Source organism: Schistocerca americana, chromosome 8 (genome assembly GCF_021461395.2).
Source record: "Schistocerca americana isolate TAMUIC-IGC-003095 chromosome 8, iqSchAmer2.1, whole genome shotgun sequence".
In the NCBI taxonomy this organism is placed as follows: domain Eukaryota; kingdom Metazoa; phylum Arthropoda; class Insecta; order Orthoptera; family Acrididae; genus Schistocerca; species Schistocerca americana.
In genome coordinates this window covers 68673594-68817772 of record NC_060126.1, presented here as the reverse complement: position 1 = coordinate 68817772, position 144179 = coordinate 68673594, and the positions used below count along the sequence as shown (strand labels likewise).

Genomic DNA, 144179 nt, shown 5'->3' with positions numbered 1-144179 from the left:
CTCGAAATTCTCACTTCACCTTTAGGGGTAGGGAATAGAAAGTATTAAAACAAAGAGAAAAATAAAGAGGGGTGATAAACAATGAGTGACTTTGGACCAACTGTGAATTAAAACCCAAATATCAGTTACAATATTGTTCTAATTACGGATGGTGATAGTGGATGCTGATTTACACTGAAGTACGCCGTACTAGAAGAGCATACTGGTTGGATCACCACTTAAAATGGATGAATCATTGACCAGGAATCATCAAATTCATTAGGACGTTTACGAATACCAGTTTCCACTACACAATGTCAACACAACCCTTTGAAAACCAGCAACGAGTTAGAATGCTGCCAAAATCCAGAGCTTTATGTGATGAACTGATAGAGAAAGTAAACTTCCAACCGCACAAAATTCTATTCTCACCATTCTTTTTTGAATTTGAAGAGTAACCTGTGTTGTAATAAATCTAAAACTATTTGTATAGTCATTGGCGTTTCTACTGCTAACAGATCCAATGATTTAGTCAATATTCTTTCTCTAGCAGTCATTTCAGACTTCTTGGTAGCTTTTGTGACCAGCAGCGTATTATTCTAAATGATTTGAAACAATTTTGGAAGTTATTTTTTGTACAATAATTAATTTCAAATCTGAAGTTATGAGTGGGTCGATGCAGTCGATGCAGCCACTACCTGGCATTCGTTCGATTCTCCTGCAATCTCAGCCGTATTTCAGAATGGCGAAGTGTCACTGACAGTGCAGCAAACACACTGGACAGTTAATGAACACTTATGTTATTGTTTATGTTGCTGTGTTACTGAACTGTGCTCACTCCGAACTATGCGTTTCTTTGAACTTGGCTGTCTCTCTGCGTTTGGTTTCCCGCCGTTGTTGCGGTTATGGCATGGTTCTTCTTCCTTCTGCGTGTGGCAGCAGCGATGTATATCGATATTTGCGCCGTGAACATATTTGGTCTTGTGCATATAGTTTCCGGTTAGGGTTGTGCGGGCGTTCGGTCGGTTGGTGCGGACCAGGGAGGATATCTCCCCGCGGCGCAGTTGGCTGGGTGTGCTGGCGGACCCTGCGCAGTGTCGGAGCGTGTGTGGAGCTGTCCATCGCTATGAGCTTCGTGGTTCACCGACCCAAGGACGTCAAAGTTGAGTGGTGTCTTAGGTAACTAAGCCACGTCCGTTCACGTTGTGTCGTTCGTTTAGGTGCTTCGCTGTTGGGAAGCTCTTCCTGTTTCCTTGTAGTGGTGAAATCGAGTCGCCGTGCTGTGGAATTAACTATATTGGTTCACTACAATTGAAGTCCACCAGCGGAATTTTCTGCCTTAAGGCCGTTAGTGTTCTGGTTATCTGACCCGGCCACTGACGTAAGTTCAGGCAGTGTTCTTTTGGGGTGGAGGTAACTGTATTACCTTATTTCAAATTCAAGTGAACCAGCGGAATTTTCTGCCTTGTGACCGTTGCTGTCGAGCACTGTGTGTGGTTTGACAGCTTAATACATATTTCATTGTGGATAATCACGTCCGACACAGTTTGAGTTTTTCTGTACCGATTGGTGGCTAGCACGTCGTTTGGTTGGTCGGTCCGTGACTGTCTCTTGGCTGGGTTACCGACAGATCAAGTATAGTTGGTCCCACCACCTCTCTGGCCTTAAGTGAATGTTAATGTTTCGAGGGAAGGCCGCCCCCCCCCCCCCCACCCCCTGGAGGCGTCTGAGTGCCGTAGTCTCTACTGTCCTTTTCATGGGTGTTTCATGGTCTGTTGGTAATCTATTATAGCCTATGCTTTAAAGGAAAAAAACTTGGTGTTTTATGTAAACCAAGGGCCTTCAGCCCGTATAAGTAAGTTTGAATTCTGGTAAGTGGATATTTTGCCGAAAGTTACTGTTGTTGTGCTATATTTTCATTTAGTGCGCTGTTAGCCACTTGAAAGGTATTTTGAAGTTTTGGAAAAGCAATTGTGGGCCTTCAGCCGTTAAAAACTTTATTCTTAAAGTTAGTTATTGGCGTTGCATTGCCTTTTCATTTAGTGTGCTTTCGGCCACTTAGAACTTAAAGGTTAACAGATTTTTGAATTTTTGGAAAATCAGCTGTGAGCCTTCAGCCGCTTAAAGCCTTATTCTTAAAATTTCCCCTTAAGCGAAAACATTGCGGCCTTCTGCCTTATTGTATTGTGGTAATATATTTTGAAATTTAATTGTGGCCTTCAGCTGTTGGTATTACACCTTGTTTATGTTTGTTCTATACACTTTTATGTTGAGGCTTTCAGCCTAGTTGTGATATATACATACATATTTTAATTATTTTATTTGCAATTTTAACTGCGTGTCTTCGGTTACTTGAAATTTATCTTGTTAATCTTTAACATTTCTCATTTGGAAGCCTTCAGCCGCGAAAGAATTGGATTTTGAAGCTCGTAGTTGTAAAGGTTCGGCTATGTGCCGTTTGGTTTAAACGTGTTATTAAATTACAATTTTGGTATAAAACTGACAGCCACCTTATTTGGCTCTTTTCACAATTCTAATCACATGCTCTGCCCTGCGGGTTTAGCGGGCATATCACTGGTAGCAGAGTATGGTTTCGTTTGTGCTTACCAACATAGTAGCTGTTAGTTCCAATCTTGCTTCAATTGTGTCTGTGGCATCGTATTGTTTGGCTTGTTATTATTTCAGCTGTTAAGATAATGGCAATCAGACGGTGTCCGGGGATTGGACTGCTGAGAACAGGCCATCTCGTTTAAGGGGTTGGCTGTAAGGCGTCAGCCGACGGAGGGCAGTGTTCCAGGATTGGTAGACTGTTTGCGCGCTGCCGTGCTGCAGCCAGTTGACATCACCTCGGCAGTGATCGGTGAGACGGGTGCGGCCATCCGATTTCTTGGTGAGGCCCTTAAGGACCTTGAGAATACTATTGGTCTCCTATAAGGAATACAACCTAGTGACAATCGGTTGGTTCTGGTGTGGGTGCAGTTGGCGCATTTAACTAATCAGGTGGCTGATTTGAATACGTTAGATTTGGGAGAGCATCACAAAAAATCAGCCGCTGGGTTGGGAACTCTGGTGAGCGTGTTGCAGTTTAAGCTTACATGTCTGGAGTTGGATGGGAGGAAGTTCGAAGATAGTGACTTGCGCTATCAGGGGGAACATTGGGGCCAGGCCAGTGATGGCATTGTTGCAGCGGTTGTTAAGTTTGATACCGTGTTTGCTAAGTTGCCTAACCCTCTGGCTTATTTCTTTCAGGGTCTGACCTAATTGATTGTAGAGCGAGTTGATCAAGTAGAAAATCTATTGTGGTTGCTGATTCGTCTCGGACAGCACGCGGCCGTTTTTCGAGTTCCGCACCACGTGATCCTGTGGTTGCTATACCCGCTAGCTAGAGGCGAGCTGCGGAACATCCCCTCACGAGCCGTGCCCGAAGAGTTTACCTTGCAACAATTAACGGGGTTCGTGATTAGTCAAAGACTAACCACGGTGGCTCGGAAACAACTTGAGTGCCGCCACATTTGGGAAGTGCAGCGGGGTGACGAGCAGTTATATCAGTATGTCGATAGAGTCCACACAACCTCCTTGGCCTTGCTTGTAGAATTGTCTGAATGTGAATTAGTTTCTATCATTCTCAAGGGAATGAGTGCGGTGGATATGTCGCATTTTGCTTACCATAAGCAGCTTGAGACGTCGGGAGAACTCCGTGATGTGGTTATAGCAGCATCCGCATTAACCCTTGAGAGCCACGGGCGGCGAGAGGTTGCACGGCGCGACATCGAGACCGATTCCGGATTATCCACATCCGTTGAAGTTAGCAAAAGGGATCCCAGGCGTTGTTTCAGATGCGGCAGTACAGCTGATTTGGTACGCTCTTGTAATCAGCCTCCTGCTCCTAGAGCTAATAGATGACGCTGGGTTGGCACGCGAACCCGGATTCGAACCTTTAGACCTTGGTGTACTCGCGTGGTCACACCCGCATCATCCCCTTAGCCTTATGTTTGTTGTCAGGTAGGTGGCGAGCCCGTTTGCGCTCGCTTGGATTCCGGTAGTTCCTTGTCATTATTGAGTTTTGAGTGGTTTACTGTTCTTGATCTGAATCAGGCCTATTATCAAATTCCCTTGGCTGAAGAATGTAAACATGTCACTGCCTTTTGTACTGATTGGAACTTGTTCGAGTTTAACAGAGTCCCCTTTGGGTTAGCTACCGGAGCGCCGGTGCTTACTCGTTTATTGGATAATATTCTTGGGGACTTAGGCTGTGTCTATAATTATTTGGACGACTTTTCTATAGATGAAGGTTTCTCGGGTCTTCAGCCGGGTGGTAGCGTTGATATATCACGACGTTTCGGGAAGAGTCATACTACCCATCTTCTGGCGAAGTGTCGAGATTCGTGGCTGTGGTGGACCAGCGGAGTGTGCGCGGTGGTGGGGATGGCCGTCGCCCCCGGCGGCCGCGTTCGGTTCTCGGTGTGAGCATTCTGTATGCGTCCGCGGCGGAGGACGTTGACGAGCCCGCTATCGCAGGGTTCCATGCTGCGCTGAGTTGGTATCCCTCCTCTGTGTTGACCAGATTGTCGTGAATCCTTATTCCTATGGATTCTTTGATAACGCTTTCCCAGAAGCTAGATGCTCGGCACAGTACCTTCGTGTTTTCGATGTTGAAGGTGTGTTCTTCATTTACGCTGTGTTCTGCTGTGGCTGATTTTCCTGTGTGACCTAGTCGCACACATCTGATATTTTCTTCGTAGCGTTTAGATATTCTTCTAGTTGAGCCACAAATTTCTCTTCTCCCCAATTCTATTCAATACCTCCTCAGCCGGCCGGTGTGGCCGTGCGGTTCTAGGCGCTTCAGTCTGGAACCGCGTGACCGCTACTTTCGCAGGTTCGAATCCTGCCTCGGGCATGGATGTGTGTGATGTTCTTAGGTTAGTTAGGTTTAAGTAGTTCTAAGTTCTAGGGGACTGATGACCACAGATGTTAAGTCCCATAGTGCTCAGAGCCATTTGAACCAATACCTCCTCATTACTTATGTAATCTACTCACCTAATCTTCAGCACTCTTCTGTAGCACCACATTTCGAAAGCTCCTGTTCTCTTCTTGTCTAAACTATTTATCGTCCACATTTCACTTCCATACATGGCTACACTCCATACAAATACTTTCAGAAACGACTTCCTGGCACTTAAATCTATGCTCGATATTAACAAATTTCTCTTCTTCAGAAACGCTTTCCTTCCCATTGCCAGTCTACATTTTATATCCTCCCTACTTCTACCACCATCAGTTATTTTGCTCCCCAAATTGCAAAACCCATTTACTACTTTAAGTGTCTCATTTCCTAATCTAATTCCCTCAGCATCACCCGACGTAAATCGACTACATTCCATTATCCTCGTTTTGCTTTTGTTGATGTTCATCTTATATCCTCCTTTCCAGACACTGTCCATTCCGTTCCATTGCTCTTCCAGGTCCTTTGCTGTCTCTTACAGAATTACAATGTCATCGGCAAACCTCAAAGTGTTTGTTTCTTCTCCATGGATTTTAATTCCTACTCCAGATTTTCCTTTTGTTTCCTTTACTGCTCGCTGAATATACAGATTGAATAACATCCATCGGGGATAGGCTACAACCCTGTCACACTCCCTTCCCAACCACTGCTTCCCTTTCATTCCCCTCGACTCTTATAACTGCCATCTGGACTCAGTCTACTGACTGGTTTTTGATGCGGCCCGCCACGAATTCCTTTCCTGTGCTAACCTCTTCATCTCAGAGTAGCACTTGCAACCTACGTCCTCAATTATTTGCTTGACGTATTTCAATCTCTGTCTTCCTCTACAGTTTTTGCCCTCTACAGCTCCCTCTAGTACCATGGAAGTCATTCCCTCATGTCTTAGCAAATGTCCTATCATCCTGTCCCTTCTCCTTATCAGTGTTTTCCACATATTCCTTTCCTCTCCGATTCTGCGTAGAACCTCCTCATTCCTTACCTTATCAGTCCGCCTAATTTTCAACATTCGTCTATAGCACCACATCTCAAATGCTTCGATTCTCTTCTGTTCCGGTTTTCCCACAGTCCATGTTTCACTACCATACAATGCTGTACTCCAGACGTACATCCTCAGAAATTTCTTCCTCAAATTAAGGCCAGTATTTGATATTAGTAGACTTCTCTTGGCCAGAAATGCCTTTTTTGCCATAGCGAGTCTGCTTTTGATGTCCTCCTTGCTCCGTCCGTCATTGGTTATTTTACTGCCTAGGTAGCAGAATTCCTTAACTTCATTGACTTCGTGACCATCAATCCTGATGTTAAGTTTCTCACTGTTCTCATTTCTACTACTTCTCATTACCTTCGTCTTTCCCCGAATTACTCTCAAACCATACTGTGTACTCATTAGACTGTTCATTCCGTTCAGCAGATCATTTAATTCTTCTTCACTTTCACTCAGGATAGCAATGTCATCAGCGAATTGTATCATTGATATCCTTTCACCTTGTATTTTAACTCTACTCCTGAACCTTTCTTTTATTTCCATCATTGCTTCCTCGATGTACAGATTGAAGAGTAGGGGCGACAGGCTACAGCCTTGTCTTACACCCTTCTTCATACGAGCACTTCGTTCCTGATCGTCCACTCTTATTATTCCCTACCGAGCGAGGTGGCGCAGTGGTTAGCACACGGGACTCGCATTCGGGAGGACGACGGTTCAATCCCGTCTCCGGCCATCCTGATTTAGGTTTTCCGTAATTTCCCTAAATCGCTTCAGGCAAATGCCGGGATGGTACCTTTGAAAGGGCACGGCCGATTTCCTTCCCCATCCTTCCCTCACCCGAGCTTGCGCTCCGTCTCTAATGACCTCGTTGTCGACGGGACGTTAAACACTAATCTCCTCCTCCTCCTCTTATTATTCCCTCTTGGTTGTTGTATATATTGTATATGACCCATCTCTCCCTATAGCTTACCCCTACTTTTTTCAGAATCTCGAACAGCTTGCACCATTTTATATTGTCGAACGATTTTTCCAGGTCGACAAATCCTATGAAAGTGTCTTGATTTTTCTTTAGCCTTGCCTCTATTATTAGCCGTAACGTCAGAATTGCCTCTCTCGTCCCTTTACTTTTCCGAAAGCCAAACTGGTCGTCACCTAGCGCATTCTCAATTTTCTTTTCCATTCTTCTGTATATTATTCTTGTAAGCAGCTTCGATGCATGAGCTGTTAAGCTGATTGTGCGATAATTTTCGCACTTGTCAGCTCTTGCAGTCTTCGGAATTGTGTGGATGATGCTTTTCCGAAAGTCAGATGGTATGTCGCCAGATTCATATATTCTACACACCAACGTGAATAGTCGTTTTGTTGCCACTTTCTCCAATGATTTTAGTAATTCTGATGGAATGTTATCTATCCCTTCTGCCTTATTTGACCGTAAGTCCTCCAAAGCTCTTTTAAATTCCGATTCTAATACTGGATCCCCTATCTCTTCTAAATCGACTCCTGTTTCTTCTTCTATCACATCAGACAAATCTTCACCCTCATAGAGGCTTCCAATGTATTCTTTCCACCTATCTGCTCTCTCCTCTGCATTTAACAGTGGAATTTCCGTTACACTCTTAATGTTACCACCGTTGCTTTTAATGTCACCAAAGGTTGTTTTGACTTTCCTGTATGCTGAGTCTGTCCTTCCGACAGTCATATCTTTTTCGATGTCTTCACAATTTTCCTGCAGCCATTTCATCTTAGCTTCCCTGCACTTCCTATTTATTTCATTCCTCAGCGACTTGTACTTCTGTATTCCTGATTTTGCGGAAACATGTTTGTACTTCCTCCTTTCATCAATCAACTGAAGTATTTCTTCTGTTACCCATGGTTTCTTCGCAGCTACCTTCTTTGTACCTATGTTTTCCTTCCCAACTTCTGTGATGGCCCTTTTTAGAGATCTCCATTCCTCTTCAACTGTACTGCCTACTGCGCTATTCCTTATTGCTGTATCTATAGCGTTAGAGAACTTCAAACTTATCTCGTCATTCCTTAGTACTTCCGTATCCCACTTCTTTACGTATTGATTCTTCCTAATTAGTGTCTTGAACTTCAGCCTACTCTTCATCACTACTATATTGTGATCTGAGTCTATATCTGCTCCTGGGTACGCCTTACAATCCAGTATCTGATTTCGGAATCTCTGTCTGACCATGATGTAATCTAATTGAAATCTTCCCGTATCTCCCGGCCTTTTCCAAGTATACCTCCTCCTCTTGTGATTCTTGAACAGGGTATTCGCTATTACTAGCTGAAACTTGTTACAGAACTCAATTAGTCTTTCTCCTCTTTCATTCCTTGTCCCAAGCCCATATTCTCCTGTAACCTTTTCTTCTACTCCTTCCCCTACAACTGCATTCCAGTCGCCCATGACTATTAGATTTTCGTCCCCCTTTACATACTGCATTACCCTTTCAATATCCTCATACACTTTCTCTATCTGCTCATTTTCAGCTTGCGACGTCGGCATGTATACCTGAACTATCGTTGTCGGTGTTGGTCTGCTGTCGATTCTGATTAGAACAACCCGGTCACTGAACTGTTCACAGTAACACACCCTCTGCCCTACCTTCCTATTCATAACGAATCCTACACCTGTTATACCATTTTCTGCTGCTGTTGATGTTACCCGATACTCATCTGACCAGAAATCCTTGTCTTCCTTCCACTTCACTTCACTCACTCCTACTATATCTAGATTGAGCCTTTGCATTTCCCTTTTCAGATTTTCTAGTTTCCCTACCACGTTCAAGCTTCTGACATTCCACGCCCCGACTCGTAGAACGTTATCCTTTCGTTGATTATTCAATCTTTTTCTCATGGTAACATCCTCCTTGGCAGTCCTCTCCCGGAGATCCGAATGGGGGACTATTCCGGAATCTTTTGCCAATGGAGAGATCATCATGACTCTTCTTCAATTACAGGCCACATGTCCTGTGGATACACGTTACGTGTCTTTAATGCAGTGGTTTCCATTGCCTTCTGCATCCTCATGTCGTTGATCATTGCTGATTCTTCTGCCTTTAGGGGCAATTTCCCACGCCTAGGACAAGAGAGTGCCCTGAACCTCTATCCGCTCCTCCGCCCTCTTTGACAAGGCCGTTGGTAGAATGAGGCTGACTTCTTATGCCGGAAGTCTTCGGCCACCAGTGCTGATTATTTATCAAAATTTAGGCAGTGGCGGGGATCGAACCCGGGACCAAAGACGTTTTGATTACGAATCAAAGTCGCTACCCCTATACCACGGGTACAAACTGTACAAATTGTAATTAGTTTTCGGTCCCTGTATTTTACCCCTGCCACCTTCAGAATCTGAAAGAGTATGAAGGTCTGCCTTTCCTTCATCTATTTTCTAAGATAAGTCGTAGGGTCAGTATCTCCTCACGTGTTCCAACATTTCTTCGGAATCCAAACTGGTCTTCCTCGAGGTCGGCTTCTGCCAGTTTTTCCATTCGTCTGTAAAGAATTCGTGTTAGTATTTTGGAGCCGTGACTCATTAAACTGATAGTTGGGTAATTTTCACATCTGTCAGTACCTACTTTCTTTGGGATTGGAATTATTGCATTCTTCTTGAAGTCTGAGGGTATTTCCTCTGTATCATACATCCTGCTAACTAGATGGTAGAGTTTTGTCAGGGCTGGCTCTCCCAAGTTATGCGTAGTTCTAATTGAATGTTGTCTACTTCCAGGGCCTTGTTTCGACTTAGGTCTTTCAATGCTCTGTCCTTACGCATTATCATATCTCCCATTTCGTCTTCGTCCTCTTCCATAATATTGCCCTCAAGTACATCGACCTTGTATAGACCCTCTATATACTCTTGCCACCTTTATGCTATCCCTTCTTTGTTGAGAACTGGGTTTCCATCTGAGCTCTTGATATTCAAACAAGTGGTTCTCTTTTCTCCAAAGATCTCTTTAATTTTCCTGTAGGCAGTATCTGTCTTACCCCTAGTGATATATGCCTCTACATCCTTACATTTGTCCTCTAGCCATCCCTACTTAGCCGTTTTGCATTTCCTGTCGATCACATTTTTGAGACTTTTGTTTTCATTTTTGCCTGCTTCATTTACTGCATTTTTATATTTTCTTCTATCATCAATTAAATTCAATATTTCTTCTGTTACCCAAGGATTTTTACTGGCCCTCGTCTTTTTACCTACTTTATCTTCTGCTGCCTTCACTCTTTCATCTCTCAAAGCTACCCATTCTTCTTCTTCTACTATATTTCTTTCCGCATTCTTGTCAGTCGTTCCCTAATGCTCTCCCTGAAACTCTCTACAACCTCTGTTTCTGTCAGTTTATCCAGGTCCCACCTCCTTAAATTCCCACCTTTTTGGAGTTTCTTGAGTTTTAATCTACAGTTTAAAACCAATAGATTGTGGTCAGAGGCCACAACTGTACCTGGAAATGTCTTACAATTTAAAACCTGGTTCCTAAATCTCTGTCTTACCATTGTATCTGAAACTTTGCTGTGTCTCCAGGCCTCTTCCATGTATACAACCTTCTTTCATGATTCTTGAACCAAGTGTTAGCTATGATTAAGTTATGCTCTGTGCAAAATTCCACCAGGCGGGCAGTCATGGACTGTGCGGCTGATCCCGGCGAAGGTTCGAGTCCTCCCTCGGGCATTGGTGTGTGTGTTTGTCCTTAGGATAATTTAGGTTCAGTAGTGTGTAAGCTTAGGGACTGATGACCTTAGCAGTTAAGTCCCAGAAGATTTCACACGCATTTTTTTGTCCACCAGGCGGCTTCCTCTATCATTCCTTACCCCCGTTCCATATTCACCTAGGCGGACACAATACCCTGCGCCTGCGCATAAACAGTGTGATGGGTTCTTGTTGGGACAAGACGCGAACATAACTCGCGACCTTGAATTTACTAGTAAAGTGAAATAAAAGAAAGGTACAGCTGAGGAAAAGGGCGTGTATGTTATCCTGTGCAGAACGTACTTAGATCGACTGTCTAAACATTTATGAAGTATTCGTTGGTGTGATATGAAGATGATATCACGTGCTTACAACGTATTGTACAAATAATTGACCGACACAGGTTAATATGTACTTAAAGAACTAGTCTAAACTATGGGAGGATGACGGGAAAATGGCTAAATTATGATGTGATTTGGCGAACAACGCTCCAAAGGACACCATTAAACATCATTGAGTAAGATCAATTCAAACTGATCCGGCTAGTCTGAACCAAAACTTGGTATCCAGTAGTCTGTAGCAAGGTGACGTTACCCTCCCGTGATACTTATAGAGATATGACTGCCATTAATTATGTTAATAAAGTTGCGTATGACTAGGTGATGGCATCACTGCTATCATATACACATAATATTAACCATAATAGGTCACACTGAAGGATTGTGTGGTAGCACCTGTATTCTATAATGGGCTAGTGATCTGGTGATCGTCATTACGGTTACTGCACGTACATGCTATTGACCGACGAAGTTATTATCCACTATACGCCCTTTTCCTCAGCTGTACCTTCCTGTTATTTCACTTTACTAGATTCGCGTGTTGTCCCAACAAACACCTATCACACAGTTTATGCGCAAGGTATTGTGTCCGCCTAGGTGGACCTCATGACGCTACGGTCAGTTCCAGTACATCACTCGTGGCTGCCGCATCGCGGTCGCGAAGTGGAGCCGAGGCAGTTCCAGATAAGTTTTACAGTCTGACGGTAATTTCTGGATTTGCAGTTTTAGCTTGACGACAGCCACTATGGACAAACGGTAGTTACTGTTATTCTGAAGAAGGTTGGGTGCAACTGAGGCTTTTGGTTATTAAAACTAAAATTAATATTTATACAGTTGCTGACAGGGTCGCGAAATATTGAAGATATTTAAATTCTAAGGATACTCTGTACAGTAATGCCTGTAATATTTTCACAATTTTTGTCACTTTTTTAAAAGTTAGGCGACGTAGCATCCTGGCAGTAAGCCAAAACGTGAGCCGGCCCGGTTGGCCGTGCGGTCTAACGCACTGCTTTCCGGGCGGGAATGAGCGCCGGTCCCCGGCACGAGTCTTCCCGGGCGGATTTGTGTCGAGATCCGGTGGGCCGGCCAGTCTGTGGATGGTTTTTAGGCGGTTTTCCATCTGTCTCGGCGAATGCGGGCTGGTTCCTCTTATTCCGCCTCAGTTACACTATGTCGGCGATTGCTACGCAAACAAGTTCTCCACGTACGCGTACACCACCATTACTCTATCACGTATACATAGGGATTACACTCGTCTGGTGTGAGACGTTCCCTGGGGGGGTCCACCGGGGGCCGAACCGCACAATAACCCTGGGTTCGCTGTGGGGCGGCGGAGGAGTGAAGTGGACTGCGGTAGCCGTCGTAGGGTTGTGGAGCACTGCGGCTGCGGCGGGGACGGAGCCTCTCCGTCGTTTCTAGGTCCCCGGTTAACATAACATAACATAAGCCAAAAAGTGCGTTTGCACGCCATTTGTTGGTATTAATTGCAACTTAGCTGCCCTAAACTGCTTGCAGACGTTTACTCGCCAAATGTTCGTAGCCAGAATAACTATTAATGTTTTCCAACATTTATTTTTATATACTTGCAGGAATTAGAAATAATTATGTTTCTTGAGATTAAAGATGTAAGGATTTTATATTTTAATTTTGTAATTTTTCTATGAGAAATTTCTAATGACATTTATTTTTGCTGTAAATAATATTGCCTACAGGATGCAGAAGAAACAATAACCTGTTTGAAATAGACCGCCATTACTGGATACGGCTTGCCAGAGAGTCGATGTTGGTACCAATGTGTCGTGCAATTCAAAGAACTAAACTATATGAGTCGTTGGTCAAAAGAACGCCGTGGCTTCACAACTGAAACGTTTTTCGACAGTGTCGTGCAGACGCAGCTTTTGTTTTGGCAACGTTTTGACGTTGTATGAATACGTGGTGTCTGTCCTTTGGGACATGTCCGAAAGAACAGACAACATGCATTCATACAACTGATCGCCTCGATGAACAATGAATCCGCAACTTTCAGTGCGGACGCACAGTGTCGGTCGGCCTCCAGAGGGAATCTAAAATTAGCGAGCATGGAGGACATGGAGGTGGACTGCGGACAGGTGGTGTTTGTGGGTCGGCCGAGAGCGCGCCGGGACAGTCAGCGCAGATGCGATAAGCGCTGTGTCCGGGTGGCGCAGTGGTTAACAGGACTGCCTGCTAAACAGAAGGTCCCGGGTTCGAGACGTGGTCTAGCACACGTTTCCACTCGCCTCCTATTCGCGTAAAGTCGCGATGCAGCTGATGTCATTACTCTCTCCCGTTTCCTTTATTTGTCCCCCTCCACTTTCGATTTACATAAGTTTGACGTTGATCGTAATAATCTAATTTCGTCCAAAATTTCTGTTACGAAATGTATTGAACAGTTCAGAGCAACTACAACTGCGTCGAGTGTGCCGCCAACTGGAAGACCACGAACGGTTCGCACCACGGACAACACTGCTACAGTTGACAACAGCTGCTTCTCAACAAAGCAAAGTGCGATCAGTTCTACGGCATTCGCAAATCGTGATCACCTCAGAGAGAAATTTACCATATTTGTATTTTTCCCTTTAGGATTCGTAAGTTTCCTGAACTTCGTCGTATTCTCTTCATAAGTTCCAGAGATTCGACAGGCAGTAGACCGCTCCATTCGCACCATCAACGGAACAGGCTCTGCTAACGGTATACCACGCCTTCGACATCGCTGACAACGGGTACTAGACAACGCTGGTGACTACTTCGAAGGACAGTAACAGGTGCAAACATGTAACGCTTTTTTATCGGTTGTAAATGAATAGTTGCCACTATTTAAGTTCCAACCGTCGTAACTACACATTATTAGTGTCCATTGTCCGAAAGAACACTGCGTGCCATTTCATTAGATATGTCACTTTCCGTGATTTATGTCCTCTAGGTGTCCATCATTGTTGCCCATGCAATATTCGGCACGAACATTCATACTTGCCATAGCCTTCCGAGGAATGTCGCTTGGTGTGACCTCGATTACAGCGTGATTGTTGTTTTTCAAGTCCTCAATATTTATTTGCCTGTTAACATACACTTTGGATTTCAGAACCTGCCACAGAGAAAAAGTCACAAATCGACAAATTGTGGGTGGGGAGTGGCCAGTTTACGTCACCAAAGTTGCAAACAAGACGCTCTGGAAGCATACTGCACAAGACTGTCGAGGACTTTCAGACCGTGTGTCCTGTAACCACTACGACTCCATATAAATATTCTTACTATGTATTTCTGGCACTACAAAGTGTTGTAACGCTACAATATATCGATGTGATGTTGTCGTGGCCGTGTCACGAATAACATATTGCACACACATGATACGCCACACTGCAACTTCTGCCCTACAAACGGCTCTTTCGTGCATTTGATAAGAATAGGTTTGTTTGTAGGGTAGTTTTGTTTATTCACGTGAGCCGATAATTGAAAATGGGCCTCGTGAGACATCATGAAATCGTTGGGAAAATCATATCGGGTGTTGATCATCTCCAGAAGAAATGTACAAAACTTGTCACGTGCTTGCTTATGTATGGGCAATAAATGTTGCAGCACTTGGAGCTTGTAGAGTTGGAAATAAACGTACAGATCCAACATTTATCTTTTTATTTACACGTCACTTTCCGTAGGACCAAATTGAGGAGCAAATCTCCAAGGTCATAGAACGTGTCAAGACATGAAATTACAACATAAAAGTAATAACAGACAAAAATAAATGTTTACGAACCCGAAAAAAGGCAATCCATAAGTTTAAGTAAACGCAGTCAACAATACAATAAAAATCAGCTTACTTTTTCAAGGAACTCCTCAACACAATAGAAGAAGTGACCCATGAGGAAACTCTTCAGTTTAGATTTGAAAGCGCGTGGATTACTGCTAAGATTTTTTAATTTCAGTTGTAGTTTATTGAAAATGGATGCAGCAGTATACTGCACACCATTCTGCACAAGAGTTAAGGAAGTCTGATGCAAATGCAGGTTTGATTTTTGCCGAGTAATAACTGAGTGAAAGCTGCTTCTTCTTAGGAATAAGCTTATTTTGTTAACAAGAAATGACACTAAGGAATATATATATTGAGAGGCCAAAATCAAAATACCCAGACTCGTGAACAGGGGTCGACAAGAAGTTCGTGGACTTATTGCCCGAGACGCTGCTTCTGAGACAAAAATATCCTTTTTGAATGGGAAGAGTTACCCCAGAATATAACATCATAGGATATAAGCGAAAGAAAATAAGAAAAGTAGACTAATTTTCGTGTCAAACGATCACTCACTTCAGGTACCGTTCGAATAGCAAAAATGGCAACATTAAGTCTTTGAACAAGATCCTGAATGTTGGCATTCCATGACAGTTTACTAGCTATCTGAACACCTAGAAATTTGAACTGTTCAGTTTCACTAATCATATACTCATTCTGTGAAATTAAAATGTCAGGTTTTGTTTAATTGTATGCTAGAAACTGTATAAACTGAGTCTTACTGTGATTTAGTATTAGTTTATTTTGTACTTGCTATGAGCTTAGGTCATGAACTGCACTATTTGAAACCGAGCCGATGTTGCATGCAACGTCCTTTACTACCAAGCTAGTGTCATCAGCAAACAGAAATATTTTAGAGCTACCTCTAATACCACAGAGCATATCATTCATATAAATAAGGAACAGTAGTGGCCCCAACACTGATCCCTGGGGCACACACCACTTGAAAGTACCCCACTCAGACCCCATATAACAGCCATTATCAACATTGTGAATAATGACCTTTTGCTGTCTGTTGCTAAAGTAAGAGATGAACCAATTGTGAGTTACTCCCTGTATTCCGTAATAGTCCAACATCTGGGGCAATATATTGTGATCAACACGATCAAATGCCTTAGTTAAATCAAAAAATACCTCAAGCGCTGGAAATTTTTTGTTTAGCCCATCCAGTACCTCACAGAGAAAAGCGAATATAGTATTTCCAGTTGTTGAGTGACTTCTAAATCCGAACTGTACATTTGATAGCAAATCATGCGATGTAAAATGATCAATTATGTACACAGCCTTTTCAATAACTTTAGCAAACACTGATGGCATGGAAATTAATCTAAAGTTATCTACATTATCCCTTTCTCCCTTTTTATAATGTGGCATTACTACTGAGTACTGAAATTGTTCAGGAAACTTTCCATTCCTAGAGGAAAAATTACAAATATTTGTTGAAAACCCTATTGCCTATTATTTGTGCTCTGTATTATATCATACTTATAGGATCACCATGGAGCCCCACCATCAGGAACCAGCCACTACGTCCAGCCAGAAGAGAAATCAAAAGAAAGCTATTAGATTTGAATTTAAGTATTTGTTCATCAGTTACTAATAATCATAACAATAATGCTATTATTTATTGATTAATACATTCATCTGTATTTACATGTTGTTATTTATTTTTTCCCCAGTGGCTCTGTGTGCTCCTGATGTAGTACTAGTAGAAGTACAGTGCCAGGGGACACATGTGTTCGACATATTATTGTCTCATCATCACAGCAACAGTGGTAGTCCACAGGCAGTTTCCCTTATTTATAAGATCTGCTGTTCCACTATACTGTACCACCACAACAGCAGTGGCTACCATTGGAATATCTCAACTCGTTGAGCCTTGGTTAAGTGCCAGCAGAATAGTGCTATTCACCAACATAAATATAATATACTGGAAGTGGGTCCAAATGAGTGAATGTTGGCCTAGCACCCAGCAGTAACTGAAGTAGAAAACATTCAATGCATTGGGATCAGAGTGCAGTATTCACAGTACAATTGAGAATATATACGTGGTATTAAGGAGTACATAGAGTTCTGACGACTGAGTATGAACATCCTACACAATTTTAGAATCCATATATTTGGAAGGATTGTCTCAACAGCTGCTATGTACAGAAATGTTGTCCATCAGTTAACTTCACAGGCCATGCAGCTTTAATAAAACATTCAAGTATTATGAATTTGAGTGATCTGTAGCGTGTGTTTATCACTGCTACAGACAGACTGAGTCATTGGCATCTCTGTACACCAGTGGTGCGTTCTATGATTCTGTGAGTTATTTCCACAACAATAATGTAAATGTGGAGCAATAAGAACAGCGTATATATGCTTGTATTCATCCAGTACCAAGGTGTACAAGTCTAGGTCCTTTAAGTAACGAGCCCTTAGAAGCTAAATTCATGGATGATACATCTATCTATGTTGTTTTGTCTATAGGTTTGAAAGCTATACAGGCTGAATTTATGGCATGTAGAAAGTAGTTGTTCCCTAAATCTTGCAGAACTGAATAACTGTAAACATTCTTAACAATGTATATACGTAAATAAAATAAAATATTTTCTACAAAATTGTTCTCATTTCTCCACCCTATCCCTACCCTCAGTATTCAAAGGTCAATAAATATTGATGAAAAATATGTAGCCATCAAAGCTTAGTGAGTGAGGAGTTTGGCTCTTAAACAGAAGTAGTTTCCCAGCCAACTGAACTTCTACACTACAATTAAACAGAAATAGTTTCCCAACCAAACAACTAACTGATCTGCAATGGTTACGCATATTATTATCATTATTTTTAAGAAAGAAATAAAACATTGTGAAAAATCATTCATTTATTTCTTCTTCCTTTTTACAACCATCATAATTGAGTTTAATAGGAGGAGGACCATAAATCTGGCATGGTGCGTTCTCATCATAATGGTTATAGCAGGGGGTATACTAAAAAGAAGTACATCACCTTTAAACACTTGAGGCATCCAGTTAAATGTGTGTGAAATATCACATAACAAAGCTATAAGCTATGCAGGAAGTCTATCGATTCTTCGAGAAAATGTGGAGTAAACTGCCGAAGGCAGTGTGCAAAGCTCTTCACTCATCAGATGAAACCACTCCTCAACTTTAAAATTCATGTTGTGCATATACCTTGCTATATGTAAGAGTTTGTAAATAAATATACTAAAAAGTAATGTTTTTTTCATTTTTTTTATAGAGTCATCTGTATGATTATGTAAGCATCAACATGACCGAATGGATGAAGCACCCTCATCACATGATCTTTTAATAACCGAAAGGTCCTACAATAATACCAGAAACTCGGGGAAATAGAGGAATATATTGCTATTTCCGATAATATACGTGCTTTGATTGTTGAGCAATCTGGCTGTGAGAAGACTAATCTTGTTCTCTCACTGCCAATACATCTCGAGAGTATGCACTTCGAATATGTGTATATATTTTCAAGAGCACTGTTTTAGCTAAAGTACGAGGCAATTATGGAATATTTTGCATGAGATAGACAGAGTATCCTAACAAACATTCAGTGAAAGCATTGGTATTCCATCATATGAGAAAGTAAAGCCATGTAGTTTATTTATAGCCTATTTGACAATGTTACACTACAAAGTGAGGGTCAACTATGCAAGTACTTTGTTTTGGCCATCATATGAAAGCTGATGTCTTTTATCTGAGCCAGCATGTCATTACTCATTTCGAGTGTGTGAAGCAGGGATCAAACATACATCTAATTGCTGACAAAAAACGAGGCAATCAGCACAAAATCTACGGAACTGGATACTCTTATCAGGGCAGTAGACAGAAAAAGCCAGATGTTGGAGCAGTTGAATGGCAGAATATAGCAACTACATGTTGCTGGGAAAACTGAAGCAATCACTGCAACGCTAATGGATGTGCTCAGGTTTATCAAGGTCATAGATACGCAGTTTGTGTCTATCACCACCAGTAGTCTAAAATAGCGTTGCCACATATCAGTTTTGGGCGAGATTCTTTCAGAATTTAAAGTACTGTCGAGAGTCCCTGGTAAAGGGACTTGGGACATATTTTTATACCCTCTTATGCTGAATTGCGAATGATGTTAGTGAAGAGATGGAAACATGTGCAAATTTTTTCCTCCCACTCACTGTCCAGGAATCAAAATTCACAGATGCCTGTTAAATTAGGAATTATTGGGTAGTTAAATTGCCAGAGCATTTCAAGTTCAGTTTAAGCAATTTAGAATTAAAAAGGTTTGGTAGTCAGAAAAGATCTTTTGTCTTTCCTATAACGATGTAGACCGTTGGTGAAATTCGTCTGTTCCGACGAAGGAAGTTAAAAGATATACGAGTTTCAGCAAAGACTGGTTAGAAAACAAAGGTTTTTTCACATACTTCATGAAAGAAAATGACTTCACAACAGAGTGTGTGATTTGCCCCGCCACGTTTTCGATCAAATTTAACAGAAGGAAAGCTGTAGAGGATTATCAGGAGACAAAAAACATATTGTAACACAACAGCAATCTAGTAAAAACTGAATAGCTACAACTTTCTTTGTAAAGAAGCATATGTCTGACATAGATTCTGTAATGCATGCCGAAATTACATATTTTTATCACAGTGTAAAACACGGCCTTAGCTATAACTGATTGGATTGCGAAATTAAATTGCATTATTTCTTGTTTCCAGAAGACAGTTATATTCTATTTAAAATTTCGTGCAGAAAAATTAAGGTAACGGCTATTTCGGAAAATGTTCTTGGCCTGTAGAGTCAAAATCTAGTCATAGGTGATCTTCGTAACCCTTTCCTTTTTCTGAGTCCTCAGATATTTAAAACCGAAAAAATACAAAAATCTTTTCTTTTTACAGTTCATTATTTTGATGTTAACAATGGGATGTGTTAAAGAAGGCTAGATTTTTTTATGAAGACTCCAAAGAAATTCACAAAGATATTTTTCATGCTATACAAAACAACAAAAAATCTAATGACTTTCATCCAAATCAAGAAAGTGGGCATTTGTTCTCATAATCTACAGTGAATTTGGTTCCTGCAACACATGTTCAGTCACAGTGCCAATTTTCACAGTTTGGGGAGACAGAGTTTAAGGAAATATTACAATTCCACGCAAGATGACTCTTGCTTCTTCCTGTAACTGAGGGCATTGTATACTGCTGGCCTGCCCATCACGTATTATTTTATTTCAAAGGGCATGGAAGATTGTTCGAGACTGACTTTATAGTTTGTGATATCAAACAGGGAGAATGATGCTGAATAAACTGAACTTTCACGTCTTGAATGATATCTACGTTTTCTCCACGATATCTTGTCCCTGTTTCAAACTGCTGTTAGAAAATAGGAAAACCCTTCAGGGCCTTCTGTTGAGTTGGACAGGATAATAAAGGATGTTAAGAGCAAGCCAGAAAGTAGTTAAGATGATAAATTCTTAGGAAAGGTAGTTCATGAATCCTGCAAAAATACCGGTCACAGAGGTTGATTTTGAAAACGATGCCCAGTCTTTCTTGTCACTTTGCGTTGATTATTTGTCCAAAAACTACGAATGCCCTGGAAAAAATGTGTTCAATCCGCTTACCAGTTTTAAAATTAAACAACAAGAGTTTCGTCAGCAATGGTAGTATGTTTTAAAGGTTACCAATTAACTGAGTCTTGCTCAAATTGTCCAGAATGTTCTTCAAACCAGCCGTAAACAAATGCGGTCTGGTGACATGGCGCTCCACGTAATCACAGCCCACACCGTTACGGAGTCACCACTAACTGGCACAGTGCATTGTTGAAGACTTGGGTCAATGACTTGGTGGGATCTGCACCACTCGAACCGTACTATCAGGTCTTACCAACTGAAATCATGACCAGGTCATAGTTTTCCGGTCGTCTAGGGCTCAACCTATATGGTCACGAGCACAGGAGAGGCGCTGCAGGCGATGTCGTTCTGTTAGCAAAGGCACTCCCGTCGTTCGTCTGCTGTCATAGGCCATTAACACCAGATTTCGCCGTCCTTTACAAACAGATATGCTCTTCGTACGTCCCACATTGATTTCTGTTGCTATTTGATGCAATGACAACTTTACACAAACGCCAATGCTCTCGCTCGTTTAGTGAAGGCTCTCGGCCAATGTGTCGTCCGAGGTGAGAGGTAATGCCTGAAATTTGGTGCTCTCAGCACACTCTTGACGCTGTGGATCTCAGAACATTGAATTCCCTAACGATTTCCGAAATGGAAGGTCCCATGCGTCTAGCTCCTATTACCACTCCGTGTTCAAGGTCTGTTAGTTCCCGGCGTGTGGCCATAATCACGTCGGACTTTTTCACATGAATCATCTGAATACAAATGGAAGCTTCGCCAATGTGCTGCCCTTTCATACCTTGTGTACGCGGTACTATACCGCCATCTGTATATGTGCATATCACTATCCCACGAAATACGTCACCTCAGTGTAGGTCATTTTCTTGAGACCTGTAGGATGACGTTATTTGTTGAAACTAGTTCTAATTCGGTAATATCTACAGTGGATAATATTGTAGAGAAGAATGTTCTGGATTGTGAAAAATATGTTTCTCCTGTTTTAATATAACACTACTCTGGTATACTATAGTCGTCTTTGTTGGATCTGAATTGAGGATCTCCACTTAGTTTATAGGTAAATAAAACTTTAGACTGACGCAGTACAGAATCATTTCTTGATCTTGATTGTCTGGAGGGTGTACTTGTACAACAGTCAATTCTCGAGTATTCTCATTGCCCCAGAAGACAGACTGCAGAACGCTGTTAAATATCACACAACGACTGTTCTTAAATTATTCATAAGTTGACACCAAATAGATCTTATTGGCACGGAGTACAGTGGAGCACATTGTAAATACTGTTTGTTGAGGTTTAATACCCTGATACGGTCTTGCACAGGGTAGAACACACAGTCCATTCGGCATTTCTGTATTGCAACCTTCAGTCTGTCAATGACACATTCTGTAGCTAACAAAGACGCGAAAGTTTCTCATAAACTTGTATCTGGACACTTTATGTAATCAATAAGATGGTTATTTTAACAGAATCTTTCGTCGGTTCTTGGTAGAGTAACATTATAATAAATGAAAATCATCAATTTGCTTTTGTTCTGCAGTATTAATTTGTATTGTGTTAACTGGTTTTCAGCTTGCAAGGCCATCATCAGACATTTACTGAGTGTTGTCACCAAAGAAGTTACATTGTTTGCAAACAACACTGGAAGAGAATTAACACATCTAGACTGAAGCAGAAACACACAGTGTGGTGGTAACGCAACGAAAAAGCAAAAACTTGAACTTTAAATAAAGAAAGTAGAGTAAGCAGGGAAACTTTAACACAGATAGAAAGGAAAGCTTTAACACAAAAGAGGAACAACATGCCTACGTAACAGTTTCTATTGATAAACGAAACTAATAAAATAAAATAAAATTGGTACTTGACAAGGCTACATCAGGAGTTATAAAACATGGAGAGTGATACACAAACCAATTAAAAGAAGAAACAATTATCATTGTAACTACAGAATACATAAGGAACTTAAGCAATGTCTCTTCCAATTTTGTCTGCAAATATTGTAACGTCTTTGGTGACAATACTCAGTAAATGTCTGATGACGGCATTGTAAGCCGAAAACCGTCTAACACAATAAAAATTAATGCTGTAGAACAAAAGTGAATTGGTGCTTTTCATTTATTTAGAAGGTTATTGATATCCTTATTCAATCCTGAGCTTGTGATTTGGCATATAAATTGTTATGCATCTTTATTGTGAAACTGGAGCATAACCACATTAAAAATCTGATGCAAGTGTCTTATTGTTATCCACAATCACACTTCTATTTCTTGGTAGTGTCTTTGCACAAAGAAATTGTGATTTGATATTGGGTAGCCACACATCGCCATTTTGTTAAAAATCTCAACGAAATCTTGCGTTACATCCATATCCATAAGACAGTAGTGATCTAAACGTAGCTGCTTCGGTATTCCAGGCAACATTGATATAGCCGTTTTAGCATCGTTCCACTTTATATGGTATAAACGTCAGATTTTTATATTTCCTCAAAATGGTATCCAGTGTTGCCTAGACAATTTTCTCAAATATTCCTCTTGATCTAACACTGTCCTTCGCATGAAGAAGAAACAGTAGCTTTGCTTGATGCCATGACTACCACAGATGATCTCTGAGAATTTACCACATAGATAATAGCTGGACGACCCATACATCTCTTTCTTTACCATCATTGACTTAACCTGACAGACTTTCGCCATCATAATATTGCCGTAAAACGGCTCTGTAATGGGTGTACTTAGGATACTTACTTAGGATAGTGGCCTTTGCAGTGAATTTTATGTTACCCATATCAGTAACAAGACTATCCAGGCTCTCCAATAATAATCACAAACCATTCATTGGTTGCCTCCTCCTCATCTAAATTATGTGGGAGATGTTTCGCATTCTGAAAGAATCTGTGTTGACATTTTTGCTACCGCAGAAAACCAGTTGCGTCCATCAAGCCTCCTTTTCTACTCTGAAGTTCTGATAGTGGTACTTCTGCTCGTGTGTCCACCCATTTGTTACATCAGAAGGCCTTACAGAAAGTTCAAGTGTCCGGAAGTGCCACCATCTTGGAGCTTCTGCGTATAAAAGTTGATAGCTGCAACTGAAGAATCTTCTGTGCAAGTGGAAAATGTCAACGTGAATTCTTCCAAATTGCGGAACATTCCCTACCTACTGGGGAAGATGAGACCAACCGATGAATGCCTTGGTTTGCGATCATTGTTGGAGAACCAGTAACTGATATTGGTAACATAAATTACACTGAAAATGATGCTTTCCTTACCAAGAAGCAATTGAATGTGCTCACACCCAATACAGAACCGTTTTATGACAATATTATGGTGGCTAAAATGTGTGACCAAGTGGACTGTTGGGAGCTATTAAGGAGGCCATGTCTGTTATGTTAAAAAAGGAGATGTGTGTGTGTCATCTCTGTGACACATGGCATCAAGAAAAGCACTCTCTTCTCTGAGACGAGAATGACTGTGTTACACATTAAGAGGAGTATTGGAGAAATCCAGCTAGGAAGTATTGGAAAGTACTTTGAGGAAATATAAAAACCCTGAGGTTATACCAAATAAAGTGACATTGGTTGACGCAAGACTGATGACCATAGATGTTAAGTCCCATAGTGCTCAGAGCCATTTTGGTTGACGCAAGAATGGGTGTACTAATGACTGCCTGGAATATTGTAACAACTTCATGTAGATGACTATTATTTATGTGCCTTGATATAATGTAAGATTTTCATAAGATTTTTAACAAAATGGAGATGTGCGACTACCTAAGAACAAACCATGACCACTGTGTGCAAGGAGACTACCAAGCAAACAGCAAACAGATTTTGGAAAATGATAAGGCAACTGAAAGAGACTATTTGCTGTGGATGATTTCCCGTTGCAGAATAAAGATATATAACAATCAAATAACAAGCCCAGGAATGAATTCAAACATCGGTAACCAAGTTACTGATTTTGTAAAGCGACTAGACACACATCTATGAGAAACATTTCCATCTTTGTTGACTAATGAAAATGACGTTTGTGGTGTCATTCACAGAATGGTGTCTCATCCAGCAGTTGGCACCTCACAACGTCGGGACAGGTAACGACATAATGAGCAACACGTTTTATAAAAGAAATTTAATTTCTTTACCAGTTTCTTCAAAAGTTTATACCTATCGCATTATTTGCGAGGTTCAACGATAAGATGCATACAACAAAATGCTATGGTGCTAAAAACATACAGGAGCAATAAGTAATACAGCACTAAATCCATTAATACAATACGAGCTCTTAGACGGTTCTAAGAGCGTCTAAGAGCTCCTATTGTAAGTTGTCTGATAGACCTATTGATTTCATGTTGAAAACTCTCAATAAAATGTAATGCAATTACAGACGGCTTGGAAAAGAGGATCTCGCCAGTATCTATGGTGTTACCAAGTTCCATCAATATTTGCATGGTCAGAAGTTCTGTTGGATTCCAGATAATAGTACTTTACAATGACATCGAGTGAGTTACTTTATGAGAACTATGCCCCAATGACCATGGCGCAATAAAGACAGAAATTTCTGCTGGATGGACTGAGGAATCGCAGCCCAGGCATCGTCATTCTCTGTATGTAACAGAAGAGCACAGGACCGCACGGATATCAGGTGACGATTGGAAAATTATCAATGCACCAATGGATGGGGAGATTTTTCAAACTACATTGCACGCATGGTGGAGATATAGGAAATCGACCCAAAATCTGTGTCAGAAACGGTTGCTCTAGCAGTACGCCGAAAATCGAAAGCACAATCTTGAAGAATTTCAAAATTATGAGTACCGATTAGATAACGTGATTCCTCATATCAACCGTACACTGTGCTGGTAGTGACTGGTAACCAAGACAAGTCTGCATTTGAATGCTGTTCAGTGTGCCTGTACAACAACAACACATGTGGGTAAGTACACAACAACAGAGCATACATTGCAATTATTGCGCTGTCCGATGTGGGGTAGTCTCGCACGCCAAAACTGAGTACATGACCTCCTGTAGCAATGTGTGTGCAGCGCATCAATCCGCGCCGCTGGAATGCTTTTTCCAGTGGCCATGTCATCCAGACTGTGGCAACGCAAGCATACTGATTTTGCAGGCCCGTTCTGGACCATTTGGGTTGTCGGTTGCGGGTTTAAATACAGAAAAATTTTATTTTGTAGTCGACATGATATTCACCACTACTGTCAGTGTGGTATTGGATTTGTCTTTTATCTTTTGTTTTGAAGGCCTTCCTGAGGTCCTCGTCTCAGAGAATGGACCACAAGTCAGCCGATTTTGGGCGGTTTTCTGTTAACAGCACCATACTCCATACAACTACTGTGTCGTTTCACCCTCAGTCTAATGGTAAAGCAGAAGTGTTCGTTCGAACGTTCCTAAGGCACATGTAGAAACTCTGTTCCTTTCACATATGGGAGAAGTCCTTAAAGAGTCTTCTTTTCTCCTACTGCTACTTGCCATGTGACAGGAAGTCCCACCGGAATTGATTACACAGTTATCGACACTGTACCTTGCTGCATCTTCTCTAGCCACCAGGGAAACAATTTATTCTGACAATATTTCAGCCACAGGATGAAGTCTTCTTTAAAGTTTTTGGCAACAAACAGCATTAGGAGTACAGTGCCATTGCGTGTGTCCCTGGTGATTTATTTTACATCGTTAAACGATCTTCTGGGCTGCATCATTGCAGCCAGAACCAGCTGTGGCACTTTTATGTCAATGATTCTGCCATAGAATGCTCGCACACGGATCCAGCATGCAACAGCAGTCATCTCCACTTCTCCGTCCATTGCAGCCGGCGCCATCCAGACAGGTGCTGACATCGCGCGGCCGCTGCTGCCTCAGCCGCTGGAGCCGCCGCCATCACCACCAGCCCAGTACCAGAGCCGGTATTCACGGATGCACCGCCGTCGGATAACCAGCCCAAGTCTTAGAGTCCCACTTGTGATCAGTACAACCGGTGTGTCCTGTCACTAGCAAGGTGGACATCGGGTTGTGGATGGGGAGCTGCTATCAGCGATAATCACCCTTCCTGTCTCCTCAACCATATCCACATTCAGGTGTCCCCCCCCCCCCCCCCTGTACCACAGGTAAAGATAGTCGCTACCACTTGCATCGACAAATTGAAAACATCGGTATAGACAAGCTCCCATGTGTTTCCTTACGCCACAGCAGCCGGAGTATTATTTATGTGCGAGCTACGTGCCACTCAGCCACTCTATACAGTCTGCAACCACTTGTCCTCATCGCTAATGATGCCAGTGTGATCTTATCACAGACCCAGCTGTGTGCTAATAGAACAGCCCCAACTTATATCCAATACAAGACAAGTGTAGTCTGATGTGACACTGTCATTCAGCAAACTACTGCACTTTATAGGTGCCATCGACAATATCAAATACATGTCATCTGTGTGGACCCTATTAATTTCCACATTCTGTATACAACTATTTGTTAAGTATTTGCCATGTCCAAGTCGTAATAATTTATGTCTGTGTTGAAGTAACTGCTGGACCTCCTCCTGAAGTAATCTAGTCAATACACCACAATATGTACATAACAGTTATACCAGGCTGCAATCTAGAATATACAACTACAGAAGAGATTGTGTGTTTGATCCTCTGCAAGACAGTATATGGTATTATACACCAACAAATAGTATTTGCAATGTGCTCCAGTGGACTATGTGCCAATCGGTTCTATATGGCATCAACTGATGAAAAACTTACAGATTAGTTATTGTGTGGTGTGTGACAATATTCTGCAGTTTGTCTGTGGGGGCAGTGAGAATACTTGAAAATTGACTGTCTGCAAGTAAAACTTCCTGATAATCAATATCAAGAAAAGTTTATAAACTGTGTTCCGTCTGCCAATAGTTTTAATTATTTACCTGTAAATTACATACAAATTTTTATCACAGTCTCCAATACAGACAACATAAGTTTACACAGAAGTGCTATATTAAAGCAAGAGAAACAAATTTTTCACAGTTCAGGACATTGTCCTCCACAGTACCATCTAATATAGGTATTACCGAACCAGCACTAGTTCGAAGAAGTAACGTTTCTCCACAGTCCTTAAGAAATGAGTAATGTTACACAGATTTAAACCATTCTCTATTAAAGAAATTATACCTTTTATGTAGTCGCTGTGTTACGTGTAAGCAAAAGAAAACTAGAAAGGGAGGACACACACGAAAACTGGAATATATGGCGAATAAACCTGCCATAACGAACGAATATAAGCAGCAATGAGAAAAATGAGAAGGCATTGAAGATTTGCAAGTGGGACACATATATTAGATTAAGTGCATTGTGTGGTGAACCCTGACTGCAGCTGGAGAGTATAAAGTATCAGCATTTATAACAATGGAAATTAATCACATCTGGAGTAAATGGAATAAATGGATCCATAATTGTCTACTATGTTAAGGGAAACATAAAAATATTTTGTTACCGTACATTACCATTTGGATCGCCTTATAAAGGATGAGTACATTGTATTTCAATGCAGTGAGCTGTAGGTTATGCACCCAGCAACAGAATAACAATTTGCAGAGTTTAAAACTGACAGATAGCCACATTTAATGGGCACTTGTTTACAAAAGTGGTGAACTTTAAGTGCAATATGAAAATTCCACAAGGATGCGGATCAAAAAATCTGACAAATTACACCTAGGAAGATTTGGATTGCTTTAGCATGGTGCTAAGCAGGAAATAAGAGGCAAAAGTAAAATCACCAAGTGCTCTGAGCTAGAAGAATTGCAGGAAGGAACAGACCTAATTTTTAAAGCTATAAAAGACGTAGCTCTCAAGAAAAGAATTAGACACATGTTAGAATTCGAGAGCTTATATTTTTTATCACATTACTGTATGGAGAAAGAAAGAAATGATCCAGATGTAGATTTAAATTATAAATTTAAAATTAAGCTAGCTGTTATTAAAAATAGACCAAACAAACTCAAAGAAAGAGTTGTTCTCTTTGTGTAAATTTGTATGCATAAACTAATAAAAGTTTTTTTCCTGGGAATGTTTATTCCTTCATTCGCTTCCCTGCCAAAAAAGTCTAAGGGGCCTCCCTTCACGATGACCTACATGTATGTGTTTGGATGGGGAAATGGATAGTTTTATGACCTTGAAAAGTAGCTGAAAATAAGTAGATGATGTCGTAGCGAATCCTGTTCCATATCTATATGAATGTAAGATGATTCTTTTTTAACGTTCGTTGTATATTGGCTGCCTGTATATAGACTCTAAAATTCCATTGTCAACAGAAGTGATGAAAATCGAAATACATCAAAGTTAATTACATGCACAAGTAATATGAAGATCAATATGGATCAACACCAAACACCACATGTTGCCTCATGAAACTACATTATAACTCTACATTAATGGATTTGTAGACACACTGAGAAAACTCTCTACCAGTATCAAGCAACTGGATCGAGAAATGTGTTACAAATAAGTAGACGCTTGGAATAAGTTTCATTGTGACATACACTACATTCGATAATCTAGTACATTTTGTTCATGCTAGCAAGCTGTATGTGAAGGATAATCTACATCTGCTCTACCAATTCGAATCTAAACTCGCTTGCATGTTGATGACATCTACTGCTTTCCATCATCAACAAGCGTTTTAATATATACATAAATATTTTAAAAATATGATGGAGTGCTAGTTGCTCACTGATATTTATCTTCATACACTAGAAACAATACTACATGTGGTTAATAACTGCTCACATGTAATCATCTTACTGATACCGTTAATAGCCCATGGCCTGATGTATTGAAATGTTCAGTCTTTAGAGTTCATATGAAGGGCTTATTTCAATAGTGGTACAAGTCCATTACCTCCACTTGTCTGATTATAGTGCTTCTAACATTAATGATCCAAACGAACAGTAAGAAAGGTTCATCTCTAGCAAGAAGCCATATGCTTGAATATTTCTGATATCTCAACTGCAGATTTTTCAGCGCTCATGTAACTTTAGGACTCTGTATCTTAAAATCAACAAAAATAGACTTGTACCACTATTGAAATAAGCCCTTCATATATTCATATAAGGATATTTGATAGTAACACTGTCCCTAACATAAAGGACAGCAGTTGCACATCTGTGTTAACACAAATATTATGCATTACTTAAAGTCTGTACAGAACCAAAACACACCTGCATTCATATCTTGAATCACCATTCTCCCACAATTCATTGTCATTGCAAGTTTTCCATACGCCTATTGCTGATACAATATGATTCATGCGTAGGGGAAAATGGCAGTTTCTTCTCTCTAGAAGGGCATCACTCATTCCTATATTTGAGGGCAACTGTTGCTGAATCTCATATTAATATCCATTCACAATTTTATATCGAGTACTAGCAAGATGGAGCTTGCTATAGCACTTAGTCAGTGAGTCCATATTTAAGTAGTCAATTACTTGCTAGAAATTCAGGCATGCTTGTCTCAGGAGACTCTGAGGCTCCCAAAAAAAGGGAGTTTAAGCTTTCTGTAACAAATAGACTCAGTACATACCTATGACTAGATATCAGCTGATTTGTCCTGTGTCTCCTGTGACACAGTCATAGAAGGGACATTATCGGAGCTCTTACTGCTCTGCTCTAATGACACATGAAATATAGGACTGGACAACTTTGCTGTAAGTGGAATGTAAATAACATTTTATTTCTGAATATATATACCTAGTATTGACAGAGGGGGTACACACACACATTATATATATATATATATATGTATAGTAATGAATGGCAGCTCTCTCTAAATGGGGATGAATGTAAGATAATGCCTCCCAATGTCTAATTACAAGATTGGTGGTGAACATTTTGTGCATGAAATGTCATATGAGTAACTGCACTGCAGAATTTGAGAACAAGATAGATAAAAATAACATTATATATTATCAACTCAGCGAAAATTAACAAAAGTGTGGGAGCATGTTGCCAGAGATCTCCCAGTCATGCACAAAAAGCTGGAAGTCACATGGTGTGAGGTCAGTGTGACTATAGCATGAAATGGGGCTCACCCTGCAATACAAGGCATTTGAAAGAAAAGGAAAAGGCATCGTATGTCGGCCACAGACAAGCCACTGTGGTGGTGTTCTTTGTAACAACATGGACAATAAATGTGTGGTATGACTATCATTGTTGATATAGAAGACTACAGAAGTACAAGACAAGTACAAGTGCAAGTACAAGACAATACTGTCTAACAGATGGTCATATCCAGGAGATTTGCAAGAGTAATAAATGAGGCACTAGCTGGCAGGTGCTAGACATTTGACTGAAGCAGTACAATATGGTAACACATATAGTACTCACAGCATCATGTTTGCAAAACAGGAGATGCTGTGTTGTCATACATACTTTCCTTATCTGTCATCAATGTGCAAATATGAAGTGTCAGTGAAGCGATTAATAAAGACAGTGGAACAAAACAATGTGGACACACTTGAAATTGATGTAATGTGGATATATAAACGTAATTTTCAGCGTGGCTGTGCTGCAGTAGTGCAATATTAAAAAAAAAAAAATTATCCATTTAATGTTCTCCTCGTATGTGTAGGAGAAACACTATTGCTACAAATTGGAGTTAAAACACACACACACACACACACACACACACACACACACACACACACACACAGAGAGAGAGAGAGAGAGAGAGAGAGAGAGAGAGAGAGAGAAAATGGTGTAATAAGACCAGCCATACGCTGCAAGATGTGATACCACATCTTATACAACAGTGTCTCGATATCACTGTTAAATAATTAATACTACAGAGAGCCAGATAATAGTATGCATTAGTTACTTACCTATCAGATGGGCTGGTCTAAGTCTGTGCTACACACTTGTTCTTTTGCCTAAGACTTATCATTGCTTATAGGAATTAATCATAATTCGGTAATATCTTTATTTGACGATATTATGTTGAAAAATATGTCTCTACTGCTGATTTAATATGACACATGCACAACGACATTAGCCTACTAGTCATTGACTGGTTTATGTACTGCATCCGATTCGACCAGTAGGCCGAAGGCCTATATACTATTTCATACTGGAGTGTCCTGACAACATGCAGACTTGTAAAAAGTATTAATCAGCAAGTCAACACTTAAGCAATCAGTGACTTGATAGAAATGTATGTGAGCATTTCCCAGGACAGGCTGAGGCTGGCAAAAAGGCAATTACAGGGTTTCTGCTCCCTAGTCAGTGTGTGTATGTCATATTATCCCAAACAAATACTCTACAATATCATATTCTAACATACAGGTGCCAACAGCTCAGTCTTTCTGCAGTGTGCTCAGCTTTCGAATATCTAATCTAAATGTGCATGGAAGGGTGATGTTTCCTTGTAAGAATGCTTGCAGTCTCGTACTTAGAATGGGTATTTGTGTAAAATCAGCCTCAGTTATAGCAAATTACCAATTGTGTGATAAGAAACTTGTAGGCTCCCATTAATTGGATACTTAACTGTAGAAATGAAAAATGTGATAAATGGTTTGAAAGATGCAGGATGCCGAGGAGGATTACATATGAAACGTGCTACGTCCACTGAGAATTCCAAGTGGTTACATTTGCCACCAATAGATGGCAATGGTGCTATGTTGCCTGCTGAATGGTGCAATATGCCATTCAATTGTATTTATTTCACTTTGCTGCATATCGATTGATATGCAGCAGGTTATGTTTGCGCCCTCACTAATGCTCTCCGAGATGTTTTATCGCCGCCAGTTATCTTGTTACAGCATGGCAGTATCTGTAGGTGGCTCCCTTCAGTCTTATATGTGCATGTGGGATGAGAGTATCGCTGGTAAAATGGAATCGCATCATGCATTCTGAAAATGTTAAACACCTGGATAACAACGAAGAAAAACCTTATTGTTTGAAGTGAAAAACGTGCTGCACAAAAGAAGAGTTGAATGATGGTATTTCATTTTCTTTTTCTGGTGGCAAATGGGTTGTTCACACGAACAGAAGAACAGTTTTTTGTAAGTGGGCACCCTGTGACTCTGAGATTGCCTTGATAGAGAGAAGAAAGTCGGTGATGAAGGTGTTTGTGTCCAGTGACCTATGCAAAATGGTCTAGGAAACAAAGGTTGTTAGATGACATACTCTCTACAAAAAAGCTGAACATTTCAAAAGTTGTCAGTATCACATATGATTCAAAAGATGTAACACATGTAGCAATAAGATAATGTTACACCAAATTGGAAAGGATCTGTAAGGTGCAAATGCTCAAAAAAGTGAAACATGCAAGAAACATTCAATCTGCTACCTTTGAATCTATTTCCTCAACCCAATCAATTACACATGAAAAGAAGAAAGCTTTAAAGGCTATGATACCTTACCTGGAAAAGAATGAGCACAAAGTATATTACATGCGGATCTGTGATAAAAGTGACTAAGAACAGCCAGCCAGTGTGGCCAAGCGGTTCTAGGCGCTTCAGACTGTAAACGCGCGACCGCTATGGTCGCAGGTTCGAATCCTGCCTCGGGCATGGGTGTGTGTGATGTCCTTACGTTAGTTAGGTTTAAGTTGTTCTAAGTTCTAGGGGACTGATGACCTCAGATGTTAAGTCCCATAGTGCTCTGTGCCATTTGAACTATTTGACTAAGAAGGTAGCACCTACAGTAATTTGTTTGTGTTTTTCACCTTTCATAAATGTTTCTATTTTAATTGCCTTCAGCATAAAACAATGCCAACTGTGTCATGAAACCACCATTAATATATGATAATACACTCCCATTTGTAACATGGAAGAGTTTGAGGAGTAAATATAATAAGACACTCCCATATGTAACGTGGAAAAGTTTGAGGAGTAAATAATTAAAACACTGCTCTACAGACAGTTTGTTTGTAATAACTTCAGTTCATGAATTTGGCACTTTGGAGCTTTCTACAATGGAGTATCCAATTATGGCAATACTGATTACCATTTTTAAGTGGGATAGCACCATATCACACACAATTAGCGTAGGGGGCTAATATTTTTACAGAACTTACTCTGAGGTCGTTAAATTATAATGTTAAAGTATCTTGCATTAATATGTACTACCATGTTACAGAATGTGATATAACGTCACTAATTTGTACTGTCACAGAGCATTACAAGCTGTAATCCCCTTATTACTCACAGAAGGAACAACACCGACTGAAATTTTTCTGCGAATCAAAACGGCTTACAACGAAAGTGTTATGAACAGAACGAGTATGTTTAAGTGGTATAGTCCACAATTATCCAGAAATCTCTTATACGAGACGCTCGCAGAAAAGCTGGGGCACCACAAGCTGTGTGTAAGATGGGACCCAAAGCAGCTGACAGAGCAGCATAAGAAAAATCGAGTCAGTATCACCTGTGTGTTTCTTGAGCAACTTGAACTGGAATATCAGGGTTTTCTCACCACTATTATGACTGGAAATGAAACATGGGTGGCTCTCTACATGCCTGAGACAACAAGACAGGCATGAGAATGGTGTCACACCTATTCCCCATCTACAAAGAAATTCAGAACTTTGCTTTCTAGCAAAAAAGGATCATATTATCAGTGCTTTGGAATCGAAAAGGCATAATTTTGTTCGAATTTCTACCTCATGGAGAGAATATCAATGCACAGCGGTATGGTAATGTCCTAAAAAACTGAAAAGGAGCATGTGAAGTAAAAGGAGTGGAATACTGACAAGAGGTGTGTGGCTGTTGGATGACAGTGCCTGTCATCACATAGCCTTAAGTCACCAGGGTGGTTTGGATTCTTTTGGTTATAATATGTTATGAACCACCCCAAGTCTACTGACTTTGGCCTTCAGCTTGTCATTTTTTCATCTCCCTGAAAGTATACATGAGTGAAATTAAGTTTTCAACTGACAACCACGTGCAGTAAGGGTTATGAAGTGGGAGAAGGTGCTGGCAGGTGAGTTCTTCGAGGAGGGCATAAAGAAGCCTATGCCACGCCTCACCACTTACACTGAATGACACTGCAGTTATGTGAAAAAATAGTCAACAAGTGTATCAACAACATCCTGTATTTTTTTGTGACACCTATTACAGATCACAAATGATGAATCTCCCATATCTGGAATAATGCTAAAATTAATTTATTTTTACAGATACCCACTCTCTGATCCTTTCGCTACAGAGGTAAATTGCCCAAGAATACTGAAGACCACTGGTGATTCGCTGAAAGTATCATGAAGTCAATGTTTCATGATTGGCCGAACACAGAACAGAAGAAGGGAGGGAGTGGAGGTCTGTGACCTTGAATATAACAAGTACAATTGCCTGAGCAGTGCAAGTGCAGTTCCTGTACTGCTGGCATCAGAATGTGCTGATATCATTGGTTCCTGGAATGCTGACACCAAAAGTGCTGAGTGTGGTGTCACTGCCAGACACCACACTTGCTAGGTGGTAGTTTTAAATCGGCCGCGGTCCATTAGTACATGTCGGACCCGCGTGTCGCCACTGTGTGATCGCAGACCGAGCGCCACCACAAGGCAGGTCTCGAGATACGGGAGAGCACTCGCCCCAGTTGTACGGACGACGTAGCTAGCGACTATACTGACGAAGCCTCGCTCCTTTGCCGAGCCGATAGTTAGAATAGTCTTCAGCTAAGTCAATGGCTACGACCTAGCAAGGCGCCATTAGTAACATTGCATGTATCTAAAGAGTCTCACCTGTATCGCCACAATCTCCGGATGTACCAAAAGGATGGATTAAAGTTAAGTATTCCAGAAGCTATGTACTTTTCTTTATAGCATTCATTACGTATCCTGTTTCAGACCTCACGCCATCCTGCTTTAGCTTAGCGCGTGCCTTTCGGCTTCCTCTCATTGTGTCTAGGCTGTCTTGTCTAGACACAACATTTTTGGCGACGAGTCAATGGAAAGGGTCTTGTTCTTTCTAATTGCTTACATTTACTTGTGTCATGGATTCGCCAGATGTACTGTCCGAATTTTATCTCTTGCAGAATCAGCAGATGCAGGCGTTATTGGATGCCCTTGGACAGCTCGTCCAGGGTCAACGTGCACTGCAAAACGATGCGGCAGCCGCCGCTTCACCGCTACCGCAGCCACAACATGCAGTTGCACCCCCATTCTGTAATTTTCACGCAGACGTGGAAACATGGACGGAGTGGTCACGCCAGTTTGGATTTCATCTCGCTGCCTACAGAATTCAAGGTAACGAGCGGCAGCCTTATTTATTGGCGTGTGTAGGGGTGCAAACGTACCGTGTGATAGTGAAATTATTTCCCCGACGCGACGTAGCAACTCTGTCCTACGAAGAAATTTTGTCTGCTTTAGACACCTATTTCAAAGAAATAGTCAATGTCGTTGCAAAAAGGTATACGTTCTTTCGTACAAAACGTACGGCCGGTCAGACTAATAGGGAGTGGGTTGCAACATTGCAAGGCCTTACTCGGGATTGTGCTTTTGAGTGTGAATGTGGACTCCCTTATTCAGATACTATGGTACGTGATGCAATAGCACAGAACGTTTCTGATGTTCGCATATGGGAACAGATTTTGAAACTCGTCAATCCCTCCCTTCACCAAGTGATAGACATATTGGATAGACAAGACACGCTTGACTTTGCTCAGGAATCATTTGCAACTTCGCCAGCCGTGTGTCACATTAACCGGCCCGCCGGGCGCGCTGTACGGACCGATAAACTGCCCTCGCGCACGTCCACGCAGCTGCCGCCACGCTCTAAACCAGGTGTGCCGCGCCAGTATACTAATGCAGTGAAATCATGCCCGTGGTGTGCTACTAGACATTCGCGTGAAAATTGCCCGTCACGCCAAGCTATTTGCTTTTTCTGTAATAAGACAGGACATATTCAAAGTATTTGCCAGAAAATGCTCAGATCAGACACTCTTAATCATTCCAGGCCCTTTGCTTCGCGCCGGAATCGAACCCAGGACACTCAGGCTCGTGGACCTTCGCCCATGGACATTCATGTAGTTAATTCCACCCCGCCCAGTGCCCCTTTCTCTGACACTGACTGTGTTCGTCCCACAAAAAGTGTGCGTCGACGTCGCCGGAAATCACGTCAATTAGCAAGTGATGCTATTCCTGTATCAGTTCAAATTGCACGAGACAGTCGCTCTTGTCGTCAGCAGGACAATAAACTTTTTGTGGATTTGGACTTTAATGGCAAGGTCATACCATTCCAGCTCGATACCGGAGCTGCTGTTTCATTGATCAATCACGACACGTACAAACAACTGGGCAAACCTCCGTTGCATGCCACACATGTTAAGTTACATAGTTATTCAGGTCAGAATATCCCTGTGTTAGGACAGTGCACTCTTCTTGCAACATACAAGGGACATACAAAACTTGTGTCATTTTACGTTCTTCGTTCTTCTACTGCAGTGAACTTGTTTGGTTTAGATTTATTTCAGTTGTTTAACATGTCTATAGTAAATCAGGTCCTATCAGTGAATCAGACTGTGCCTTCAGACAGTGTTTCTCGTCTGTGTGAAGAATTTGCAGACATTTTTGCACCGGGCTTAGGTTGCGCTCAGAACTATGAAGCACATTTGGAACTGAAAGTCAATGCGCAACCAAAATTTTTCAGAGCGCGCAATGTTCCCCACGCATTGCGTGATGAGGTCACAAGAACATTAAACGATTTAGAATCACAAGGAGTAATTGAACGTGTGCAGGCTTCTCTCTGGGCCTCACCCTTAGTAATTTTGCCAAAACCTTCCGGAAAACTGAGACTTTGTGTGGACTTCAAGGCAACAGTGAATCCACAACTAGTGATTGCAACTTATCCTTTACCCAACCCGGAAGATCTTTTTGATAAACTGTGCCCGGGTCAATATTTTTCAAAGTTGGACCTAGCAGATGCGTACTTGCAAATACCAGTGGACGAGGATTCCCAGCGCGTGTTGGTGGTTAACATGCATCTTGGTTTGTACCGATTCAAAAGACTGCCATTCGGGTGTGCATCCGCCCCTGCATTGTTTCAGCAATATTTACAAACTGTTTGTGAGTCGGTCCCTACTGCTGCGAACTATCTGGACGATATTGTGATGTCCGGAAAGACAGCAGACGAACATTTAGAACATCTCCGAACATTATTTCAAGTATTGCGACAAAATGGTCTTCGCTTGCGGAAGGACAAATGTGTGTTTTTTGCTCGTGACTTACCATATCTGGGACATGTCATAAATGCACAAGGCATACATCCCAGTCCAGAGCACCTCCGTGCCATACAAGACTTGCCTTCGCCGCAGAATTTGAAGCAGCTACAGAGTGTGTTGGGAAAAATTAACTACTATGCCAACTTTATCCCGCATGCCTCTTCCATTTCAGCTCCGCTTCATCGCTTACGCCGTAAAGGTGCTCCGTTCGTCTGGACGACGGAATGCGAAGGCGCCTTTCGCCAGTTGAAATCGGCGTTGCTTTCAAATACTTGCCTTACGTCATTCGATCCCCAGAAACCCCCTTTTCTTGATGGTAGATGCATCGGATTTCGGGATCGGTGCTATGCTTGCGCACAGAGATGGATCGCATGATCGCCCTATTGCCTTTGCGTCCAAATTGCTCTCGTCTGCGCAAAGAAATTATTCACAGATAGAGAACGAAGCTTTGGCTCTCGTGTTTGGTGTTACTAAGTTCCATGATTTCTTGTATGGTCGTCACTTTACCATCATCACAGACCACAAACCTTTGACGTCGCTTTTTCATCCGAACAAGCCTGTACCTCCGCGTACAGCGCAGAAATTCATTCGCTGGTCTATTTTCCTCTCGCAGTACCGCTACGATATCTTGTATCGGTCCACTGCTAAGCACGGAAACGCCGATGCGTTGTCCCATTTGCCTGTTGCTGAGGATAGAGCATTCGATTCTTCCGAACTTGCTTGCATGTTCATTGATTCGGAAACCGATGAAGTGGTCGCATCGTTTCCGATTGATTTTCGTCGTGTAGCTACAGCCACAGCTGCTGAGCCGGTCCTTGCTACCGTTTTGCGTTTTGTTGCTACGCAATGGCCTTTGTCAAAGTCTCGGATCGAGGATCCGTTGGTTCGCCGATTTTTTGCTCACAAGGAGAGACTTTTTGTTCGACGTGGTGTTTTGTTGTTGCGTTCTGATAATGATCAGTCCAGAGTCGTGGTCCCACGTTCGTTACAGTCCTCTGTCTTACGGCTTCTTCACCAAGGACATTGGGGTATAGTGCGAACGAAACAACTTGCTCGTCAGCACTATACTTGGTTCGGAATCGATGCTGCGATTACGAATATGTGCTCCTCTTGCATGGCGTGTGCCGAACAACAATCCGCAGCGCCGCGGAAAGTCTTTGCATGGCCACAAGCCACTTCCCCTTGGCAACGCTTGCACATTGATTTTGCTGGTCCATTCTGGAATGCTCGATGGTTGGTTCTGGTAGATGCCTTCAGTAATTTTCCTTTTGTTGTCCGGATGTCTTCCACGACGTCACCTGCCACCATCCAAGCGTTGTCTGCTATCTTTTGCATTGAAGGTCTTCCGCAGACTATTGTTTCCGACAATGGCCCACAATTCATGTCCGCAAAATTTCAGTCATTCTGCCAGGCCAATGGTATTCAACATCTGACATCCGCGCCGTTTTCGCCTCAGTCAAACGGTGCCGCTGAACGATTGGTCCGGACTTTCAAGTCACAGATGTTGAAGTTGAAAGAGTTGCATTCTCAGGAGGACGCGTTGTTGCTCTTTTTGTCATCGTATCGCTCTCAGCCCCGAGATGGTCGCTCGCCGGCTGAGTTGCTCCACGGTCGTCCTCATCGAACCCTGATGTCTTTGCTGCACCCGCCGCATCAGGTTCCTGTGCAACGGCAGACTTCTGCTTTTGCTCCAGGCGACGTTGTATTCTACCGCAACTATCGAGGTTCACGGCGTTGGCTCGCAGGGCGCATTCTTCGCTGCCTCGGCCGCGCGATGCATTTGGTTTTGGGGGCCTCTGCTGAGGTGCGTCGGCATCTCAATCAGCTGCGCCTCTGTCGTCGCACGGGTTCTGCCGCTCCCTGTCTGCTTTCAGCGACGGTGCCGTCCGGTCAGCGCCCTGGGGACCCATCTACTGGCTCGCCTCATCCCCAGGTGTTACCGACGATGCCTTCCATTTTGCCCCATGGCGACGCGCAGCCGCCGCCTCCGCCACCGCCGCCTGTCCTCCAGCCGGCGCCGCCCGCAGTGGACGCTTCGCTGCAGCCGCCAAGCGCCTCCCTGGGACACGCGCCGTCGATCGCTTCCCGTGACCAGCTGTCCTCCGCCATGGAACTCTTGCCCGCTCCAGACCACATGACGTCAACGCGCGTCGGATACCCCGACGCAATGGAGGTCGACCCTTCGGCCCCTCCTGTCTCTTTACGGGCGCATACGCCGCATGTTGACGTGCACCATGGACTAGGTTTTCAGGCGTTTCCTAGCTCCCCTCGGACCGAATGGCCGGGTGCGGGTGGCATAGCCTCGCCTGTTGCTATGCTCCCCACCTCATCGCATACGTCAACATGTCCTCCCCACGGCGGGCGGAAGCCTTATAACACGACCGTTCGCCGATTTGCGGGGGAGGAATGTGGTGTCACCGCCAGACACCACACTTGCTAGGTTGTAGTTTTAAATCGGCCGCGGTCCATTAGTACATGTCGGACCCGCATGTCGCCACTGTGTGATCGCAGACCGAGCGCCACCACAACGCAGGTCTCGAGATACGGGAGAGCACTCGCCCCAGTTGTACGGACGACGTAGCTAGCAACTATACTGACGAAGCCTCGCTCCGTTGCCGAGCCGATAGTTAGAATAGCCTTCAGCTAAGTCAATGGCTACGACCTAGCAAGGCGCCATTAGTAACATTGCATGTATCTAAAGAGTCTCACTTGTATCGCCACAATCTCCAGATGTACCAAAAGGATGGATTAAAGTTAAGTATTCCAGAAGCTACGTACTTTTCTTTATAGAATTCATTACGTATCCTGTTTCAGACCTCACGCCATCCTGCTTTAGCTTAGCGCGCGCCTTTCGGATTCCTCTCATTGTGTCTAGGCTGTCTTGTCTAGACACAACACTGAGATCAGCTATTTTTGGACCAGAGCCCACATCGCTGCACTACTAAGAGCTTGCACCATTTTCCATTATCGAATGCTTTTCCTAGGTGAATAAATCTCATGAAACTCGTAGAGCTGATATATTGTGCTACCTAGCCAAGGGGAAGTGGAGACGAAGTAGTAACCAGTCCTACCCTCTGACAAAGGGAGAGTGGCTCAACAAAATTTAATCAACATTTTTGATAACAATTACAGCTTTGTCTTTAGATTACAAGTCGACTGATACAAGTCACGGGCTTATTGGTACAGTAGTTACCAAATTGCGTTTCTTAATTGTCGTTTAAATCATATCAAGTGAATTTTCCCTGGCTATTAGGAACCTCCATAGGATTGCCTAAAAGCATGACTGCTGGCTGAGGAAGAGGTTATAGGTTTCTATGATGTCCTTTAACTATTATTGAATTGGTACAATATGGCGTACTACTAGAAGGCTAAAGTAACCGTTAGTTCGAATTTCAGTTCTTCTTTGCCAGCAGTGGAGGGACACACAATCCGATTGCCGTTTTTGCGTAAGACCCGCTATTTCAGTTGTCCCACCTGCGGGGGTGCCGACACTGCCTTCATGGGCCGGAACATATGCGCAGGAGGCGCACCTTATGGGTTGGACACGGTGCTCCTCTTGCTGTTGGAGCTAGACAGTGTCGATGGGTGTTGCGACACAAAAGTGATGGGAGACGCTCTCAACAGCCCGTTCAAAGCCAGTTTCTAGCAGGTGCAAGTTCATGACAATCGTCGATGAGTGAGCCGCCGCCATCACGCTCAAATGTGCAGGCTGGTTACACTGGTGGCTGACACTGATCGCACAACACAATACGGCATGGACAGCAATCAATTTACTTTTGCTAATTGGTAATAATTCTGACCCGATGCCATAACTTGTACACCAAATGGTTGGTGTAGCAATCGTGTCATGTTCCTGTAAAATCAATCTCAGCCACCCCTGCCTGTCCCGTCAATTCTGATGACTGTTACAATTGCAAGAAATGAGCCCTCGGTCACTATTTTTAGGCTTAATTAACCTGGTTTCGACACTATTAGAAGTAGTGGCAACATGACTGTTACTGTTTCGGCTATCTCTCGGCACACACTCTCTTAAATCAGATTTTGGACAATTCATCATTTTGTCCATAATTTTTAATATTTTATTATTATTGTGTCTTAACCTGTAGTAACGAGTGGCACAGCAGGCAGATTGATGAACAGGGCGAGACATTAGAAGACTCAGAACCGAAATTAGATCTCATTGTCTTAAATCTAGGTCATCTGAGTACATTCGATGAATGGGCAGGTGTAGCCACTACCGCACAATGAAGAGCCAAAGAAATCGACACACCTGCCTAATATTGTGTAGGGCCCCTGCAAGCACGCTTAAGTGCTGCAACATGACATGGCGTGGACTCAACTAATGGCTGTCCATAGCTCTGTAAGAGTAGGAGAGGGTGGAGATATCTTTTGAACAGGACGTTTCAAGACATCCCAGATATGCTCAATAACGTTCATGTGTGGAGAGTTTGGTGGCCAGCGGAAGCGTTAAAACTCAGAAGAGACTTCCTGAAGCCACTCTGTGATAATTATGGATGTGTGGGGTGTCGCATTGTCCTGCTGGAATTGTCCAAGTCTGTCGGAATGCACAATGGACAGGAATGGATGCAGGTGATCAGACAGGATGCTTACGTATGTATCACCTGTAGGAGTAGACGTATCAGGGGTTCTATGTCACTCCAACTGCACACGCCTCACACCATTACAGTGCCACCACCAGCTTGAACAGTCCCCTGCTGACATGCAGGGTCCATGGATTCATGAGGTTATCTCCATACCTGTACACGTCCATCTGCTCGACACAATTTGAAACGAGACACGTCTGACCAGGCAACATGTTTCCAGTCGACATCAGTGTTGACAGGCCCAGGCAAGGCATAAAGCTTTGTGTCGTGCAGTCAGCAAGGGTACACGAGTGGGCCATCGGCTCAGAAAGCCATATCAATGATGTTTCATTGAATGGTTCGCATGTTGACACTTGTTGATGGCCCAGCATTGACATGTACAGCAATTTGCGGAGGGATTGCACTTCTCTCACTTTGAACGATTCTTTTCAGTCGTCGTCGGTCCCTTTCTTGCAGGATCCTTTTCCGGCCGCAGCAATGTCGGAGATTTCATGTTTTATCGGATTCCTGATATTCATGGCACACTCATGAAATGGTCATACGGCAAAATCCCCACTTCATCACTACCTCGGAGGTGCTGTGTCGCATCGCTCGTGCGCTGTCTATAACACCACGTTCTAAATCACTTGAATCTTGATAACCTGCCATTGTAGCAGTAGTAACCAATCTCACAACTGCGCCAGACACTTGTTGTCTTATATAGGCGTTTCCGACACGATATCCTGCTTGTGTACGTATCTCCTAATTTGAATATGTTTGCCTATACCAGTTCCTTTGGCACTTCAGTGCAGATGTCAGTTTAGCATACCACATGGCAGCAGCTAAGCTTAATAGTTGGCAAGTGATCCAGTACCTAAGGCTATTGTCGTCGAACGGGGAAATAACACATGGAGACAGGCAGAGGAAGGCAGGATTGGGTTAGACATCAGGAAAGCGGATTGGGATGGCTTTGTTACCTACATTGCAGCATTTTCAATGGAATCGCTTCGGTAAATGTAGACTTGGGTGTGCAGCTACTAACTGAACTCTTGGAAAGGTCATAGGACATTTATATTCCTCAGGATATATTTCCGAGCCTTCTAATGTCTCGCCCTGTTCGCCACTCTGCCTGCTGTGCCACTCATCTTACTACAGGTTAAGACACAATAATAATCAAATACTAAAAATTATGGACAAAATGATGAATTGTGCAAAATGTGATTTAAGAGAGTGTGTGCCGAGAGGTAGCCGAAATAGTAACAGTCATGTTGCCACTACGAGTCAGGCTACAGTCCCTTGGAGTCCAGAACTTTCTGCACTGAGGTGAATGGTAAGGTCGAGAAGTAGAGCTTATCAATGTGCCCTAGGGCAATCAGAGCGCACTGCTAGGCTCCATGAATATGGGGTAGTTGAGATGTACTACAAAACATTGCTTCAGGGAACTAAAAGAATACAATGGGAGAAATTTCTGAAAAGGCAAGTGAAACTTGACATATGGGTAAGACTGTATAAATTACTGACTGAAAAGGTTAAGAGATCTATTACCATTTCCACAATTAGTAAGGAAGATGGCTCAATGACGATTAGTTAGAAGGAGTCAGCAGAATATCTGTTAACTGCCCTACTTCCTGATGACAACAAAAATGTTTTAAATTGCTCTAAGCACTATGGGACTTAACATCTGAGGTCATCAGTCCCCTAGAGTAAGAACTACTTAAAGCTAACTAACCTAAAGACATCACACACCTCCATGCCCGAGGCGGGATTCGAGCCTGTGACAGTAGCAGCAGCATGATTCCGTACTGAAGCGCCTAACCGCTCGGCCACAGCGGCCGGCTGCTGATGATAAGACAGACACAGGTATTGAAATACATGCAAAACTGAGAAGTGAACTACATAACAAATACAACAGTCAGACATTGGTAATACCTTTCACTCAAGAAGAACTTGCTGTCGCAATTTCCAGTCGGAATACTGGAAAGGCACCTGGTCCTGATGGTCTCAATCCAGAGGTTGTGGAGATGGTAGGTGGAGTAATAGTCCATATTGGACAGCATTACCAAACTAGGCATTGCATGTGATGACGTAAGCTGCTGCCAGCACACCGATTGGCAAAGATGAAGCGGCTGTCTCGAGAGAGGCCAGGGACACACTGACAAGCAACACGCCACCAATGGCATCTTGGCAGCATGTGTTTAGGCCTCAGCCACTGACCGGAGGGCCTCACTCATTCACTCACTGACCCACTCATCCAGTTTGGCGTCTGCCAGCATACTCGCAGAGTGGGATTAGGCTGACAAAGGCTATGACAGTACATAGTGACCTGATTAGTGATTGTAGCGTGATTAGCAGTGAGACTAAATTTTTTAACAGCAAGATAACTAACTGTTGTTTATATCAGTCTGCAAGAGGACTATTACTAATAAGCTTGTACCACAGCTTCCTGGTCATGTAAATAAAGAACCGTATTAATCCACGTGTGCATTTGTATTGTAGAAAGAGGATACTGCCCACCCATAATAACATCCTCTGCCTTGCTTCCTTACGGTACAAGACTCTCCCGGCGATTTGGAAAGCAGCTAGAGCGGAAATGATTAAAAAGGGAAAGGATAAAGATCCAGCACCATCGAAAAGCTATAGAACTATTGGTCAAAGTTCAGAAACGTCTGCCCTGCGATTTATTGCACGCGCACAGGGAGCTGTTGCGTCTAAGCCAGAGTCAATGTGGATTCAGAAAAGTGATGTCTATAAACGTTGCGGTTAATAGAGGTCTTCAGATTATAGAAAATTCGACATCGAAGTATTCACTCGCGCTTATGATTGACATCGCAGGCGCATTCGACAATCTTTGGTGGTCTGAGATGTTCGCACGCTTTCGAGGTCACATGGTCCCCAAATGCCTGTATAAGATCTATGTAGATTACTGCAGTGGACATAGCGTCCAGTGGCTTGTGGGGCAGAGCAAGGTAAAATGTGTTATTCAGAAAGCGGCTTCAAAGCTCCATAAGTGGTCCACTGTACTGGGATATTTGTATCGAACCCCTGTTACATCTGTTGAAGGGGTTAGATGCTATTGAAGGTATTATCACATACGCAAATGGCATCCTAGTAGTTGTGTCTGCAGACTCCAGGGCGAGAACTGAGAAAAAGGCGAATGATGTGCTTGCTGAGATGCAGCACCGGTGCAAGAGCAACAAACTGTCTATAGCTGCTCATCAATCCACATACATACCTCTCAATTGAAGACTTTCTCTCGCCATCAATCCTTCCTTGACACTTGACGGAATGTCCGTGAAACACAGCACTGTTTGTAGATATTTAGGCGTTCTATTGATTGGCGACTCCATAGGGTGCTGTGTGCACAACGACCATATACGTAAAATTAGAAGGAAGGTCAGCGTTGGCCGTAATATTGATGGTTTATTGACAGCAAAATTGATTTTCAATCGCCTAGTGATCATCTTCAGTGCTATGGTGTACAAATTAAACTCATAGGCACTGGTGTCAAGTTGTGATCGTGTCATAGCTTTCGTTACTGATAATAAATTGACACCAGTGCCTATGCGTTTAATTTGTACACCAAAGCACTGAAGATGATCACTATGTGATTTAAAATCGATTTTGCTGTCAATAAACCATCAATATTACGGCCAACGCTGACCTTCCTTCTAATTTACGCGTTATTTTAGGCGAGAAAAGACACTTTTTGAAACAGGTAAAATGTGTTATTCAGAAAGCGGCTAAATTTAAGACAGCCCATGCTAGCACTGCTCACTATAAATTATCATTGCATGTGCTGCGACCATACCACGAAGCTATCTTCAACGCCATTGCGGGCTTCGCTGCTAGCATCTGTGCGCATTGCCTTGGACTGGGCAGCTACAAAACAGCACTGCGACAAAGTCAGCGGAGCGCACTGCTGAGACTCACTCAGCAGTGCCTGTCGCACTACACCTGTAGAGACGGTTTACTGGTAGTCCCTCGGAATATGTCCGAAGGATGTCGTTGTACTTTACAGGACAACCCTCTATAGGTTGGGGCGTGAGCAATATGATCGTGTGTATGAGGTCTCAGGAAGGTATATTACTGATAGAAGACGTTAACGAGTCTTTAGTTAGACGAATGGTTGTAGAACTGGGACACTAGTAGCACTACGAGGTGGGTATACAGCATATTCACAAGCATCAGGAAGAGGCCCAGACTGAGCGACGTTGCCCCTACTCGAGGTGTGATGCATTTACAAACAAATCTAGGCCCATATCGCAAACATTTGAATCGAGTGGGACGTAGTAATACACCAGTCTGTGAATGTGGAGAGGATGGTTCCACTGATCGTGTCATTCCCAGATGCTCTCTTTTGCAGGTAGAGAGAGACTGTTGATAATTAGACTGCGATCTGCAAACAATTGTAAGTGACCAAAACTTGTGGACTATGTTTGGAGATCGAATATCTAAAAGGCAACTGCTTAACGTTCACTCTGTACGATAAAGTGGACGCTCTGAATAGCAAAATAATGTCAACAGGTCACAAGAACCGTTCCTCAATTATAGAAGATGATAGCCACATATAAATTTAATAAGAGAAACTTTAAATACAAAAATTGGAACAAAATAGAAATAAAAAGAAAAGAAAGAATCCTATTGCCACCCTCACAGGTATGCATTGACGAGGCACACACATACCAGTGCGGGTGTTGTAGAATATCGTTGCAACAATAGGTTTAGAAGTGGGTATAGTTGTAGTTACTCGGCAAACCTCGAGTTATTCCGAGACTGCCAGTAACATATCTAGTAGTATAAGATGGAAGTTCTTCGGTTGGAATTAGAGTTAGTTTCCTTTTTTACGTTATGTTTTTATTCATTCCTGTTTTCAACTGTTCTGTTTTATTTCTACATTAACATCACTAATAGTTGCTGTGAACATGATTTACTACTACATACTTGATACAAAACATTGTATGTCACCACAATCATTGAATATGTACGACCTATTTAGAATTTCCGGATAATTCGTAGCCACGATCTGAATTAAGGTGAACTGAAGTGAGACGAGTTCTCGACAGTTTCTTAACTTTGTTGGTGAGTACTGACTGTCATATACCTGTAACAGGGTACTTGTTGCTTTGAGACGATATACGGGGTGATCGGAACTTCTATGACTTGCAGAGGGGAGTGAGTACATTTGAAGTAGGAACCCATGTCCGGAAACGTAGTGTTTCTATTCTACGAGAGTTTCAGTTCAGATGTTTAACTCACCCACTTCTGCTTGAGAAACTGCTTTACGAGTGACACAGTACTGTTACTGGATAGCAATTCGAAAGGAAACATAACGAAACATCCATTCATCACTTAAGTACATTTGTTTATATTAACGCTTAAACATCACGTGTTTACATTATTCAAAAATAAAAAAGAACCCTGCATACTGTACTACAGAACAGTACAGATGCACTACAATGGCTCGGTGTGGGGGCACCAATGTTGTTAGCAGACAGTATACGTATGAAGCATATTCTAGTACACACTCTGCATCGGACATGGATTCTCTTCAGTTTCTAGTGCAGCGGCCAGAACTCGTGCCAGCAGATCTTCCTCCGGCACTTCTGGAGTCTCGTAAATTAAACTTTGCATACGAGTATACAAGAAGTAGTCCACAGGAATTACATCCTGCGGTCGCGGCGATCACTGGTTGACCACTCCAGCTTATTCATCTTTAGCCATATCGTCGGTAGAGATGTCTCCGAACCACACGTGAGAACTGAGATCGTGCACCATGACGCTGAAACCACATTTTCTCACAGAGACTCAGTGGAACATCAAGTTGTCAAGCTGAGTGCATACCAGGACAAACAACTCTGAGGCTTTTCTCTTTCCCTCAGCAGATGTGGACATGTTAACGTCTGAACTGAAATCGTCGTAGAACGGAGACGGTCTGTTTCCGGACTTGGGTTCGTCCTCAGAATATTATGTAGTGACTCCTCACTACAGATGCTAGAAGTTTGTAAAAGGAATTATCGAACACCGTATGGGCAACATCGTACTGGATCTGTCCGTCTGTTTTTTTGGTCTGTGGTGTCCCCTGTTGTGTTTTTCCGTATCATTTAATTACAGAAACAACCGCTAGACATGATTTTTAGCGGATTCCTTTTACTAGTCATATGGATGACTTCACACTTTTCACGATTTAGTCAATACCACGTATTGGACCATACAGGTATCTTGTCGCAATTTGTTCTGATCATCTGATAGCTTTACAAGACAGTAAATGACAGGATCACCTGCAAACAGTCTAAGAGGGTTGCTCAGATCGTCTCCTCAATCGTTTATGTAGATCAGGAACACCGTGAGGCATACAACATTTCATCGGGGAAAGTTACAGAGTGCGTATTGCAACTAGGACGCTTAATCTTTCTGAAAATATTGGGAGGCCGAATTATCGATATTTAGGAATATCGTTATAGCAACCGGATTTATCGATAAAAGATATCGATAAATCGGGTTATCGGCGAAAAAGTATTGCCCTAACGCTCTTTAAAAATGTCGGCTGCACGTTCTAAATATACTGCTAGTTTTACAGCCGTGTATTTGAGAAGTTATTTATTACTAGATATTCTGTACATCAATAAGCTAGCATCATTCTTATGTGCCATATCGCTAGAATCGAAAGGAAAACGATGCACGTTCACGCTTACCGACAACTACTTTTCAAAAAATGCCAACTGCATGTAAGTGGCACAATAAAAGTGTACGACGGATCCGTCGTTCGGCTTCGTCACATTACCCGGGAAACTCCATGTCGGCTCGCCCGTTTTTTGTTTTTTTTTCATTTCTGCAAACGCCAGCGAGCTAGCAGTTTTAGTGTCAAAATTGCGTGATGAAGCTAAGCGTTGCAGTTTCTGTTGGTAGTGCCGAGCACCGATCACGTCAGCATTTCCCCTCACACGTCTCTGCCCACTGCAAAGAGCAATGTTGTCACTCACATTTATGTTCATCATTTTGAGCGACTGTTTTTGAAGAATGTCGATGTGAAGAAACAGTACACTAGTTGCGATAAAAATTGTTTTTAACGGAACTGGTATGCTACTTCTTCACACCGAAAATACTGTTATTCCATTCACACTGCAACTCCCTCCGGAGCAAATCGTACTTCCTGTTTGTGCCACCTACGCTTGCTTCACATAGTCAAAGGGAAAGACTGCACGTGAGACTCCTTGACACACTGAAAGTAAAATTATGTTCTGCAACATTTTTAAAAGAACAATTTCAAATATTTACTGACAATGACGAAAGAAACTTTAATTTAAAGTGAAAATGGCAGGTGATATCGATATATCGGGGAAGACATATCGATGTATTTAGTGAGGAAGACGAGTACTTGGTGTGTACTCACGGTCGGAGCCCGAGTTGGAGGAGGCGCGGCGCTGCTGCCAGGCGAGCGAGCGCACGTGGCCCCTGGCGCCGGTGTGCACGGCGTCGACGCTGAGCGAGCGCGCCATCGCGCGGCGCCAGTGGTCGGCGGCGCGCGACGCCCGCAGCGCGCCCTGGCGGGCCTCCGCCTCGGCGGCGCTCGCCGCGTTCAGCTGCTCGTTCAGCGCGTACAGCTTCTGCGTGATGTCCTTGCCTGCGCACACGCGCCGCCCGTCACCCCACGCGCTCTCTCTCTCTCTCTCACCCCGTTCTAAGTTGCTTACGAGGGAACCTCCCCATCGCACCCCCCTCAGATTTAGTTATAAGTTGGCACAGTGGATAGGCCTCGAAAAACTGAACACAGATCAATCGAGAAAACGGGAAGAAGTTGTGTGGAACTATGAAAAAATAAGTAAAATATACAAACTGAGCAGTCCATACGCAAGATAAGCAACATCGAGGGCTTATGTGAGCTCCGGAGTGCCGTGGTCCCGTGGTTAGCGTGAGCAGCTGTTCAAGACTTCCCTCGAGTGAAAATTTTATTTTCGCAAAGTTACGATCTATCCGTTCGTTCACTGACGTCTCTGTTCACTGTAATAAGTTTAGTGTCTGTGTTTTGCGACCGCACCGCAAAACCGTACGATTAGAAGACGAAAGGACGTGCCTCTCCAATGGGAACAGAAAACATTTGATCGCAAGGTCATAGGTCAACCGATTCCTCCACAGGAAAACACATCTGATATATTCTATACGACACTAGTGACGGCATGTGCGTCACGTGACAGGAATATGTTGTCGACCCACCTAACTTGTACACTTGGCAAACGGGTAAAAAGATTGTTCTACGTTGCCTCATTTAGGTTTTCTTTGTGGATGTGATAATCACTCCCAAAAAAGTGACGGAAACATAAGTGTTTGTCACATAAACTGCAACATATGATTCAACAGTTTCATAGTCGCACAGTTTTCCCTGTGCTCTGTCATAACATATGTTTTTAACGTTTTCAAATTTTTCCTTGTGTAGACCGTCAAATCCTGCATATGTCCGAGCAAATCTGAACATGTCCTGGAATTTTGGAGAGCGAAGTTGATTATGTGTGAGTGCCTGAACTTTGATAATTGTCTGAAAATAAAAAATTAAAATTTTCACTCGAGAGAAGAATTGAACATAAGACCTCTCGTTCCGCAGCTGCTTCATCCAACCACAGGACCACGGGGCTCCTGAGCTCACATTCTCCTTGATTTTGGCTATGTTGCGCATGGACTACTCAGTTTTTATATTTTGCTTATTTTTTCGTAGTTGCACACAACTTCTTCCTGTTTTCGCGATTGATCTGTGTTCGGTTTTTCAAGGCCTATCCACTGTGCCAACTTATAACTAAATCTGAGGGGGTGCGATGGGCAGGTTCCCATGTTAGACCACAGATCACATATAAACCGTGCGTCACTTCCACAGACCACAGCCACACCATTACTAGACTGGCAACCGTGCAGGTAAAAATAAGAGGAGTTGCCGTGACGTCACAAACTTGAAGCCGACCCAAGTGAAGATCCACCATGTTAACTGCCCCAAAACATTCGCTTCTGGTGGTTTGATTCCGTGTAGTCGTGAGGTGTCTTAATAAAAAATGCTGGCTTGCGTCGCTTACGGGTGAACTAATCGTTCTGATTGTAGTCTAAAGTTTAAGCAAATTACATTTCACACACAACGAAAGAAAATATGTTATGTGGACATGTGTCCGGAAACGCTTACTTTCCATGTTAGAGCTCATTTTATTACTTCTCTTCAAATCACATTAATCATGGAATGGAAACACACAGCAACAGAACTTACCAGCGTGACTTCAAACACTTTGTTACAAGAAATGTTTAAAATGTCCTCTGTTAGCGAGGATACATGCATCCACCCTCCGTCGCACGAAATCCCTGATGCGCTGATCCAGCCTTGGAGGATGGCGCATTGTATCACAGCCGTCCACAATACGAGCACGAAGAGTCTCTACATTTGGTACCGGGGTTGCGTAGACAAGAGCTTTCAAATGCCCCCATAAATGAAAGTCAAGAGGGTCGAGGTCAGGAGAGCGTGGAGGCCATGAAATTGGTCCGCCTCTACCAATCCGTCGGTCACCGAATCTGTTGTTGAGAAGCGTACGAACACTTCGACTGAAATGTGCAGGAGGTCCATCGTGCATGAACCACATGTTGTGTCGTACTTGTAAAGGCACACGTTCTAGCAGCACAGGTAGAGTACGCCGTATGAAATCATAATAACGTGCTCCATTGAGCGTAGGTGGAAGAACGTGGGGCCCAATCAAGACATCACCAACAATGCCTGCCCAAACGTTCACAGAAAATCTGTGTTGATGACGTGATTGCACAATTGCGTGCGGATTCTCGTCAGCCCACACATGTTGATTGTGAAAATTTACAATTTGATCACATTGGAATGAAGCCTCATCCGCAAAGAGAACATTTGCACTGAAATGAGGATTGACACATTGTTGGATGAACCATTCGCAGAAGTGTACCTGTGGAGGCCAATCAGCTGCTGATAGTGCCAGCACACGCTGTACATGGTAGGGAAACAACTGGTTCTCCCGTAGCGCTCTCCATACAGTGACGTGGTCAACGTTACCTTCTCTTACGCTGACATTAGGGTTATCGTCAACTGCACGAAGAATTGCCTCGTCCATTGCAGGTGTCCTCGTCGTTCTAGGTCTTCCCCAGTCGCGAGTCATAGGCTGGAATGTTCCGTGCTCCCTAAGACGCCGATCAATTGCTTCGAACGTCTTCCTGTCGGGACACCTTCGTTCTGGAAATCTGTCTCGATACAAACGTACCGCGCCACGGGTATTGCCCCGTGCTAATCCATACATGAAATGGGCATTTGCCAACTCCGCATTTGTAAACATTGCACTGACTGCAAAACCACGTTCGTGATGAACACTAACCTGTTGATGCTACGTACTGATGTGCTTGATGCTAATACTGTAGAGCAATGAGTCGCATGTCAACACAAGCACCTTCGTTCAGTTGGGCCAACTGGCGGTGAATCGAGGAAGTACAGTACATACTGACGAAACTAAAATGAGCTCTAACATGGAAATTAAGAGTTTCCGGACACCTGTCCACATAACATCTTTTCTTTATTTGTGTGTGAGGAATGTTTCCTGAAAGTTTGGCCGTACCTTTTTGTAACACCCTGTATAAACTTGAAATTTTGATGCACTGTAAAGTTTTACAGTATGGTTTTATTTCTGTGATTTGACTTTACATTTCCTATCAATCCAATGCGAAGAGCTTTCTGGACGTGAGCAATACTCTTGGTTTTCATTGTTTGTTTATTCTCGAGCAACTGAAAAGTCCTGGCAAGAAGTTTCCCGGAAATGGGGACTAATGTTTTAAAATGGAATAATTTAGTATAAAAGTAATGTAACTACATGTAGTTAATTAAATCTTCATTAAAATGTGTGGGACACCTGTTACAGTGGTTAAATTGCAAATACTTAAAGGGTTACATATTTGTTAAAGCAAAGTTCCCTATCTAAGTCCAGGCTTAGAGCATTACATTACTCACTGTGCTGTCATATTACCCTGTAAACTGCTGTTATTCGCCACAGTGAATGTCACTTGGTAGGTGCAATTTAAAAACAGAGCAGATGTGTAAACTACAATGGGCCTGACAATCTTAAATTCACTTCTCTTCCTTCGTAATTTAACGAATCTTTCACTTTGTTGACATGACAGCAGGCTTGTTTATATCATCCCTGCATACATGTATGAGGCACCAAAGGAAATAAGGTAAGTTTCTTGCAAGCTTGAGCATTTAAAATTTGCATTTGATTTGAAAATGCAACGAACACAAATCGGTGCCTCTAAGCTATCAATCATTGGTTATGGAGTTCTGGCTTTATCAGTTATCGAAACGAACTCAATGAAAGTGAATAGAAATGGATTACGAAAGCACGCTTTCCATAGCACATACTTCTTTTCTCGGTTATTCGAAGTGTATAAACAAAACGGAACTACAGTACTGAGGCCAGAAGCGTCATGTTTTCGTGTCGTATTACTATATCGAATACGCATTTAAGACCAGAAAAACGTTTGAAGATGCGTTCCTTATGTTGTGTTGTTCACTAAAACAGTGTAACCTTTACTATATAAAACAAATATCGGGTGCACACGACAGAAATAACGAACAAGAAGCAATTTAAACAATCGTCTGCTAATGTTCTGGGGGATCCAAGATAGCGGCAGCCCCCGCCCAATGGCTTCAAAACAACGTACAGCGTACGCCTGTAGCGCCACCTCCCCTTAGTCTACCTCCGTGCTGGCAACTGTGTGTACAGTATCAGTGGTGTCGCTGAGGCCGGCATTTTAAAATAGGATTATGGCGGCGAGTGCAAAGTACGTGTAAACAACAGTTTATGTATTGACAAAACAATCCCAAGGAACGGGAATAAACTGATAAGACAACGTTACATTTAGAGTATTGACATAATGGTCAATACACGTGAACTGTTTGGCTGTAATTTTTCGTACAGCAGAAGGAAGTTGCAAGGGAAGAAATACGTCTCAATGCGAGCATAAGTAGAAACATCTTACGTATTTTTGCTTTTGTACTGTATGTAAGCATAAATAATTACATTACAGTTTGTCTTGTCCGGAATACCGACAGTGTTTAAATAGTTTATTTATATTTTAAGGGGTTTAATAATCTAGTATTAATATACATAGCATAAGGATATGCTTTTAACCTGATTTTCTCAGAATAGTATACTCATTATGAAAGTGCTCCTATCAGTACAACGTGCTATTTTTCGTTGATAACATGTGTCTTTGTTCATCTCAGTGTTCTTACGAAAACTGCAGTCTGTTCTAAACGTCTACACAGGGTGGTTCATGGATCGTGACCGGGCCAAATATCTCACGAAATAAGCATCAAACGAAAAAACTACAAAGAACGACACTCGTCTAGCTTGAAAAGGGAAACCAGATGGTGCTCTGAAAGCGAGGATGTGTGCTGATTCTCAGATCTAAAACTCGATGACTGACAAGATTTCGCAACATTAGAATGTTAATATCTAATTCACTAGAAAAGTTTTCTTTTTAACCAACGTCTTATGAGGTTGGTTCGCTATGCTCGTGAAAAAGCAGGAGACAGTATTTATTTCAAAAACAACTCACTGTACGTCCCAGCATGATCTCCTTTGTGGGACACACCCGTGGTCCAGCGAGCCTACAGATGTTGCATCTCATCCGACAAGTAAATTCGGTCAAACTCGGCAATATACTCTTTGACTGCGACTATCACTTCCACATCTAATGAAAATTTCTTCCCTACAAGCCGAAGTTTCGGGTTAGGAAACAGGAAGAAGTCATTTCGGGCTAAATCTGGTGAATGGCGTGGGTGAGAAACCAATTTAAAACCCAGTTCATGCACATTCGCCATTGTTATGGCTGATTTGTGGTAAGGTGCATTATCCTCGGGAAAAAGCACTTTCTTGTGTGCCAACCTTGGTCTTTTTTCACCGAATGCAAGTAACTAACGATCAAAAATTTAAACAGACTAAGGTCCAGTTGTAGTTCTGCTTTTTTCCACGTAATCTGTTTGGATTATTCTTGGGAATCGCAAAAGCTGTGGCCATCTCCTCACCAGGCGACAAAATGGTCTTTTTTGGTGCACTTTCAGCAGCTTTGTCCATTGTTTTGCCTGCCTTTTTGATACTAGTGTGCAATGATGGATCCAAGTTTCATCAACAGTCACAAATATGTGCAAAAATTCTTGTGAATTACGATAAAACATCGCCAGACATTGCGTTGAAATGTTGTGCCGGATGCGCTTTTGTTCGACTGTAAGCAATCACTTCGCAAGCAGCCTCTTCATAGCCAATTCTCCGTGCAGGATATTATGGACTCCATCAGCTGAGATGCCTGCAGTCTCAGAAACCTCACTATATTTTATTCTGCATTCTTGCATTACCGTATCAGGGATTATGTCAATGGTTTCCATTGTAGAGACCTCAAGTGGACGGACAGAGCGCGCTTCGTCTTCCGTGCTTGTCCGACCACATTTATATTCGTTAATCCGAAAGTAAATGGTCTTCAATGGTGGAGCAGAATCTGCGTGAACTTCATTTAGTTCTGTTTTGATTTGTGGGGCAGTCCAATTCTTCGCAAGAAAATGTTTAATAATAGCACGTAATTCGGATTTTTTTGCATTTTCAGCCGCAATCGACACGCCGAGCAACTCGGACGGCTGTCAGCAATGAAAAGTACGCTGTACATTGTTGAAATTTTTTACACGATCCTTGGATGTTACCTACCTTGAAGGCGCTAGAAAAATGTTCAATTCTTTCATGGAAATTTACCAGACATTCCAACCACCCTTATTTTCCGCTTTTCGTCAGCACCTCGTGGTCCTGTGTCTCGCGTTGCTGACTCTCGATCATGAGGACCCCTGTTTGGATTCCTGACTGGGTCAGGAATTTTCTCCAGTCTGGACTTACGTGTGTGTGTTGTCCTTATGATCAGTTCATCATCACTGACGCGCAAGTCGCCTAAGGGACGTCAAATAAAAAGGCTTCTACCAGGTGGCTGAATTCCCTAGAAATCGACTCCCGACGAAATATTCCAGATGCACGTCCATTCTCTTCTCTTGATATTGCTTCGGTATCTGTAAGCAAAAGTCCTGAAACTTTTTGGTGTAAAAATAGTACAGTACGGATAGAAACGGATGTCGTTTCTTATAAAACGTAGTATAACTTGTCACATATGTTGCTGAACAATCGTAAGAAAACAAAGTGGTATACTGATATTTCCGATTCTGTTGAAGCGCTGAACAAAATGACTCACAGGGCAGTAAAAACAGCAATAAGTGATGAACTGCAATTTAATCGTTTGTAAAAAGAAAGAGCTGCGAATACAGCGTTTCAAACTGTCTGGTACCGTTTCATGTTGTCAAATACAATAGCGGTGACCATAGAATTAATAATGGGAATTACGTCAACTGTACGACTACACGCGCAATACTAACACAACAACTCGTTCAGTTCTTAAAATAATTCCCTTTTTTTTAGGTATAAATGAGAAAAATTATAAGTGACGACTCGACGAAGCGCTGTGTGTAACGACAGAAATTCGGCGTTTTGGTCTCTGATACGTGACGGCGTGTTCGGTCTATATGTATCTATGGTCTAAACTAAATTCATATCGAGTAAATTTTTTTTCTTATACATAAGACATTTATCATAACACTACAACAATGCATAATAAAGAATAGAAACCCTTGTGTCAGCCAAAGAAGAAATGTGAACTAGTGCTCACAGAAAGGCAGGGTAATAAGGCCCAAAAAGGCAAGGTTTATCATTAATATAATCATAAACTTGGTTTTACCATCACAGCATTCCAAAAATCTACTTGTGAGCTGACAAGAACAGGGCTCTGCAACAGACAAACAACAGAAGATTCTTCGAAGAGTCAATTAATTAAAACTTCTTGTGTTCTTTAAATGTAAAAATAAGGTTTCGACATAATTACAGGATGGTGTTCTTCTGCAATGTTATCATTAAAAAAATACTTGCAAAGTTTGAGATTTTTTTCATTGGCATTTATCTTATTTAACGTGATCACGTTATACATTTTTCCGTGTTAAATAATACTCTTCATTATTAAGAGGAAGGAGATTAAAAAATACAACAGTAATAAGAATACACCCTACATAAAAAGTAAAAAAAAAATGTTCAGCTCTTTTTATCAAAAGATTGTTGATGAAACAAGTAGAACAATATCTGGGTTTCATGTAGTCCATTTTGTCTTCAGATTTTAAGAAGACATACAATTACATTCACTGGAAGATCGTGATTAATTGCCTAACCGTGTTTGAACTATTTAAGAATCTCGTTGGCGTAATTAGATTTTGTCTCACGGAGAGCTTCAATGTAATCACAGGACTGGGACAAGGAGGTGGTGTGGCATCGTATTGTTCAACTTGGCCTTCGGAAACGTATTGAGTGAAGCTTCCCATAGGAATGTCGAAGGGACCGAGGTCGTAGTTGAGGAGATCACTCGCCTCGCCTTTACGGACGACGTGGCCATGTTGTCCGGATATAAGGAAGGGCTGATGCGGCTGAGCGACAGCGTAGCGTTGCCAGCGGGCGACAGCGCCATAGTCCGCCACGGGAACTGCGCACTGAGGGCGACGGGCTGCCAAGCTAAGGGGCTCGGGGGTCGATTCCTGGGCGGGTCGGAGATTTTGTTCGCTCGGGGACTGGCTGTTGCGTTGTTCTCACGTTCGTATCGCCATAACTGACATTCCACAACTGAAATAGCTGAATGGGCGCGTCACGAAAAAAAAAAGTTCTTCTGGTGAAAGGATCAGAGACCCAGTATCTGGGGTAATGTTCGGAACTGAAGATCCACTCCAGCCACTGCAAATCGAAGCCGATCCTGCCAAAGAATTCGTGAGGTTAAATGTGTGAGCGTGATATTTACAGAGAATGAATCGTGTCGGGTAGAGAGCAAAGGGAGGGTCCAAGCAGCAAACATATCTTACTTCAGTCTCAGACTTTTGGATCTCGCAGAATTTCAAACTATATCTGCCCAAAATCCTGTTCCAATACGTAGAACTCGATACCTGAGAACTTGGAGTGTTCAGATAAAAAGATTAAAATGATATCCTCGTTTTCGAGGGGGATGTATTAAGGAAGAACAATCATCTGATACGAGATGTGATTACTGGAAAGTGGGAGATATGACATAATTGTGAGCTGGATGAGATATAGAACAACCCAAATGCTATAGAGCTGATAATCAAACGGTGAGATCACTCGTTTGGACAAACGTCGATGGCCATTGACATCTAATGCGAGTTTCCTTCCCAGAGAAAAAGAACAAAGCAACGGTGGAAAGACGAGGAATTGCTGCAGATCGACCTAGAGGGTGACTGACGGCAGAAAGTAGGAAACAGTGGCAGGGGAATCTCGTAGCTTCCTGTGGCTCTCTTGGCGAATCCTGTAAAGCAAGGTAAGGATAAGGCACAAGGAAGTGGACATTGGTTTTTTTTAGACGAAACTTGCATCCATACATATTTTTCTGCGAATAAATGCTATCAAAGTGATAGTGTAAGAGGAAGATTGTCATACAAAACTGTCGCTCAGTGTTTAGTTGTTGTGTTGTGCAGGGCACTGACCTGCTACCCAACCACGATATCACTAGACTTGGCCTCCCGCGGCCGTTATCGGAAAGATGCGGGCCGCCACAGTAAACAAGCACAGTGCTGACGAAGGAAAACTCATCCCACCGTCAATGCTTTCAGGTCAGTTGTCCTGCTGAAATATCGTTTGTAGGGCTGTGCGTTGTTATCATGAATACTCCCGAGAGTGAAAAACAAAGTAAGACATCGCGAAAGTAGACACACTCTAGTGAGAAACGGCTTATATCCAAATCTGTACAATTTTGTCAAGAAGAAGAAAAGGGGAATCAGTTATTGATAACTGTAGAGCAGCTAGTCTTGCGGGCAGCAAAAGTGGTAGGGAAGTCAGGAAGAATAGTAACACGTATTTTCAAAAAAATTGAGAAATCGGAAGAAACTGGCGAAAAAACAGAACTCCTAGAAAACAAAGGCGTTGTAGAAAATATGTTTCTGTAGACGACTTTGATAAAAGATTTCAATAAACAACATTGAGAAAGCTCTTACATTTTCGGGGAGAAGGGAAACATTACAGAAAATTTTGAAAGAGATAGGAATTCGATTTAAAATATGTAAAAATATAAGAATCATCCTAACTCAACGTTCCAACATCGTTGCAAAACGTATGGGATATTTGAGAGCAATCAGAAACACTGAAAAGAGAGGAAGCAATAGAGAATATAATAATGTTGGCCTGGAGAGTGAAGATGAATTTGCAGCACATGACGACGATGAAAGCTGACATGGCGAACGAAATTGCAACGGACTTCTGTGAAACAAGTATAGCAGATGAAGAACGTGCCGTTTTCGAGATGGATCATTCACTTCGTAAGTCTAATCAGCAAAGTTAGTGCAATTTCCGTTGCATAACTAATCGTACCGTCTTTCCAGCCCTCCGCAAGGGAGCCCTAGAATGATTAGCATCGCTGCCCGTAGACTGCGGGACCCTGTATTCGTTTCCCGACCGGGCCGGAGACGTTTCCTTGGAAACGGGTGTTAGAGTTATCCTAACCGTGTCATCTCATCTTCATGAGGCGTGCAAGTCGCGGAAGTGGCGTCAAATAGGAAGACTTGCTCCAGGCGCCCAAGCAGTCCCCGGCCGGGTCTCCCGGCGGATGACGCCGTACCATCGTTTGATTTCACCTCCCCTCCCCGTTTCTCCCGCGTAAACGCGGCTGTGCGACGACGTGCCTCGATCATCAGCTTTCACGTCAGTTTGTAGGGTAACACCTTTCTTAAAAAGATTGGCAACAAGTATTTGGCGGGTGTGGCTCACCTATGATGCAGTCGAGCACGGTCTTGAGCAGCGGCCGGTGCCTGAGCACCCTCTCCAGACTGAGCCGGTTCCAGCACAGGTAGACGCACTCCTGCTCCGCCGTGATGGTCACCTGTGGACAGAGGCAGCACCACTGAGCAGCTTATTTCGGCCTGCAGCCTCTTAGGTCTGGTTGACAGCGGAGTGGACACGAGCGAACGAGAATGCTCTCTTGTATAAAGGGCAGGCACTCGGTCGTGTTCACTTCCCATTCGCTGGTGTTCGTATTCCGCCGTTTGTCTGTCCTCTAGCGAACCATCAAAAGAAGTCCGCGTCCTGTCCACTATGCCTCTAGCAATACAGAAAAAAATCGTTAGTGAAGTTGCTTACTTCATAGTTGACACGAATTGCGAGAGCGAAGGACAGGTCGGAAGAGAATGGACGACGGGTGCCCGGCAAGTAACACAAGACCTTTTTTTTCCGGCCAATTCCGGTTGAAAAAATGCAGAATTTGTCGTGAGACATCGTGGAATATTCCCGCTTCAGCCCCTGCAGTTTAATGAAGTTCTGATAAATGGCCGCGCTATACGCAGCCTTCAAAATCCCGTCTGCAACAGAAGAGTGTTCCAAGCCGAAAGCTGTCGTTACGTTTCTTTTGGCGGAATGCTTGATAGGAGCTTGCAGAATCTACGGAGTCCTGGCGGTGAACATAAGCAAAGCGAGTCCTGGGCGAGGCGCCTGTCATCACTGCAACAAGTTCGTGCAAAACTGCCCAATCTCCCACGTGTCGGACTGCCGCTCACAGCTGCTACTCTTGCAATGTTGGGACGTGCGGACACTCTCATTCGAGGTGATCGACGGATTACAATCAGACATGTCGCTGCTCAACTGAACGTCTTGTTAGCAGCGCTGACACACTCATCCATCGGTTGCAGCACTCAAACGCGTGTGTCCGCCGGGCTCCTCGCCGCCTAACAGAAGACCATAAAGAGCAATGAAGGGCCAGCTGTGAGGAATTGTTTGCGCGCTACGAAGCTGATCGTGACAATTTCTCGTCGAACATCGTCACAGGCGGTGAAACATGGGTCCATCACTTCCAATCGGAAACAAAACGGCAATCAGTAAAGTGGCATCACACCAACTCTCCTCCTCCGCATCCGCAGTCGGTAAAGTCATGGCGATGATCATTTGGGACTTGCTTGACGATGTCTCTCATGATGCAACGATCAACACTGACATGTGTCGTATTACCCTTAGACAATTGGAGAAACGACTTCAGCTTGTTCGTCGCCACAAAAATGCGAACGTGCTTCTCCTCCATAACAATGCAAGGCCTCGCACAAGTCTGCACACCCTAGAGGGGCTCACAAAATTTCACTGGATTGTTCTTCTTCAGCCAGGCTTCAGCCCGATATCTCGCACTTTCCGACTTGCATCTGTCTGATGAAGGATGCACTCCGTTGGACACAGCACGTGGATGGTGGTAGAGGGGTTATTGACGCACCAAGGTGTTGGTTCCCAGCTCGAACCGATAGAGCGACACCATGCAGGCATAAACGCCCTTCCAGTAACATGGCGTTGATCGGAGATTATATTGAAAAATACGGTTCTGTAGAAAGTAGAGTAGGGAATAAATTGGCGCATTGGAATTCTGACTAAGACCAACATGTTCATGAAAAAAAAATGCATTGCATTGAGTACTGAACGCTCCTCCTAATGTCGCTGAAATAAGGATATACATACCATAGATGCTTCCATTCGCCCCCCCCCCCCCCCCCAATCAACCATGGACCATGTCGTTCTGGGAGAGGCTTGCGTGTCTCAGTGGTACAGATGGCCATACCGTAGGTGCAACCACAACGGAGGGGTATCTATTGAGAGGCCAGAAAAACGTGTGGTTCCTGAAGAGGGGCAGTAGCCTTTTCAATAGTTGCAGGGACAACAGTCTGGATGATTGACTGATCTGGCCTTGTAACATTAACAAAAACGGCTTTGCTGTGCTGGTACTGCGAACGGCTGAAAGTAATTTTCCCAATGAAACTTTACTGTATGGTTAAGTGATGATCTCTTGCGCAAAATATGCCGGAGGTAAAACAATCCCCCATTCGCCATTCGGATCTAGGGGGGGGGGGGAGGCTACTGAGGAGTGAATCGTTATCAGGAGAAACAAAACTGGCGTTCTACGGATCCGAGCGTGGAATGTCAAATCTCTTAATCGGGCAGATAGGTTAGAAAATTTAAAAAGGGAAATGGGTAGGATAAAGTTAGATATAGTGCTAATTAGTGAAGTTTGGTGGCAGGGGGAACAAGACTTCTGGTCAGGTGAATACAAGGTTATGAATACAAAACCAAGTAGGGGTAATACAGGAGTACGTTTAATGATGAATAAAAAAGTAGGAGCGTGGGTCAGCTACTACAAACACCATAGTGAACCCATTGTCGTAGCCAAGATAAACAGAAAGCCCACGCCTACATCAGTGGTACGAGTTTATATGCCAACTAGCTCCGCAGATGACGAACAGATTGAAGAACTCTGATGAGATAAAAGAAATTATTCAATAAGTTAAGGGAGACGAAAATGTAATGGTCATGGAGGACTGGAATTCGCTAGTAGGAAAAGGAAGGTAAGGAAAAGAGCATAACTAAATCATACCTAACACTTGGTTTAAGAATCATGAAAGAAGGTTGTATACGTGGAAGAGGCCTGGAGACACTGGAAAGTTTCAGATAGATTATATAATGCTAAGGCAGAGATTTAAGTCCAAATGGCTCTGAGCACTATGGGACTTAACTTCTAAGGTCATCAGTCCCCTAGAACTTATAACTACTTAAACCTAACTAACCTAAGGACACCACACACTTCCATGCCCGAAAACTGCAAAAAGGTGGGAATTTAATAAACTTAAAGAACCAGAGATTGTAGTTATTAGGAACTATTGACAGGCGCAGAGGAAAGATATACATTAGGAGAAGAATGAGTAGCTTTGAGAGATGAGATAGTGAAGGCAGCAGAGGATCAAGTAGCTAAAAAGACGAGGGCTAGTAGAAATCCTTGGGTAACAGAAGAAATATTGAATTTAATTGATGAAAGGAGAAAATACAAAAATGCAGTAAACGAAGCAGGCAAAAACGAATACAAACGTTTCAAAAATGAGATCACAGAAATGCAAAATGGCTAAGCAGGGATGGTTAGAGGACAAATATAAGGATGTGGAGGCATATATCACTAGGGGTAAGATAGATGCTGCCTACAAGAAAATTAAAGAGACCTTGGAGAAAAGGGAACCACTTGTATGAATATCACGAGCTCAGATGGAAAACCAGTCCTAAGGAAAGAATATCCAGTTCTAAGCAAAAAAGAGAAAGCAATAAGATGGAAGGAATGTATAGAGGGTTTATGCAAGGGTGATGTACTTGAGAACAATATTATGGAAATGAAAGAGGACATAAGTGAAGATGAAATGGGAGATATGATACTGCATGAAGAATCTGACAGAGCACTGAAAGACCTAGGTCGAAACAAAGCCCCAGGAGTAGACGACATTTCATTAGAGCTACTGATAGCATTGGGAGAACCATGAGACAGGCGAAATACCCTCAGACTTCAAGAAGAATATAATAATTCCAATCCCAAAGAAAGCAAATGTTGACAGGTGTGAAAATTACCGAACTACCAGCTTAATAAGCCACAGCTGCAAAATACTGACACGATTTCTTTACAGACGAATGGAAAAACGTAGAAGCCGACCTTGGGGAAGATCAGTTCGGATTCCGTAGAGATGTTGGAACTCGTGAGGCAATACTGACTCAACGACTTATCTTAGGTTATGGAAAGGCAAACCTACGTTTCTAGCATTTCTAGACTTGAAGAAAGCCTTTGACAATGTTGACTGGAATACCCTCTTTCAGATTCTGAAGATGGCAGGGATCAAATACAGGGAGCGAAAGGCTATTTAAAATTTTTACAGAAACCAGATGACAGTTGTAAGAGACAAGGGGCATGAAAGGGAAGCAATGGTTGGGAAGGGAGTGAGACTGGGTTGTAGCCTAGCCCCGATGTTATTCAATCTGTATATTGAGGAAGCAGTGAAAGAATCAAAAGAAAAATTTGGAGTAGGAAGTAAAATCCATGGAAAAGAAATAAAAGCTTTGAGGTTTGCCGATGACACTGTAATTCTGTCAGAGACAGCAAAGGATCTGGAAGAGCAGTTGAACGGAAAGTCTTGAATGAAAAACTGGTAGAACATCAACAAAAGCAAAACGAGGATAATGGAATGTAGTTTAATTAAATCGGGTGATGCTGAGGGAAAATGGATTCGGAAATGAGACACTAAAATTAAAAATTGAGTTTTGGTATTTGGTGAGCAAAATAACTGCTGATGGTCGAAGTAGAGAGGATATAAAATGTAGACTGGCAGTGGCAAGAAAAGCGTTTCTGAAGAAGAGCTATTTGTTAACATCGAGTATAGATTTAAGTGTCGGTATGTCTTTTTAAAAGTTTTTGTATAGATGTAAAACATGGACGATGAATAGTTTAGGCATGAAGGGAAAGAAGCTTTCGAAATGTGGTGCTACAGAAGAATGCCGAAGATTAGATAGGTAGATTAGATAACTAATGAGGAGGTACTGAACAGAATTGGGGAGAAGAGGAATCTGTGGCACAACTTGACGTGAAGAAGGGATCGGTTGGTAGGACGTGTTCTGAGGCATCAAGGGATCACCAATTCAGTACTGGAGGGCAGCGTGGAGGTTCAAATCGTAGAGAGAGGCCAAGACATGAATACACTAAGCATATTCAGAAGGATGTAGGGTGCAGTAGTTACTTGGAGATGAAGAAGCTTGCACCGGATAGAGTAGCAAGGTGAGCTGCATCAAACCAGTCTCTGGACTGAAGACCGCAACAACAATAGATGCTTCTCGGACCGAAGAGATGCACATCGCAAATGTCGTAGGAAAAGAGGTAACATTGATATAACATTGCCTAAGCACTCAGAAGTCCAACTGAAGACGTCAGAAAGACAATAAAAGCATTAGATTTTTGCAAAAGGTGCAACTCGGTGAGTAACCAGAAGCTTTGTAACTCTTTTTACTAAAAAACACAATACATTTCTTTCAAATAAATAAGTATGAACACTTGCGTATTACGGTAATGAAAATTAAAAATATACGTTCATACTACTGTGTAGACAGTTATCCTGACCTCAGTGATAGGGATTCGCGATTATCGGGACTATCAAAGGCAACCAAATAGCTTTGTAGTCTGGTCCGCGCGGTCTCTGCCTTACGCGTTTCAGCATTGTTTCAGTTCGCGCGCGTTTCATTATTATTTGACTGGACACTGCTGCCAATGACTGCGCTGCATCGCGTCTGGTGCCCAAACAACGTTAAAGGGGAAAAGAGTCGTGTTATCCTTAAAAGATAAAAGTTTTTGATTCATTAAAAACAGGAGAACCTAATCGTAAGTTAGACGATATGTATGGTGTAGGAACTTCTACGATAATTGACATTAAGAAGAAAACCAATTTTGAAGTACCTGCAAACCTGATAGTGAAGACGGGAGTGAGCATCGAAATATGATGAAAAAAGCGGAAAATGAATTTTTGGAACAACTTTTATGTAGTTGGTTTTTACAAATACGATCATCTGGGCAACCGACACCTGGTTCTTCGCTCTGTGATAAGGCATTACAGTTAAATAAAAAAAGGAATTGTTGATGAGTTGTTTGCATCAAGTAACGCATTGTTGTAGAGATTTAAATCTCGTAACGAAATTCGAAAATTGCAAGTAGAAGGTGAAAAAATGTCAGCTGAGGTAGGTGCCACAAATTCTTTTAAAGATAGTTTTAAAAAATAATTTGTTACCCGTTTGTCCTTGATGCATATGTAACTTTCTAAAAAAATAAAAATGTTCTTTACAATTTATAAGAATCGATAGTAAATTTTATGGCTTATTTGTGGATGTTAATAGCTTTGAACAAAGCTGCTTTAAAACACATTTTTGTCGGAATCGTAATAAGATGAATACGTAAAAGATTTTTGTGTAATATTTTTTGAAAAGAATTTGTTTCTGAATGAGATAAATGTGTTACAATAATATTATCAACTTCGAAACTGGTTCGTGCTGATGGCATTACATTTGTATCGGTGAAATGTAAAATGTAGTTCCATGTAGTTCCTATCTCAGACAGAGTGGAACGGTGGGAAGTCAAAAGGTAGAATGATATGGCTCGCTGCAACTGAACAGAACAGAGAAGACTGAAGTTAGTATTTGGGCTGCAGTGACAGAGGCAACTTCTTAGGGTTAGCGTAAGAGGGGCTTAAGCATCAATCATTGCCTATATAGATTCGGATCGAAACTGTTGTTTCCTAGCAGCACGGCACTTACAATTATGCTACTTACGCAAAGAAGAATTTATTAAGCCCAAAATTTCAAGAGCCGTGGCTGCTAATGCGTGATTGAGTAGCAGACACAATGAAAGGTCACACCCGTTGCATAAAGCAAATGTTAAGAAAATTATTTAGGAATGTAATAACAGCTTGAACCAGTAAACTTTTTTGTGTCTACGTTTAGAGATAATAATATACTAGTTCAAAGAACTTGATTTTCCTAAGATATATATATCTACACAGGATCGTATCCTAGTGAAAATGATTTTGAGTATTCTAAAATTATAAAGAACTATAATTTTGCAAAGTCAATCTAGTAAAATATTTTCAAAGAATTTCTTTTTTATGTAGTCAGTAAATGTTATTTGTCGAGCTTTAAATGGAAAGTTTTCTGAAAATTATAGTTTTGCTGAACTCCGCGTGTTAGTTATGAAATGAAAGGAAAGCTCTACTTAATGAAAACATAAACAGAAAAGGAAATTATCTATCGAAAAACAAAAGATCTTGCTATTTTCATAACTAACTTTGAGTGTAGCGTATTCTGTTCATATAAAGTAAAGTAGTATACTGAAAGAGGTTACAATAAATGATATTATACTGTTATATAAGAGATTAAACTGCTTAAGTCCAGTGCTATTATCGAAATAGAACTTAATCAATAGATTAATCTTATTTTTCGAACGCTGTTTAGAGAGGACTTCAAAAGAGTCGGAAGTCTTTACCATTCTCAAACAAAGCACAAATTAAGGTCCAATGTTTGGTTTATTGCTTGGATGGCCCGTAAATGAAAGAATAATAATTTTAAAGTGTGTGTTAATATTGTGTTAGTAGCATAACTTTGCTTAGCTAACTTAGAGTAGTGACTGGTACTTTAAATCTCACATATGGAGATCGCACATGCCCGATTTCTCTGTGTCTTCAGTTGAATAATAATATCTCCACACAGAATACAGATAGTGTTGATGTGTTTGGACCCTGTAGTATAAATTCTGTGGAGTTGACAAAGTAAGATGAAAGATAGCTGTTGTGGCCGGCGATCGTTCGTAAATAGTCGTGACCACATAAAAGACCTGGAACGAGAAGGTTACTGGTTCGATCCGTGATTACCTGTAATATTGCTCCGTACTGGAATCTCATCAGGATACGAAATAATAGCCTGATTCTTGTATGCATTAGACACACATTACGTGGCCAAAAAACTTGAAATTCCTGTAAAAGGGGTAACATTAACCTGGGGAATGTGAGATTTAGAATCTACGTTACGAGTAATTTTTGTAGGAATTCTCAGAAAAGGTATTGATTCTAACATTCCTACAGGAGGCCACATTTAGAAATCAAGGGTACACATGAGGAATGTTATACTTATTGGATTGTAGAAAAATATCCGCTACCAATCACAATAAAAGGTTGTTTATTCATCATACGACCGATTTCGGGTTTGCGCCCATCTTCAGGTGTTTATACATTCATTTACATGTTTGTACTGTTGTAGATCAAAAAAGATGAAGCACCATTATTACAGTTATGCTGTGGTGATAGTTTTGCAACTTAGTTACACACTTATGGTCAATTTCACGTCCATATATCAGGTATAGCTCCATATTACACTATTATGATGTGCACTCGTGAAATACACTATGTTTACATACAAACATGTTCGACAGCATCCACTATGGATAAAATTCAGTTATACTTATTTCTGCGTGACAGGATGTTATAATGTTAATCGTATTTTTTTTCCTATGAGTGTACTAATAATACTGTAAAAGAGTTAAATTTTATAAACTGGACGAAAATGATATGACCTGGGCTTTAGACAGCTGATGAAATAATTATCGTCGAAATGTTTAGCTTCTTGGCGAGAGAGGACAGCACAAAGATATAAAATTAATAAAGAGCGAGTAACAATATTAGTTTGCTTTTACTCTTCAATGGAAAACCCAAAAACTCCACATTCTTCAAAAATACCAGGGTTCGCTTCAATTATAACAACAAAAAAGTGAATGTATGAACACCGAAATATTCATGATATGACAGTAGTGTTATCCCTGAAGTAAAAAAGCTCCAACACGAAGTTAGTAAACAAGGAAAAGTCCCAAATTTACTGGATAAAGCGCCAGCTCGTCTTCGACTGAACTGTCTGAGAGAGTAAATGAGTTGTTTTACTGCACAACTTTTGGAGGGTATAAATGAGCTAATATCAGACATTATACGACAGAGTGGGTCACTTGTGACAGTAATGATCGAGGTCTTCAGATTATGTCGGAAAACGAAACTGTTAAAAACATGTTGCAGGCAAAAGAACAGCAGGAAATGCAAGAAGATGAAACAGAAGAAAATATAGATGCAGAAATGGTGCAGTACCATCTCTCACGAAAGCAATTCAAGCCACGGAAGCAGCTTTCAGTTCTTTCTGAAAAGAACAGAGTGTGATATCGTGAGTGTACTAGAGTTAAGGGAATTCGTTATGTAACAGAAATGAAGAGCGAAATTGTTTACATCAAATCACAAGTATCAAATATTTTAAACAAAATGAAACTACATTGACGGCCCTATGCGACTTTTCTTAGGCAATTCATGGTTAAGGCTGCGGTATTTTAATGTTTGTAAGACAAGGTACGTACGTGTTTGTTGTTTTGAAGAAACACCTAACATTACCTATGTACTAACACTAGGAAGATGAGCATACGACAACGTACCTAAAAGGTAACCGAACACGGGTGACGTATGTTGCCTTTCTACAGTTAAAAATACAAAAATCGCCTTTATTCATACATTCAGTTATCCAAATTTTCGATTATCCGAATGACTTACGACAATGATTAGTCCGGTTAATCGAGTCTCCATTGTAGCTGTAATTACACGGCTGATGAAGCTCTCTGGAGCTCACGCCTAGAGAAATCATTACAAGCACTATTTAGAGCCGCATATTGCCGCCTCTGGACTTGATAACCGCCTGGATTCAGCTAGGAAGAGAGTCCACAGGGCTGTGCCCGTACGTCGCATCCAGGTTAAGCCACTCGCTGAAGATTTGATAGCGCAGTTCCACCAAATTGCGGCTATGCTGATGCTTGCGAGGTGACCCACTCCCGATGTTCGTTTGATGCTGTAAACGTTGCAACGTTCTCTAGCTAAAAGCTGGAAACGTACCTTTTATTCACTGCCTGCAGAAATTCCTTTTGGGTTCGTAAGCGATTTTGATTCGCCAGTCGTGAAACACATCTCAGATTCCTTACGTTTTCCCATCTTTACGTACGATGTCCGCTTGAAATATAAACGCCTCACTGACCGCTACTTGCTTTATGTTCACGTAGAGACAGAGCACGTGCTTCAGTGCGTGACTCGGTGGCTGCGCCATCTGTAGAGGCCTGACGATCCATCTGTGCACACTGTGCTCACTGGGGTGATTAATTATCTCTGCGGTGAGAGTATCAAAATGGCTCTGAGCACTATGGGACTCAACTGCTGTGGTCATCAGTCCCCTAGAACTTAGAACTACTTAAACCTAACTAACCTAAGGACATCACACACATCCATGCCCGAGGCAGGATTCGAACCTGCGACCGTAGCAGCAGCGCGGCTCCGGACTGTAGCGCCTAGAACCGCACGGCCACCGCGGCCGGCTGGTGAGAGTATCACCATTGGGTTGGCGATTTCTGTTGCTAAATAAAAATTGTTTACCTGCCATCACTCTACAGCCTTTCTTCAGGTCATCTTGGTCATCTGTAATAATTGGTGTTCTACTTTTAAATTTCGCCCTCACTTGTAATAAGAAGCCAGCAAAAACCATTCAAAGTTTTGGAGTAATACTAAGGAACGATTGAGGTGCAATTGACTGTTAAGGGTATTTCAAGGTTTTCTACAAATTCAGACATCTAAATTCTTCCTTTGCTAGGCTGCTGTGGTTACTCCGACAAAAATATTCTGTTCGCTAAGCAAAACAGTCGCTTTCGAATACCAGATTTTTACACTGTGGCACTAACTAAAAGGGGTGTCTAGGGAAAAATAGTGAATATTGAAGGATATAACAGGAACGAACACTCGATGCAGAAAAATCGAGTAAACATGGGCTCTAAAATACTTTAACAGCTATGACCACTTATTCAGTAGAAGAGGCGTGTTTCTCAGTGGGGAGATGAACTAGCGTTCACAGCATAAGTACGCATTTTAGAGCCCATGTTTAGTGGACATTTATTCGTTGTTTTTATTTCTACAACCGCCTCTTAAAATATGGAGAACAAAGAGTTCGCAAGAGAAGAGATGTGTTTCACAGTATCGAAGCTGAAGAAGTACTTATAGCTCTTCACGTATGCGTTTTAGAGCCCATGTTCACTAGACTTGTTTGCTTCAAATGGACTGTTCCCTCTATATCCCTCAACATCGACCATTCCTCCTGGGATACCGTCTATAGTGTTGAGTCCTGTGCGCCAGAAAACAGTAACGCAGCGTTCACAGGCTTTGTTCGTTATGTCGTGCTCTCCTCCATTCCCTTTAGTGTAAACGCCCGTTGACAGTTAGAAGCGAATGATAGCGAACATTGGCGAACTGTCTGCGAATGCACGTTCGTTTGTGCTCGCTTCTAATCACTCTGGTCTTGTGACTAGGGCCTCCCGTCGGGTAGACCGTTCGCAGGGTGCAAGTCTTTCGATTTGACGCCACTTCGGCGACTTGCGCGTCGAATCGCTCTGGTATGAAACAGGCTTTGGACCATCATCAGAATAAAACAAATTTATCAAGAATTATTGGTGTTTATGAACTCGCTTGCACTCGCTGTAATAAAGTGTGTATTGGGCACACAGGTAGGGCTACAACAGCTAGACTGACTGAGCATGAACACAGCTGAACATTACACAAGCCAGACTCCACTTCCGCTGGAGTTCGTGGGTACGAAGTCATCATACAAGTGCTAGAGAGAGCCAAAAAGCAGAGAAAAGTGTCTAGCAGAACTACTTGAGATTGACAAATATTTAGCACAAAACACATGCCATCCAGAGATGAGCGCATTCTCGCTGTGAAGCTTCACACGACCCTGTCACTTCCTGATCTCAGTCCCTACGATCACCATTATCTGCATAGACTTACACCACAATACACCCAGGGATTTCAAAAAAATAAATTTTACATTATGCTGCAGACCAAGGAACTTTTGTTTCATGCTGCACTACACTTCAGAGTGGCACGAAACTTCATGACACTCTTTGTAAACACGAAACCTCTGTAAACAGCGGTCGGAACGTCTTACTGACAGGAGACCTGTTAAATTTATTGGAAACTTGTTCGGAGAAACTTTCACTACTTATCGCTACGTTTTGGGACCCCTCAGAAATTGTGACCAGGCTTTTGTAACTAATGTATCCTATTCCATAGTATTCAATCCTTAGAGGTGCGTTCACGCAGCATCCTCTCTTCAGGTGTGACATTAAATTCGTAAACTATCACAAGTTCAACTATGGTCCTCGACATGCATTAATTGAAAAGTTATTGCCGGCCACTGTAGCCGAGCGGTTCTAGGCGCTTCAGTCCCGAACTGCGTTGCTGCTACGGTCGCAGGTTCGAATCTTGCCTCGGACATGGATGTGCGTGATGTCCTTACGTTAGTTAGGTTTAAGTAGTTCTATAGGGGAATGATGAACTCAGATATTAAGTCCCATAATGCTCAGAGCCATTTGAACCATTTTGAGAAGTTATTTTTCTGTCAACAACTTTGTTTTTTGGTTTCGTGTTACCTGTCGCTTAACGGATAAACGTTGTTATTTCTCAGCCTGAGACGTGAATGTTCCTCGAACCACACTGTATTTGCCTTAACCGTGCCAGAGTCACTGTCAGTGGTGTGCAATGGCGGGGTACTCGTCCGTTAACTCAAACTCCAGCTCGTGTCAAATAAACACTGCGGGAAAACGGGAATGCAACTGAATTATTGATATTGACGAGTTATCGTTTTTAAAATCATCCAAAATTGATTGTATATCTGTTTTATCTAACTACTAACATTTTATTATTGGCATTCCAATTTAAGATTCTCAGCCTTGGTATCACTCGACGAGAGGCACCCGTGTTCATATATGATTCACTGTGATATCGCTCTACCTGAAGCGCCCGCGATCCGTCAGAGACCTGAACCTAACTTTATTTTATTCATTTACTGGTACTAACACCAACTATGGTTTGATCTCTCTCTCCCTCTCTTTTAAACTGAAGTCAACGTGCACGTGGGATACGGTATGACTGTGCCCTCGCAGCCTAAGAGTTTAACTACTTTAACAACCCCGCAAGCTGAAACATTTAAACTAGGGTACCACTCACACACATTTCTGGACAGTAAGACTATGTTCATGCAATTGGAAAATGGCTGGTTCAAATGGCTCTAAGCACTATGGGACTTAACATCTGATGCCAGCAGTTGACTTAGAACTACGTAAACCTAACAAACCTAAGGACATTACACATATCCATGCCCGAGGCAGGATTTGAACCTGCGACCATAGCAGCCGCGTGGTTCCGGACTGAAGCGCCTAGAACCGCTCGGCCACTGACTTGATTAGTTCTGCTCCTCCCATTATGAAACATATGCAAGAACACAACTACAAATTAGCAATTAGAAACACTTGAAAACGATCACCCTTGCAAGCTAAAACAGAAGAGAAGCAAGCAAAGTCTTTGGCCACTGAATCATCCTCGTCACCACTGACTATGGAATGACGTCCTCTGGGCACTTGGGAGGAGACAACGACAAAACTACGTTAAACAGTTCTCTTACTTAAGAAAAAAAGAATCAGCACACGCCACTTCCTAGCACTTAAATTAAGTTCTTGGCATCGGTATAGCACATCGCCCAACGGATCATGAGGCCTTCATCAGACCATATATGCTGGCGTGAGCTGTTGCCAGTGCACCAGTCGGCAAAGATGCAGCGCAAAGATCGATAGCAGGCGCCTATTATGAGAGAAGGCAGAGACACACCGACAAGCAAACCACCGCCAACACCCTCTCGACAGCGTGTATTTAGATTGCCGCCACTGACCGGAGGGACTCGCTAACTCACTGTCACTGACTCACTAACTCACACTCCAGTTTGGCGTCTGTCAGTCCACTCGCAGAGCGGGTCACTGGCTGTGATGTTCATAGCGACCAAAATTATGAGTATAGCCAGATTACCGATATTGTCTGTAAGAGGAGTGTCACTGAGGAACTTGTACCACAACTCATGGACTCTGTTCCAGGTAAGTAGAGAGCCGTGTTAATCCACGTGTGCATTTGTGTTGTAGGATGAGGATACCGGCCACCCATAACAACATCCTCTCCCTTGCTTTCTTGGAACAAGACGCTACAGTGGCGGCGAGGATGATTCAGTGGCCGAAGACTTTGCCTGCTTCTCTTGTGTTCTAGCTTGCAAGGATGAATGTTTTCAAGCGTTTCTAATTGCTAATTTGTCGTTGTCTTCTTGCATGTGTTCCATGAGGGGAGGCGCAGAAGTAATCAAATTTCTCTTGAAGCTGTGCTTGCTTTTTTGATATAACGTATTTATGCAGACCACGAATTTCCCGCCCCCTAAACCTCCTGCCGCCGCACCTCAGTATCAGACGGCCAATGTGATAGATCCAACACAATGTTTTCAGTTTCAGAAGCAACAAATTGCTACCTTACTGCCGACGGTACAACAACCACTGGCTACACAAGTTTCGTCGGCCGTACAACAACAACCGACCAACCAACCAGTCCAGCAAGTGTCGCCGACTAGCATACCAAAGTTCCGGCAATTGAAGCACGCAGAAGAGGAATGGACTGAATACCTAGTACAGTTCCAAGCACATTGTCAAGTTCTTCGTGTTCAAGGTACTGTAAACTTACAATACTTCCTTTCGATTGCGGGTTCCCAGTGTTCAGGTTAATTCAAAAACTCTTCCCAACCGAGTCTCCTGACGAACGTGCCTATGACCAAGTAATCGCTGCATTGACTCAGTATTATGTCCAGCAAGTCCAAGTAGCTGCAGCTAGAAATCAGTTCTTTCCTATACAGAAAAATCCGGAACAGGCGTACCGCCAGTGGTACACAGAATTGATGGGCATGACTAGGAAGTGTAAATTTAAGTATAATTGTGGGAACTCTTACAGTCATTTAATGATCCGGGATGCCATAACATTCAAAGCCCCAGATAGTAAAGTAGGGGAAGAGATTTTAAAACCTCCCATCCATCACTTCCCCAAGTATTGGAAATCTTAGAGCAATATGAATCGCGTGCCATAGCGGCCGATAAGTTTGAGCAGACACCGATTTGTCGGGTCCAGTCGCTCCTTATTCGCGACAGCCCCAAGCAGAAACAACGAGACAGTATGCAGCAGCGCTGGCAGCAACGTAAACAGATAAACAGGCCTGTGAACTTAGTGAAGTCTTGCCCTAGGTGTTTTGCCCACCATAAAATGGTTCAAATGGCTCTGAGCACTATGGGACTTCACTTCTGAGATCATCAGTCCCCTAGAACTTAGAACTACTTAAACCTAACTAACCTAAGGACATCACTCACATCCATGCCCGAGGAAGGATTCGAACCTGTGACCGTAGTGGTCGCACGGTTCCAGACTGTAGCACCTAGAACCGCTCGGCCACTCCGGCCGGCTGCTCACCATAAAAGACAGGTTAGCCCATCACGTAACGCAGCGTGTTACACGTGTGGAAAAAAGGCCATGTCTAAGCAGTTTGTTTGCAACGGCACGAAACGCCAATTTTACCCGCTCTCAGGAAAAACTGACCCGTGCTCATGCAGTGAACGTTGTGTTTTCTAAACCTACAACAAGTTTTGATAAAAGTAAGATTAAGGCTGTGCCTCCATTTCACCCTAGTGCTGCGCAACGACGTCCTAACAAACTATTTATCTCATTACGAATTGCTGGCCGTCGTGTGAACTTTCAGTTAGATGCAGGTGCCTCGGTAACTTTGCTTAATCGGGCCACGTACTAGCAGTTAGGCTCACCATGCCTTTCTAAATCTAGCAAGCACCACACTGCTTACAACGGACAGGAAATTCCGTGCTTGGACAGTATACTTTGCGTGCCACTTACAAATCTACAAAAAATGGTTCAAATGGCTCTGAGCACTATTGGACTTAACATCTGAAGTCATCAGTCCCCTAGACTTAGAACTACTTAAACCTAACTAACCTAAGGACATAAAAACACATTCATGCCCGAGGCAGGATTCGAACCTACAAATCTACACTAGGACAGTGAAATTTACTGTGTTGAAATGAAGAGACAGTGAGAACATTTTAGGTTTAGATGCCTTTAATTTGTCTGGACTTTGCATCCACGAGAACGGACTTTCCATATCTACATTTGCACCAAAAGACAGTGTCGGTAGTTTGCTTAAAGAATTTCCTGAACCATTTTCAGAGGGAATGGGAAAAGATAATAATTTTGTAGCTCATATTACATCGAAAGACAGCCTACGCTTTACGGGCCCGCCCCATTCCAATTGTTTTCAGTGACAAAGTAGCCAGTATATTGAACGAATTGCAAGACAATGGTGTACTTGCTCCCACTCAAGTTAGTCATTGGGCATCTCTCGTTTTGTTGCCTAACCCTTCTGGTCGCATTCGAATGCGTGTTGACTTGAAGTCTTCAGTCATCACACAGTCAGTAGTTGACACTTATCAGTTACCTCGCCCTGAGGAACTCATGGTCAATCTTGGTGCAGGACCTTACTTTTGTAAGGTAGATTTGAGTGACGCCTACATGCAAATTCCATTGGACGAAGAATCATATAATGTGTTTGTTGTAAATACACACTTAGGACTGTTCAAGTATTTGTGTTTGCCCTCCGGCAGTGCTTCCGCACTCGCATTTCTCAAATTTACTTGGAACAGCTGACTGCAAAACTGCCATTTTGTTGAAACTACCTTGACGATATTGTCGTGTCAGGTAGTACACCAGAGGAACACATTGCCAACTTCTGTATTCTTTTTCGAGTGTTGTCAGAAGCAGAACTCAAGTGTCGCCTCGTAAAGTGTGACTTTTTCGAAATGAATTACAGTACATAGGTCACGTGATAAACAGTCAGGGTGTGTAACCCCTCCAATCTCATTTGTTTGCAATCCCTGACCTGCCTGTTCCTCTCAATGTGTCTAAACTACAGTCAATACTAGGCAAGATGACGTACTATATTCGGTTCATACCGAATGCCGCTCAGATCGCGGTCCCACTGCATCGCTTGCGTCGGAAAAATGTACCTTTCGTGTGGACCAACGTGTCAAGACGCATTTCAGGAACTCAATAATGCTTTGCTTGGTGACAGATGTTTAGTGCATTTTCACTCTGCCAAGTCAGTAATTTTGCAAGTCGACGCTTCTTCCTACGGAATTGGCGCTATGATTTTTCACAGAATTGGCGCACAAGACAGACCTATTGTTTTGCCTCAAAGTTGTTAACTAAATTCAGTGCAGTTATTCACAAATTGAAAAAGTAGTCCTCGCTACTGTCTATGGTGTAACCGAATTCCATCACTGGTAGCAAGTTCTATTTAGTGACAGATAACAAGCCTTTGCAGTCCCTGTTTCATCCGCCAAAGCCCGTTCCTACACGCACTGCTCAAAATTTGCAAAGTTGGGTTTTGCTGATTTCGCAGAATCAGAACAGACCTACGGGGAAGCTAGGCAATGCAGACGCCCTATCACGCCTTGCGACTGGCCCAGACTCTGATTGTGATGTATCTCCCGCATCTTATTGCCAGATCGATGATGGAATATTTTCCCTTCCACTACAGAAAAATTTCACAGACCACTTAAACAGATCCAGATCTCAAGGTTTTGTTGCATTATATTCGCACGTCTTGGCCTCGTTCATTGTTCATCATAATTCAGAATGACAGTGGGCAATCTCGTGTGCTTATTCCCGGTGTTGTAGCCGCGCCAGGAACGTTCGCGGGGTTGCCGAGAACGAAGCGCGACGGGACCAAACGGGGGCGGCCCGCGAACAAACAAACGAACGGGAAAGGACGGACACGAACAACGACGGACGACCGAGCAAGAACTTACGACGACAACATGCAAGAAGCAACGGGGTCACAAGCGCCAACCTAACGAATCCACAACGTCCACTAGTAAAAGAAAACAAAGTACAGTAAACACGCTGTCTGTAGCCAAGAAGTCGATAAACTCACGCGAATGTCAGACTGCTTAGCTGAGCTATTTCTTTTTTCCTTTATCGTTATTTCATGCCTGAGCTGAGGTGGGCCGGCAGCGGCCTACATACTCCTCTCTTCGGCCAAGAGACACAACATACAGACACGGAAGACAATGGTTCAAATGGCTCTGAGCACTACGGGACTCAACTGCTGAGGTCATTAGTCCCCTAGAACTTAGAACTAGTTAAACCTAACTAACCTAAGGACATCACACACATCCATGCCCGAGGCAGGATTCGAACCTGCGACCGTAGCGGTCTCGCGGTTCCAGACTGCAGCGCCAGAACCGCGCGGCCACTTCGGCCGGCACACGGAAGACAGAGCAAACATTAAAAAGCATGGTAAATACATGATGAACATTGCACAATATATTTGAAGTTCAACGGAAGGCACTGTACATGAAGGGCGTCACCAATTGAACAGACTAAGACATCCAGGTGGAGATGCGACCGTAGTATAACATTGATGAAAACACTGTACACAACAGAGAAACACTGACGCACGGAAAACACTGGTGACGATTATCGGCGAAGCACTCACACTGATGAAGAGGGGGCGGCCTGCATCCAGGTGGAAGGGAGAGGTAGGATGGCGGGAAGGAGGGGGTGGAGCCAGTGGGAGAGAGAAGGGAAGGGACGGGTTGGAAGCCCGGGGAGGAGGGTGGAAGCAGGAGACATGGGAGAGAGGGAGGGGGAAAAGGAAGGTGAGGAGGGAGACCTTGGGGGAAAAGAGGGGGAATGGGAGGGGAGAGTCAGAGCTGGTAGGAGGGGTAGATGGACGGGACAAGGACATTATCAGGGAGAGGGAGATGGCGGAAGCCACCTTGGTATGGGGGGTGTGAAGATGGAGAGCTGGTGGGATACAAGAATACAGGGGCAGCAGCAAGCTGGGATGGGCGAGGATGGGAGAGACAAGCAGGTGTGGGGGATCGATTTTGCGGGAGGTGTAAGTGATCCATATCCATTCGAGGAAAAGGAGAAGGTGTGGGAAGGGAATAAAGTCGTACAGGATCCACGTGGTGGATGGGAGGCAGATGTGATAGGGGAGGTGGAGTGTGTGGCATTCAAGGATTTGGAGGGACTTACAGTAGATGGGAGGGGTGGAAATCCAGGCTGGATGGGCATAACAGAGGATGGGGCAGATGAGGGATTTATATGTGTGAAGGATGATGGAGGGGTCCAGACTCCATGTGTGTCCAGAAAGGAACTTGAGGGGGCAGAGTCAGGAGTGTGCGTTGGCTTGGATCGTCCTGAGATGAGGGGCCCAGGAGAGGCGACGGTCAAGGGTGGCGCCAAGGTACTTGAGAATGGGGGTGAGTTTGATAGGACAGCCATAGATGGTGACATAAAAAGCAAGGAGGCGGAAGGAAGGGGTGGTTTTTCCTCCAATGATCGCCTGGGTCTTGGAAGGATTGATCTTGAACAGCCACTGCTTACTCCAAGTGGTGAACTGGTCAAGATGGGATTGGAGAAGGTGCTGGGAGCGTTGCTGGGTGGGAGTGAGGGCAATGAAGGCCATGTCATTGATGTACTGGAGAAGGTGTAAGGAGGATGAAGGCGGCAGCATGTCCACCATGTAAAAAAAAAAAGAGAAGAGGGGAGAGGACGGAACCTTGGTGAACACCGGCAGAGGGGTAGAAGGAGTAGGAATCTGTGTTATGGATGATGACATAGGAAGGACGGTGGGAAAGAAAGGAGGCGATCAGACGGACGTAGTTGATAGGAAGGGCGAAAGTTTGGAGCTTGAAGAGGAAACCGGAATGCCATACATTGTCATGAGCACATTTAAGGTCGAGGGAGAGAAGATGGCGGAGCAACGGCAGTTGAGTTGTTCTTAGCTGAGCGATAGTTAGGCGCTTATATACAGGATATGGTATGTCGCTATTGGCTGCTGGGACCACGTGCTCCACCGTGGCGCCCTCACGTTATATGCAGGCCAGGAATGCGCGCCACAGCTTACGGCTGTAGAGTGGTAATCGAGAGTGGCTGTAGAGTGGTAATCGAGGTCCATGACATCTGGCACAGATTCGAAACCCACAGCACACGGTATCAGACCCAGTGTGTTGTAAAAGGATGTGTTGTGATTTCTCCACTAAGGACATTGGGGATTTGTTGGTACTAAACAGTTAGTGTGAAAGCACTGTACTTGGCAAGACTTGGACACCCACATTGAACAGATGACGTCACCATATCGTGCATGTGTGGAAAACCAATTCGCTCCTCCACAGACATTCCTAGCTTGGCCTAAGACGCAATCGCCATGTAAGCAAGTGCACATTGACTTTGCGGGATGATTTTGGAACACCCGTTGGCTCATAGTGGTAGACTCTTTTAGGAAGTTCCCATTTGTGGTGTCCATGGCTTCTACATCACGTAGCACCGTTCGGGCGTTATCATCCATATTTTGCATAGGTTTGCGCCATGCGATCTTGTTCTGTTCAGGGTTTATGGCCACTGTAGGCGTTAGGAAACAGGCATGATCCAGGGATGCATTGGCTCATGACTGCAGGTCCTGACGGTTGCAGTGCCGCCACCAGAACCAAATTAATGCATGACATTTGTCCCATGATCCTGATGATTTTCTTACCCAGGTTCATGGCCTCACGGGCAAGAGCAGTCTTCGCAGCTGCCCAATGGTGCCACCAGGGCATTCCAGGAGGAGTGGATGGACGATGCACCCTCCTCGCCACCGCCGTCCCCACACGCCGACCTGATGGACGTGGACCAGTCTTCTCTTCGCCGACGCCGTTGTCGTCGCCATCATCGTCCCAGGACACACTCTCAGGCCTGGACGTGTGCCCTGGCAGCAGTTTCCTGGAGGATGTTCCTGTTGCCTCGCAAGCCAGATGGCGGGGTACGGTCGGGAGTACGTCGTCCACCACAGTCACAGATCCCGGCTCATCCTGTCTCCCTCCCCGTTGTCGTTCGCATCTTCCCTACATGGCAACGGTGCAGCATTTTGGGAGAGGGGTGGGGGTGTGGGGAGGAATATGCTGACATAAGCTGTTACCAACACACCATTCGGCAAAGATTCAGCGCGAAGGTCCATAGTAGGCGGTGGATCAAATGCACCTATCATGAGAGAGGCCAGAGCCACACCGACATGCAACATGCCGCCAACGCCCTCTTGACAGCACGTATTTAGATCGCCGCTACTGACTGGAGGGAATCACTAGCTCACTAACCCACACTCCAGTTTGGAGTCTGTCAGTCCACTCACAGAGTGGGTCACCAGCTATGACAGTACATGTCGACCAAAATTATGACTATAGCAAGATTGCCAACGTTGTAAGAGAACCCTTACTGAAGATCTTGTACCACAACTAATTGACTCTATTCAAGTTAAGTAGCAGCTATTTGCTCATGTAAATAATGAACAGTGTTAATCCACGTGTGCATTTGTGTTGTAGAAAGAGGAAAGCGGCCACCCGTAACAGCATCCATTCCTTACTTCCTTGGAACAAGACACTACAGTATATGTATTCAGTGTGGACATTCCTCAAGCACATATTCAAATCTGCACACGCGCATTGTGTCTGTTGACTAATTCTATCACTTGCCATTAACTACAATGTACACCATCACGTTTCATGGTTACCGTCGTGCAATACCAGCCGAGAAAAGCAGTCAGGCGATTACCGGATGTGTTCTCATCATGTACTGATTCCAACTTAAGTTCTACACTTCAATGCAATGCCAGAAAATCGCGTGTGCAGGTTTGAATATGTGCTTGAGGAATGTCCAAACTGAATACATATACTGTAGTGTCTTGTTCCAAGGAACTTAAGTTCTCATCTTTATGATGTGGCTCAAGCACGTTACATTTTCCTGGCTGCCATGTTAGTGCAAATGCGATACATTCCCTGTGGAGGCATAGGTGCTAATGTTACTCACCAGAACAAGTGCTTGGCATTGAACAGACCATCAGACGCAAAATGAAAGCATTCTTGGATTAAAGTATTGAATCTATACCAACTTAAAGTTGTGACACAGGCTCAAATACACTCCTGGAAATGGAAAAAAGAACACATTGACACCGGTGTGTCAGACCCACCATACTTGCTCCGGACACTGCGAGAGGGCTGTACAAGCAATGATCACACGCACGGCACAGCGGACACACCAGGAACCGCGGTGATGGCCGTCGAATGGCGCTAGCTGCGCAGCATTTGTGCACCGCCGCCGTCAGTGTCAGCCAGTTTGCCGTGGCATACGGAGCTCCATCGCAGTCTTTAACACTGGTAGCATGCCGCGACAGCGTGGACGTGAACCGTATGTGCAGTTGACGGACTTTGAGCGAGGGCGTATAGTGGGCATGCGGGAGGCCGGGTGGACGTACCGCCGAATTGCTCAACACGTGGGGCGTGAGGTCTCCACAGTACATCGATGTTGTCGCCAGTGGTCGGCGGAAGGTGCACGTGCCCGTCGACCTGGGACCGGACCGCAGCGACGCACGGATGCACGCCAAGACCGTAGGATCCTATGCAGTGCCGTAGGGGACCGCACCGCCACTTCCCAGCAAATTAGGGACACTGTTGCTCCTGGGGTATCGGCGAGGACCATTCGCAACCGTCTCCATCCAGCTGGGCTACGGTCCCGCACACCGTTAGGCCGTCTTCCGCTCACGCCCCAACATCGTGCAGCCCGCCTCCAGTGGTGTCGCGACAGGCGTGAATGGAGGGACGAATGGAGACGTGTCGTCTTCAGCGATGAGAGTCGCTTCTGCCTTGGTGCCACTGATGGTCGTATGCGTGTTTGGCGCCGTGCAGGTGAGCGCCACAATCAGGACTGCATACGACCGAGGCACACAGGGCCAACACCCGGCATCATGGTGTGGGGAGCGATCTCCTACACTGGCCGTACACCACTGGTGATCGTCGAGGGGACACTGAATAGTGCACGGTACATCCAAACCGTCATCGAACCCATCGTTCTACCATTCCTAGACTGGCAAGGGAACTTGCTGTTCCAACAGGACAACGCACATCCGCATGTATCCCGTGCCACCCAACGTGCTCTAGAAGGTGTAAGTCAACTACCCTGGCCAGCAAGATCTCCGGATCTGTCCCCCATTGAGCATGTTTGGGACTGGATGAAGCGTCGTCTCACGCGGTCTGCACGTCCAGCACGAACGCTGGTCCAACTGAGGCGCCAGGTGGAAATGGCATGGCAAGCCGTTCCACAGGACTACATCCAGCATCTCTACGATCGTCTCCATGGGAGAATAGCAGCCTGCATTGCTGCGAAAGGTGGATATACACTGTACTAGTGACGACATTGTGCATGCTCTGTTGCCTGTGTCTATGTGCCTGTGGTTCTGTCAGTGTGATCATGTGATGTATTTGACCCCAGGAATGTGTCAATAAAGTTTCCCCTTCCTGGGACAATGAATTCACGGTGTTCTTATTTCAATTTCCAGGAGTGTATTTCAATTGTCTCTAACACACGCTGCCCTGAAACTAATTCCTGAAACCTGAAGAAAGAAGTGGATCATGACCTGAACAGAGCAACTAATACCGTCCAGCTCTAACTATTAACACAGAATATTTTCTGCAAAAAGAAACCTTTTGATTAGTATTCCAACTTAAATATTTCACAGTGATGGAGATGGCTTCTCATTTCATAGGACTAAAGGGAAGCCAGAGTAACCTTTCAATACCAATCTTAAATTCATCGATGATAGAAATGCGTTCCTCGGCCATGGAGTCATTCTGTAACGTTCTCATCGTTGGAAAATCTTTCCCATAGGTATTCTTTCAGCTTACAGAAATCTGACGGTGCAATACCTCCCAACGAAAACATCGAAGGAAAGCTTGTGTTGTGGGCGCCTTATGGGGTACTGTGTTATCGTTCAGGAAACCAATGACTTTCATTAATTTCCACGTTTCCTGTTGTTTTGTTGTTTATGGCGTTGCACAACGACGTCAGTATTGCACATCACGACTCAGCGATAATGGCTGTGGGCTTTGCTATGAACTGTATACACAATTCGTTCGTTGACGGAGAAAGCAGTGGCCACGAGATTCCCTGCTGATGGTGCAACTTCGCATTAGTTCCGCGGAGGCGAGGAAGTGCAGACTGTGACGAAAGTCGTGGGATAGCGATATGCACATGTAAAGATGACAGGAATATCACGTACACACGGTATATAAGGGCAGTGCATTGTCGGAGCTGTTATTCCTACTCAGGTGACTAATGGGAAGAGGTTTCCGACGTCATTAGCGCCGCGCGACGGGAGTTAACAGATTTTGAACGCGGTAAGGGAGCTGGGTGCACGGGACATTCCATGTCGAAAGTCGTTAGGGAAGTCAATATTCTGAGATCCACCGCGTCAAGAGCGTGCCGAGAATAACAAATTTCAGTCGTTATCTCTTACCACGGATAACGGAATGTCCGACGTCTTTCACTTAACGACCGAATCTAGCGGCGTTTGCGTACAATTTTCAGCGACAACAGACAAGCAATACTGCGTGAAATAGCCGCAGAAATCAATCAGTGAGGACAGGTGGTGAAATTTGGCGTTAATGCGCTACGGCAGCAAACGACCGATGCGAGTGCCTTTTCTATCAGCACGACATCGCCTGCGGCGCCTCTCCTGGGCCCGCGACTGTCTCGGTTCGACGCCAGACGACTGGTAAACCTCGGCGTGATCATATGGGTACCGCGATTCTGATTGGTTAAGAGCTGATGGTAGTGTTCGAGTGTGGCACGGACCCCGTGAAACCATAGACCTAAGTTATCAATAAGGCACTGTGAAAGATGGTGATGGCTGCTTAATGGTGTGGGCTGTATTTACATGGAACGGACTGTGTACCCTTTGACCAGAAATGATTCTGGGCTTCACGTTCCCAAACAACGATGGAATTTTTATGGGTGACCCTGTACCATGTCAGTGGGCGACAACTGTTTGCAATTGGTTTGAAGAACAACCTGGACAATTTGCCCTACTTTAATCCCATCCAACATTTATGCGACATAATCGAATGATCAATTCGACCACAAAATTTCTACCGGCAAAACTTTCGCAATTATGGACGGCTATGGAGGCAACATGACGCAATATTTCTGCAGGAGACTTCCAACGGCTTGTTGAGTCCACGTCACGTCGAGTTGCTGCACTACAAAAGGAGGCCGGATACGATGTTATTGGGCATCCCATGACTTTTGTCGGCTCAGTGTATATTCACTCCAAATCATTCCAAATATGCTCTCTTTATTGCAGGTGTGAAATGATGGACCTCTGCCTTATCGGCCGCCATTATTTGGCTTGAGAAGTCGTTGGGTTCTACGGAGTAACGCTCAAGGAAGTCCAGATTCGCCATAAGCTTCTGTGTGCAGGCGCCAGTGGTGGCGGCACACAGCCTGAGCACCCTTTCCGGTACTGCAGACGATATCGGACGACGAAATGAGCACTGCCCATTGAGATGCACATCTACTGAGCAACATCCACGGGTCGTTACTCTGTGATTACTGCGAATCAGTTCGTTGACTGCCTGGACACCGTCGTTTGTGGCTAATGTTGACTACCTTCCCGACAAACATCGTTCAAGCCTGCCTCCTTGGTCAAACTGTTCGCACCATCTCACTACACTGGAAGCGACATTGAATCTGGTTTATATTCTTCCAGAACTGACAGCGAGTCGGTGTAAATTGCACGTTGTGCCAACAACAATCGCCCTGTCTCACGTACTTCAACTTCGGAATACACTTTCAGTTCTCGCGCCATTGCATTCACACACTGTGGTGCACCTGTTATGTATATCGGACCAGAACTGTTTCCGCAGGAAACCCAGAACATGTGCGCTCCAGCGACAATGCGCCGCATTTAGTGCTCAATGGGACAGTATGTGTAACTTACTTAACTAAAGCAGTCACAATGTGTAATACTGAATGATATACAATTTTCAGGGGACTGGCTCCCTTTAGTGACGAACGTATCCAGATGTTCCACGACTCCTCTTTCCGCACTCGGAGAAAGGTCAAAGAGGTGTCGTCTGTTGTGTACCGGGGCACTGGGAAATCAGGCTAGTGAAGCAGCAGATGAAGCAGCTAAGTACACCAGTACGGAAAATAAGATTTCCCAGTGCGTTACTCCTGTTCATGCAGTTATCTCTCTGTTAAGACTGAGGAGCACAAGTGTTTGGCGGAGGCACGGTTAGGGTTGGGGAACAACAAGATGCGATAAATGAAGCAAACGCCGGCCGCAGTGGCCGTGCGGTTCTGGGCGCTACAGTCTGGAACCGAGCGACCGCTACGGTCGCAGGTTCGAATCCTGCCTCGGGCATGGATGTGTGTGATGTCCTTCGGTTAGTTAGGTTTAATTAGTTCTAAGTTCTAGGCGACTGATGACCTCAGAAGTTAAGTCGCATAGTGCTCAGAGCCATTTGAACCATTTGAAGCAAACGACCCACCGGGGGTGTCCCTCCTTGCGATCGCTGAGATCGGAGGAAGTACAGATCTCTGTACAGGAGTCTGGCACAGAGTATCAGATCAATATTTCGTATTTAACTTTTTGAACCGTAATTTTAAATATTTTAGCCAGTTTCGTCTGAAATTCGTTTAATAAGGGCACTGATGCCCTATCTGCTGAGTCCCGCCCCCCGCCCCCCCCCCCCCCCCCACCTGTACATTCACTGAACCAATGATGCAACATTGTGTTTATGAGGCACAGTACCACTATGACTGCTACGTCAACACTTGAAAATTTTTGAATTTGGAAGGAGGAGATCTGAATACAAACATGAGGGGCGCTCGTTGCGCGACATCGTGGAATATCCCCGTTTTAGCCCCTGCATTTTCATGAGGTTTCGATGTGTGGTGCGTGGTGGCGCTTGCACATAGCCTTCGAAACGGCGTCTGGAAGAAAGCTGTCATTTAGTTTAGAGCATCGAAATACTCGTACGTGCTTGCAGAATGTCTTAGGGGACCTGGCAGTGGATAAAAGCACGGTAAATCGCTGGGCGAGGCGTCTGTCATCATCGCGAAAAGGTCGCGCGAACCTGTAGTCGGATGCACACACCTGTGACTTCTGCAATGTTGGAAAGATTTAGTGTTCGTCGCGACAAAGATGCAAAAGAACTTCTAGTTGTCCATGACAACGTAAGACCTCAGACAAGTCTGCACATCCGAGAGGAGCTCACAAAACTTCACTGGACTGTCCTTCCTCACCGAACCTACAGCCAGGATCTCGCGCCTTCCGACTTCTATCTCTTCAGCCCAATGGAGGATACAGTCAGCGGGAAGCAGCACGTCACTGATGGGGGAGACAGCGAGGCGTTGGCTCCGGCGTCGACTAGGAGGGTGGCTCCATGCGGGGACACGGGCCCTCCCGGAAAGGTGGCGTGAGGCCGCCACGTCGTAGGAGATTATGTTGCAAATTAGGGGTTTGTAGCCAATGGAGTGGGCAACAATATGGCATATTGGAATGCTGAATAAAATCAGTCTGCTTTCAGAAAAAAAAAATGTGTTGCATTACCTACTGAACCGCCCTTTGTACGTCACAAACATCACAATTCACTGGGAGATACGAGCCAACAGGAGGAAAATGTTTTAAACATGACAGACCCACGGCTGTCATTTCAGTAACTGCATTACTAGTTCTCCGACCTGTTCTACCGAACTATTCGGCTTGACGATTTGGAGAGGTTAATCTGACCTCAGCGCTCATCGATCTGGGCATCTGGGTGCAGTAGGGCTACCTGAAATGTAAAGTCCTTCTTTTCAAACGTCGTAGGAGAGAAAAGCATGGAGTTGCAATCCGTAGGGGAATCAAAGGCGAGATGAGGTGTCAAACAAATGCACAACATATCATAACAACAGGTACAGGTGATTATAAAACAAGATCATCTTTACGACATAATCTCACTGAAACTGGACCTGAAACGCTGATACTGAATCTTGATAAATGTTTGTTAATGAGAAAGTTTGTAAAAATTCCAAAACAAATACTCTTGTTGGTCTATTCTGTATACAGTTCAACATCTCACGGACTGGCAAGACTTAAAATATTAACTGCGCGAATCTTAGCAAATGCAGTAAATGAACGTTTGGCAGGATTACACGCTGCGGCAGTTAGCGGCTTCGGCGCTCACCTGGAAGAGGTCGTCGCTGCTGCTGTGGTTGGCCTCCCACTCTGGAGAGTCGATGAACTGGTGAGGCGTGATGTAGTGCAGGTGGGCGTCGTCGCAGCTCACCCGCATCCTGCCGGCAAGAGGTAAGCCGCCGTCACAACACAGCACGCACACGTCCGCACCTACTGCTGGTGCCACGACAGTTTTGTTTCTGAACACGACCATACTGTTGATGATGACGGTGTGTTGTTAGGGCGCATGACAGCAAGACCTGTAGCGCTTGTTCTAAGGTTGTATTAGACAAGCTTTTGCAAAAGTTGTAGAATGATACAGCATCAGTTACGTGTAAAATATAAAAGCACCTTAAAATACAACACATGCACTCACGTACACACATGTGCACACAACACAAACACAAACACACACATACACACACACACACACACACACACACACACACACACACACATAACACACTCACTCACAAATCCACACACACAAACACACGATACATACAGAAATATAAAAAGCACATATTTTGTCAGTTCTAAAAGTTGTAATACAAAAGCAAAAGGTAGTGAAAATAGTCGATAGATTTGCCCTGGCTGGACAGTTCTTTATCTGGTCTGCAGTGACCAGCCTGATGTGTGACAACTGGAGAGCTTCACTCTTGACCTGAAATGGCTGCACAGACCTGCTGTTGCTCGAGATTTCACTATGGGCTTATACACTCATGCCCATAAATTAAGGATAATTGCAGAATGTGGTGGCACACAACGTGGCACTACACAAAACTGTCACTAATACCACACACATGACACAGATCTGTAAGTCCACGGTATTGGAGATAGGTTGAGAAAACCGTCCTAAAACACATGTGCTACAAAATGCCACTGTTTCCTGCGCATGTACCCCGACATCAATATGGGATATTATCACCATGCACATGTACACAGGCCATACAACAGGTTGGCATTCTCTGGATCAGGTGGTCGAGCAGCTGCTGGGGTATACCTTCCCATTCTTGCACCTGTGCCTGTCGGAGCTCCTGAAGCATCATAAGGGTTTGAAGACGTGCAGCATACGTCTGGAGAGCAGGCAGGTAACTCCATTTGCCTGATATCTTCTGATTCGAGATACTCCTCCACGATGGCAGCTCGGTGGGGCCGTGTGTTACCTTCCACAGGAGGAAGGCGGGACCCACTGCACCCCTGAAAAGTCGGACATACTGGTGCAAAATGGTGTCCCGATACACCTGACCTGTTACAGTTCCTCTGTCAAAGACATACAGGGGTCTACGTGCTCCAATCATAATCCCACCCCACACTATCAAACCACAATCTCCATACAGGTCCGTTTCAAGGACATTAAGGGGTTCATATCTGGTTCCTAGTTCATGCCAGATGAAAACCCAGTGAGAATCACTGTTCAGATTATACCTGGACTCGTCCATGAACATAACCTGAGATCACTGTTCCAATGACCATGTACTGTGTCCTTGACTCCAGGCATTATGGGCTCTCCTGCGACCAGGGTTCAGTGGAATGCACCTTGCAGGTCTCCGGGCGAATAAACCATGTCTGTTAAGTCGTCTGGAGACAACTGTTCCAGATGCTGCAGTAATGTCCCTAGCAAGGCTGCCTGCAGTACTCTGTGGCCGTCTGCGGGCACTGATGATGAGATATCGGTATTCTAGTGGTGTTGTAGACTGTGGACTTCCCATACTGTAGCACCTGGACACGTTTCCTGTCTTTTGGAATCATTGCCATAATCCTGAGATCACCCTTTATGGCACACTTAGGGCCCGTGCTACGACCTGCTGTGTTTGACCAGCCTCCAGTCGCCCTAGTATTCTACCCCTCATAACGTCATCAATATGTGTTCTTTGGGCCATTTTCAACACACAGTCACCATTAGCACGTCTGAAAACGTCTGCACACTTACTCGCTGCACTGTGCTCTGACATGCACCATCACACCTCTGCATATGTGGACTGCTGCCAGCGCCACCGTGCGACGACCGCAGGATAAATGCACCGCATGGTCATACCCTCAGGTGATTTAAACCCGCAAACCACCCAACAGAGCGTTTTTTCACCATGTATCAGCATTATCCTTAATTTATAAGCGTGAGTATAGTTAATAGATTGACCAGTTTAGTTGGAGGTTTTATCGCCTGAACTGCAGCGACTGGACTGTCATTTCTAAGCTATTTGAGAGACCTTCCTTCGCTGGAGAGCATCCTGCATGATCTCGCTGTTACTGGACTCACTTGTCCAGGCTAGTTTTAGTGATTCCATAACAGCTTTACAAATTTACAACAGCTGGGAGATATGCATTTGGAAAACAGTGGTTCAAATGGCTCTGAGAACTATGGGGCTTAACATCTGAGGTCATCAGTCCCCTAGAACTTAGAACTACTTAAACCTAACTAACCTAAGGACATCACACACATCCATGCCCGAGGCAGGATTCGAACCTGCAACCGTAGCGGTGGCGTGGCTCCAGACTGAAGCGCCTAGAACCGCTCGGCCACACCGGCCGGCCGGAAAACAGTGGCAGAGCCAACCTGACCAAGCTGGCGACCTTCAAAACTAACTAATAGCAAATGGACTGACCTGCCTCAATGGACTGACTGATGGTGACTGGACTGGCCTGCCATGGCTGGAAATATTCGTATCTTACAAAGCAACTGAACTGATTTTCTCTCACTTGACTGTTCTGCACCATGAACATAGCAACAGGAGTAACCTGCCCAGGCTGGAGCAATTTGCGCTTCTTCAACAGCGACATGTCTGATCTCCGTAGGCTGCAGAACTTCATGCCAGATCCTCAGTGACTGGACTGTCCTATTGCAAGAGGAGAGTTTCGTGTCTTACCTGCAACAACTGGGATGAGTTTCTCTGGCTGGAAAGCTTTTCCCCAGGCCCATAGCATCTAGACTGAAGTAGACTGACTAGCTCCAAGTGGAGAGTTTTGCATCGAACCCACATTGGCTCAACTGACCCTTTCCAGGTAGGACAGATATAAGTTCTCAAGGAGTGACTGGCCCGATCTGTGGTGCCTGGAGAGCTCTGCATACATAATGCAGCAACTGGAATAGCGTGTCTTTACTGATGAAATAGTCGCTAGGCGAACAGTGACTGGGAGGAAGTGCTCAGAACTGGAGACCTTTCACACATAGCACAGGGGGAGACTGGAAAGTTATATGGCTGGTCTTTATATACTGCACTCACCTGTCGTGGCTAGGGAGCTTCGAAAACATCACAAAACTGTGTATACAGAGACTGAAGTGACAAATGAAATTTGTAACAGGTCGGCTTCAAACTAAGGTCATGTGCTCAGTAGACAGACATGCTAACCACTGTAGCAACTAGCCCAAAATTGCCTCTGCACAACTGCACGGGCTATCCTAGCACTCCCCCCCCCCCCCCCCCCCACAATCCAAATTCCCATTCACCCATCAGCCCACTTGGGATTCCCCCGAATTCAAACAGGATTGCAGAGGCTCTCCAGCTGTATTCGAATAGGATTTTGCCAGATACATAGGCATAGGTGCTTTAATCGAGTGAAACTATATGGTTCTAGAGACCTTTTCAAGTCTCAAACGTCTACAATGTACAGGGTGATTATAATTAAACTTCAAAACCGCTGTAGAAATAACACCATTGGTCAGAAGGAAGTCAAATTGCAACGAAATATCATCGCAGAAGAGGAAAAACGTATGGCAGAAGAAAAGTAAATAGTTACATAGCAATAGATGGCACGGTAAGCATCAAAATTTAATAGTGGTCCACTACAAATGACAAATGAATCATACAACAATGCCTAAGGTGTATGTTTGACATTAAACAAACTGTACTACACAGAGTGCATGGGTGTACAAATGTGATACTGTTAGTTACGTAAGCCCATCCACCACGGCAACGCCGTATCACATCGGGTGGCAAAAATCGGTTTTTAATTGTCCTCAGGCCAAAAACCGCTAAAAAAGTATCAATAAAAATCAAATCAGATTATTAATTTCTGTGTGACTGGCGCAAAACATGTTCAATATGCTGTTCACCGTTTTCTGCAACAAGTTCAAATCGAGAAGCAGCATATTCCTCAACCGATCGAAGTGTTTCCGGGATCACGTTCAGAATGTGTTGCACAATGGGCGCCTTCAATGCAGCTAAGTTTGCTATCGGAACACTGGAGATAGCCCCAGAGCCAGAAATCACACGGATTAAGATCAGATGACCGGGACGGCCAGGCTGTAGGGAAATGGCGGCTGATAATTCTAGTATTTCCGAAATGGCGCTTCAGCAGGTGCTTAACTGGATTTGCAGTGTGCGGAGGTGCGCCATCTTGCATAAAAATTATCCCATCCGCGCTGTTGGAGAGCTAGAATGACGTCGTTAGGCAAAAAGAAAACTCGTAGCGCTTACCAGTGACGGTATAGGTGACACGACAGGAAGCACCCCTGTTTCTCCGAAAAAATATGGCCCTATGGTAAATGATGCCGTAAAGCCGCACCTTTTCACGATGAAGTGGTACTGGTTGATTTGCGTGTGGATTTTCCGTTGCCCGTATTCGACAATTCTGTGTACTGACATATCCTGTTAGATGGAAGTGGACATCTGTCCACAAAGTCCAGGGGCAATCATCGTCCACTTCCATGCGAGCAAGAAATTCTAAAGCAAAGGTCTCTCTTGCTGGCAGGTCAACATGAAGCAACTGGTGCACATGGGTAATTTTGAATGGATATCAAAGAAGGATGTTTGGTAGGATTTTAATAACCGTGCTCACGGGTATGTTCAATGTTCGGGCGACTTTCCGTGCACTACACGTTTGCACACCACCACTCGTCTCCTCCTGCATTGCTGTGGCCACTGCTTCCACTGACATCGAATCAATTCGTTTCCTCCCTCTACCAGGTTGCACGCCAAAAGAACCAGTCTTTTCGAATTTCCGAATCATTTTCTCCAGACCGACAGCGGTCATCGGACGCACGCCTTTCTTCAAACCCTTCAGTGTCGAGGAACATCTGCAGAGCGACAGGTGTTTTCATTTACGTATTCTGGCACCTACAGTATATGCAAACAGAAGCGACGAATAAAAATTAGTACTAAGGCCAGCATTCGAACCTGTGTCTTGCGTTCACTAGGCAGATGTACCAACCACTACATCCAAAGATTACACTAGGGTACTAATAGGTCAGTCCGTGCAGTTGTACAAAGCCACTGTGCGAGGGGGCGCTACGGGTTTGAGCCGTGTATCGACTCGTGCTACACCTTGTGTTTAGATTGCATTGGTTTTCCTTTTCTTCCCCTGACATGTTTGTTTGATATGTTGTCTGTCATTAAGTGGCTGCCTTTTCCCTCTGCTACCGATATCTGCATTTTTACTTCTGGGAAACTGCTATGGAGGAAGTGAGATCTTTGACCGGTTGTAACCTCGTGTGGTGGCGCGGAAGTAGGGACGCTGCGCGCAGAGTGAGTGTGGTGGATACGGGAGGGCAGTGCGGCTCTCGAGCGCGAAGCAGGCGTGGTCGGTTGTACCGAGTCGCCACGTGATGTATGTCGGTTGTGTGTAACGAGCGGGTCGAGTTGACGGAAGAGCTTCCCGCGGGTTGGTTGTATACAGAATCGCCCCACGAGTAGTTGCTGTTCATTTCACCTTGGTGGGACGTTAACAAGCTTATTTAAATCCTCCGTTTCAACACTGGAGTTTAAAAAAGGAGACACCTAACATGAAGGAGCGGTCACTACCCGTCAACGTTGCAGAGAAGGCGTGAACTCAGGTGACAGAGCGTGTTGTCGCGTGACCATGGCGTGTTGGGTACGCTGGCGACGCGTGCGCGGTCGGATGTGTGGATCCTTCTCGTCGGAGGTCGTGTACTGCCTGTTCGAGCATAATTGTGAGTTAAGTTCTTGGAAGGTTTAATCATTAAGTAATAAGTTTGTGTAACCAGCGTCTCATCTGCCTTGTGGCCTCCGGCGACTGGGTTTCCTGTCCCTGGACTTGGTGTAATTGAAGACAGTGATCTTTCCTCCTCCTCTCGTTACTGTCCGATGGGAGGTGTAGTTTTAGCAGTTTAATTGTTTCGCTATTCTGTCGTGGGTTATGAGTAAATTCATGCTTCTTGTTGGTTGATCATGTGGTCGCTCATTCAGGACTGTGTGGTGTAATGTTTCCTTGCACGAGGTTAGCTCTAATTCTGTCAGCAAGTTAAGCCATCTTATAACAAGTTTTCGCTGGCTAAAAGTCGGTACAGTGACCAACCTGAGAGTGACAGTTGTGTTTACGGGCCTATTTAAATTGGTCAGTATTCTGTCTAGCCTGAGCATCCCTGAGTGGGTGATTTGTGGCCGCCTTACACGGGTCCGTCGTATCTGTTATGTTCTAATGATATTCCGGGACACTTTTGTTTAAATTTTTTTTAAAAATTCCTCCACGTTTGTAAATTCCTTTTATTGCCATTAATCGTGTATTTGCTGAGACCTGTTTAATTATTTTTAATGGCGGTGTTGGTAGCTTCAGTACCTCATCGTACTATATTAACAAAGTTCTGTATTTACTTCAGTAGCCTGTTTACTAATGTCCTTTAAATTTTTTAAAATTCTTGTATTGCTATAAATTACTTTGATTTGCGTTAGCGGCGTGTTTTAAAAGGTAGTTTATTCCCGTACTGCTAGCTTCTGTATTTAAAAAAAAATTTAAACTGTTGTATTGCTATAAATTACTTGATTGCCGTTAGAGGCGTGTTTTAAAAGGTTGTTTATTGCCGTACTGCTGGCTTCAGTGTTTTTTTAAATTTTTTTTTAAAAATTGTTGTATTGCTATAAATTAAAGAGACCTTTGGAGATACGAGAACCACTTGTATGAACATCAAGAGCTCAGATGGAAACCCAGTTCTAAGCAAAGAAGGGAAAGCAGAAAGGTGGAAGGAGTATACAGAGGGTCTATACAAGGGCGATGTACTTGAGGACAATATTATGGAAATGGAAGAGGATGTAGACAAAGATGAAATGGGAGATACGATACTGCGTGAAGAGTTTGACAGAGCACTGAAAGACCTCTGTCGAAACAAGGCCCCGGGAGTAGACAACATTCCATTGGAACTACTGACGGCCTTGGGAGAGCCAGTCCTGACAAAACTCTACCATCTGGTGAGCAAGATGTATGAGACAGGCGAAATACCCTCAGACTTCAAGAAGAATATAATAATTCCAATCCCAAAGAAAGCAGGTGTTGACAGATGTGAAAATTACCGAACAATCAGTTTAACAAGCCACAGCTGCAAAATACTAACGCGAATTCTTTACAGACGAATGGAAAAACTGGTAGAAGCGGACCTCGGCGAAGATCAGTTTGGATTCCGCAGAAATGTTGGAACACGTGAGGCAATACTGACCCTACGACTTATCTTAGAAAGTAGATTAAGGAAAGGCAAACCTACATTTCTAGCATTTGTAGACTTAGAGAAAGCTTTTGACAATGTTGACTGGAATACTCTCTTTCAAATTCTAAAGGTGGCAGGGGTAAAATACAGGGAGCGAAAGGCTATTTACAATTTGTACAGAATCCAGATGGCAGTTATAAGAGTCGAGGGGCACGAAAGGGAAGCAGCGGTTGGGAAGGGAGTGAGACAGGGTTGTAGCCTGTCTTCGATGTTATTTAATCTGTATATTGAGCAAACAGTAAAGGAAACAAAAGAAAAATCTGGAGTAGGTATTAAAGTCCATGGAGAAGAAATAAAAACTTTGAGGTTCGCCGATGAAATTGTAATTCTGTCAGAGACAGCAAAGGACTTGGAAGAGCAGTTGTCCGGAATGGACAGTGTCTTGAAAGGAGGATATAAGATGAACATCAACAAAAGCAAAACAAGGACATGGAATGTAGTCGAATTAAGTCGGGTGATGCTGAGGGAATTAGATTAGGAAATGAGACACTTAAAGTAGTAAAGGAGTTTTGCTATTTGAGGAGCAAAATAACTGATGATGGTCGAAATAGAGAGGATATAAAATGTAGGCTGGCAATCGCAAGAAAAGCGTTTCTGAAGAAGAGGAATTTGTTAACATCGAGTATAGATTTAAGTGTCAGGTAGTCGTTTCTGAAAGTATTTGTATGGAGTGTAGCCATGTTTGGAAGTGAAGCATGGAGAATAAATAGATTGGACAAGAAGAGAATAGAAGCTTTCGAAATGTGGTGCTACAGAAGAATGTTGAAGATTAGGTGGGTAGATCACGTAAGTAATGAGGTGGTATTGAATAGGATTGGGGAGATGAGAAGTTTGTGGCACAACTTGACTAGAACAAGGGATCGGTTGGTAGGACATGTCCTGAGGCATCAAGGGATCACAAATTTAGCATTGGAGGGCAGCGTGGAGGGTAAAAGTCGTAGAGGGAGACCAAGAAATGAATACACTAAGCAGATTCAGAAGGATGTAGGTTGCAGTAGGTACTGGGAGATGAAGCTTGCAGAGGATAGAGTAGCATGGAGAGCTGCATCAAACCAGTCTCAGGACTGAAGACAACAACAACAACAACAATAATTGCTATAAATTACTTGATTACCGTTAGCGGCGTGTTTAAAAGGCTGTTTATTGCCGTACTGCTAGTTTCTGTAGGATACGAATAAGACATTTGTGAAAATCGCAACTCGACAGTAAACTACTAGAAATTTGGCCCCGTTTCCCAACGTGTGGTGTGGCCTGTAGTAACCGTAACCACTGTGTGTGTCAGGGTTAGTGCGCAGGAGACCCAAATTCAGGTCCTAGCCTCGGTACTAATTTTCGAGACTTGAAAAGGCCTCTGGGAGCATGTAGTTTCATTTAATCGGAAAACTGAATTACGCTGGGTGGAGGGTACTCCAGTTGCAGTGACCTACCCTGGCTGGAGAGGTTCACAAATGGCGCTTAGGAACCAGATGTGGCTGTCACAACTGGAGAGTTTCACAGCCGTACGGACCTGAACTGGCTGGAGAGCTTCACACACGTCGTGCAACTTTAGTGGGTCTTGCGCATGACAGGCGTTTTCATTTATGTATTTTGACACCTACAGTATATGCAGACTGAAGCGACGAATAAAACTTTGTACTAAGGCCACCAATAGAAACTGTGTCTTGTGTTCACTAGGCAGATATGCCAACCACTACATCCAAAGATTACACTAGGGTGCAGTTGTGCAAAGCCACTGTGCGAGGGGGCGTTACGGGGTTAGTGCATCTGCTGAATGAATGTAGACCACAATGACGCATCATAGGCTAGACAGTGTGTTGCATTTTTGATGGCGGGGAGGGAGGCGGACAGTGTTAGCAACCCTATGAACCCTACAACTCACGTTTGTCGTGCCGGTGCACTGCTACTGCCAGCTGAATTCAGTTTGCCAGATAGAGATAGGTTCGCCATTGTTGTTGTTGTTGTGGTCTTCAGTCCTAAGACTGGTTTGATGTAGCTCTCCATGCTACTCTATCCTGTGCAAGCTTCTTAATCTCCCAGTACCTACTGCAACCTACATCCTTCTGAATCTGCTTAGTGTATTCATCTCTTGGCCTCCCTCTACAATTTTTACCCTCCACGCTGCCCTCCAGTACCAAATTGGTGATCCCTTGATGCCTCAGAACATGTCCTACCAACCGGTCCCTTCTTCTAGTTAAGTTGTGCCACAAACTCCTCTTCTTCCCAATTCTATTCAAACCTCCTCATTAGTTATGTGATCTACCCATCTAATCTTCAGCATTCTAATATGCATCTAATCTTCAACTTGTGGGGTGACATACCCTGGTCGGACACTTCTTCAGCTGTCCCACAACTACAGAAGTGACGTACCTGGACAGAGAGCTCAGCAGCTAGACTAGCCAGCCACGGCTGGAGAGGTCCCTGCGACTGGCTCGCAACTACTCTACTGAGGTACCCGTGCGGAGAGGCTGGCAAGCGTCGGCCAGTTTCTGGAGTGGACTGACCTGCCCTTGAGCAGCACGGAGAGGCGCTCGTCGGCGGGCGTGGCGCCCTCGGCGGCGTACGTGTCTCCGGCGGCGCAGCGCAGCAGGCGGGCGCAGCGCGCCAGCTCCTTGAAGTGCTTCCGCGAGACGCGCAGCGGCCGGAACAGCCGCGTGTACACGTCGGCCAGCTCGGGCGACAGCGGCGGCGGCAGGAAGCGCGCGCCCAGCAGCGCAGAGTGCGCCGCGTTCAGCAGCACCAGGCCGGCGTTCCACGCGAACACGTCCGGCGAGCACACGTGGATGCCCGCCCACAGCGCCGACAGCAGGAAGCCCACGCACAGCAGGCCCCTGCGCACGACGGCGACTCGAGTTGGGTATCGGTCTCTTCGTTTGTCACCGCGAAGTGGTATCAGCAAGCTCATTCAGTTCTTTTCCCACGGAGACTTCAGTTAAATAATTATACAGCGTGGTCCATTCATAGTGACTGGACCAAATAGTCACGAAATAAGCATCAAACGAAAAAACTACAAAGAACGAAACTCGTCTAGCTTGAAGGGGAAAACCATTAAAACAAAACGCAGTTGATATCCCTTTGACCTATGGCAGCGCCATCTAGCGGGCCAACCATAGTGCCATCTGGTTTCCCCCTTCAAGCTAGACAAGTTTCGTTCTTTGTAGTTTTTTCGTTTGACGCTTATTTCGTGAGATATTTGGCCCGGTCACGATCAATGGACCACCTTGTATATGCTCAATAAAACGTGGGTACGTGACCGCATTGTCAATGAGTGAAATTCTCCGACGCTTCGGCCACTGTCGCAAACGGCCTTCCTCAGGGTCTTTGGCTAAATGCTCAATGAGGAAAGCTGTGGTCCACATACACTGCCAGAAGACAGTGTTATCGAGCTTCGACAGCGTATTGAGGATGAGACGGAACGGTGTTGGACATTCTTTATTGGTGTTTGCATTACTGCTTATCATTGGTGGAAATGGAGTTATCGACTGGTGTTTGCTTATTTGGTTGCCACTAGCGGAAACAGGCGAATGGACAACGGGTGGCAGTTGTAACGTAGCGCTGTTTACTAGTTGCTGGCTAGTGCCGGGCGAGGCGTGACAGTACTCTATGGGTCTGCGGCCGCTGTTGTCTCCCGCGCGCCACTGTGTGCGTCTGTGTGTGTGTGTGTGTGTGTGTGTGTGTGGTGTGTTGCGCGTTGCTTCTCATGAACTGCCGTTCCGTAGAGCCGTTACCGATGGCAGCCAAGACGCCACGTTTCTGTACCGCCCTTTACGTTCTCGTTAGCGGGTCGCTTGGCTGTTTCCACAACCTTTCTGATCTTACTACTGAAGGTAAGAGGCTGTTTCGTCAACATTCGAACTTCTCGAAATCCTGTCTGTCGCACTCATCCTGGTGTTCTGCCAGCGCTGAAATGGTGTGTTGCCTTACTCAGATATATCTTTCATGGCCAGGTACGGATGTGCTGGTCGGTCGCGCTACATTAAATACCGGTTTAGTAAGCTGCTGCGGCAGGTAGTTCGTCAGCTGCTTCTTTCGTTGACCAAAAGAACGCCTTTCATTTTCCTGCTGCCGCTGCTGCTTGATATCTATTCGGTGGAGAATTTTGACTCTCAGTCATATGGTAGCAGGACGATGTTTTGTGCTTCATTTTGCACTTCCCCATTTCCTACATCCTTTGCTGCCATAGTTTTATCCAATAATCATTAGCTCCAAGAACGGACCTGAGGTTTTGTAGTTCACCCTTCATATGTTCTTCGTCGCGCATCCTATGGGCCCTGTCGGTTAAAGTGTGAAGAGCGGATTTCTTCTGCGTAGGACGATGGTGGGAGGAAGCATGCAGTTACCTGTCCGTGCTGGCGCGCGTTATATACACCTCGTCGCCAAGTTTACCATCACGCTTTTTGGTAAACTTCCACGTCGAGAAAAGTCAGCGCGCTATTCTTTCCCATGTCCGTAGTGAATTGAAGTTTGCTGTGCTGCTGATTGGGGTGTTGGTGGAAGTTCTGTACCTGTTCTTCTCCATGTGCTCATGTACAGGTGGCATCAAGATATCGGAGCCAGCATTCTGGGCGTAGGAGTGCTGATTGGAATGCTGTTTCTTCAAATGCTTCCAGGAAGATGTCTGCTGCAACAGGCAACAGGCGGAGCGCATACCTACAGCGTCCGTCTGTTCATAGAATTCCCCTTTCCACCTGAAATAGGTGGTCGTTAAACCGTGGCAGACTAATTCGCAGACATCGGATGCCTTGCGTTAGGGAAACATCCGTGAACAGACAGACATTGTAGCTATGGGTTCCTCTCTCTCGCCTGTTACGGCAGACGTCTTCATGGAAGCATTTTGAATAAACGGCAGTCCAATCCGCACCATTATAACCAGAATGCTGAGTTCGAAATGTTGATGACACCTTCGTTATCTGGCCACAAAGACATCTAATACCTCCCTCCTCGTCATCGCCAGTACCCTACCAGAGGCACATTTAACATTTCTCATTCAGCAGTTAGTAAAAACACAATTTTCAACAGTGGCAGAAACTGCGGAGAATTTTACTCATTGAAATGCGGTCACATACCCAGAAGAATTTTATAGACTATCAAGATGACCGCAAGAGCCTGTGCTTACAGTTATATAGGATGGGTAATTAGGAGACCATGAAACAAACAAATAATCCTAGTAAAAAATGGTTCAAATGGCTCTGAGCACTATGGGACTTAACTTCTAAGGTCATCAGTCCCTTAGAACTTACAACTACTTAAACGTAAATAACCTAAGGACATCACACACATCCATGGCCGACGCAGGATTCGAACCTCCGACCGTAGCGGTCGCGCCGTTCCAGACTGTAGCGCCTAGAGCTGCTCGGCCACCCCGGCCGGCAATCCTAGTAAACATAAGCCCAGAAACCTACGATTTCACAATAGAGTTCACGAACACCTTATTAAAGAACGCCCCAAAATAAAGAGTGCAGAAATAGACTTCATCTATATCTACGTGGTTATTCTGTTATTCTCAACAGAGTGGATGGAAGAGGGTTCAATGAACCACCTTCAAGCTGTCTCTCTACCGTTCCACTCTCGAACGGCGCGCGAGAAAAACAAGCACTTAAATTTTTCTGTGCGAGCCACGATTTCTGTTATTCTGTCGTGATGATCATTTCTCTCTATGTAGGTAGATGCCAACAGAATGTTTTCGTAATCGGAGGAGAAAACTGGTGATTGAAATTTCATGAGAAGATGCCGTCGCAACGAAAAACGCGTTTGTTTTTACGATTGCCATTCCAAGTCACGTATCGTGTCTGTGGCACTATCTCCCACCATTTCGCGATAATACAAAACGATCTGCCCTTCTTTGTACGTTTTCGATGTCATCGGCCAGTCCCACCTGATAGGGATCCCACACCGCACATCAATACTCCAGGACAGGGCGGACAAGCATAGTCTTTAGTAGACCTGTTGCACCTTCTGAATGTTCTGCCAATGAATTGCAGTCTTTGCTTTGCTCTAGCTACAACATCATCTATGCTGTCGTTTCAATTTAGGTTATTTGTAATTATAATCCCGAAGTATTTAGTTGAATTTACAGCCTTAAGATTTGTGTGACTTATCACGTAATCAAAATTTAGCGGATTTCTTTTAGTACTTGTGATGTGCGTACTGTCTTATCGTGGCGTGTTTATCTTCTGCCGTTAGGTCAGACGATAGAACTGCCACTTGCACGCTTAGAGTAGCAGATTGACGGTGACCAACTTTAAACAGAACTTGATTAATTTTCACACAAATTTATTAAAATAGTAACAAGCATAAACATTACGTAACTTGATTCTGGATGCTATTTACAATTGACAATCTGAAGTTCCTTTGGTGTTGGTACGTTAATCTTATTCTCACATATCTCTGATACTTGACAAAGTGTCTATACATTTCTCTTGATGGCTATGTATAGGAATATGATAATCTTATTAGGTGCAGACTGAAACTTGACTATAGACTGGTACAGACAAATGCAGACTGGTACAGACTAATGCAGACAAATGCAGACTGACTAATCGGAGTTCTGTACACTTGTTATAATACCTCGCGCATTCAGGTATCACTGCGCGAGTGTGATCCGCGAGGAGAAAAGGTTCTACGTTAGCAGCAATCTCATTGGCTGCGTTACATATTAATACGCGGATCGGCGGAAGCAGAATTTGGTCCGTTTCTAAGACAGCGCCATCTCGTAGTGCGGAGACGGACGAGCGCTGCGCCTGCGCTGTTGTGCTTAGCGGGGCTCGCTCTAGTGGGAAAGTTGTGTACGCGCTGACTACGCGGAACTATGTACACAACAGCACTCATGTGAATAACTTCACACTTTTCTTTATTCAGGTTCAGTTGCCACTTTTCGCACCATAGATTTATCCTATGTAAATCATTTTGCAATTCGTTTTGGTCATCTTATGACTTTACAAGACAGTAAATGAGGGCGTCATCTGCAAACAATCGAAGAGGGCTACTCGAATTGTCTCCTATGTCGTTAATATAGATTAGGAACAATAGAGGGCCTATAACACTTCCTTGGGGAACGCCGGATATTACTTCTGTTTTACTCGATGACTTTCCGTCTGTTACTACGAACTGTGACCTTTCTGGCAGGAAATCATGTATCCAGTCGCACAACTGAGGCGATACTCCGTAGGCACGCAGTTTTGTTAGAAGACGATTGTTAGGAACGGTGTCGAAAGCCTCCTGGAAATCTAAAAATAAGGAATCAATTTGACATCCCCTGTCAACAGCACTCATTACTTCATAATTAAAAAGAGGTGGTTGTGTTTCACAAGAACGATATTTCCAGAATGAGATTTTCACTCTGCAGCGGAGTGTGCGCTGATTTATCCTGGCAGATTAAAACTGTGTGCCGGACCGAGAATCGAACTCGGGACCTTTGCCTTTCGCGGGTAAGTGCTCTACCAACTTTTTTTTTTAATTTTTTTAATCTCATTTTGTTCGATATTGTTCGTTGCATCTGCTCGGGGCGGACGTCGTAAGACATCCGTTTGAGTTCGTTGTTGATCGATTAACTCAGTTTTTTTATTACAGAGGGAGCTAACCCTCTGACTGAACACGCTGAGCTACCGTGCCGGCATCAACTGAGCTACCCAAGCACGACTCACGCCCCGCCCTCACAGCTTTACTTCCGCCAGTACCTCGTCTCCTACCTTCCAAACTTTACAGAAGCTCTCCTGCGAACCTTGCAGAACTAGCACTCCCGAAAGAGTTCTGCAAGGCTCGCAGGAGAGCTTCTGTAAAGTTTGGAAAGTAGGAGACGAGGTACTGGCGGAAGTAAAGCTGTGAGGGCGGGGCGTGAGTCGTGCTTGGGTAGCTCAGTTGGTAGGCCACTTGCCCGCGAAAGGCAAATGTCCCGAGTTCGAGTCTCGGTCCGGCACACAGTTTTAATCTGCCAGGAAGTTTCAAGAACGATATTGTCTGAATCCGTGCTGGCTATGTGTCAATAAATCGTTTTCTTCGAGATAATTCATAATGTTCGAACACAGTATATGTTCCAAAATCCTACTTGACGATATACACAATATAGCTCCGCCACTGACTACCTCTCGTGTGAAGGCAGTCTTGAGAACGTCTCCGCATCGGTGCTGCACACGTTAGAAAAGTCCCATGGGTTTGCCAAATGGTTTCACAACCATTCACAATGCGTTTCCAGAGTTCATCAACACTATGGACCGGCCGGAATACATAAATGCTTTTAACCGATTCCCCCCCCCCCCACAAAAAAACAAAACAAAAATCAAACGTACTCAAGTCGGCGAACCTATTAAGCGATGGTACTGGCAAGCCACGAGATACACTTGTCACAGATTCATGTTATGTATTCCCAACTAGCCACATGAAAGTGGGACAGGGGTAACAAGGAGAGATAAGGTGAGGAACAAAAGGATAAGGGAAAAAGTGAAAGAGGAACGCTTGCAGAGCAGGAGAGAAATATGAAGACTAAGATAGTATGCGCACTTAAAAAGAATGGACAACAATAGGATTTCCAAGAAGATACATGAAATGGAAATGCAAAGAAACGGCCGAAAGGGAGACCAAGGGTCAGACGGCTGAAAGGTGCAGAGGAGTGTCTCGAGAAAAGAGACGAGGGCTGTACCAGACTGAACCAGAAAGATGGTGGGAAAACGGGACTAGATGATGAGGCTTGTGTTCCAAACATACCTAGCCTGGGGCTGCAAACTGTTAATGATGGCGATGATGATGATGATGATGATGATGATGAGTATGTTACATTACACATAAATAACTTCAGAAAAGGCAGTATTGCATTTAAATTTATATTCGGTGTTGATAAATGTATCTTTTTTAGAAACGCTTTTCTTGCTAATGCGTCTGAATTTCGTGTTCTAATTCCCTCAATATCGGATTATTTAATTCAACCACATTTCATTAGTCTTGTATTGCTATTATTGAAGTCCATCTTACAAACCCTTTTCGAGGTACTGTTATCTAGTTGCTGAATGTAGATAAAGCAAATCAGTATCTTCTAAGACACTCCGTATGATTGCACTTTCTTTCAGAATCGACGATCTGATGCAGTGTCGTGCGTATTTCTAGAACGCAGGATCATTGAATCCATCTGTTCACGCGTATATTGTGTATGAATGAAGCAAACTGTGTTTCACAGAAGTGTATTATTTTAATTTTTGTATTTTATTAAACCGTATCTTGAGAGGCGCTTTCTTTTCGGCAGGAGCATGATAGAATTTGAGCGTAAGATCCCAGGACAGGCGGGTATCAGACGTGTGATTATGTGTCAATTATGGCTTAGTGATCAAAACAGAGGAATGAAACGGTAGTCGTCGACCTCCAAGTCTCTACAGAAGAAATAAAATTAGGGGAACACACGCGCCCCTGTCGCCTGTCGGGCGGAGGCTGGATACAGAAAAGCTTATGTCAACGAATCAGCACGGCTTTAGAAAGCATTGCTCGTGTGAAACTCAGACAGCCCTTTACTCACTCGATATCCTGTTCACTATGGATGAAGGGCAGCAGGCAGAGTCCATATTTCCCTATTTCCGGAAACCATTTGACAGGGCGCTTCACTGCAGACTGTTAACGAAGATACGAGCACGTGGAAAAGGTTCGCAGACATGTGAGTCGCTCGAAGACTTCTTAGCAACAGAACCCAGCTTATTTTCCTTGACGACAAGTGTTCATTAGAGACAAAGATACCGCGAGAAGAGCTCCAGGAAAATGTGATACTGTCGCTGTTATTTTCCTTTTACATAAATGAAGTGGCAGATAGGGTGGGCAGCAATCTGAGGGCGTTTGCTGATGACGCTGTGGTGTACGGGGAGATGTCTTCGCTGAGTGACGGCAGGAGGATACAAGCTGAAGTCATGAAGGGCAGCTAGCTCCAAAAATACGAAAGTTGACACGGGTGATTAGGAAAAACAAGCCCGTACACCAACAGTGATGTCCTTATTGAAACAGTCAAGTCGTGTAGCGTGGGAAAGTGGTATGGAATGGAAAGAGCATGTGAAGATTGTGGTGGGGAAGGCGAATGGTCGACTTCGGTTTATTGCGAGAATTTTGGGAAATTGTGGTTCATCTGCAAAGGAGGCCGCATATAGGACGCTGGTGAGAGAATTCTCGAGTTTTTGGGATCCGTACCAGATCGTATTAAAGGAAGACATCGAAGGAATTGAGAGCTGGACTGCTAGCTTTGCTACCAGCACCTTCGAACAACACGTAAGTGTTACGGAGGTGCTTCGGGAACGCAAATGTGAATCCCTGGCGCGGAAGCGACACTCTTTTCGAGGAACACTGTTGATAAAATTTAGGCAACCGGAATTTGAAGCTGAGTGCAGAACGATTCTACTGGAGCCAACATAAGAACCACGATGATGAAACACTAGAGATTAGGGCTATACGGAGAGATATAGACTGTAGTTTTCCTATCGCTCTACTTGGGGGGTGGGGGGGATAGCAAAGGAAATGAGAAGTAATGGTGCAGGATACCCTCCGCCACGCTCCGTACGTATGCAGATGTAGATATTGACTTAGTGGGCAGGGCACGAGCGTCTCTTCGACCACGCTGGGGAGCAGAGGACCCACCTGAGGACGAGCAGGCTCTGCTTGAAGGAGCGCGGCACGAGGAAGGCGGCGGCGAAGAAGAGGTTGGCCGTCTGGAAGAGGTTGTGCTGCGCCGCCTCCCACTCGAGGCAGAAGGTGCCGGCGGCCGCGTCGCCCACGCCGCCCACGCCGACGCCGCCCGCCACCGACGCCGTCTCGTTGTCCAGGAAGGCGCTCAGCGTCGCGTTGGGGGCGTCGCCGGCCACGGCCGTCGTCACGGCCGGGTACTGCGGGCAAGCCGGTCACTCTTAGCGCTGTCCGGGAGTCTGCTGGAGGACACGTCTCGACACTCAGGCGGTCCTCCTACCAGCCAAACTCAGGAGACACGCTGCTGCTGAAAATTAATACTGAGGCTGGAAACCGTTGTCCTATACAGGGTGCACCAAACCTTTTGGGTCAAATCGGAACAGCTGGTAATGGGTCCACAACAGATTATATAGAGATACGGAACCAACTGCCAGACAGGCATATTTATTGTGTTATGTACCGGGTGATCAGAAAGTCAGTATAAATTTGAAAACTTAATAAAGCACAGAATAATGTAGATAGAGAGGTAAAAATTGACACACATGCTTGGAATGACATGGGGTTTTATTAGAACCGAAAAGAAACAAAGTTCACAAAATGCCCGACAGATGGCGCTGGACAGCAAAACGTCAGTGACTGCGCATTACAATCGTGTATAAAAGGAGCTGTAATGAGAGAGAGAATCAGATGCGCCAGCAGTCGCAGCATGTTGACGTTACCTGAAAAGGCGCTTTTAGTGAAGCTGTATTATCAGAATGGGTAATGTGCTAGTTCAGCGTTACGATCCTATCGCCACAGGAAGGGGATTCGAACGGGTAAAGGTCCGTTGACAAATGCAGCTGTGGCGAGAATGATTTCGAAGTTCGAAGCCACGGGTTGTTTAGACGATAGACCCCGTAGTAGCCGACCGAGCACAAGGCGTAATGCTGCTGAGACAGTTCAGGAAGAAATGGAGACTGTAGCGGGTTCGTCTATGCACGGGGAAGTCAGCGCTCGTGCAGTCGCACGTCGCACCGGCGTTCCATACACTACTGTTTGGTTGGCACTTAGGCTTACCCTCCGATGCCATCTGTACAAAATCCATCGGCATCATGGTTCGCTGGCGATTTGTGAAGCTGAGGGCATTTGCGGCATAGGCGTTTCAAAAAAATGGCGGAGGATGACGATTGGTTGAATAACGTCTTGTGGACCTACGAAGCTCATTTCACGCTCCTAGAGACTGTCAACGCCCACAACTGCAGAATTTGGGCTACCGAAAATTCTAGAACTGTCGTGGAAACTCCATTGTACGACGAGAAAGTCACGGTATGGGTTGGATTTACCACATCTACCGTTATCGAGCCTTTTTTCTTCTAGAAAATGCGTGATTCTGGTTTTCTAACTGTTACCGTGACGGGTGAGAGGTACGCCCATATGTTACAGAATCGCATCACCCCAGCCTGGCTGATAAATACCTGCTGGAACGTACGATGTTTATGCAGGATGGCGCTCCACCCCATATTGCTAGACGCGTGAAAGATCTCTTGCGCGCGTCGTTTGGTGATGATCGTGTGCTCAGCCGCCACTTTCATCATGCTTGGCCTCCCAGGTCCCCAGACCTCAGTCCGTGCGATTATTGGCTTTGGGGTTACCTGAACTCGCAAGTGTATCGTGATCGACCGACATCTCTAGGGATGCTGAAAGACAACATCCGACGCCAATGCCTCACCATAACTCCGGACATGCTTTACAGTGCTGTTCACAACATTATTCCTCGACTACAGCTATTGTTGAGGAATGATGGTGGATATACTGAGCATTTCCTGTAAAGAACATCATCTTTGCTTTGTCTTACATTGTTATGCTAATTATTGCTATTCTGATCAGATGAAGCGCCATCTGTCGGACGTTTTTTGAACTTTTGTATTTTCTTGGTTCTAATAAAACCCCATGTCATTCCAAGCATGTGTGTCAATTTGTACCTCTTTATCTACATTATTCCGTGATTTATTCAGTTTTCAAATTTATAGCGACTTTTTGATCACCCGGTACATACACAGCATATCCTGCATAACAACAATGCAGCTCACAGTAATTGTTCGAAGCGATGACTGCCAGTCTCAACGCGTGTATTGCAACAGAGCATGCAATTCGGCTGCACTCTCGCAAAGATCGCGGGCGTCTGTTGTACGTTGGAACATGCAGCAGGTGATAAACAGCGTACACCCCTGATCACTAAACAGACCTACTGTACACAACTTAGCTTGTAGCATGTGTGTCATGTGACATAGCACCTGTGTCATACGATGATCGTATACATCGCACCGGCACATTAACCAGTGCCCCCCCCCCCCCCCCACCACACACACACACCACACACACACTCACACAAACACACACACACCACTATCCTTCGTACCAGTTATCCACTGCATCGGACGTCTTGTGATGTGTCCACAGTCATGTAGTCATGTGTGTTACTATGCACAGTGCATGATATGTAATCATAGATGGAACGTTAGAGTCGGCTGACATGCATTTAACGTACGATGCGACAGGATGCAGTGTGTATAAAGCAGCACGAAGGTACAGAGAATGCTTCATCGACAGGCGTCGTATTAACTGTAAGGAGTTTCTCCCCATAGATGGAGTCTTTCGCGGCACACAAAAGCCGGGTGAGGATCCCACTGATGTCTGAACATCAGACTTCCAGCAGATTCTGTCAGATTGTGTGGCAAACCACCTCGAAATAAGCAAGTATCAACTTGCCCGTGAAATGCACACGTCGAAGGATGTAATGTGGAGAATACTGGTGGAACAGGTATTACATTCTTACCGTAAAGAATGCACGCAAGCACTGGGACCAACAGGTTTCAGCTCCACGCTCACTTCTGTCAGTGGACTTTCCATTGCAGTGGTGAACTTCGTACAGTTTTTATTGTTCACAGATGAGATCTCATCCACTCATGATGGCGTTTTCAACATCCACACGAGCCAAGCCACCCGCATTGGTGGTCACCAAGACGATTCTCTGTCAACGTGTGGGTGAACACTGTCCAGTATCACCTAACAGGACATTATTTGCTGTCTCATTTGATGAGTCCACATTACCTGGTGTTCCTGCAAAATATGCTGTAACGGTTCTTCGAGACTTAACGCTTCTAGTCGACAAAAGGACCTGGTTTCAACACTACAGTGCACCAGCCCTCTTCAGTGTCAATGTTCATGAGCACCTGAACAATACGTACCCTCACCGTCGGATTTAAGGGGTCGTATCCCATCGTAGCGCAATCTCCCACTTATGAACTTTTCTCCTGGGGTTACAGGAAGACGCTGATGTATGAAACCCCCATAGAAACGGATAAAGAGCTGCTTGCTAAGGCCCAAGCTGGCTGTTTGTTGCTGTAAAAAACACTAGGGTTCTTTGACATAGTGTAGCAGAACTTCTTGCACCATTACCAAGAATGCACTGAGACTGGTAGTCGTCACATTGAACAGCTACTATGAATTATGCTGTTGTTGTATGATGTACACTGTGTATTTCCATAATAAAAGTGCATTACCCTATATGAAATAATCGGTTTTTGACCCACTACCAACTGTTTCAATTTGACCCAAAAAGTTTGAGACACCCTGTATAGGTCTCCATGTCGCACATGGTGCATGCACTGCCCAACACCGAGCTTGTTGCACTGTCCTTAGTAGAACACCGGCGGCAACGAAGCATCGCGCCCAAAGACTATTTTAAAACACTCGAGTCATGCGCTCCAAATAAAATAGTCTTTTGATGCCAAATAGTACAGGATCTCATGACCTTCTAAGAGAAAAACCCCTGCTCCTGTTTATCAGTTAGTCTACCGACTTAACTTCCGTTTCCTCCATATAAACACTGCCCCAAAAACTGGACGTTTTGGCAACCGACACATACCGTCCGATATACCCACGTAAAAATTTGCCACCCACCGTATTCTTAGGACTCGGGTACCCATGTCATATGCTATTTTCGGGGAGGATGCCTAACTGAGGAATTTGCTCACTTGGCATCTGTGCTTAAACCTTTATGGTCTAATGGGACTTCTGATTACCCCTTAAAAAAAGGATATAATATTCCCTTTCTTTAGGATCCTGTCAGGGCTGTTGCGCTCCGTTTACTCCCAGTTTCATGCACTGTCAACATACCGTAGAAGTTTTATGGACCTTTCTCCCTAGAGCAGTTTGAATTTCAGGACTTCCAGTGTAAACACTATTCGGTTGGGCATAGTTGGATGCGGGTCACACTGTGAAATAATCAAGTTTAGAAGCATAAAATACTGGCAATTTGTAGAAAAGATGCGTACACTTGTAAGTCCCGTCAGGTCTATTGAGTCATGTTTTTGCATGACAGGTCATTATAATTGGAAGAAAGGATAAAATTGAGTTACTCTAGAACTTTTCTACATTTGATACTGATACATCAATTTACGAAAGTACTGATTCCGAAACAAACACGTTCTTGTATGATTCTAACTCATCAATTTACAGGTCAAACAAACAAAAAATGGCACCACGCTACATGTCATCATCAACAGAATATTTCCTCTTATTCTCGAGAAGCTGAAGATGGCAGTGATGACGAAAAACATCTCTGAATTATTTACATAACTAAAGAAGAAAGAAGAGCTGTTCACTAATACAATTCCAACCCTAAATGGTAGAAGTCATAGGCAGATTTTGTTGTTAATGTTGGAAAATTTGAAAATTATAGTATTCACAATATAGAACTAAGAAGTCTTTCAAAGTGTTCCCTATGCAAGGTGTTTCCGTGGTAGGTCAGAGAGAGAGAGCTGTTTTTCACAAAACCAGTTCTCATGAAGCGATATTTGTCGATGACTAGATCATCATGACCTGACGGGAATCTGAAGTCCCTGTTTGAAAAAGAAAAAAAAAAAAGATCAAAAAGGTACGGCCAAACTTTCAGGAAACATTCCTCACACACAAAGAAAGAAAATATGTTATGTGGACATGTGTCCGGAAACGCTTACTTTCCATGTCAGAGCGCATTTTATTGCTTCTCTTCAAATCACATTCATCATGGAATGGAAACACACAGCAACAGAAAGTACCAGCGTGACTTCAAACACTTTGTTACAGGAAATGTTCAAAATGTCCTCCGTTAGCGAGGATACATGCATCCACCCTCCATCGCATGGAATCCCTGATGCGCTGATGCAGTCCTGGAGAATGGCGTATTGTATCACAGCCGTCCACAATACGAGTACGAAGACTCTCTACATTTGGTACCGGGGTTGCGTAGACAAGAACTTTCAAATGGCCCCACAAATGAAAGTCAAGAGGGTTGAGGTCAGGAGAGCGTGGAGGCCATGGAATTGGTCCGCCTCTACCAATCCATCGGTGACTGAATCTGTTGTTGAGAATTGTACGAACACTTCGACTGAAGTGTGCAGGAGCTCCATCGTGCATGAACCACATGTTGTGCCGTACTTGTGAAGGCACATGCTCTAGCAGCACAGGTAGAGTATCCCGTATGAAATCATGATAACGTGCTCCATTGAGCATAGGTGGAAGAACAAACAAAAATGAGCTCTAACATGGAAATTAAGCGTTTCCGGACACATGACCACATAACATCTTTTCTTTATTTGTGTGTGAGGAATGTTTCCTGAAAGTTTGGCCGTACCGTTCTGTAACACCCTGTGTATATATCTTTAATTTTTTTCTTCTAAAGCAGTTTACAACCTGCCACAATGACATGAGGAAATTGAGAATTGTCAGTGCCAAAGAGGAATGACTCTGGCCATAGCGAGAGAGAGCAGACAGACTGAGAAAGGGATTCGTCGAGTTGTGGAACATGGACCATTCTTGAAGGTGAGTGAAGTTGAGCATAGACCTGGGGCGTTTATTCCTTATACTGCGAGCAGATCCTTTAAGACAGAAAATTTGTAAGGACAACGAACATAAAGAGCGTGTCCCTCCACCTTCCGAGATAACGGCATTAATCGGCTGTGACAAGGATGTTTTGGGACTTACGTAGCCTGGTATTTACACAATTCCGTGCCAATGAGAGGAGGATCACGTCGGCTAGTCGATTTCCACTGTCCACGGCCGCTGAGTGGAACATTATGAAGCGATAGAGCTGCCGATTTCTATTTAACCAATTACAAAAATGTAAACAGTTGGCACAATCATGTGGTGAACTTTCTGCACATGAAAAGGAAACAGTCCATTCTCATGAAGAATCCTGCATACCTTAGATTGTGAAACGTTCAATCGAGTAGCTAGGCGCATTGTACTTGAACGAGGACTGCGCTCTGCTGAATTAAGAATGTTTTCCTCTGAAATTTCCTGGGAGATTAAAACTGTGTGCCGGGCCGAGACTCGAACTCGGGACCTTTGCCTTTTGTGGGCAAGTGCTCTACCAACTGAGCTTCTGTAAAGTTTGGAAGGTAGGAGACGAGATACTGGCACAAGTAAAGGTGTGAGGACGGGGTGTGAGTCGTGCTTGGGTAGCTCAGTTGGTAGAGCATTTGCCTGCGAAAGGCAAAGATCCCGAGTTCGAGTCTCGGCCCGGCACACAGTTTTAATCTCCCAGGAAGTTTCATATCAGCGCACACTCCGCTGCGGAGCGAAAATCTCATTATGTTTTCCTCTTCTTGAACGCCACGAGGTTTTTCGGAGTGAATACGAATAGTGGGAAGAGTACTAGCTTCTAGCAATGTTCCAATAGATGTTTTGGCACTTGGAATTCTACGATTATGATAGCGACGGTGATATTCAGCAACAGCATCTTTCGCATTACCATCACAGAAGCCCAAAATGTACACCATCTCTCCATACTCCTGCGATGAAAACTTATATGCCATCACAAAGTGTACTGTACACAGGACACAATAACAGTAAACAGTGACTGCAGTATCAACAACGTGGTTATTATGCAAACGTACCACTCGCTGCATTTGTCTACCTAAGACTGATCGTGTGTCCAGTGAACACAAGTGTAGCGCCCCATACACCGTGGCATGATCCGGAACTCTGTTGTAGCTTCTTAATTATGAATCTGATCACATTACTGTTTTTACATTTTTTGTTCCAAGTAACCTCACGAATAACCTCCAGCAAACAGGGGAAAACCTCGTGACTCAGCCAGTACGGAGCGGCGGATTCCAGCTTTGGCGTCAGTTTTCAGAAGGAATTAGGAGCAGCACAGTCTCTCCTGAAGATAGCGGACAGGCGGATCGACTAAAAACTGAGTCCTGTTGACTTCAGATCCTGTAGCAAAGACTACCAAGGCTTAGGTATGTTTCTTATTTAAAAGTTATTTCACGCTGAAGACAGTGATGGACCGTGAGTACACACTGAATTTATTTTGCAAATAGCCCGCTTGTTAACACATTTTTATTACGACGTTTTAGTATCTATTATCCTATACTGTCACTCACGTCACTTTGCACCATTAATTACAATATGCCTTCTATTGGAGTGGGGATGATATCCTGGAGAGAGAATATGGAAAGGAATAGCGAGAAGGAAAAGATGGACAGAGAGATGTGAGAGAAGGAGAGAGAGAAGGAGTAGCTGGACAGAGAGAATAGGAGAAGGAAGTGGACAGGGGGAGGGGAGGAAGAAGTGGACAGAGAGGGAGGGGAAGGAGGATACCCACAGAGAGTGTGGGTGTAAAAAGTGGGCAGAGAGGGGGAAGGAGGAGATAGAAGTCTGCAATAAATACATATTTTATAAACAACTGTCTAGCTGAAGGTAGCCGGCAGACACTCACGGAGACGGCGGTAGCGGTGGAAGACCAGACTGCGGCGGCCGCGCCCGCCCCCGCGCTCGCGCCCGCCCCCGGGCCGGGGGCGGCAGGGGCGGCCACCCCCGGCGCCGCCACGGTGTCCCTGGGGCCGGCACTGGCACTGCCTCCGCCCCCGCCGCCGCCGGCCGCTGCGGCTCTGGCTGCCACCACGTCTGCCGCTGCCGCTGCCGCTGCCGCTGCACCGTTGCTCGCGGCAGAACCACCCATCACCGCCCAGCCGCCACCTGCAACAGGTAATGTATAGCCTGGTCGGGATCACTCGAGGATGGGCAGCGAGGTCGAAAGTGACGGGGCCGGGGCAAGAAGCTCACGCGGGAGGTCCGCGCCACAGCAAACCCTGAAGCTGACAAACATTCACACTTCCTGCCTGTTGTGCAAACTGGAGGTGGAGGAGAAAGAAAGGAGAAGGAACTAACGCTATCAGATACGTCGGAACTCTATATGGAATCAGCGGTGACGAGTGAAAATGTGTGCCGGATCAGGACTCGAACCCGGGATCTCCTGCTTAAGAGGCAGTTAGATTAAATCACTGCACCATCTGGACACGATGTCTATACCACTTCGTCACGCTCCATGGCCAACTCACATTCCCTCCTGGTGCCACCCATCTGCAGTCCCTGTCCGTGTCCTTCACGATCGCTAATTCAGATTCCCACTGGAGGTAAATGTGCGACCGCAATGAAGATTGTGGATTTATTGCTCATCAAGGCGAATCAGTTATATGAATAGTGATGTCTCTTCATTCAGACATGTCCAAAAGAAAAGACACCACGCGAAATCCGCAACTGTGATACGTATTACGTAAACTGAAGGTGAAGTGGGAGAAACGAAAGCAAATCGAAGGAGCTAACGATTTCAGCTGCATCTTTCACAGATACCTGAAACAACCCACACCACTCATTCGTACGACTGATTCGCCTGCATAGCAATGAATCTACAATGTTTAGTGCAGATGCACATTTACGTTCGCCCTCCAGCGGGAATCTAAAATTAGCGAGCGTGAACATAGACAAGGACTGCTGATAGCTGGCGTTAACGTCGGAATGTGAATCGGCCAGGGAACGTGCCGAAATATTCCGCGCATTTGCGATATACACTGTGTCAGGGTGGTGCAGCGGTTAGTGCAGGTGCCTGGGAAGCAGTAGAGCCACAGTTCTGGTCGTGGTCCAGCACACATTTTCACTCGTAGCTGCCGATCCCGCCTAAAGTCCCGAGCACGATAGGAGCTGAAAAGTTTGTGGGACAAAAGCTGCATGGGACAACGGGGGCCATAATATGACAATGGTCTTTTGTTGCTAGGTGGGGGTCTCATCAGAGATCTGGAGGTCACCTTTGTTTTTTTAAATGAGATGCTATAGTTTGGTACTTATTCCCTGACAGCGGCTGTCGAGACGAATCCAATGATTTGTAACTATAACGTCTTTGAAGGTCAACAAGGGACCCAAAGGTGGCATAACGTCCATTTACAGAAGGTGTTTGAAGTGATGACCATTGGTATCAATGCCGTGCAGCAATCCTCTTACCAAGCATTGAGTGGTATTCCTCATCACTTCGGCACTTACCGAAGCACTTCCTCTGGCAATTCTCTCTCGCATATCTTCAGGTGTCAAGTCTGGCGATCGAGCCGGCTACGACACATCTCCTCCGCGTCCAATCCAACTATTTGAGAACTGTCTCTGCAACTTATTTTTAACCATCAGTGAAAAATGTGCCCGACACCCATCGCGTTGATTCTCAAATTCTGTTACTTGTTCCTAAAGGTATTTCTTCCAATAACATTCCTAATTTTTCTTGCAGGAATGTGTTGTACTCCTTACCATTAAGATTTCCTTCGATGAAACAGTGGCCTACAATTTTGTCCTCCAGAATCCCACACCATACATTCACCGACCACGGTTTTTGGTGTGCAGCTTGGCGCAGCCAACATGGATTTCCAATTGCCCAATAATGCATGTTATGCAAATTAACTAATGGTTCAAATGGCTCTGAGCGCTATGGGACTTAACTTCTAAGGTCATCAGTCCACTAGAACTTCATCATCATCAGTTATCTGCTATATTAGCAGGTCCTTTGCCTCTCCATTTTCTGCGATCCATTGCTTCCTTCTTAAGGCTGCTGTATGTTGTACCGTCCATCATGACATCCAGTATCTGGAATCTCTTCCTTCCTCGCTTCCTTTTCCCTTCTACGTAACCTTCTAAAACTGTTTTATCAGTCCGTCATTCTTTCTTAATATATGCCCAATCCAATTTCTTTTTCTTCTCTTTATTACATCTAGTAACTGCCTTTTCTCTCCCACTCTTCTCAGTACCTCTTCATTTTTTACTCTGTCCATCCAACTTATTCCTTCCATCTTCCGCCATGTCCAGATCTCAAAAGCCTCCAGCCTTTCTCTGTCTTTTTTCCTCATAGTCCATGTTTCAGCGCCATATAGAAGAACACTCCATACAAGACATTTTATGAGTCTCTTTCTGAGTTCTCTGTCCATACCGCTGCAGAAGATTCTCCTTTTCTTATAAAACGCCTCTTTTGCCATTGCTATCCTTGTTTTAATTTCTGTGGTGCACTTCCAGTCGGTGTCTATCCTGCTTCCAAGATACTTAAAATTTTGCACCTTTTCTAGTGTTTCTCCATTCAGCACAATTTTTATTTCCTTATTTCCTCCTATTGCCAATACTTTTGTTTTATTTGTGTTAATTTTCATTCCATATATTTTTCCGTTAGTTGCAATGGTGCCCACCAAATCCTGTAATTCTTTTTCCCCTGTGGCTAGAAGGACCATGTCATCAGCAAATCTCAAGCACCCTACTCTTCTTCCTCCAATTTCTACTCCTTTGTCATATAATGAGCATTGGTCAATCATATTTTCCAAGTAGAGGTTTAAAAGAGTAGGTGATAAACAGCGTCCTTGTCTTACTCCTTTCCCTAGTCTGATCCAGTTTGTGCTTTCTCATCTCACTTTAACTGAAACTTTTTGATTAAGGTACAATGAGTTTATAAGTCTTCTGGTTTTCCAGTCCACTCTCTTTTCCCTCATAATAGTCGCCAGCTTGTCCCAAACCACATTGTCAAATGCCTTTTCTAAATCGATGAAGCACATATATAGGTCTCTTCCTTTTTCAATAAACCTTTCTTCCAAGATTCGTAGGAGCCCTATTGCATCTCTGGTGCCCGTATTCCGTCTAAAGCCAAATTGCTCCTCGCCGAGATTCTCCTCTATTACTTTTTCAAGTCTTTTATTAATTATTCTTAACATCACTTTGGCTGCATGTGAAATGAGGCTGATTGTCCTGTGCTCGCTGCATTTCTTGGTTCCTTGTTTTTTCGGCAATGGAATCATTACTGTTGTCAAAAAGTCCTCAGGCCATTCACCACTGTCATATATTTTATTACATAACCTCAATATTTCTCTTATTCCATTGTGGTTCAAGCATTTTAGTATTTCTCCCGGTATTGTATCTGTACCTACTGCTTTGCCATTTTTCATTGCATCAATGGCAGACTTTACTTCTTCCATTATGATGGTCGGTCCTTTCTCTTCGTCACTTACTCTGTTGTGTGGTTCAAGTTCCAGAGTTTCTGGTTTTCTATTTGTGTCATATAGCTCTTTTATATATTCTTCCCATCTCTGGAGGACATCGTCACGATCTTTATACACTACCTCTTCGTCTTTACTCAAAATTTCCATAGTAGCACTTCCTGCTCTGTTTTGTTCCCATGTCATAGTCTTTACTCTGTTGTATAGTAAGTCGTATCTTCCTTTCCTGTTCAGTTTTTCAGTTTCATCACATTCCTCTTTTAGCCATTTTTTCCTAGCCTGCTCTGTTTCTCTTCGCAGTTCGTTATTTAACCTTCGGTATATCTTTCTTGCATCTTCAGTGTTCTTGTTTTTCAATTTTCTTCTCTCCTCCATCTTGGAAATAATTTCTTGTGCGACCCATGGTTTTTTTGACCTTTTCCCTTTTACATATCCTATATTTTGCTGTCCTGCTTTAATGATTCCTTCTTTCAGCATATTCCAGTACTCATTGGCATTATCAGGTGCTTCTTTGTCTCGTAATGTGTTTAGAAAGTCCCGAGACAGCATTTCTGTAATTTGTTCTTTGTTGGACCTTATCTTCTCTAGATCCCATTTCTTCACCATTGTCGCCTTTTTCAGTTTTTTCATTCTTATTTCTATTTCTGCCATAAGTAAGTTGTGGTCGCTATTAATATCTCCACCTGGTAATGTGTGCACCTTCTTGATTCTATTCCTGTATCTTTCTTCTACCAGTATAAAATCGATTTGGTTTCTATATTTATCCCCTGGTGATTTCCAAGTGTAGAGCCTCCTCTTATGGTTCTTGAACCATGTGTTTGCCACTATCAGCTGCCTTTCCCTGCAAAAGTCAATTAACCATTCACCTCTGTCATTTCTCTTTCCAAGACCATGACTGCCTACTATGTTTCCCTCTTTCCCTTCTCCCACAATGGCGTTCCAGTCTCCCATTACTATTTTGCAGCATTTTTTATTTTCGTCCATTATTCTCTCTATTACATTGTACGTTTCCTCTACAATCTGGTCATCATGTTCTGAAGTTGGCATATACACCTGGACAATCAGTAAATCTTTTTGTGCTCCTTTCAGCCTTACACCAATAACCCGGTCATTTGCATAGTCTACATATTCCACACATTTAGCCAATTCCTTTGTCATAATCATTCCTACTCCATTAATTCCTTTTACTTCTCCTCCTGAGTAGTAGAATACATATTCATCTGACTGCAACTCTCCATGTCCATTCCATCTTACTTCAGCAACTCCTACGAAGTCCATATGATTCTTTTCCATCTCTCTTTTAAGGTTTTCTAGTTTTCCTGCTTGTAGCAGAGTTCTGACATTCCAGGTACCAATTCTCGTTTTGATTTTTTGCCTCCTTTCAAGTTGTCCCCCCCGGAGATCCGAATGGGGGACTATTTTACCTCCGGACACTGATTTAATATGAGAGGAAGCCATTTTTTGTGCATAAAATGGAGACTGCATTATGCAGGGAAGATAATCTGCGGTGGTATTCCGTTGCCTTCCGCAGTTCTGGAGGCCGCCCCTAACGTGGGATACAGACGCCTTTTGCAGCCGCCCGCTCCGGGTCAGACGCTGCATGAGAAGTATAGGTTGGAAAATGAAAGACCCCTAGCCCTCGAAACTTAATAGCGTCAGGGTCGGAAAAGAACAAGAGCTGGCGGAGGGTGGCCATATAGGAAAGATAAGAGTGAGGAGCCTGGCATAAGTAAGTGGAAGCAATGCCAGGACTCAGCTCGGGGCCCCGTGGTCGCCAGCCACGTATCACTAGGTGTGATTCCCTGAGGAACTTAGAACTACTTAAACCTAACTAACCTAAGGACATCACACACATCCGCGCCCGAGGCAGGATTCGAACCTGCAACCGTAGCGGTCGCGCGGTTCCGGACTGAAGCGCCTAGAACCATTCGGCCACCGCGGCTGGCGTGCGCAGTTAACATCTGTAAGTAGTTACATAACAAAATTGTACCGTAGCAAGTTTAGAAATTTTAATAAGCAGGCCTAAATTGCAACTAATTCAAAGGAAGTTCATATCATTCTCTGTATCACATAAAATAAATGCTACAATGTGGAGATTATGTTAATTGTGTTGGTTTTGTTCTTCTAAACAATAGTGGTTGACGTTTTTAAGATACGTTTTTCGACGGTGATAAACAGCCTTAATCTTATTTTTTGTTGTGTTAGAATTAAGTAGGCGGGTGAGAAAAATTAATCACATTGATACGTGCGTGGTGAATTGCTCGGTAAAGGCTCCTTGTAGGAAGGCCATTTCGACAACGCCCTCGGTGCCACTCGCACGTCTTGGGTGAACACTCTCAGCTCAGCGACACTCAGCTGCTGCCCTAGCGCGTGCTTACCACTGCGTGCGAAATCCAAGCCGAAGAGGTTGCCTGCCTTCAGGCGCCCTACGCTGATTTATTCACACACATATCGCCACAGGAGGACCAAAACAGGAGGGGAGAAATGAATACGGCTGCGCTTCAACTCCAAAGGGATCAGATTATGTTCAGTAGGGTTGCGGCTCCACGATTTGCTAACAAAGGTTTTGAATCGTCTGGGGGGAGAATGGAAGGTGGTCAGCAGAGTCGAACACTGTTAAGAATCTCGTCCAGTTGTTCATCACACTGTGAACAATGCTTTTAGACCCAGAAATGTATCGGAATGAACGCCGCAAAGGAAGGGGTGTTTCACTGACTACCTTTGTGCCTCCCCTTGTGGCTTTTCGTGTCGATTCCGAGCGACGATGTATCTGAAATGTTTTCCTCGGTCACCCATAAGAAAATCGGCTTCAACGACAGCTGTCCTGATTCTGACCTCAGTCGCTGAGGCGTCAAAGCAAGCGGTCTAATGTGGATAAGAGGGGGTGTGACGACCCTTCCATCGTGTGACTAATGCATGGTGGCGTTGGGTGGGATTGTGGTGATATTTGGTGCCAGTGCGACATTATTAACCCACCTTACAGCTGACATTTCTGAGCTCTGCTGTCTGTCGACACTTCGCTGTCTGAAGCGTCGCCGAGGCAGAGGGTGACGTCACAGGTCGCCATGGTTTTCCCTCATTACGGCAGCAGCTCGTAGGCACCTTTGAGGCAAATTCCGAATTTGTGCGTTGCTATGGGAGACAATTACCGCGTTTCAAAAATAACGACCCTTTAATTGTGTTGTGCAATGTAGTATACGAAAATATTTTAAAATAATTTGTTATAATTTTACAACAGAAATGACATTTCGGTAATATTTTAGTTAACAGTTTTTGCTTTCATTGTTATGTAGTTCTAAAGTTAACGGCCAACGAGCGACAGAAAAAATATTAGCAGTTATAGAATAGTTATAGAATTGGGTAATATGTCAAGTGGCACCGTTTGCTTCTAAAATCATGTATGCGGTACATTTATAATAACGGAAAAAACTTGAACCCACTGTGTCTTGTCTTACTTTGTATATATATGCGTGACACTAACCTTGCCGCAGTGGAAACACCGGTTCTCGTCACATAACCGAAGTTGAGCGCTGTCGGGCTTGGCTAACACTCGGATGGATCGTCGTCCGGGTCTGCTAACTGTTTTCACATACCATAACTGAAGAGAAAATTCTCCATAATCACACACGTGTGATTAGACGCAAAGCCGAGAAGTTTTTGTCAGAAAAGGCAAATAAGGAACCAAAACTCTCACTGAAAATTACGTGTGCAGTTCTATATCTGCATCCATACTCTGCAAGCAACTTGACGCTGTGTGGCGGAGGGTACCTTGAATACCTCTATCGGTTCTCCCTTCTATTCCAGTCTCGTATTGTTCGTGGAAAGAAAGATTGTCGGTATGCCTCTGAGTGGGCTCTAATCTCTCTGATTTTAGCCTCATGGTCTCTTCGCGAGATATATGTAGTAGGGAGAAATATATTGCTTGACTCCTCGATGAAGGTATGTTCTCGAAGCTTCAACAAAAGCCCCTACCGAGCTACTGAGCGTCTCCCTTGCAGAGTCTTCCACTGGAGTTTATCTATCATCTCCGTAACGCTTTCGCGATTACTAAATGATCCTGTAACGAAGCGCGCTGCTCTCCGTTGGATCTTCTCTATCTCTTCTATCAACCCTATCTGGTACGGATCCCACACCGGTGAGCAGTACTCAAGCAGTGGGCGAACAAGTGTACTATAACCTACTTCCTTTGTTTTCGGACTGCATTTCCTTAGGATTCTTCCAATGAATCTCAGTCAGCCATCTGCTTTACCGACGATTAATGTTATATGGTAATTCCATTTTAATTCACTCCTAATGCGTACTCCCAGATAATTTATGGAATTAACTGCTTCCAGTTGCTGACCTGCTATGTTGTATCTAAATGATAAAAGATCTTTCTTTCTATGTTGCGCCATATTAAAATAACCACAAGTCTTTCATATTAATACTTAATTTCATTATCAAACTCTGTTATATAATAGTCACATGGGACAATGTTAAGTTTACAGAAGAGCTAACTCACAAGATTATTAAACGTAGCATCAACTGACAACACGACGCCATGTGTAGAAATTAAGTACTGGGCATATGGAGCGAGATAACGACCTTATTTGAAGGTCGTTGATTAGGACTTCGAGCGTCAGGTTACGTACTTGAGCTACTTATATTTGAGGTCACTCTCCACTCCCCTTTCCAAAGGGAATTACTGAAAAATTTTGAAGACCACAGGAGGGAACCATGCACCGTCGACAACTGGACTACTTATAGTCAAGATCATGACATAATTTAGTACTGGTCATGTGGTTTTCTGTGGTGTATAATTGGTTACAATTCCCTCCCACAACTCGGACAAATGGCTCTGAGCACTATGCGACTTAACTTCTGAGGTCATCAGTCGCCGAGAACTTAGAACTAATTAAACCTAACTAACCTAAGGACATCACACACGTCCATGCTCGAGACAGGACTCGAATCTGCGACCGTAGCGGTCACAACTCAGGCAATGGGAGCACATTGAAGTGATGGCCATCCCACACTGGGTCAATAAGAATCAAGCACCCGCCTCCCCTTTCCCCACCTGCTTTCGCAATTAGATCACTTTAGTGGGTGGCTTCATTTTTCAGCGGTGCACCACAGGGAGAACATCAGGCTGTGACTATTTGTTAATAACAGATAAATTTATTTTAATTGCATTATGTCACATCACTGCATGTGTAGGGAGAGGATGAGAGTGTGGGTACTTGTTAATAACAAATTAAATTTAATGTTACGCAATTTTTGTAACTCTGGGCACCAGCATAGACCACATACGTACAGATATATAAGTACTCTCATTTGCCATTTGTCAATATTTTCCACGATTTTCTACAATGCTTCGTGTTTTCCCCTACATTAATAATTTTTATTTATTTTCTCTATATTTCCCATAGTCTATAAGTAAATGTACTATATATGCTCTTACTGCAAACTACCACAAAAATTATTAACAACAAATACATTCTAGAATGAAATTTTCACTCTACAGCGGAGTGTGCGCTGATACGAAACTTCCTGGCAGATTAAAACTGTGTGCCGGACCGAGACTCGAACTCGGGACCTTTGCTGTGAGGACGGGGCGTGAGTCGTGCTTGGGTAGCTCAGTTGGTAGAGCACTTGCCCGCGAAAGGCAAAGGTCCCGAGTTCGAGTCTCGGTCCGGCACACAGTTTTAATCTGCCAGGAAGTTTCAACAAATACATTGTTGCACATAATTTAAATTTTAAGCCAATACCACTATAAACAAATAAACACTTGCAAAGATATCCCCACATTACTAGATTGTGTATGTGTTAAATCCAGTCTGTCGTTAGAAACAATGACGTCAATGCATATTGTGAAAAGCCTCCGTAAATTTTATGACGTCATAGCGAAATGCTGAAGTCTATCAATACTCAAATACTCTCTCAAAGTTAAAAAATCCTACAGTGCCATAGGTAAAGTCTTGCTAAGCCATCACTACATTTCTTGATTCTGTGTTGTCCTAGTGTATGTGTTAAAACAAGCGTATTGCTAGAAATAATGTTGTTACAGCATAGTGAACAAAAATCTTGGTTAAGTTTTGATGTCATAGCAAAGTTCTGAGGTTCAACGATTTCAAATACTGTCAACCATAGACACAGCATCTCTATAAAAATTAGAACAACGCTACAAGATGCGCACCTAGAGAGGTAACCAAGGTCTCCAACTACCCCACTGAATAGTGAGGTGGCTAAGAGGACACTCACATGTAGGGAGGTTACAGTTTGGCTGCGACAGACTGATGACTGTGAACTCTATGCTAGCCGACAACCTAGCCATGGCCAATAAATTTGCATTGTTTGATCAGTATATGTATAATCGTCTCTGACGTTTCTGTCCTGGCTGTTAGCAGAAAAATCACTGTTATGCGATCGAAATCTGTGGGAGGACTACCCGCCTATGGTAGTAGCGACAAACATGTCATAACACGTCAGCGGAAATATGCGAACGTTTGTGCAAATTAGCGCCAACGTCTCCACACATGTCACTTTGGGCCAATAGGAATCAAGTTGTTCAACCATCCTGCTTTTAAAACCAGCGCTTATGTTTGGGTGACCCCATTTTCAGCAATACAGCATTCCCAGGAGGCAATTACAATTACAATATCCAAACAAATAAGCCGCGCAATATTATTATTATACTTGATCTTGTTATAAGACTCATACATCAAGTACACAAAAAATCAAAGTATGTTCATTTCTATTAACGTAATTTCAACCGATTGAAAGACCTCCAAAGACACACTGGATAACTAGTATATATAAAACATCTAGTACTATAAAATATTATCCAAACAGGCGCCCACACACGCGCATGCGCACACTCACACACACCCGCACCCCCCCCCCCCCCCACACACAATATATATATATATATATATATATATATATATATATATATATATATATATATTATTTACAGGGAGAAAAAGTCTATAAACATGGAATCCAAAATAGACACCTTAAGAGCTCTGAGAATTTCTTTATTTTCGATACTATGAAACAGGTTTCTTTTACCACAAGGAGTTTGCTTTCCGTATTTTGGGAGGAGATAGTATGCACCAAACCAAGCAAAACATGTCTAGTAAACATTTGGTCTAAAATGCGTACTTCAAGAGCTATGAGCTGTTCATTTTCGCTAGTGTGAAACGCCTCTCATCTACTCGACAAGTTCTCACAGCTCTTACATTATGGATTTTAGAGCCCATCTTTACTGACCTTTTTTTCTTGTTTTGGTGTAAGGAACCTGTCCCAAAGCTTGTCGGTGTCTTCCTATATAATATTACTAATAAAACTGGAGTGTTTATTATATATAAATCCGACAGACTGAAGGGACGGATTCCTGCCTGTAAATGGAGGAAAAAGGATCCATGAACATGTGACCTGAAATGCACTGTTGTCATGGTGGATGGCGTTGACGAATGGCAGTTTCCGTGACCATCTGCGATGTAGTCCTTGTGTGTTACACACTGTGTGATTCACATAGTGTATTTTAGACAGCAGAGTGATCCTCTGTTGTTGTCAGGAATAAGCTGAGATAGTGTTTGTGTATGGCCAAACTGCTGGACGTGGTCTGGAGGCAGCGTGGCTATACCAAAACTAGTACCCACACAGACACCAATCACGTCACACAACAATATGTTGAGCTCTTCTTCAACGTTTGTGTGACCATGTGTCCTGTTAGACAGCCATATCTACATTAACAGCTTGTATAGCCCCTTTACATGTGGTTGTATTCGAATCTAAAAGAAGAGGTAACTTAGCTTTAACAGCATGTTTTGCAGAACAAAATTTAGAAACTATTATATGATCCACACGTTTATTTCTTAACTAAAAACAGATTTTTTACTGCATCCTTCGTACAGTGTATTAAATCTGTAATCTGCCATAATATTATCGCAGAATGATTCTATAATTGTCTTACATTGTTCTAATTTTTCTTCTCCATTTGTGTAGATAATAGCTACAATATTTGTAACAAGATTATTATCATCTAAGTTTCCTGTAGTAACCACAAGCCAAATCTTTCGTTGCATGGATGTACTTTATCTCCAAAAAGTTCTGTTATAGAATATTTCTTTTTATGAGTAGTATACATTATATTTTCGACTTCCATTTATAGAGGAAAAGTTTATTAGATTTGTATGGCACAGTAATTACCATGTTGTAGTTGTGGTCTTCAGTCCAGAGACTGGTTTGATGCAGCTCACCATGCTACTCTATCCTGTACAAGCTGATTGATCTCCAAGTATCTCCTGCATCCGACATCATTCTGAATCTGCTTAGTGTACTCGTCTCTTGGTCTGCCTCTACGATTTTTACCCTCCACGCTGCGCTCCAATACTAAACTGGTTATCGGTTGATGCCTCGGCCCGCATCTCGTGGTCGTGCGGTAGCGTTCTCGCTTCCCACGCCCGGGTTCCCGGATTCGATTCCCGGCGGTGTCAGGGATTTTCTCTGCCTCGTGATGGCTGGGTGTTGTGTGCTGTCCATAGGTTAGTTAGGTTTAAGTAGTTCTAAGTTCTAGGGGACTGATGACCATAGCTGTTAAGTCCCATAGTGCTCAGAGCCATTTTTTTGATGCCTCAGAACATGTCCTACCAATCGATCTCTTCTTCTAGTCAAGTTGTGCCACAAATTCCTCTTCTCCCCAATTCTATTCAGTACATCAGTTACGTCATCTACCCATCTAATCTTCAGCATTCTTATGTAGCACCACATTTCGAAACCTTCTATTCTCGTCTTGTCTCAACTATTTATCGTACATGTCTCAGTTCCATACATGGCTAATCTCCATTCAAAACTTTCATAAAAAACTCCCTGACACATAAATCTATACTCGATGTTGACAAATACCTCTTCTTCAGGAATGGTTTCCTTGCCATTGCCAGTCTACATTTTGTATCCTCCCTCCTTCGACCATCATCAGTTACTTTGTTCCCCAAATAGCTAAACTCCTTTACTACTTTAGGAGTCTCATTTCCTAATCTAATTTCTAATTCCCTCAGAATCACCTGATTTAGTTCAACTACATTCCATTGTCCTCGTTTTGCTTTTGTTGATGTTCATCTTATATTCTCCTTTCAAGATACTGCCCATTGCATTCAACTGGCCTTCCAGGTTCTTTGCTGTCTCTGACAAAATTACAATGTGATCGGCAAACTTCAAAGTTTTTATTTTTACTCCATGGATTTTAATTCCTACTCCCAATTTTTCTTTTGTTTCCTTTACTGCTTGCTCAATATATAGATTGAATAACATCGGAGTAGGTATTAAAATCCATGGAGAAGAAATAAAAACTTTGAGGTTCGCCGATGACATTGTAATTCTGTCAGAGACAGCAAAGGACTTGGAAGAGCAGTTGAACGGAATGGATAGTGTCTTGAAAGGAGGATCTAAGATGAACATGAACAAAAGCAAAACGAGGATAATGGAATGTAGTCGAATTAAGTCGAGTGATGCTGAGGGAATTAGATTAGGAAATGAGACACTTAAAGTAGTAAAGGAGTTTCGCTATTTGGGGAGCAAAATAACTAATGATGGTCGAAGTAGAGAGGATATAAAATGTGGACTGGCAATGGCAAGGAAAGCGTTTCTGAAGAAGAGAAATTTGTTAACATCGAGTGTAGATTTAAGTGTCAGGAAGTCATTTCTGAAAGTATTTGTATGGAGTGTAGCCATGTATGGAAGTGAAACATGGACGATAAATAGTTTGGACAAGAAGAGAATAGAAGCTTTCGAAATGTGGTGCTACAGAAGAATGCTGAAGATTAGGTGGGTACATCACATAACTAATGAGGAAGTATTGAATAGAATTGGGGAGAAGAGAGATTTGTGGCACAACTTGACCAGAAGAAGGGATCGGTTGGTAGGACATGTTGGTTGGTTGGTTTGGGGAAGACCAGACAGCGTGGTCATCGGTCTCATCGGATTAGGGAAGGATAGGGAAGGAAGTCGGCCGTGCCCTTTCAGAGGCACCATCCCGGCATTTGCCTGGAGTGATTTAGGGAAATCACGGAAAACCTAAATCAGGATGGCCGGACGCGGGATTGAACCGTCGTCCTTCCGAATGCGAGTCCAGTGTCTAACCACTGCGCCACCTCGCTCGGTAGGTAGGACATGTTCTGAGGCATTGTATTGGAGGGCAGCGTGGAGGGTAGAAATCGTAGAGGGTGACCAAGAGATGAATAGACTAGACAGATTCAGAAGGAAGTAGGTTGCAGTAGGTACTGGGAGATGAAGAAGCTTGCACAGGATAGAGTAGCATGGAGAGCTGAATCAAACCAGTCTCAGGACAGAAGACCACAACAACAACAACATCGGGGATAGGCTACAACCCTGTCTCACTCCCTTCCCAAACACTGCTTCCCTTTCATGCCCCTCGACTCTTATAACCGCCATCTGGTTTCTGTACAAATCGTAAATAGCCTTTCGCTCCCTGTATTTGATCCCTGACACCTTCAGAATTTGAAAGAGTGTATTCCAGTCAACATTGTCGAAAGCTTTCTCTAAGTCTACAAATGCCAGAAACATAGGTTTGTCTTTTATTAGTCTATTTTCTACGATAAGTCGTAGGGTCAGTATTGACGATGTCGTTTCCACGAAAGCACTATAGAGGACTGACATTCGTAGCCAACATACATTTGGCATACGATAAGAGAAATTAGGACCTGTGCACTAGTTTCCGTATTCCTTCACCATCTTTGTGAGGGGCAGAAGGTACTGTATGTTGGTGAGTAGAGTATGTATGATTTAAAAAAAAATTCTGCAAGCACTCCAGGTGGAATAAAAAAGATTGGGAATCAAGTAACCTACCATGGCGCAATATTTTGAACAAATAAACTATTTGTTATTACTGCATGTCGTCACAATGAAACTCATAAACAACTACGGAAAAACATCCAAAGTAAATGTATGTTTCCACCAACGTTCCAGCTAAGACAGTGTTACTGAAGACGAAGCACAAATCAGCTAACATGAGAATGACGTTTAGCACGTGACGGTTCCAAGACCGACACGAGAGACACAGAATCCACACGCCAAGTGTTGAACTTCTATGGCTGTGCATCTGAAGCTGCGCCGGCCCCTGGTGGCCGAGCGGTTCTAGGCGCTTCAGTCTGGAACCGCGAGACCGCTACGGTCGCAGGTTCGAATCCTGCCTCGGGCATGGATATGTGTGATGTCCTTAGGTTAGTTAGGTTTAATTAGTTCTAAGTTCTAGGGGAAACAAGCTAAAATCTAGGAATATTAGACTAACAGTAACATAGAATAGTGAGTAGGTAGATTAACCCCATAGTGGTGATGGAGTGTAGTAATAAACCTGTAGTGTTAAATATTAAAGCTGCAGAGAGAACTTAGAAATAGTAAAATATAGGACCTACTAATGTATTAGGTAGTAGGTTACATTGTAACATGATAATGATGAAATAAAGATTTTTTTTTTAAAAAAAAAAAAAGTTCTAGGGGACTGATGACCTGAGATGTTAAGTCCCATAGTGCTCAGAGCCATTTGAACCATCTGGAGCTGCAATTAACCAGCGCAAAACTGTCCTGCTTCCACTCGGACTGCACCTTCCTGATGACGAACGCCGGTGGTACAAGATCGTCCAGGAGCACAAATTGCTGGGACTGCAGGTGTGTGCCTGCCCTCAGAAAATGCAGACCCTCACGTGGGGGCGACTCCTCCACACCGCCGTTGCCACGCCAACCGACGTCTGTACCTTCACCAGGCGGTGTCGTTCATTAACACGACGATTCTCGCCAAGGCGTGGTATGTCGCTCAGCTGCTGACCGCCCCAGCGCCCCGAAACTTCTGGGAAATTCGATTATGAAAGTAGTGGCTACACTCCATCTTCGAAGTGCAAACCACCGCCTGCGTCCTCGATCGGTCACTCGGGGGACTGGGACTGACCGACTTCCGGCGGAAGTGCACAGGTACTCCCCATTCACCGAACAGCGACGCTGCAGACCGACCATCCGAACGGGACAACGGCAGCCATATTGGATCGATACCGGCCTTAGTTACAATGCACTCCAGTTTCAGTAGCGGGCATCCCCTTCAAGTTTTCCTACGTTAGGGAATTTTATCTCGCACTTATTTATGTCTTGGAGGCGACTACAGATCGGAATACGTCAGCTCGACGGATCTATGTAGTTAAGATGTCCTCCAGCGCGCAGCCTGGAAATACGGATGCCAACGATCGTCTAGAAGCAGGTATGGGCTAATATAAACAATCCATTCATGCCGTCGGACATCAGTTCGTTGTGGTAACGAGTCGTCAGTGACACCTTTCCGACTAAGCAGCGTCTAGTAGACATTCACTTCAGCCGGCCGGAGTGGACGAGCGGATCTAGGCGCTACATTCTGGAACCACGCGATTGCTGCGGTCGCAGGTTCGAATCCTGCCTCGGGCATGGATGTGTGTGATGTCCTTAGGTTAGCTAGGTTTAAGTAGTTCTAAGTTATAGGGGACTTATGACCTCAGAAGTTAAGTCCCATAGTGCTCAGAGCCATTTGAACCATTCTGAACATTCACCTCAGCCAGACGAACGAGTGCAGCCAGTGTGGAGCTGCCGACACCAGAGACCACCGTATAGCGTGCTGCTACGTGTGTGGAGTGTGGGAGTTGTGCCGATTGATGGTGGGGCTTATCAACCAGACTGCACCTTCCAGTGTGACACCAATGTGGATTCTCCTTCCTGGCTTTAAACTGCACCCAAAAACGAAGTGCAACGCCGTGGCCTGGCTACTGGGACACACTGCCTACGCCATTTTTGAGTTACAAGGCAGTGACGCCGTGTAGTACTTGGCCTACCTGTGGGAATGTCATCAACTATTGCACCGTTCACCGCAGTATCGCGAACATTTCGCCAACACTTTATCAGTTGCGTTATTGTACGGATATCAGAGGACGCTTCACTTACAGTGACTACTTTCGCTAGAAATATCCCTTTTGTTTCTCTTTCCTCATTTGTGTTTTCCATTTTCAATTCGTTTCTTACCTGATGCACTTATTTGCCATTTGTTTACATTTCACAACACATACTAACTTTTATTAGAATTGTTACTAAAAGCTCTCTGTAAATAACTTGTCAAACATGTCAGTTGTATTTATTTCTGTTCTTAAAGGATTTCGACTATGTGAAATATTGACCAGCTAGTCACTATTACATTTTTCTGTACGTGTATTGTTGTAATGATGTTATGTTCCTCAATTTAAAAAAAGACGAGGGCTCTGTAGATAGGATATTACTAAACCGTTTTTCCGTTGGTAAATGCGACACTTTGGAAGGTGTTAGTAATCCTCGATTGTAATGATTTCTTGACATAGCTTACACTCTGCTGGATATTTTTATAAGTGGCATCGTTCAAAACAGATTGCACGATAAACATGTATCATATCTATTAATGCACTCTGGTATGAGTTTCAGACCGAAGAGCAAATCACAAAACCCGATGTATTCTTTTACGTAACACACATCGAAACAACGCACATGAAAATTCAAATAATTACGATAAACGTGATATGCAAATGATAAATAATTAGAGATTACACTGATAATAACAGGTAATCATGGGTATTTTACGACAGCTTACCGGCATTGGCATAGCGTGTGTAGCTGTCACACACGTTCAGATATCATATTCTCTGTTGTAGCATTAGAGAAGGGTCCAACGCGCACGAATCGAAATCATCCCGAACCAACTAATGGAATTACGATATTATATCCATAGTGTCAATCCGTATTCTTTTTTTTTCAGTCACGATCAGGGAGTGACGTAATGATCATACGATCCACTTATAACACACACGCGGCAGTTTGTAGAGATAGAGATAAAGCTGCTTGCATTGGTCTCTAATCTTGCAATGCAGTCTCCACCTTGCACTGAAACTTCTTCCACTTTGCTTTCTCCTAATGGATTTTCTTCCACTATGGGATTCAAGAAATCCTTCAAGTTCCGTCTTGACACTGATTACGCTTACGACTGGTGAATGGTTCTTGACCAGAGCACCTGAAAATCCGAATCAGTTCTCGAAACTCAGTATGCAAGTGATAGATAATACTATATTAAATCGACCCATACGGATAAATATCGGGCAACGTATTACTTCCGTTTATAAAGTTCTCGATGCGTTCAGTAAGTAACGAAACATATTATTTTTCTAAAAGTAGGTTGGTTTTATTCAGAATTCGAATACACTATATTATTCCAGAACGAGATTTACACTCTGCAGCGGAGTGTGCGCTGATATGAAACTCCATGGCATATTAAAACTGTGTGTCGGACCGAGACCCAAACTCGGGACCTTTGCCTTTCGCGTGCAAGTGCTCTACCAACTGAGCTACCAAAGCATGACTCACGCCCCATCCTCACAGCTTTAGTTCTGCCAGTACTTCGTCTCCTGCCTTCCAAACTTCACAGAAGCTCTCCTGCAGACCATGCAGAACTAGCACTCCTGGAAGAAAGGATATTGCAGAGACATGGCTTAGCCACAGCGTGGAGTATGTTTCCAGAACGAGATTTTCACTCTGCAGCGGATTGTATGCTGATATGAAACTCCCTGGCAGATTAAAACTGCGTGCCGGACCGAGACTCGAACTCAGGACCTTTGCCTTTCTCGGGCAAGTGTTCTACCAACAGAGCTACTCAAGCACGACTCACGCCCCGTCCTCACAGCTTTAGTTCTGCCAGTACCTCGTCTCCTACCATCCAAACTTCGAAGACGCTCACCTGCAGACCTGCAGAACCAGCACTCCTGGAAGAAAGGTAGGAGACGAGGTACTGGCAGAACTAAAGCTGTGAGGACGGGGCGTGAGTCGTGCTTGGGTAGCTCTGTTGGTCAGTCGGCTCTCAGCCGTGGCAGCGTGCGGACGGCCCCGCGCGCCGGCCAGTGCTCCGCTGCAGGCGTTGTTTACTTCCGCGTCGTAGCTTTAAGGCTTGTGTCCGTCCACCGTGAACAACATGTCGAGCGCTTACCGCCGTGCGACCCTTAAAGTTTCCTTCCCAGCTGAACATGCGCGACCACGTGCACATGAAGTTGAAACGTTCCTACGTGAAGAAGTTCGTTTGGATCTTAACCACGTTCTCGGAATCCATTTTTCGATCACGAGTACTGTCGTTTATATTAAAATGACAAACACCGAGGTGTGTGAAGATGTTACTCGCCGACATGCCAATGGACTTCAGTTCAAATACTCTGATGGTCACATCGGAGCTGTAACACTTGAACTCGCAGAGTACGGACAATGCACGATTAGGGTGTTTGAACTACCTTTTGAAGTGCCGAAGGACGAAGTTGTCTCTGCGTTACAACCATACAGTAACGTCATCGGTTACGGCAAACCTTCACGACCTACCTTGTCCTTAATGGTGTGCGTCAGGTCAAAATTGAACTGAAAAAACATATACCATCATACCTGACAATTGGCGGGGTGCGAGCCATTGTCATGTACGACGGCCAACCCCGAACATGTGCGGGTTGTAGGCAAGAGGGCCAGGTCAGATCCGCCTGCATACGACGCCGCCTGATCCAGACGCCGGTCGGCGAGGAAGCGTCCCCAGCGGTGATCACTCAGATCCCTGTCACATATGCCAAGGTTGCTCAGGAAGGTAGCACATCTACACGGGTCTTCCTGCTCCGTTAACGTCGTCTGGTCAGGTAGATGGAACCGCTACTGAGATTCCTTCTGAGGTGTCACAGACGCCAGATCCTGACCTGCCGAATCTTCGCAGCACGGTGACTGAAAATGCTACTGAGATGAACGTTGATCCGGGAGTGGTACCTACTTCTGCTTTCCTTCAGACTGGTCCGGAGTCAGACGAAAGCCACCAGCAATCGAACTCTTAACGAAATGCTCGAAAACAAGGATCGCCACGAAAGAGAAAGAAACGTAGCCGTACACCCCCTGATGAATCCATTCTACCGATGGATACCAGGAATGCAGACCCGAAGATGGACGACAAACCGCTCTTTGATGACCAAAATTCTGATGCGAACGACCCGCCACAGGCGACCACTGGCAACGAACACCCCTCCTTACTGGCGCCGTCGCCCCCACAGGTCGACGTGGAAGAGAGCCTATCCGCTGAGCCGAAAACTACGTCTCCTCTCCACGTGGATGATGTGCACAGCTGATGCCCTACCGCAGTATCGGTCTCCTGGGCAGACGACGTGGAGATCGAAGTGACTGGGGTGGGCAGTGCTGACGATGGGGCGCCCCCATCGGTTGCGCCCGCGCCCGCAAACTCTCCACAATAGCAGCCTCCTCAGTGGACCGGCAAGATCGACGACCTCTCGATCCTGAAGAAGGAGCCCCACCTATGCCTGTGGGACTCCAACACCAGCATTATCGTGTCGCAACGATTAACCTCGCGACAATTCGTGCGCCCCACAAACTAGCGTTGCTCCGCGATGCGGACATAGATATTGCGCTTTTTCAGGAAGTGCATGTCGCCGATTTTCACCACCACATGGCTTCACGGCGCTTCTTTCTCCCGCTTCGGACACCGGTAGTGGTGTTGCCATCATCTTACGAGAAGGTCTTCCTGCCGGAGATGTCCTATACCTCCCCAACGGCAGAGGTATGGCCCTTACTCTCTTTGGTGCACGCATCGTCAACATTTATGCACCGTCGGGCTTCAGCTACCGTCGTGAACGCAATTCCTTCTTCGCGAATGAAGTTACACCCCTTTTTATGGGACCATGGGTGGAGACTTCAACTGCACCCAGCGACCTCAGAATCAATTTCCGCGTCACTCACCATGCGCAGCTCTGGAAACAGTCGTCACACGACTGCAATTTGTCGTCACGTGGAGACATGTTCACGGTGATCTTTTGTACTACACTGCGCACTCCTCTAGCCGACTGGATCGCATCTACATCTCGCGATCCCTCATTCAACACACTCGACAGGCTGAAATCTGGCCTGTTGCTTTCTCAGATCATGATGCTTTTTCTGTGATGTTGTCCTCACAAGACAGGCAGTATGGCATGGACGTGGTTTATGGAAACTGAACACGGAACTTCTTAATTCACCTGACTGTCGTCTTCTAATAGAAGACACTGGGATCACATGTAATAGACGCCGTCCCGCGTATACGTCTACCATATCTTGATGGATCCAGTGTGCAAAACCTGCTCTTCGAAAAACTTTGATCCGGTATGGCAAAGATGTTGTCGCCTGGAGGAAGAGCACTATGAACTTTTACTACAGGATCCTACGAGAATGCTCCATGATGCCAGCCTCCCCTGAGCGCCATACAAGGATGAACCATGCTAAGGCCCAAATATCCAATCTCATGCGAAGGCATTTGGAAGGAGCGATAGTACGATCTCGTCCTGCTGATCGCATGCCTCATTAACATCCGTCGATGTACCATATCATCCAAGAACGCCAAAATCGACGCCGAAAATTGATTCATGTCCTAACAGACCAAGAAGGGCGTCGCTGCGTAACCCAATCTGTAATAGGGAATGTGCTTCACGCCCACTACCAGCAGCTCTACGCTGCAATTCCACATTCCCCAGAGTTGATCGAGGAAGTTTCAAAGCTCAACTTCGGTGGTATCCCAGGAGATGCGGCGATTGACTTGATGTCAGAGGTGACTGATGATGAAGTCCGCGATGCGATCTGGGCAGGAACCATCAATCGCTCCACAGGACCCGACGGTCTTCCCCTCGAATTTTATAGCACCTTCCGTGATTTGTTGGAGTCCACCTTCACCTCCATCTGTCGGGAACTGATGTCTCTGGAAGTACCTGTGCCGGACGCTTTCATGTATTCCTGTACATAAACCGCATGGTGGCAACAATATCAGTGATTATCGGCCCATCACCATCCTTAACAGTGATATGAAAATCTTCACTCGCCTTCTGGCGGCACGACTTAAAAACGTTGCCCGATATGTTGTGTCACCAGACCAAGCATCTTTGGGAGGGTACAATAATATTCGCACGGCTTCATGCCGCTACATGGATATAGTCTCCGTTACCCAGGCACAAGGCCTCTCTGGGGCACTTGCGTCTCTGGACTTTAGTCAAGCTTTTGATATGGTTGACCATTCGTTACTTACGGCCAGTTTCCCAGTCGCCGTTATCACGGTAGTGATGCACCTTCTGCGGGGTGCCTCATCCAGGATTATGTACAATGGCAGACTCACTCCTCCGATCCGTACGTCAAGGTTGCCCTCTATCAGCGATTTTGTACACCTTTTCCTTGGAATCCTTGCTATGTGGACTAAGACAACATTTGGTAGGGTTGTCCATAGATCACTACCGATTCTGTTGCACGGCCTATGCTGACGATGTAGTCATCTGTTTACGTAATGCCGACGATGTTCGAGCTGTTTTGACGTGGGTAGCGACTTATGGTGAGGCGTCGGGTAGCTCTTTAAACGTACGTAAGTTACAAGTTATGTTCATTGGCACGGGACTTCCCGTGGAGTGCGTCACACCTCTCACCACCGTTGATACCATTCACTGTTTGGGAATAGATTTTTCATCTGATCTCCGGCGTTCAGCCACCATCAACTGCCGACGCCTCCTTTTGATGATCACAGCAGGTCTTATGGACCATCGCCTTAGATCCCTAGATATTCTCCAACGAGCTCGATATGTCAATAAATATATATATATATATCGCATCCCGAGTCCCCCATGTAGCACAAGTTCTACCTTTCCCGCTGACTGTGGCACGTCGCATGTTGGCAGCGATGGCATCTTTCGTCAGCTCTGGGCTGTTGTTTAAAGTTAACTATGCAAACCTTACTCTTCCCCGTGAACGAGGTGGGATAGGTCTGTTTCACGTGCCGGATAGAGCTCGCGCCCTATTTGTCAGCTCCCAGATGACGGTATGGACACGTTGCCCAACGAGCCTCACTGGTCTCCTCCTGTCGGCATATACGCCGGTCTCAAAAAAAATGGTTCAAATGGCTCTGAGCACTATGCGACTTAACTTCTGAGGTCATCAGTTGCCTAGAACTTAGAACTAATTAAACCTAAGGACATCACACACATCCATGCCCGAGGCAGGATTCGAACCTGCGACCGTAGCGGTCACGCGGTTCCAGACTGAAGACGCCGGTCTCACTGTCAGCCCCAGAGATGATCTCGGATGTTCCGGACCAGTTACATTATATAAGATACTTCTTTATTGAACTCAGTTATCTACGCCTCACCTTACCAAGACAGCTTTTACTCAAGACAAAGGCAGTATACAATGTCCTCCAATTAGGTCGTCCACCTAACCCGATTGAACAAAAGTTACCCCAGGTTGGCTGGCGTTATGTATGGCGCGCGGTGTTCGCCTGTTACCATGACACGAATGTTCAATCTGTCTGGTACCTCACTGTCGATGGTAAGCAAATCAACCAATCTCGCCTTCACCGCATCCACCTCGTCCAATCACCTCTATGTTCCACGTGTGGAGTGCCAGACAATGACGAACATCGGTTTGTTTGCGGACCGGCGTCGGAGGTTTGGCAATTGATTCGTCGTATTGTGGCTTTTCTAACGGTGGACATTCCGGATCGGATTACTCCCCTTTCATTATTATTTCCGGACATTATTATTTTCCTCGGACAAAGACCAATGCTGTGAATTGGATTCGCGGACATGCCATTCACCACCTATTTGGACAAACTGTAGACTCTGTACTCGGTTTTTGGACATACGTCAATCACCGTCATTATGTCGTTGTCCGTCACCCAAAATACAGACAATTTTTCTCGAACTTCCTTGGGAGTGCTTTCCACGACCCGCCTCGCAGCTGGAATGTGTTAAGCCAAAAGAGAAGAAGGTTTCCTGTTTGAACCAATGAACATTTCTGAATAATTTAACGGAACACATCAATTTCGAGAAGACGTGACTCAAGATATTCGCAACGGGGCGCAGAAGGCCTCTGATCAATTACACAACAAAAATAAAATAAATAAATGAATAAATAAATGAATAAAAATAAAATTCAGAAAAAAGGAGATTTTGTTTTGTATGTAAGGATAGCCCTAACCTTGAATTCCCATTTTTCCCCTGGTATATAGGCAGCTCTCTGGGGTAGGTTTAGTCAGGAGCCAACGCCTGAAGTGGGCCAGATTTTTCTGTTATAGGATGAAAAGTGGCGGTGGCACTTATTTTTTTTTGTTCCATTTTCCTAAGGGGCTTTAAAATAAGAGAGAAAAAAATACAAAAAAAACCACAAAAAAAGTTGGTAGAGCACTTGCCTGAGAAGCGCAAAGGTCCCGGGTTCGAGTATCGGTCCGGCACACAGATTTAATCTCCCAGGGAGTTTCATACTATACTATTCCTCACTCTTTTGGCTATAAAATCCTATTTTTGAACATAAATTCCGCTAATTGCGACGGCGTTACGCCACCTTACTAGGAAGGCCTGTGTGTCCGCATGTTACCACTCCACTGGTCCACTTCGGAGCCATCGTGTTGCTGCATCAGTAACCTCCCCATCATCCACGTACTGCTTCCGGTTTGGACCATTTGTCGTTGGGTCAAACAAGTGGATGTCGGAAACTGCGAGATTGCGAGATCCCGTCTACTGGATGGACGAGGAAGAACAGTCCAGTGAAGGTTTGTTAGCTCCTCTCAGGTGCGTAGACTGGTGTGAGGCCTTGCTTTGTCGTGGAGAAGTTCATTTGCATTCTTGTGGCGACGAACTTGCCGAAGTCATTTCTTCAGTTTCCTGAGGGTAGTACAATACGCATCAGAGCTGATGGCTGCTCCGTGAGGAACCCTTCAGGGTCCAAGAAGACCGTCACTATGACTTTACCGGCTGAGCTTTTGCTTCGGAGCAGAAGTGGTGTAGTGCCACTCCATTGATTGCCGTTTTGTTATCGGTTCTAAGTGATGAACCCATGTGACAACGTTCGACAAAACATTGTCCCATCAGAGGCGTAACGCGCAGGCAAGTCCACACTAAAGGTCCTTCGTTGCTCCTCATAGGCGCCGAGGAACACACTCTTGCGTACCTCAGCTGGTGGACGAGTGAGTCAGCGCTGAGACGTCCAGTCGTGCAGCGAGGTGTTGGTGCGTAATCCAGCCGTCACCTCGGATGAGAGGGTCCGCGTTTGCAACACTGTGGGAGCCACAGGTGTGCGCGGCCCGGCCGGCACGCGGGAGATAGGACAGGTTTGCGCGATCTCGTTGCTGTGATGACTAACGATTCACAGTGCTTTTGTTCACTGACATGTCTCCGTAGACATTCTGCAAGCGTCTGTGAATGTCCGCGAAGCTCTGGTTTGTGGCCAAAAGAAACTCGATGGCAGCTCTCTGTACCTCCGCACAGACGCCATTTTGCAGGCTACGTATAGTGCTGCCACTTATCGGAACTTCAAGAATCTGTAGCGGCTGAAGCGATAATATTCTACGACGTCCGAAAATAAACTCCGCATTTTTTCAACCGAAACTGGTTGAGAAAAAATGTGTTGCATTACTTGTTGAAAGCAGGTCGTACATACTGGTATCTGCATCTGACAGGTAAATTACTAGTCTTCACTTTCCTTATGCTTTAAATCTACTGTGAAAAAATCATCTTGCATCTGAAGGTAGTACGAATAATCTGTTCTCTTAAAGAAATGGTTCAAATGGCTCTGAGCACTATGGGACTTCACTTCTGAGGTCATCACTCCCCTACAACTTAGAACTACTTAAACCTAACTAACCTAAGGACATCACACACATCCATGCACGAGGCAGGATTCGAACCTGCGACCGTAGCGGTCGGGCGGTTCCAGACTGTAGCACCTAGAACCGCTCGGCCACCCCGACCGGCAAAACTGTTCTCTTTTCGAACTGGTGCTCCTATACTGCTGAAACGTCTCAGCACATTGGTACAAAGTAAAATGCAAATAATTTTGTTCCAAAAAGGTGTAGGACAGGAAATGCATTTTATTTAAAAAGTAAATGTGATGTGTACGCATGCATGTACCATTGTCCTGAGTTATGTTGCACCAACGAAAGTGCGTGGACAAGGACATTATGTCTGTCTCACCTACATACGACAGATATAGCAGGGAGCAGGAAGTCACCGCCAATCAGGAGACAGCTAGCCTCAATAAACGGCAACCGTAATACAGTCTGTGTTATTTTCAATTACATATCCCAAATAACAATTCGAGAAATGAAATGTTATTAAAATTTCAATCACGAGAAAACTTACATAGGTAATGGTGTAAGTCTTTTCGACAAATTGACTGCTTCAGGCATCTGTATACTTACCGGCAAGAGAGTCAGGCCTTTGCAAGTTTATAACTGTTCTTTGCATTCTCACATTTAATGTCACTAGAATGTTCCATATTCGTAACTCTAGCAAATATCCTCTGGGAAGCTATTGTAATACGTAAGCATACCATACTGATTATGAAATTTAATTTGCATATGGTGAACAGACTGTCGGCAAGATGTGCAGCATATAATTCCACCGAGATAAAATTTAGAACACAACTGCCGACATTGCTGTTGGGTAGTAGTTCGCCTAACGGATTTCCACGTTAAATATCTAAAACTACGGGCATGCAGAGCGTAGTTTTATACCTCATCATCGGTCCCGCTTGCCTGGAATATGTGTACTTCTACCGTGTTGACTTTAATTCTCCAGAATGTGCTGATTTAGATCCCACTTCAGTCTGTCTTGGATTCCTACGTATGTACGCAAGACACCGGAATGTCTACCAACAGAAAATGTCTCTTGTTAATGATGACTTTTCGCACCAATAGCAAAAAGATCTGTGGGTAAGACCCAAGATGACATCACATCCGGTATTACCGTGTGAGTGTAGTTTTAACTGCCATCCAGTTACCTTTTGTGTGAGTGCTGTGACGTGGATATTCCAAGGTCAGTGGCGGTGTGCAGAAGTGCATCAGGCACCGACAAACAACTCGCAAGTGCTTTCTGTGAGCGTAGTGTTACTCCGCACACACCAAAACGCATATTTAGTGGCGTATATTTACTAGCGCACGAGCCGTAGTGTCTATAAAAATGCTAGATTTAACTCCCAAGGGAACGATACGGCCCAACCCCGATAGCTGTATGGAAGAAAGTTGTGTTGTTAAACTAACATGAAAGGCCCGTCATAACATATGAAGCACTTTGACAGGCTTTATGTAGGACTTAGACGTGTATTTGACAAAAAAAAAAAAAAAAAAAAAAAAAAAGGACAAACTAGACTCTGGCATTCAGTTCTTACCTAACACTGCGCTTGTGCACACTCTGTCGTAATAAACGTGCAAGATTACGTTATTTTGTACGAATACGCCAACAGCACGAGTTTGTGTAATCAACTTCCACGTTAAATAATTAAAATTACAAACAGCCATATAAGATTCTGAATCAGACCCCCACCTGTCAATCACATTTTAGTTGATTATTCGTATCAGCAGAAAAACCTCTGACAAAGAGCCCCTTGAGTGCATGGTAACAGGTTCAATCTTTAGTAAGGCTCATTTGAAAGTATTGTGTTAACAATTATGACAGGCAGAAATATTAGCTGCTAATAACTCACCATGTGCATCAGGAGGGCGACAGGAAATGAGTGTCCGGGAGGTGCAGTGATGAACCTTCTATTACACTTAACAAAATGGACATCACCTACGTCCAAGAAATTTTCGAAACAAACCGTTAACTTGCGCCATGAACATCGAATGAAAAATGGTGCACGACAGTGATCACAAAGATTCGCACCATCAATATCGAATTTATCCAGTGTTTTCAGGTTGTGCAAATTGCAAGATCGCGCACATTTCAGGAGGGCTGGTTTGCCAGAAAGGATTTCGACCAGTTATTGCGCAAAAGCAGTACTCGTGGTTGTAGTTCTCTTATGCCCATTTTCGCACTCGTGCTTGCTTTGATCTAAATATTCCCTAGCGTTCTTGCGAGGTCAGCCGCTTTAGAAAGAATTGTAGAGGCAGAGCACCTCCAACCTCTCGCAGCAGAATAAAAAAACTTTCTAGCCAATTTACCATCCAGATTAACAGTTGGCATAATTGTATACGACTGCGTTCAGACGCTGACGTTAGTTGATCTTGGTACAACTCTCTTGGTACCTCTGATTTCCAGGATTCCTTCCATATACATTTCCTCCTCAAATTTCGATTTCTCGGAGATGAAAACAAATTTCCTGCATAATGATGGGATAAGTTTGTTTATCTCATCTACAGGTTTACGGACCGATTCCGCAGTCTGCAGTGCATCAAGTTGACATTTTTTTGAAATTTCGTTATCTTGTGTGTTCCAATTCTGTAGCACTTTGAAGTTATACAACCAGCCACGGCTTCCACTACAATCACTATAATCCATGTCGCGCTTACTTTGATGTGTTATCGTAGTACGTCACTATGGTGGACACCCTCTGAATTGTATCGAGCGTGCTTGAAACGCTCAAAAAAGTAAAATGAGACATAGACCTTGAGTATAAACAAAAGGCCGTTGCATTCTGGTAAAAAAAAAATTTGCAACAGTAAAACATAGATACAGAGAGGTTACAAAGAGAGAAGATCTGTATGAACGGGAAGCACAAATTGCTGCAGGTGGGACGAGAAATAAACAGTTACTATGTGTGTCCAGGTACGTATTAGATAAATTTCAAAATTCCTAGTACTAGTCAGTACCGATAGACGATCTGGATGTAAAGAGACGGACTTGTGATGATACATTTATCACAATTGTAAGACGTATGCTTTGCCAGCGATGGGCGAGGCATGACAGAATCTCTGACCAGAGAGTAGTTTATCGTTAGTTGTTGCTTGTTGCTAGTCTGCGCTTGACTGCGCGAGTCGACAGTAGTCGTCTGGTGTAGGCTGCGTGAGTCGGCGGGAGTCGGCATGCGTCGGCTGTGCGCTCTGCTCGCGACTCTGGTCAGGACTCTGGAGGATGAGTATTGCTGTAGAAGGTAAAGAAGCAGCCTTGCGCGTATTTAATAATGTATGTTAATTGTAATTTAATTTGTTCAAAAAATGCCCCAATAATAATTTTCATAATATAAAGCAACTCTTTTAAAGAAAAGCATTCATTTCAATTTAAAGAATTTCCAATGCATTATCATTGCATCCAAGAATAAAAAAAATATACGCCGGCATTGCACGAAGCTGTGTCGAAAAATGACTAATTAAGAGAAGATATAATTGCAGTTTTATTGAGGTAAGAATTTTTGCTTCTGTTATTCAGAATACAGGGCCGAAGGTCAGCGCCGCTGTCCTCATAAAATTCATCAGGTTACAAAACTGTTTTTTTATTATTTTGGTGTTTAGGAATTTTTCTGTTTCGAACTTGACATTAAATGAGAAAAGAATTTTGAGGGAACATTAAATGTGAATGCATTTCTGCACACAGCCAATAAATGGGAGCCAATTTTGTTCAGAGGTTACATAAAAAATTAATTTTGTTCAGAGGTTACAATATTAGAAAAATTCATTTAATTATTATTATTTTGTGGCGAGGCTACACTTGGCACATTTCCATTTAAAAATATTTTGTGGCGAGTTTACTCTTGGCACCATTATTATTTTTCATTTAACATTTTTCGTGTGGAGAGGTTACTCAATATTTGTTGAAGGCTTCCTCAAAATGGATTCATAATTTTAAAGTAAGACCCCGGATTGTTTCAAGGAAACTCACTGGATTCCTCACTGAATTGCAAATAGCAAAAAAGAAGAATTAAGGGAAAGAACTTACGAATTTGTAGAGACTGTGAAATCGAAAATTGTATTGATTGGAGAGGCCAATGTGTATAATTCTGGCCAGTCACGTCTCAATCTGGAAATGCTAGCAGGAAGAACATTATCCTTCAGAGGAACATCAAAAGTTGGAATTTTACAAAAATGTTTGAATGCATTAACACACGGTAATACGATACTGCTCACCATATCAACAAGCATAAGTTTAATGTCCCCCTTGCTCATAATTTTGGAAGAAAAAGATGGCAAGTTAGGATTAAAACCTGAAAAAGATTTATACAAAGCAGATAATATCCCTGTACTCGCTTCTACGCCCAGTAAACTGATATTGGATATTACAAGGAAATAGTTTCAGCCGATTTATGTACCTAATACCAATGAAAAATCTGTCTTGTGTTTAGATTCATGGACTGAGCCAAACGAAAAATTGTTTAACATTATTGATGAACATGGCAAAGAGGTGAATATTTTAACGATTCCTGCTGCAACGACTGGTATGTTGTACGTATCCGACATTAGGCGTATAGACATTACAATATAGAAAAATTTCTTGGAACATTTTTCGGACCGAATTGTATTATATAGGTAAGATGTTAACTTGTATTTAAGATTTTATATTTTAAAAATGTAATCTCTCATTCACAATCAATTTTCTTTTTCCAGATTCGTCAACCTTGATTACGTTGAACAGAAACCAGCTAAATTTGAGCCACGTGTTCAACATGCTTTAAAAATAGCGATCCTGCTTGAGACGCATGTCATGAAATTGCAGTTGTTCAATCTGTTTGCTCCGCAAATTTAAATTCCATTCACCGTTTCTTTGAACCAAAAAATTCTGCGCTTTCTAGTTGTTATACAGGTTTACAATACTATTACAATAATGACAAACAAACAGGTTCAAAAATAACAGTTACATCTGAAAAAGCTACAACTTGAACACGAAAAAAATATACTACACGTAAAAAGTAAATGTAAATCAAAACAAAAAATTTCATATTTCATAAAATTAATAGAAAAATGTGTATGGAACATTACATGTAGATTATACATTCAGATTATATTTATCTGGGGAAGATCTAGTAAACAACCCAGTAAGACAACAGGTAATAAAGCAGACACATGTGAGGTACACGTACAGGTATATAGAAATATTTCTAGCTTATTTCTGACAAACGTGTCTTTCGAATACTACTTCATCGTATATGATTGAGTTTGGTATTAACGATGCTACATGTTTTGATATTTTGCTATTTGTCACACGTCGAAATCAAAAACAAGAAGTTTTCGGAGGGGGGGGGGGGGGGTTCGAAAAAAAGAATTACTTTCTCGACAAATATGAGTGCCCCTTTGTAACGTACAATAAAAACCGTAGAACTTTATTTGAAAT

The 144179-nt window shown here is 43.9% G+C and overlaps 1 protein-coding gene and 1 non-coding gene across 2 annotated transcripts; one reads left to right on the top strand and one right to left on the bottom strand.

Annotated features, from left to right (window-relative positions):
* Positions 1–49539: 49539 nt before the first annotated feature.
* LOC124545533 (blood vessel epicardial substance-like) lies at positions 49540–113747 on the bottom strand. The gene is made up of 7 exons (XM_047124480.1): positions 113505–113747; positions 105874–105954; positions 105710–105831; positions 97615–97941; positions 87689–87797; positions 60058–60169; positions 49540–49805 (listed from the first exon to the last, which is right to left on the bottom strand). The coding sequence occupies exons 1-7, from the start codon at positions 113745–113747 to the stop codon at positions 49540–49542; spliced, it is 1260 nt and encodes a 419-aa protein (XP_046980436.1).
* On the top strand, positions 112230–112304 carry Trnar-gcg. Its single transcript has one exon. It is a non-coding gene; the product is annotated as a tRNA-Arg (tRNA).
* Positions 113748–144179: the final 30432 nt, after the last annotated feature.

Excerpts from the sequence above, each read along its gene's own strand:
- LOC124545533 (XM_047124480.1), bottom strand. The coding sequence starts at position 113,747 with ATGGGTGGTTCTGCCGCGAGCAACGGTGCAGCGGCAGCGGCAGCGGCA. Across the intron at positions 105,832-105,873 it reads TGGACAACGAGACGGCGTCG|GCCGGCACCTTCTGCCTCGA; the intron begins GTGGCGGGCGGC and ends GGCGACGCGGCC. Across the intron at positions 60,170-87,688 it reads GCAGCGACGACCTCTTCCAG|GTGACCATCACGGCGGAGCA; the intron begins GTGAGCGCCGAA and ends CTCTGTCCACAG.